Source organism: Phyllobates terribilis, unplaced genomic scaffold (genome assembly GCF_046119375.1).
Source record: "Phyllobates terribilis strain yellow unplaced genomic scaffold, ASM4611937v1 Scaffold_1__5_contigs__length_1240528914, whole genome shotgun sequence".
In the NCBI taxonomy this organism is placed as follows: domain Eukaryota; kingdom Metazoa; phylum Chordata; class Amphibia; order Anura; family Dendrobatidae; genus Phyllobates; species Phyllobates terribilis.
In genome coordinates this window covers 765,041,787-765,163,682 of record NW_027362761.1, presented here as the reverse complement: position 1 = coordinate 765,163,682, position 121,896 = coordinate 765,041,787, and the positions used below count along the sequence as shown (strand labels likewise).

Sequence of the window (121,896 nt, the reverse complement as noted above, 5' to 3'; positions counted from 1 at the left end):
AGTAGCCTTCACACTGTATGAAGGACCCCACAGTAGCCACCAAACTGTGTAATGATCCCCACATTAGCCCCCAAACTGTAATATAATAGCCTGCACATTAGCTCATACACAGTATAATGGCCCCCACAGTAGCTCTCAAACTATATAATGGCCCCTGCATTAGCACCCAAACTGTATAATGGCTTCCACATTAGCTCCCATGCTGTATAAAGATCCCACATTTTATGAGGGCCCCACAATATCAAAGGGTTCCCCACAGTAGTTCCTACAATGTATGAGCGTCCCCCAAACAGTAGTCCCCACAGTGTATGAGTGTCCCTCATACTTTATGATGACCATACAGTCCCACCACATGTATTACTTAAAATAAAAAACACCATATACTCACCTAATCCAGAAACCTGACAAGTCCACCGGCAAATTGCGGGCGGACCAACACGTTAATGTCATCATGCTGAAGAACACGCAGGAGGTCAGAGACCAAGCAGTTTAATGACAACACCGCGAGAGACTCTAATGTCCTGTGCATGCGCCAGTATCTTGGTCATTATAGTCTGTGTGGAGATGGTAATCCATCATACTGTGTGTGTGGGGAGGCTGTGAGGTCCATCATTCTGTGTGAGGGGTTGTGGGGTCCATCATGCTGTATGGGGTCCATCATACTGTGCAAAGAGACCACTAAGGTCCATCATACTGTGATAAGGGATGTGTCCAACATACTGTGCTGAGAAAGGAGAGGCGGTGGGGGCAAGCCTACTGTGTGAAAGGACCACTGAGGACCATCATACTGTGATAAGAAATGTGTCCAACATACTGTGCCGAGGAAGGCGAGGGGGTCCATACTACTGTGTGGAGGGAGCTGTGGGGATCCATCATACCGTGGGGAGGGAGCCGCTGGTGTCATCAAACTGCCGGGTGGGAGCCATATGGGTTATCACACTGTGTGGGGGAACCAGTAGGTGCATTATACTATATGGGGGCTGTGGGGGCATCATACTGTATGAGTGTAGCAGTTGATCAAGGTACAATGGCTGTATAACAGGAGCAGTATGATTTATAAACTTTGCATAAAGCAGTAAATTATATGGTTTTGATTAGCTGCTATTGATAACAATACATTTTACAATAAGCCATATCGTAATATTTAGTAGCAGTAGCAGCTAAAATGAATGTCAAATAGTAATAATAAGCAGAATTAATGTAGGTTCGGCCCTCCTCAACACTTACAGTCTCTCATGTGACATCTTGGGAAAATTAATTGCACACCCCTTGTGTTATCTTATAAATAGAGGGGTTATGCACATTTAGGTAGCTTTTACACAATGAAGAGTATTCTTCAGTAGGAGGGCAGGGTTGTCCTTTGGGTTGTATGCTGAAGTATAATGACGCAGGAGGATGCTGATGTTACTATGGATACAGGGTATATACATCTCTACAGCTACAGCTGTAACTACTGAGTGTGGTCCGCTCTATATCCGTACAAGCTGTGTGTCAGCAGAGGCAACAGCAATTACAGGTGAGATAGTTATACTGCTAGCCATGCTGTTAATTTGTACTTTTTTCATTCTTGATCAAATGTTTTGCTTGTTAAAAAATTGGCACAGAAAATAAGGGTGTCATTCACTGATCACACAGGTGCACTACTCAATTAAGGACATAATTATTATTATTACTATTATTATGCTGTTGATTTTTTTAGTGATATGTCATCTTACCTAGCTATGTACTGTATGGAAATATGCAGTTTATATCTTGAATAATGGGGGCCATTATCATGTGATAATTAGATGTAGGATTAATAATTTAGGATCCCTAAGCATATATCCCTGAATATTAAATTAATAAACACATAGTGAGGAAAATGATTCATCAAAGATTTATTTTTGCACAAAGGTGCGAAACAACAATTCATGATTTTTAGACACAATAAAACTGGCGCAAAAGTCGTGATCAATTCCTTTCCCCCCATTTTCCCTTTCCCAGTATACCAAGCTTTAAATGATTTTGCTGTATGGGGGATATTTCCCTTTCTGGGCCATTTTCCCTCTTCCACTCTCTGTTATACTATAGTATCTATTTATAAAGGATGGAGAATGTTGGCAATGATTTAGCAGCAGTAATTACGCGGAGTTGTAAAGCATAATGGTGGATTTTATTTATGGTGCTTGATCCCTACATTCCTAGATGTAAACAAATATCAACAAGGGGATTCACAGGAGAGGAAAATATCCCCAGGGATCATTACAATAGCAACAGAAACTAAGAAACTATAAAAAGCTGAGTCACTGAGCTAATATACACACACTCCAGAGGACAAGAAGAAGAAAATCAGGATTGCTGCAAAATATAGTTGATGTTTTTCACTTTTCCTTAAAGGGGTTCTCCAGGTATATGATATTATTCGATGACCTATTCTAAGTATAAATCATCAATATCAGTTCAGTGGGGGTCCAACACCAGTTATTACCACTGATTAGTTCTAGCGGTGTATGCATGTAAAGACAAAAGAGACAAATGTTTAAAGGAACAGGTTGGAAAGATGTAACATGAATACTAACACCTGGACGGAAAGTGAAATCTTGCTTAAAACAAAATTTAAAGGGGTATTCCCATCTTCAAGATCCTATCACAATATGTAGTAGGAGTAATAATAAATATTATCAAATACCTCTAATTAGAAATGTAGTATAGTTCTTCTGATTTGCTATGTCGCTTACCCCATGTGCAGGGCATTGCAGTAGCTTAGATATTCATGGTTACGACGACTAACAACTAACTAACTGACTGTCACTATATGAGTGGTTGTAACCGTGGATACCTGTGATGAAAGCTGGCCGGTGGGTGCAGCTCTCTGGCGCCCCCTTACCTCTCAGGTCAGTCAAGGTACTGCACCTAGAGAAAGTAGTGCCAGGAAGCTGCAACCAGCGCAGGGAACACGGTAGAGTGTTCCCTTCAACGTCACTAAACCGTAACGTCACTACACAGCACAACTCGCTAGCGCCCTCTTAGCCTCAGGTCAGTCAAGGAACTGCACCTAGGATAAGCGGTCGCCAGGGAGACTGTCCTGTAACCTACTGGGTATCGGGGCCCTCTGTAGTGAGGGCGGTATATATATCTTCCTTGGCCGCGCCAGGAATATATATATCTGAACCTCCGACCGTCACTACCAGCCTTCCCCAATCCCCAGTTGGTATGCTGCCACCAGTCCCTATTTTAGATATACGCCCAGTCCGTGAATGGGCCTATATCGGGTCAGGAACCAACCCTGGGTAGCGTTTTTGGCTTGAGCCGAGCTCACACGGACGTGCGTTCGTTATGCAGAATAAAAGGCAGGCCCACAATTACTTGAGGTAATTGATTATAATAATACACTAGATACACGATATACAACTAAATATACACAGGTATAAGGTCAGGCTAAACTATACAACAATGGAATACAACACACAGAATCACCACAGCATATCAGTTACCGGTTTCTTGATTCTCTTGTGACGCAGGGAGAGGATTCTGCGGTCGCAGGCACGGTTCTTTGTTACAGGCTGAGGCCTACCACCGCATGGTCAAACTGCTCCTCCCCTTGGTGGCCTCAGCTGGTGCTCAGATGTTCAGCACACCACTCTTGGGTCAAGACTGCCTTATCTCTTGTCTGTCCTGCTATCTTACCTGCCCCGTCCCGCCCACTGCTGGTGAGGTCAGCTGGCTCAGTCTCCACCCTCAGGTCTAACTTCGATCAGAAGCCCAAATTCTATGGAACCCAATAACTTCTTCTGGGATGGTCTCAGGATACCCCCAGGGGTTCCCATGGATTCGGGCCGCCGTAACCGACCTTTTGATATCAATTATGATACCATACGGTCCTCAGGAATGGCTCAGCGCTATATCTTGGCTTCCAGAGCACGTACAAACGTCTACCGCGGAGGCTTGTGTGCGCAATGGCTCCGGGACGCCGTGATATTTTTTTATTGGCCCATCCCACGCAACATGCGTGTACTTTTCATGTTTCTATATCTTATGCCTCCATGCTTGTGACAGACAAAGAAACTAGTCCTATGGGACAAATGGTCAGGTACAGATAGACGAAGCACCCCCCCCTGCTGGCTGTGTTTCCTCTCGAAGTCTTTGAAGCTCCTAGCATTCAAGTGTTAAGTAGGCCCCGGGGCTTCTTATCTTACAGGAGCCTGGATGGGGGGAAACTATCTAGTTGACGTTTTAACAGAAGGTCCCAAGGGTGGGGGCTGCTGAAGTGTGGCCATCCCTGGATATGATTTATCATTACCAAGATGGCGGCTACAGGTTCATCACAATACCTAAGCTACTGAAATGACCTGCACATGAGCTAAGCGACATAGCGAATCAGAAGAACTATACTACATTTCTAATTGGATGCATTTGCTAATATTATCATTATTATACCTACTACATATTGGGATAGGAACTTGGAGATGGAAATTCCCCTTTAATACAAAAAACCCGGGTTTTTACAGAATAATCATCTTACAAAGTGCTATCAAGGAGTAACACACTATGTGATATTTAGAAGCCAGAGAGAAGCGGATTGATAACTAGGCTGATGGCTCCACTACCTGATTTGGGTTTTTATCTTCCCAGAAGTCTTGTAATGTAATGCAAATACAACCCTGTTCCACTCTATTGCCATCATGTAACAAGGGTGAAGTGTTGTGGTGTGCTGGAGTCTGGAGAGGATTAAAGGGTTTATCTAATCTTCTTTCTTCAGGAGCACATTGCTCCCTTGCCTCCTGACTTCTTGCTTCCAGGGGGTGGTGCACTCCTGAACAATGACAGTTTGGACCACTGGAATGGTCAAGTCACTGGTCTGAACTGTCTGTTCTCGGATGCTGCCATAAGAAGCAGCTTTGTGCAGCATTGTAGGAGACATGGAACTTTTATCTTGTGAACCGCTCACAATAACCAGTCTGTGATATAGATTGCTGCTGACTGTGATCCGAACATGTTTTTATTTTATCAGCATCGGAGGAGCACAGTTGGCACTAAAGCAATCCAGCCAGCTTCAGAGCTGCTCTACAAACTGTATAGCTATCAGCATGCAAAGCACATGTTCTAAGAAATCAGCCACCTCTGATACTCTGCAGTGGCGGCCAGTAGCCTAGGCAATGAGCAATATGCCATAAAATTAAAAATCCTAACATTTTTGAGAACGGAGAGGATTTTTAAGAAAAGGTAAATTGTAAAGTTGTTTGTCTTTACTTTACAAAGTAGTTTGCAATTTTACCCACTTATGAAGTTAACACAACCCTTACAATGAGGTTGTGTAGGCATATTATTGACCTATTGGTGGGGGTCTGACACCCAGCTCTAGAATAATCAGTTCCATGGTCAGCAAGATGTAGATATTAAATGAAGCTGAACAGCTCAGCTTTATTCAATGTGTAGCTGCCACCAGGGCTATGGAGTTGGAGTCGGAGTCGTGGAGTCGGTGTCCATTTTGGTGTAGTCGGAGTTAGAATAAAATGGACCGACTCCAACTACTAAAATAGATAATAAATTGGGTACAGTAGCTCAATGCAGGTTGTGGGGAATATTTTTTCATAAGAATTTGGGAAAGTTATGAAATGTCCTATAAATGTCTGTCCTGTTCCTGATCTAAGGGTCTAGACTTTTAGCGGGGATGAATCTGTGCTACAGTAAATTTATTACTTAAACATGAGCCATGTATGAGAGAGTCAGAGTCGTGGAGTGGAGTAGGTGGCATGGAAATTGAGGAGTCGGAGTCGGAGGTTTGGCTTACCGACTCCACAGCCCTGGCTGCCACTGCTGGGTATTGCAGATCAGCTCCTCTTTAAGAAAATAGTAGCTGATGTGTCAATCCCGTCAGGAGCAGCTACGAATTTCAACTGTGCAAAGTAGGATTTGGCATGAAACTAGAGGGAGTAAAGACCTTGTAAGTAAGGGCATAGTTTGTTCTAAATAATTTCTAGATTATTATGCTTACGGTTTTAGATATACATTGTGCTCAAAAGTTTACATACCCCGGCAGAATTTTTCCTTTCGTGGCCTTGTTTCAGAGAATATGAATGATAACAAAAAAACTTTTTCTCCACTCATGGGTATTGATTGGGTGAAGCCATTTATTGTCAAACTACTGTGTTTTCTCTTTCTAAATCTTAATGACAACCAAAAACATCCAAATGACCCTGATCAAAAGTTCACATACCTAGTTCTTAATACCATATATTGCCCCCTCTAACATCAATGAGAGCTTGATGTCTTTTGTGGTATTTGTGGATGACGTTCTTTAATTTCTCAGATGGTAAAGCTGCCCATTCTTCTTGGCAGAAAGCCTCCAGTTCCTGTACATTTCTTGGCTGTCTAGCATGAACAGCGCGCTTGAGATCTCCCCAGAGAGGCTCAATGATATTGAGGTCAGGAGACTGAGATGGCCACTCCAGAACCTTCACTTTGTTCTGCTGCAGCCAATGACAGGTCAACTTGGCCTTATGTTTTGGATCGTTATCATGTTGGAAAGTCCAAGTACATCCCTTGCCCAGCTTACGGGCTGATGAGTGGAAATTTGCTTCCAGTATTTGCCTATAACGTGCTGCATTCATCTTTCCTTCAACTTTTACCAAGTTACATGTGCCTTTGTAGCTCACACATCCCTAAAACATCAGCGATGCACCTCCGTGCTTTACAGTAGGAATGGTGTTCCTTTCATCATAGGCCTTATTGACCTCTCTCCAAACGTAACGTTTATGGTTGTGGCCAAAAAGTTCAATTTTAGTCTCATCACTCCAAATGACCTTGTTCCAGAAGTTTTGGCTTTCTTCTGGCGACTCGACCATGCAGCACATTTTTCTTCAAGTGCCTCCTTATTGTGCATCTTGAAATAGACACACCGAGTCCTGAATTTCAGCTGATGTTATTTGTGGGTTTTTCGTTACATCCCAAACAATTTTCCTGGCAGTTGTGGTGAAATTTTTGTTAGTGTACCTGATTGTGGTTTGGTTCTTACAGAGCCCCTGATTTTCCATTTGTTAATCACAGTTTGAACGCTGCAGACTGGCATTATCAATTCCTTGGATATTTTTGTTGTATCCTTTTCCTGTGCTATACAGTTCAACTACCTTTTCCCGTAGATCCGTTGACAATTCTTTTGCTTTCCCCATGACTCACAATCCAGAAACGTCAGTGGCTGGATGAAGGATCCAAGAGTCTGTCTGGATCCCAGAAACTCACTCAGCTTTAGGTGGACATGTCTTGTACTCCTTCTATTTTTGGATGATAGATTGAACAATACTCCGTGAGATGTTGAGAGCTTGGGCTATTTTTTTTTTACAACCTAACCCTGCTTTACTCTTCTCTACAACTTTATCCCTGACCTGTCTGGTGTGTTTCTTGGTTTTCATGATGCTGTTTGATCCCTAATATTCTCAAACAAACCTCTGAGGCCTTCACAGAACAGCTGTAGTTCTACTGAGAATAAATGACATGCAGGTGGACTCAATTACTAATTATGTGACTTCTCGATGCAATTGGTCTCTCAGGATTTTATTTAGCAGTATCAGACTACTTGGGGCTGAATACAAATGCACGTCACAATTTTCAGATTTATATTTTTTAAATAATTAGAAAACCTTGTCATTTACACTTCACAAATACTTGCTACTTTGTGTTGGTCACATAAAATCCCAATAAAATACATTTAAATGTGTGGGTGAAATGTGAAAAAAGGCGGAAAAGTTCCCGAAGTATAATTATATTTCATGTAGTAACATGAACTGCACGTAGTCACAACCCCCTTTATCCATGCAGGTGCCTGTGCAAAGAATGTTAGTTGTTCATGTCATTTTATGTTTATTAAGTTTTAAAGCACAAAAACTAATAACGGGTTCAGAATGTCATCAGAGTTGCTTGTGAAGGGGGCTGGCTGACTGGATTCTCTAAAAACCTGAGCTAACACACTTCTCTGTCATGGTTGATGCACTGAAATTAATCAGTCAGCGAGCCCCTTCTTTTCATTTACCTCACTAGTGACATATTGACAGGGGGGCTCTCTCCTGTGACAAACTCAAGATGGAAGTGGAACTGCTAGGAGTGTCCCTGCTAACTTGTGACTGGAGCACATTTATTAATTCAAGTATGTTAGCAAGTAGTATATATTTATACTTTAAAGGGAATCTGTTAGTAGGATCCACCTTCCGTCTATATGGATGGTCATAGGAAGCTGAACAAAATAACACATTGATATCTGTAAAACAGTGTTTTATTCCAGAGAAATCCACATTTTTCTTAATATGTAAATGAGCTGTTAAGATCGATGGGCCGGACACAGATCTGCATGAAAATCTGCCTCCAGAGCTTATTATAAATAAAAGGGGTGTTACCAAGGTGAGACATGTTGATCAGGAGAGCAGACTATTAGTCATTACTTGTCTCACACTGGTAATGCCCCCTTTCATTTAAAATAAGCTCTGGAGGCAGGTTCTCAGGGAAATCTATATCTGTCCCATAGATCTTAACAGCTCATTTGCACATGAGAAAATCATATTTTTTTCTGTAATAAGACATCAGATTACAAATATCAAGTTATAATTTTCTTAAAATTTCTATGACCTGAATGCCCATATAGATGGTTTAAGAGGATTGATCACACTGACAGGATGCCATTTTTTCATGTTAAAGGTTCAAATACTGTTGCTTTTTCTAGGAACATCATGGCTGCAGTATCACAATTCGAGCGAGACATGATATCTAAAGCTCGGCGTCAGATTCCCCAGTGTCAGGACCCTGTGGAGAGGCTGAGGCTGCAGTGTCTTGCAAGAGGGGCGTCTGGAATAAAAGGTCTTGGCAGGTAAGCTCCAAAATGCTAGTTCCTACTCTGTCTATGCTATGTTTATCCATATCTGACAATAAACATTCATAGCAAAAACTACATTTGTGTTTATCCAATGGCCAAGCTACAGTGGGTACGGAAAGTATTCAGACCCCTTTAAATTTTTCACTCTTTGTTTCATTGCAGCCATTTGGTAAATTCTAAAAAGTTCATTTTTTCTCTCATTAAAGTACACTCTGCACCCCATCTTGACTGAAAAAAAACAGAAATGTAGAAATTTTTGCAAATTTATTAAAAAAGAAAAACTGAAATATTACAAGGTCATAAGTATTCAGATCCTTTGCTCAGACACTCATATTTAAGTCACATGCTGTCCATTTCCTTGTGATCCTCCTTGAGATGGTTCTACTCCTTCATTGGAGTCCAGCTGTGTTTGATTAAACTGATAGGACTTGATTTGGAAAGGCACACACATATAGATATATATATAGATACAGTGCTGGCCAAAAGTATTGGCACCCCTGCAATTCTGTCAGATAATACTCAGTTTCTTCCTGAAAATGATTGCAATCACAAATTCTTTGGTATTATTCTCTTCATTTAATTTGTCCTCCATGAAAAAAACACAAAAAGAATTGTCCTAAAGCCAAATTGGATATAATTCCACACCAAACCTAAAAAAAAGGGGTGGACAAAAGTATTGGCACCGTTTGAAAAATCATGTGATGCTTCTCTAATTCGTGTAATTAACAGCACCTGTAACTTACCTGTGGCACCTAACAGGTGTTGGCAATAACTAAATCACACTTGCAGCCAGTTAACATGGATTAAAGTTCACTTAACCTCTGTCCTGTGTCCTTGTGTGTACCACATTGAGCATGGAGAAAAGAAAGAAGACCAAAGAACTGTCTGAGGACTTGAGAAACCAAATTGTGAGGAAGCATGAGCAATCTCAAGGCTACAAGTCCATCTCCAAAGACCTGAATGTTCCTGTGTCTTCCGCGCGCAGTGTCATCAAGAAGTTTAAAGCCCATGGCACTGTGGCTAACCTCCCTAGATGTGGAAGGAAAAGAAAAATTGACGAGAGATTTCAACGCAAGATTGTGCGGATGGTGGATAAAGAACCTCGACTAACATCCAAACAAGTTCAAGCTGCCCTGCAGTCCGAGGGTACAACAGTGTCAACCCGTACTATCCGTCGGCGTCTGAATGAAAAGGGACTGTATGGTAGGATACCCAGGAAGACCCCACTCCTTACCCCGAGACATAAAAAAGCCAGGCTGGAGTTTGCCAAAACTTACCTGAGAAAGGCTAAAACGTTTTGGAAGAATGTTCTCTGGTCAGATGAGACAAAAGTAGAGCTTTTTGGCAAAAAGCATCAACATAGAGTGTACAGGAAAAAAAAAGGCATTCAAAGAAAAGAACACGGTCCCTACAGTCAAACATGGCGGAGGTTCCCTGATGTTTTGGGGTTGCTTTGCTGCCTCTGGCACTGGACTGCTTGACCGTGTGCATGGCATTATGAAGTCTGAAGACTACCAACAAATTTTGCAGCATAATGTAGGGCCCAGTGTGAGAAAGCTGGGTCTCCCTCAGAGGTCATGGGTCTTCCAGCATGACAATGACTCAAAATACACTTCCAAAAGCACTATAAAATGGTTTGAGAGAAAGCACTGGAGACTTCTAAGGTGGCCAGCAATGAGTCCAGACCTGAATCCCATAGAACACCTGTGGAGAGATCTCAAAATGGCAGTTTGGAGAAGGCACCCTTCAAATATCAGGGACCTGGAGCAGTTTGCCAAAGAAGAATGGTCTACAATTCCAGCAGAGCATTATAAGAAACTCATTGATGGTTACCGGAAGCGGTTGTTCGCAGTTATTTTGGCTAAAGGTTGTGCAACCAAGTATTAGGCTGAGGGTGCCAATACTTTTGTCCGGCCCTTTTTTGGAGTTTTGTGTGAAATGATCAATGATTTGATTTTTGCTTCATTCTCTTTTGTGTTTTTTCCTTGCAAGCAAATTAAATGAAGAGAATAATACCAAAGAATTTGTGATTGCAATCATTTTCAAGAAGAAACTGAGTATTATCTGACAGAATTGCAGGGGTGCCAATACTTTTGGCCAGCACTGTATATAGAAGACCGCACAGCTCACAGTGCATGTCAGACCAAATGAGCATCATGAGCTCAAAAGGAACTGCCCAAGGAGCCCAGAAACAGAATTGTGGCAAGGCACAGATCTGGCCAAGGTTACAAAATAATTTCTGCATTACTCAAGGTTCCTAAGAGCACAGTGGCCTCCATAATCCTTAAATGGAAGAAGTTTGGGACCACCAGAAATCTTCCTAGACCTGGCCGTCCAGCCAAACTGAGCAATAGTGGGAAAAGAGCCTTGGTGAGAGAGGTAAAGAAGAATCCCAAGATCACTGTGGCTGAGCTCCAGAAATGCAGTAGGGAGATGGGAGAGAGTTCCACAAAGTCAACTATCACTGCAGCCCTCCACCAGTCGGGCCTTTATGACAGAGTGGCCCGACGGAAGCCTCTCCTCAGTGCAAGACATATGAAAGCCCGCATAGAGTTTGCTCAAAAACACATGAAGGACTCCCAGACTATGAGAAATAAGATTTTCTGGTCTGATGAGACGAAGATAGAACTTTTTGGTGATAATTCTAAGCGGTATGTGTGAAGAAAACCAGGCACTGCTCATCACCTGCCCAATACAATCCCAACAGTGAAATATGGTGGTGGCAGCATCATGCTATGGGGTGTTTTTCAGCTGCAGGAACAGGACGACTGGTTGCAATTGAAGGAAATATTAATGCGGCCAAGTACAGAGATATCCTGGATGAAAACCTCTTCCAGAGGGTTCTGGACCTCAGACTTGGCCGAAGGTTCACCTTCCAACAAGACAATGACCCTAAACACACAGCTAAAATAACAAAGGAGTGGCTTCAGAACAACTCTGTGACCATTCTTGACTGGCCCAGCCAGAGCCCTGACCTAAACCCAATTGAGCATCTCTGGAGAGGCCTGAAAATGTCTGTCCACCAACGTTCACCATTCAACCTGACGGAACTAGAGAGGATCTACAAGGAAGAATGGCAGAGGATCCCCAAATCCAGGTGTGAAAAACTTGTTGCATCATTCCCAAGAAGACTCATGGCTGTACTAGCTCAAAAGGGTGCTTCTACTCAATACTGAGCAAAGGGTCTGAATACTTATGACCATGTGATATTTGAGTTTTTTCTTTTTTAATAAATTTGCAAAATTTCTACATTTCAGGTTTTTTTCAGTCAAGATGGGGTGCAGTGTGTACTTTAATGAGAAAAAAAATGAACTTTTTAGAATTTACCAAATGGCTGCAATGAAACAAAGAGTGACCCACTGTACATAAGGTACAAAGGTAGCTGTCACACTCCATTAGGCTATGTGCCCACAAAGCAGAAATGCTCCGGATTTTTTCCTGAGCATTTCTGCATCTCCCTGGCAGAAAAAATGCATGCGGATTGTACATGCGTTTTCCTGCCAGGGACATGCGGATGTGAAGCGTTCTTCACATGCATTTCCGCATGCAAGTTGTCAAGCGCTTTTCCAAGCGATTTTAGCATCACTTGGAAAGTGCTTGACAACTTGGTCACACTATATAAATCCATGCAAACGGCATGGATTTATATAGTGTGACCGAAAGAATGGTAAAAAATAAAAAAATAAATCTATACTTACCTTCTGATGGCCCCCGCAGTCTTTATTCGCTCCGTCCTGGCTTGCCGGCAGCTCGCGGTACACTGAAGGACCTGCCGTCACATGACTAAATGACGTCAGTGCAGGTCCTTCAGTCCATCTGACGGCAAGCGAAGACAAGCGCACCGGGGGCCATCAGAAGGTAAATATAATATTTATTTTTGATTTTACTCTTTTTTTTACAGGTTCTATGGTACCCGAGTCCGGAGGAGAGTCTCCTCTCTCCAGACCCGGGTACCATCCACACATTGAAACGCTTGGATTCCGCATGTACAGATGCAGTGATGCGAAATCCAAACGTTCCAATGCAAGTCAATGGCGGCGAAAACGCAGCGCTTCCGCAAAATAATTGGTAGTGCTGCATTTTTTTCCGCAATGATAATCCGCAGTGGAAATTTCCGCAGCATGTGCACAGTACATGCGGATTATCATTGGGGAACATGGCAGGCCTTCTACCATGCGTTTTTTAAGCGTTTCTGCAGCGTTTTTGCCACTGCGGAAATGCTTAAAAAATGCATCGTGGGCACACAGCCTTACTCGTGCTTGAGGGAACCCAATGTCTCCTTGTCCACATAACTATATACAAGTATTATAAATGGGGGTCCATAAGATTTAGGGTATGTAATTGTGAAAGTATGTTTCACCCAACTTATTAGTTATCTACTGCTTGCTAACATTTTGTTCTGTTAATAAACCAATATTTCTATCATTATCTATTGTAATGGGGTAATGTTAGCAGTACAATATGCAGCTGTTTATGGCTGTACATGTAAGAAACTCTAAGAAACAACTTCTTGATTATTGGAGGTCTGAGCAATGGGTACCCCAGCAACCCCAAAAACCAGGGTCTGAAGAGCTCTGTGTGAATGTAGCCATGGTTGATCATGCGAACTACCACTCCATTTATTCTTAATGGGACCATCGGAGATAGCACTGCACTTGGCTGGTCTCCCGCACTATCATAAGAATGAATAGAGTGGTAGTGTGCATCTGTTTCATTGACTTGGGGCTCTTCAGGGGATAACTTTCAAACTTAATTATATCCCTCTAATCTCTCCTTATACTGCCTTTGATCAATGGTCATTTAGGTATTTTTTAAAAATTCCAACAAATATTGATGTATTAGCGTCATTCATGTTTTCCAATTTTAATAATAATAATCGTTTTTCAAATTCAAAGTTTTTATTGATTTTTTGATTAAGGCAATTAACATAAGATAACAAGACAAATACAGAGTATCATAACAAGAGTAGGTACAGTACAGACCAAAAGTACAAGGAAAGACTAGAAGCAATGGGATGAAACTAAATGGGAGGAGACACAGATTAGATATTAGAAAAAACTTTTTGACAGTTAGGGTGATTAATGAGTGGAACAGGCTGCCACGAGAGGTGGTGAGTTCCCCTTCAATGGACGTCTTCAAACAGAGGCTGGACAGACATCTGTCTGAGATGATCTAGTGAATCCTGCTTTGAGCAGGGGGTTGGACCAGATGACCCAGGAGGTCCCTTCCAACTCTACCATTCTATGATTCTATGATTCTATGAAAGTTTGGACACACCTTCTCATTTAAAGATTTTTCTGTATTTTCATGACTATGAAAATTGTACATTCACACTGAAGGCATCAAAACTATAAATTAACACATGTGGAATTATATACTTAACAAAAAAGTGTGAAACAACTGAAAATATGTCTTATATTCTAGATTCTTCAAAGTAGCCACCTTTGGCTTTGATGACTGCTTTGCACATTCTTGGCATTCTCTTGATGAGCTTCAAGAGGTAGTCACCGGAAATGGTTTTTACTTCACAGGTGTGCCCTGTCAGGTTTAATAAGTGGGATTTCTTGCCTTATAAATGGGGATGGGACCATCAGTTGTGTTGTGCAGAAGTCAGGTGGATACACAGCTGATAGTCCTTCTGAATAGACTGTTAGAATTTGTATTATGGCAAGAAAAAAGCAGTTAAGTAAAGAAAAACGAGTGGCCATCATTACTTTAAGAAATGAAGGTCAGTCAGTCGGAAAAATTGGGGAAACTTTGAAAGTGTCCCCAAGTGCAGTTGCAAAAACAATCAAGCGCTACAAAGAAACTGGCTCACATGAGGACCGCCCCAGGAAAGGAAGACCAAGAGTCACCTCTGCTTCTGAGGATAAGTTTATCCAAGTCACCAGCCTCAGAAATAGCAGGTTAACAGCAGCTCAGATTAGAGACCAGGTCAATGCCACACAGAGTTCTAGCAGCAGACACATCTCTACAACAACTGTTAAGAGGAGACTTTGTGAAGCAGGCCTTCATGGTAAAATAGCTGCTAGGAAACCACTGCTAAGGACAGGCAACAAGCAGAAGAGACTTGTTTGGGCTAAAGAACACAAGGAATGGACATTAGACCAGTGGAAATCTGTGGTTTAGTCTGATGAGTCCAAATTTGAGATCTTTGATTCCAACCACTGTGTCTTTGTGCGACGCAGAAAAGGTGAACGGATTGGCTCTACATGCCTGGTTCCCACCGTGAAGCAAGGAGGAGGATGTGTAATGGTGTGGGGGTGCTTTGCTAGTGACACTGTTGGGGATTTATTCAAAATTGAAGGCATACTGAACCAGCATGGCTACCACAGCATCTTGTAGCGGCATGCTATTCCATCCGGTTTGCGTTTAGTTGGACCATCATTTATTTTTCAACAGGACAATGATCCCAAACACACCTCCAGGCTGTGTAAGGGCTATTTGACCAAGAAGGAGAGTGATGGGGTGCTACGCCAGATGACCTGGCCTCCACAGTCACCAGACCTGAACCCAATCGAGATGGTTTGGGGTGAGCTGGACCGCAGAGTGAAGGCAAAAGGGCCAACAAGTGCTAAGCATCTCTGGGACCTCCTTCAAGATAGTTGGAAGACCATTTCCGGTGACTACCTCTTGAAGCTCATCAAGAGAATGTCAAGAGTGTGCAAAGCAGTCATCAAAGCAAAAGGTGGCTACTTTGAAGAACGTAGAATATAAGACATATTTTCAGCTGTTTCACACTTTTTTGTTATGTATATAATTCCACATGTGTTAATTCATAGTTTTGATGCCTTCAGTGTGAATGTACAATTTTCATAGTCATGAAAATACAGAAAAATCTTTAAATGAGAAGGTGTGTCCAAACTTTTGGTCTGTACTGTGCATTATATGAACTCTATTAGATAACTGATTGTGATGTACCTATTATAACAGTTTAAACATAAAGTGATAAGCTTGAAAGTATATATCACAAATAGAGAATGTGAGAGATGTAGAAAGCAGGAAGAGAAAAGCTAGACACTATAGAGTTAAGAGACCATGAGAACCAGTTTGGACCACAAACGCATGTATACTATTGTGGGGAAAGAAATCCCCTCAACAGATAAATCAAGAGTTAAATAGATTATAAGGGAGGTGAAGGCTAACTTATGCTTGTTTAGAGGACTTTATAGAAGTTATCTCAAAATATTTTCGTAAGCTGGGGAGGATAAAAAGGATTCCCAATGGAACCATTTGGTAGCAATTATATTAATTTCAGCTTGTGTTTTGGCTATCATTCTTTCCATATGATAGATTATGGCTGCAGTATCTCTGTAAACCATTCCTCCACGGACGGGGGATCTGTTGACTTCCAGTGGAGAGGGATCACTGTTTTGGCTGCTTGGAGAAGGTGACTCAGTAGTGACTTTTTATAGGCACATTTAGACATGGGGAACATATATAACAGGGTAGCTTCAGGGAAACTGGGGAGTGCTATCCCTTTCAACTCCTGAATGGCCTTGAGGACTCCCTTCCACAAGGCCTCCAAAACTGCACATGCCTACCAGATGTGAGACATTGTGCCCTCGTGTGCTCCACATTGCCAACACAGATTAGAAACCTCTGAGAACCATTTATGCAAGGCAGAGGGGACCCTGTACCACCTTGAAACAATTTTATAACTAGTTTCTTGAGATTTAGTATCAATTATAGATTTTTAAGACCAATGAAAAATGTATTCCATTGCTCTTTCTTTTAAAAGTCTTCTGAAGTTCAGTCTCCCAAACTCTGCAGAAAGAAGGAAGTTACTCCAGATCCAAATTTACTTGTAATTTATAGATATCTGAGATGGTGTGTAGAGGGCTAGAGGAAGCTGTACACATCTTTTCAAAAGGGGACAAAGATTGTGCAAAATCTATACGTCTATTGAGTAAAGATAGAAAATGTTGGAGTTGAACATATTCATAGTTATGTCGAGTCTTTAAGACATGATCCCCTAAGATAGTGAAGAGCGGAGACAATACGCCTCCTGGGGTCACTTGGAACACATGTAAAGGGGTTCTCTTGGAGCTGTTAAGGAAAAGGTTTGAGACGGCACCTGCAATAAACCCTGGGTTGTCAGTTATTGGTATCATTGGTCCAGACGGGTCGATTAAAATACTTCTTACATTTGAACTATGTATTGTTTTGAGCATGTGTCTGATAGTGTAGGACACTGAAATATTATTTTGATCTTGGCGTCCAAGGCAAGGTTGAAACCGATACGGAGTAAATATCTTGTGCGATGTGAACCCAAAGCTTTGATTTGGGACCATGAAATAAATAGAGAATCCTCGCATGGGCAGACGCTAGATAATATTGGCGACAATCAGGTAAACCTATGCCCCCAGCATCTTTCGGGCAAACTAAAACATTACTCTGAATCCTGGGACAGCCTGTCGACCAGACAAATTGACCAAATTTGTGTTGGATTTTGTTCCACAAAAAGGAAGGTATATATACCGGGATGGTCTGCAGTAGATATAATAGCCTGGATAAGACTGTCACTTTAAGGACATTAACTCTGCAAAACGACGAGAATTTTCCCCGGCTCCAGCAAGTGAGATCTTCCTCAAGTCTGGGCAAAAATTGTCGAAAGTTAAGCAAAATACTTTGGAAAGATCGTAGGGAATACGAGTGCCCAGATAGTTAATACTATTATTTGGGTGCCATTTACAAGAAAAGTTGGACTTAAGAGTATTCATCAATTTCAAGGGTAAAGATATATTTAAAGCCTTGGATTTGTCAAAAATTAATCTTAAAGTTGGACCATTAACCAAAACGCATCAACTTGGACATAAAGAATGGAAGGGATATATGAGGATTTGTAAGATATACAAGATACCAAAAGGTCATCGGCATATGCCGAGCATTTATATTCTTGACCTGCAATCCTGATTCCACGTAAGTCAGGGTTTGGGAAAGAGATGACCAGGAGATTCTGTCAAAAGCCATTTCTGCGTCAAGTGACAGAATCATTAGGAAATTTTTTTGCTTGAGTGCATAATTAATAATATCTAACGTTTTCAGGGTGTTATAAAGTGCTTCTCTACCTGGAGAAAAACCAACCTGATCTAGGTGGGGTTTCAATCTATATGCTAGGAGTTTTGCATATAGTTTCAGGTCAACATTAAGTAAGGAGATTGGTTGGTAACTACTACAGTAGTTGGGGGTTTTCCCTGGCTTAGGGATGACCGTATTATGTTCTGTCATAGAGTTACATGGGAAAGGGGTAGAGTCTGAAATGGAGTTGATGGCCTGTATCATCAAAGGTGCCAATTGTTCTGGAAAGGCTTTATAAAATTTAGTGGTAAGACCGTCTGGGCCTGGACTTTTATTCCCTGGTAAGTCCCTAATTGCGGTTAGTAGTTCTTGAGACGTAAATGGGTCTTCCACATCCTTAATTATTCCTAAATTCAGTTTTTTAAAGGGAGAGGGCATATTAAAAGAGTTATATGAGTTTTCTGAGTTTAAAGTTGAGGAGGGTAAATTATATAGTTTAGAATAAAGGACTGAAATAGTTATTTTTTTTGTATGGGTGGTGTAGACCAATTTATCTTGTGAATTCTTGATACATTGAATTAAAGTTTGGGCTCTTTTGGAGCTGAGGGCTTTAGCTAGCATTCTTCCAGGTTTGTTTCCAAATTCATAGAACTTTCACAGAACTTTGCTCCTCAAGACCCGATGGCTCTGAAAAGTGGTGTCGTCACTAATAGCGTTGGTACTCGCCCGAGCATCTCGCTACTCGGGATGTTCAGCGAGCACCGAGCATTTCCGGGTTACTCGGGTGGGAGCTCGGGTCTCCGCCCTGCATGTTTGGCTCTCTTTACAGAGCCAATGAACATGCAGGGATTGCCAGCCAGTCACTGTAATGCCGCAGCCATGTTGTTTGTGGGCATTAGAGTGATTGGCTGGCCGCACAGCATCACCTCGAGTATTTAAAACCAGGAGCCGCCATCTTGGACACAGTCGCCCGGGATCAGACAGTGTAGGGTCAGTGCTGCTGAGTTAGGGAGAGATATACAGTCATATGAAAAAGTTTGGGCACCCCTATTAATCTTAAGCTTAATGTTTTATAAAAATTGGTGTTTTTGCAACAGCTATTTCAGTTTGATATATGTAATAACTGTTGGACACAGTAATGTTTCTGCCTTGAAATGAGGTTTATTGTGCTAACAGAAAATGTGCAATCTGCATTCAAACAAAATTTGACCTGTGCATAAGTATGGGCACCCTTATCATTTTCTTGTTTTAAATACTCCTGCCTACTTTTTACTGACTTACTAAAGCACTTTTTTTGGTTTTGTAACCTCATTGAGCTTTGAACTTTATAGCCAGGTGTATGCAATCATGAGAAAAGCTACTTAAAGTGGCCACTTGCAAGTTGTTCTCCTGTTTGAATCTCCTCTGAAGAGTGGCATCATGGGCTCCTCAAAACAACTGTCAAATGATCTGAAAACAAAGATTATTCAACATAGTTGTTCAGGGGAAGGATACAAAAAGCTGTCTCAGAGATTTAACCTGTCAGTTTCCACTGTGAGGAACATAGTAAGGAAATGGAAGAACATAGGGACAGTTCTTGTTAAGGCCAGAAGTGTCAGGACAAGAAAAACATCAGAAAGGCAGAGAAGAAGAATGGTGAGATCAGTCAAGGACAATCCTCAGACCACCTCCAGAGAGCTGCAGCATCAACTTGCTGCAGATGGTGTCACTGTGCATCGGTCAACTATACAACGCACTTTGCACAAGGAGAAGCTGTATGGGAGAGTGATGCGAAAGAAGCCGTTTCTGCAAGTACGCACAAACAGAGTCGGCTGAGGTATGCAAAAGCACATTTGAAGAAGCCTATTTCTTTTTGGAAGAAGGTCCTGTGGACTGATGAAACCAAGATTGAGTTGTTTGGTCATACAAAAAGGCGTTATGCATGGTGGCAAAAAAACACAGCATTCCAAGAAAAACACTTGCTACCCACAGTAAAATTTGGTGGAGGTTCCATCATGCTTTGGGGCTGTGTGGTCAATGCCGGCACTGGGAATCTTGTTAAAGTTGAGGGACGCATGGATTCCACTCAGTATCAGCAGATTCTTGGCAATAGTGTTCAAGAATCAGTGATAAAGTTGAAGTTACGCAGTGGATGGATCTTTCAGCAAGACAATGATCCAAAACACCGCTCCAAATCTACTCAGGCATTCATGCAGAGGAACAATTACAATGTTCTGGAATGGCCATCCCAGTCCCCAGACCTGAATATCATTGAACATCTGTGGGATCATTTGAAGAGGGCTGTCCATGCTCGGCGACCATCAAACTTAACTGAACTGGAATTGTTTTGTAAAGAGGAGTGGTCAAAAATACCTTCATCCAGGATCCAGGAACTCATTAAAAGCTACAGGAAGCGACTAGAGGCTGTTATTTTTGCAAAAGGAGGATCTACTAAATATTAATGTCACTTTTCTGGTGAGGTGCCCATACTTATGCACCTGTCAAATTTTGTTTGAATGCAGATTGCACATTTTCTGTTAGTACAATAAACCTCATTTCAAGGCAGAAACATTACTGTATCCAACAGTTATTACATATATCAAACTGAAATAGCTGTTGCAAAAACATCAATTTTTATAAAACATTAAGCTTAAGATTAATAGGGGTGCCCAAACTTTTTCATATGACTGTATAGTGCAACATAGGTAGTGTAGGGTCTCTAAAGCCTGTCAAATCCAACAAACAGTCCTTCTCAGGACTAATATCCATCCCAGATATCAGGCAGGCAGGCTGTATAGGAGACGCAGTAGTTATACCAACAAACAGTGCATTACAGTCCTGTGTGCTCCTGCTGGTCAAATTGCTAGACTTATCCCCCGGTCTCAAGGGCCAGGAAAAATCCATTTTTTTCATCTAAATCCTGTATTTTTTTTTTTCCCTCAGTCAGACTGTACAAATACGCGTCTTATTAACCTTTTGGTATCCCCCCCCCCCCAAAAAAAAAAAAAAAAATTGAGTGTGTCTATGACTGTTCAGACACCAATATATCTGTTTAAAAGATTCTGGTGTAGGCCACATAACTATAACTGGTTTTGCAGTTCCACGGTTCAAATCTCTGCATTATCCAGCTTTTGGCCTTTTTTCCGTAAAAAAAAACAGTAATAGTGTCTCGCTGACTGTTCAGACACAAATATATCTGTTTAAAAGATTCTGGTGTAGGCCACATAACTATAACTGTGGTTTTGCAGTTCCACGGTTCAAATCTCAGTATTATCCAGCTTTTGACCTTTTTTCCGTAAAAAAAACAGTAATAGTGTCTCCCTGACTGTTCAGACACAAATATATCTGTTTAAAAGATTCTGGTGTAGGCCACATAACTATAACTGTGGTTTTGCAGTTCCACGGTTCAAATCTCAGTATTATCCAGCTTTTTGCCTTTTTTCTATTAAAAAAAACAGTAATGTGTCTCGCAGACTGTTCAGACACAAATATATCTGTTTAAAAGATTCTGGTGTAGGCCACATAACTATAACTGTGGTTTTGCAGTTGCATGGTTCAAATCTCAGTATTATCCAGCTTTTGGCATTTTTTCTGTAAAAAAACACAGTAATAGTGTCTCCCTGACTGTTCAGACACAAATATATCTGTTTAAAAGATTCTGGTGTAGGCCACATAACTATAACTGTGGTTTTGCAGTTCCACTTTTCAAATCTCTGTATTATCCAGCTTTTTGCCTTTTTTACATTAAAAAAAAAGTTTGAGTGTCTTGCTCAGTGTTCAGACACAAATATATCTGTTTAAAAGATTCTGGTGTAGGCCAGAGAAATAGAACTGTGGTTTACCTCTTCCACGGTTCTAATCTCCTTTTAATTACCCTTTTTCCATTGATAGTGCGAGTGTAAGCTATTTTACTTCAATTACAATGGGCAAGGCGCGTGGCAAGGGATGTGGAACTGGACGTTCTGGTGATGGTGCGCGTAGAGGACGGGGCCATGGCCAAGGTGAAAATGTGCCACAACCAACAACCACATCTTCTCGCTCCCACTTCTTGACCGAATTACTAGGGAAGCACACTACAACACCAGTATTGCGAACTGATCAGTGTGAACATGTTATTAATTGGATAGCAGATAATACTTCCAATTACCTGGGCACTACCACCTCCAGTCTGTCTTCCACACGGTCAAGTTTTAGTAGCCGTGAGTCTCGACCGCATACTCCTCCTCAACCTGATGCTCCTACCTCCCACCATACCGAGTGTCATCAGACAACAACTGATCCCACAGTTGGACACTCTGAAGAGCTGTTCACTGGTCCATTTCCAATATTTGTGCCCCTGCCTGCTCCGCTTGAAGTGGTGGAAGAGGAGATCCCATGTAGCGATGCCCTAATATTTGAATAGCCACGGCCACAGGAAGTCGACGCTGGCAATTTGTCACAAGAGGTGGAAGATGACGAGATACAATTGCCACGAAGTGAGGAGGAGGATCGTAGTGCACAAATGGAAGAGGAGGAGGTGGTAGATGATCTAGTAACTGACCCAACGTGGCAGGAGGACACGCAGAGCGAGGCCAGCAGCACACAGGGGGAGGGAGGCAGAGTACCCCAACAGGCAGGAAGAAGCAGTGTGGTGGCCGCACACAGAAGGCGGGCAACCGTTCCCCGTAACACCAACACGAGGGACGTTGCCAGTATAACCGGTAGGTCTTCCAGAGTCTGGAATTTTTTTAAAGACTCTGCTGATAACCCCAAAAAGGCCATTTGTACCACCTGCCATGCCAGCATCAGCAGGGGTGACAAAACTACCAGCCTGACCACCACCAGCATGATCAGGCACATGGCAGCAACGCACCCGACTTTGTGGGGCGAACCCCAGGGTCCACGACCAGGGTCAGCGGGTGTCACCACTGCTTCTTCCGCTGTTGTGCGTGTAAGAGAACCCCCTGTTGTGTGTGCAAGGCAATCCCCTGTCCATACTGCATGCAAAGATACCCCCTCCTCTCAGTCTTCACTTGTTATGGCAGTTTCTCAAGAAACAGCATCAACGTCCACGTCCACGTCCCACCGCAGCATTCAATTGTCCATATCCCAGACCTTTGAACGAAAGCGCAAATTCGCAGCCAACGCCCCAGAGGCCACAGTCCTAAATTCGCACATTTCACGACTGCTTGCGTTGGAAATGCTGCCTTTTAGGCTGGTGGAGACGGAATCCTTCCGCAACCTTATGGCGGTGGCCGTCCCTCGGTACTCGGTCCCCAGCCGACACTATTTTGCCCAGTGTGCCATCCCTGCACTACACAAGCACGTGTCCCAAAACATCTGCCGTGCCCTCAACAATGCAGTTACTGGGAGAGTCCATCTGACAACGGACACGTGGACAAGTGCTTGTGGCCAGGGACGGTACATCTCCCTGACGGCACACTGGGTAAACATAGTGGAAGCCGAGACCCAGTCGGACCTTGGGACGGAACACATCCTCCCCACACCGAGGATTGCGGGCCCTATGTCAGTCAGAGTTGCCCCCACAGTGTGCAGCTCTTGCGCATCATCCTCCTCCTCATGTTCATCCTCCATCTCAGATATCACCACATCAGTTACAAGCTGGAAGCACTGCAGTACAGCCTCAGCCAAGCGGCAACTGGCTGTGCTGAAACTCATAAGCTTAGGTGATAAACCTCACACTGCTTGTGAGTTGTGGACAGCTGGGAATGAGCAGGCAGATCTGTGGCTGAGACCGCAGAACCTACATCCAGGCATGGTCGTGTGTGACAATGGCCGCAACCTGGTGGCGGCTCTGAGGCGAGGCGAGATCACACACCTACCATGCCTGGCTCATGTACTTAACCTCGTGGTTCAGCGTTTTCTTAAATCGTACCCCGAGTTGCCAGATCTGCTCGTCAAAGTACGCCACCTGTCAGCTCATTTTCGGAAGTCGGCTACAGCTTCCGCCGCCCTTGCTGTGTTGCAGCAGCGTTTGCAGCTTACGGCACACGGACTGGTGTGTGATGTCCGCACACGTTGGAACTCTACCCTCCACATGTTGCAAAGGATTTGTGAGCAGAAGAGAGCAGTTGTGGAGTACCCGCTGCAACAAGGCCGTCGATATTCAGGTCAGACTCCACACATAAGACCTCAGGATTGGACCTGGATGTCTGACATATGTACCATCCTGACAAACTTTGAGGAGTCCACCAAGATGGTGAGTGGCGATGACGCCATCATTAGCGTCAGCATCCCACTTGTCTGTCTTTTGCAACGCTCTCTGCAGAGAATTAAAGAGGAGGCATTGTAGCCAGAGTATGATGAGATGGATCAAGAAGCCGTAACGGGGGATTACACACAGCCCAGCCTCATCTCATCCCAATGTGCATTGGAGGACAATGAGGGAGAGGAGGAGGAGGAGGAGGAAGAACAGGAGCTGGTATCATGCACTGTAGATGGTAATACCTGTACAACTGTCATACCATCTGTTCAGCGTGTGTGGCCTGAGGACGGGGGGGGGGGGGGGGAGGAGGAGGAGGAGAGCATGGTCAGTCGTCATCTTGGTGAGGACACGGAAGTCTTGCCCGTTACCAGTCTGGCATGCATGGCTGACTTTATGTTACGCTGCCTTAACCGTGACCCTCGCGTTGTCAAAATGTTGGGTGACAGTCATTACTGGTTAGTGACACTTTTAGACCCCTGCTACAAGGAGAACTTTCACTCTCTTATTCCTGAGGTGGAGAGGTCTACAAAAATGGGGCAGTACCAGAAGGCCCTTGCTGCAGAACTGTTAAAAAAATTCCCATCTCAAAACTCTAGCGGCAGAGGTCACAGTTCATTGCCCAACCAAGGAATACAGGTGAGAGAGACGCAACTCCAATCCAGAGGCAGGGGAACACTGTCAATGTTCTGGGACACTTTTCTGAGACCCGCCCAGCTTACAGGCCCTGAGGCGCGGGGTACTCTCACAAGGAGTGGAAAGTTTCAAAAGATGGTGAGGGAGTACCTTGCCGACCGTACCAGCGTCCTCCGTAATTCCTCTGTGCCTTTTAATTATTGGGTATCCAAGCTGGACACTTGGAATGAACTTGCTCTGTACGCCTTGGAGGTCCTGGCCTGCCCTGCCGCTAGCGTGTTATCGGAGCGTGTTTTTAGTGCCGCTTGGAGAATTATAACTGATAAGCGCACTCGCCTGTCAATGCTGACAAGCTGACCCTTATCAAAATGAACAAGGGCTGGATTGGGCCAGACTTCTCATCACCACCAAATGACAGCAGAGTAACATAAAGTCAAATCCACTGTGTTATTTCGGGAGGTGTATTCCCATGCACCGCTTCACACCCACATATGGGTATACGCTTCTTCATTTCAGCTGTATTTTGCTCTTCTCCTTATCCTCAGCCTCCACCACCACTATACCACCACGGTGACTGTGGTCCGTGTTGCCAGCATTGCAAGTTCCTCCGTCCTAATTTTTGGCAGCTTTTGCTTGGAAGGCATAGGCAAAGACTATGGGAGACCCACTCCCCAATAATGGGAATAATGTTTTTAACATGCTGTACTGCATGGCTCTTGTAAGGGGCATTGCAAGTTCCTCCGTCCTAATTTTTGGCAGCTTTTGCTTGGAAGGCATAGGCAAAGACTATGGGAGACCCACTCCCCAATAATGGGAATAATGTTTTTAATATGCTGTACTGCATGGCTCTTGTAAGGGGCATTAAAATCGTCTTGTTAAGCTACTGTGACCTCCACGTCTCTTCCAAGGGGCATTAAAACCGTCTTGTTAAGCTACTGTGACCTCCACCACTCTTCCAAGGGGCATTGATATTGTCTTTTTATTCCACTGCGACCTCCACCACTCTTCCAAGGGGCATTAAAACTGTCTTGTTAAGCTACTGTGACCTCCACGTCTCTTCCAAGGGGCATTAAAACCGTCTTGCTAAGCTACTGTGACCTCCACCACTCTTCCAAGGGGCATTGATATTGTCTTTTTATTCCACTGCAACCTCCACCACTCTTCCAAGGGGCATTAAAACTGTCTTGTTAAGCTACTGTGACCTCCACGTCTCTTCCAAGGGGCATTAAAACCGTCTTGTTAAGCTACTGTGACCTCCACGTCTCTTCCAAGGGGCATTAAAACCGTCTTGTTAAGCTACTGTGACCTCCACCACTTTTCCAACAGGCATTGATATTGTCTTTTTATTCCACTGCGACCTCCACCACACTTCCAAGGGGCATTAAAATCGTCTTGTTAAACCACTCTGAACTCCACAGCTCTTCCAAGGGGCATGAAAACCATCTTGTTAAGCTACTGTGACCTCCACGTCTCTTCCAAGGGGTATTAAAACCGTCTTGTTAAACCACTCTGAACTCCACAGCTCTTCCAAGGGGCATGAAAACCGTCTTGTTAAGCTACTGTGACCTCCATGTCTCTTCCACAGGGCATTGATATTGTCTTTTTATTCCACTGTGACCTCCACCACTCTTCCAAGGGGCATTAAAACCGTTTTGTTAAACCACTCTGAACTCCACAGCTCTTCCAAGGGGCATTGAAATGTTGTTTTTAATTACCTCTAACCTCCACGACTCTTACAACGGGCATTGCATTTCCTCCTAATTTTAGTCAGCTTTTGCTTTTCAATGCATAGGCGAAAACTAAGGGAGACCCACTCCCCAATAATGGGTAGAAGGTTGTAATCCACGTCTGCTTCAAGGGGCATTGCAGTTCCTCATCATTTCTGGAAAGCCTTCCATTCACTGCTTAGGCCAACAGTGTACAGGAGACCCAGTTGCTATAAATGGAAAAAACGGTTTAGTTAAGGCCCTCTGACCTCCATGTCACTTCCAAGGGGCATTGGAGTGCCTCGAAATTTTTGGTAGGCATTGCACTCTCTGTATGCCCTATAACTGTGTAGCCGAACCGCTCCTTTCGAAACGCTCCTTTTGGTACAGAAACATATCCTACAAGACATTTGTGGTTGACTGGCCTGATATTGATGTGAATGGTCCCTGTTCCTCCTGCTCTTTCTCCTTTGCCACCACCTCATCCATTATTCATCACCTGAAGCTTTGTTTTAACGGGAGTCATAGAACTGGGATAGTAGCAGGAAAACATCCAGAAATCCTCGGAGGAGGTAGAATATGCGCCAAAACGCTGACCACCTAAGGCCTAGCCACTACTACATACTGTACATGCGCTTGCATTCCAAGGAACAGAAAGCTAAGGAGATGGATGGCCTCATGATCATGAATAATTTACTCGTTCTGAACTTTGTGTTGAAGCCTGATTGACCCAGGACCCACAATCCTCTATGTCTGGAGGACGTGTTGCATCCCAGTGTCCAACTGTGTCCCGGCTTCCACAATATTAACCCAGTGTGAAGGCGTCAGTGAGATGGACCATCCCTGGCCACATTCACTTGTCCACGTGTTTGTGGTTAGGCTGTCCTTCAAATAGGGGCGGCTGGGGACCGTTTATGGACACCCGGCCGCCCCCTTGCGGCTGGGGACCAAGCGTGGATACCCGGCCACCGGGCGGCTGGGGACTGAGTATGGATACCAGGCCGCCGACGCAGCCATGACGTGGTGGCCAGATTCCGCCTCCACATGCCTAAAAGGCCCAATTTCAAGTGCAAGCAAGAAAGCAGTATGGTATTGCAGCCTGGGGGTGGGTGGGTGGTAGGCTGCTTACTTGCGCTTGCATTGCAAGGAATGGGGGAGGTACAATTGAACGCTGCCCTGGGACAAGGATTTGCACGGGGATAGTTGCAAGTCTGCATCTTCTGATGCGGCAAGGATCACTTCTGATGGGCACACTTTTAGGCAGTGACCTGGGTGTCAGAGATGCTTCCAGGGGTCTTCCCCATGCTGTTCCCATGTCTTTTCAGCACTGTATGTATGTGTCACACAGCACATGGCCAGATAAGGTTGTAAAATGTTAAAATGACATTTCCCGGTGAATGCATTTGTCGCGGTTGAAAGCAATACAAAAGTGCAAAAACGCATAAAAAATGCTACTTGTGAACATAGCCCAAGGTGTGGAGGAGTATTTTTGTTTTTGGTTATTTATTTTACCTTATACACAAGTCTTTACCCTGGAAAGGATGTTCCTTAACATATTTCACAGGAAAGCAATTTCAGTTTAGTTTTTGAACGTTTTATTGTGAGCCCGTAAAAGTGGCTTGATACCTCTGACCACGTTGTTGACAGCAGTGACCTGGGGGTCAGAAATGCTTCCTGGGGCGATCCCCATGCTGTCCCCATGTCATTTGAGCACTATCACTATCGTTTGGGGCACTTTTTAGGCTTTCTACAGACTGCCGGGGGTGCTGCCGCAAAAATGCTCGGGTCTCCCATAGACTAACATTGGGCTCGTTGCTCAGGTCGAGCACCCGAGTATCACGACGAGCTCAGCCCGAGCTTCGAGCACCCGAGCATTTTAGTGCTCGCTCAACACTAGTCACTAACATTACTGCTCATCACAGTCGCCGAGTCACGCTGCCCTCTGTGTGACCCGGCGACTCTGATGAGCGGTAACGTTAATGACGTCACCTCTCTTCAGAGCCGCTGGGTCTCAAGGAGTGCAGTGTGAGCCGAGTGTGGCTTATAACATTGAAGGTTAGAATAAAAAAATTGCCTCACAAAATTTTATAACATTGGGGAGTAAGAATAAAAAGAATTGCCACTAAAATGTTATATTAGCTGTCATTTTTTTTAATTTCCACAAAAGGTAATACAGTAGGTGAATATGGACCTCTCAATTTGTTACTCTATTTTGTAATGCAGCGACTTGCTGGCATTACTGTAATGGTCCAGGATGTGTTTTTACCTGACCATGTACCTTCCCCCTCAGGTGACTGGTCACATGACTGTGACATAGCACAGGTCCTGCGCGCACAGAATGTCTGTCTGATCACATGACTGTGACATCAGCAAGGTCCTGTCAGTATGTATGTGTGTGCACGGGATGCATATATAAACCCTGCTTGATGGGAGACAGGTGTGTTCTGTGAGAGAGGCGTAAGGCCTGTTCCCGTGTGTGGGGGACACCGACCGTGTGAGGCCTAGTGAGGCCGAGTGAAGCCTGGTGCCTGAAAGGTCGAGACTGGATCCTGTGTGGATGCTAGTGGCCTTGGAAGGCAGAGGCTTGATGAAGAGTCCTGAAAGGCAAAGCCTGGATCCTGTGTGGATGTCAGTGGCCTTTGAGGGAACGACGGCTAGAGACCCCCACCTGGGAAGCCGCAAAGCCACAGTGGTGGCGGACTAAATGGACTGCAGCAACTGAAACCCGGCAAAGGTAATACTCTTGGTTATATGGACATTGATATAGACATTGCTATAGTATTACCTTGCGGAAGGCTGTAACTTGGGCCAATTGGGCCTGTCTGCTACTTGAGAGACTCCCGGATGTTAAGTGTGTAAACATGCCGGTGATAAACTAAGAAGGACTGTGTGATATGCGGTTTATGATAATCTAATAAACTGCTGTATTGAGAAAATACCGGAAGGACATTGCACGTGTGCTTAATTTACTCGGTGCAGCGAGTAACCCCCAGTATGATGACTAGCGCTGCCTTACAATTTATACAAAACACAAATGATACTCCATATATCATCAGAAACTACTATTTGGCCACATGGCAGGGCTCATAATTAAAGCAGCATCAATTCACTTTTGCTGAAATAGTTTATGGGCACCATTTGCAGAGCCCTTAAGGTACCAGAACAGTAGTAAAAACATAAAGTTACCTGATTTTGGTAACGAGACCCCTTATTGAATTCATTTACGGAAGCAGCGACTATTTAGGTCCCAAAGGTGTTTTCCAAAAAAAGTATAGCGTGGATGTTCCAGGGTGAAAACTGCAAATATACCCAATAATGCTCAATCTGCCGAGTTTGTGCTTCTGGAGACACACACCCTAAGAGTTATTGAGAGGCCTCTTCCTGCTATAGAAATGGCAAACATGTGGACGTTAACTATGGCTTAGACCCACTGCATGGCTAAGAAAGGAGAGGGACATTTGGATTTGAGAGCACACATTTCACTAGATTTTATTTGGATGGGGAGCCATGTTGCTTTTGCAGCGCCTTTGTGCCACCAGTTACGTGGAAGCTACTTATTTTTCCATTCACAGATGACGGATCTGAATGGGGGCTTGTTTTTTGAGGGATGAGTTGAAGTTTTCATTGGAACTATTTTGGGGTACATAACATTTTTGTTTTGTTAATTATTTATTAATAAATACTAATTATTACAAAACAAATATGTAACAATGAGAGTACAATGAGGCCTGGTTCAGAGTTAAATGAAGAACATAATTTTTAATGCTGACCACTTACATCTGGGTTTCCATCTAAATCTTCAAAAAATGAGATTCGGTTGAAAATGCTGACTAAACCACTCACTGTATTGAGGCAGATGAAATCACTTTGGACACTGTTTAACCATCCACTGATGTCCCATCTTTTTAGGTATGCAAACAACTGTGGTGAATCACACTTGTGTGCACTGAAAAGAAGTCTATACAGATGGGACACTGCCAGAACAAAGGCCAGACTAACCAAAGTGTCTCCATCTACCTCATTATAGTGAATGGTCCCATCGGGGGTTTCATCTTAATTTCATTTTTTGTAGATTTAAATGGAAACCTTGAGGATAAATATGAACCCAGTCATAAATTTATTTTTGGGAGGCAGAATGAATAAAAAACAGAAGTTCAAGAATTGCTTTTATTTTCTTTTTTTTTTTTATGCCATGCAGTATAAGTGATAAAACAACTTTATTCTTAAGGTCAGTATGATTACAGCAATACCTGCACAATTGCAGCCAGATATCTTATTCACTGAATCACTCTGGTGTTGCAGAAAAAATATACTTTAAAAACTTTTAAATATACTTTTAAAATCTTCCCAGCGCCGCTGCAGCTGACTGACACCTCTACCCCTATGTACATGAGAGGGAGAGGCCTGTCAATCAACTGTAGGGGCGCTGGGAGGAGACGGCTGGGGATGGAGCTGGACTAGTCTGGTCTCCAGTTAAGATCCAAGGCCAGATATTTAAAGTATATCTTTTCTGAAACACCAGAGCAACTCAAAGAATAATATACCTACCTGCACCAGTATTGCAGACAGGCTGTGATTCTTGTTGCCTGCAGTTTGGGCAGCATGATTCGCCTGACAGGTTCCCTTTAAGAATTGTGGAAATTCTCATGAAACTAATTTTTTTTGTGTTTTGGCTGAAACTTCTCTACTTGTCACACTGTTATATGCTTTCTTTATAATAAAATACAGAGCTTTTCGTATCATGGATGATAATTACAGTAATTCATTGGATTTGGAAGAATTTACCAAAGGACTGCAAAACTACGGTCTCTCCCTACAACCGGAAGAGATACAGGACATTTTTGTGCAGTTTGACAAAAATGAAAATGGAACCATCAACTTTGATGAATTCTTGAATTCTATCAGGGTAAGAACAAATAAGTTAATAAAACAAGATCTGGAGTGAACAGGTAATATATGCCAACTATAAAGCAAAAATATATATGAAAGATGTAATACAAATAAATATATTGACATATATCTGCTGAAGAGTGAGTGAATGGTAGACTATTCGGAAGAAATATGTACCCAAAGAAGAACACTTAACCAGTGGTCATAAGTAGAGATGAGCGTTGTTCTACTCGAACTGTTCGCCAATCTCAAATTCGAGCTGTTTTGGGCGGTGTTCGAGCCGTTCGGCGAACACGAACAATTTGAGAAAAATTCGGCTGTTCGAGGTTATGTTCGATAACTGTTCGTGCACCAAAATCATAACTGGATTTTTTCTCAGTAATGATGAAAATTAATGTTAATACGCAGTTTGAGTGTACAGCGGGGTGGGGGGAGGGGCAGGGGATGGATCTCTGCAGGAACAATGAAGATCTCCATTTTTTTTCTCTTTCCCGCATTTGCAGTGGGGAGGTGCAATCTGTCAGCCTATCAGCAGCGCACACACGGAGCGAAGTGCTTTTTTTCACACAAGCAAGGGCATGTGTCATTGGCAGTGTATGTCACATGTCCTTGCCCTATAAGACCAAGCCATTTTCCCCGTCGCCACCATTTTCTCACTGCTGCAGCTGCGTGTCAGACGGCACCGCTGTTGCTGTGTGCGCTATACCTTGTTAATTTCAAGCCAATTTTCGCACAAATATACAGATAGCTTGGGAGTAGGGAATAGTTGTGATTGCAGTCCTTTTAAGGACTAGGTTACAGCATTTCCTACGACTTTTATCAGGGAGGTCTGTGCTCTTAAATAGATAGGTTGTGGGAGTAAAGACTAATTGTAATTGCAGTCCTTTTCAGGACTAGGTTACATCAGTTCCTATCAGTTTTTGCCAGGCAGGTCTGTGCCAGTGCTGTGCAAGTTTTTTTCACAGCATTTGGCTGAATCTAGCAAAGCTAATCCTTTTTGGCCTATTGCAGAGTGTGTTAGTCAGTGGAGTAGCCATCTGTGCTGCAAGATATACCACCTGTGTATAGAATACCAATTTTTTTACTGCACCTAGTGAAGTAAAATCTTTTGGGCATAGCATCATTCTATTAGTCCATTTATACTGACCTCCATCAGGTTGCAAATTAAAACTAATTTTTATCTGCATCTACAGTACCTCTGAAAAAATATTTGGGCTTCTAGCTGTGTGTGGGACTTGTTGTATTAGTCCATCTATACTGACCTCCATCAGGTTGCAAACTGAATATAATTTTTTTCTGCATCTAGCTCTGAAAAAATATTTGGCCTTCTAGCAGTGTGTCGGACTTTCTCTATTAGTCCATCTATACTGACCTCCATCAGGTTGCAAATTAAAAATAATTTGTATCTGCATCTACAGTACCTCTGAAAAAATATTTGGGCTTCTAGCTGTGTGTGGGACTTGTTGTATTAGTCCATCTATACTGACCTCCATCAGGTTGCAAATTAAAAATAATTTTTATCTGCATCTACAGTACCTCTGAAAAAAATATTTGGGCTTCTAGCTGTGTGTGGGACTTGTTGTATTAGTCCATCTATACTGACCTCCATCAGGTTGCAAACTGAATATATTTTTTTCTGCATCTACCTCTGAAAAAATATTTGGGCTTCTAGCTGTGTGTGGGACTTGTTGTATTAGTCCATCTATACTGACCTCCATCAGGTTGCAAATTAAAAATAATTTGTATCTGCATCTACAGTACCTCTGAAAAAATATTTGGGCTTCTAGCTGTGTGTGGGACTTGTTGTATTAGTCCATCTATACTGACCTCCATCAGGTTGCAAACTGAATATATTTTTTTCTGCATCTACCTCTGAAAAAATATTGGGCTTCTAGCTGTGTGTGGGTCTTGTTCTATTAATCCATCTATACAGACCTCCATCAGGTTGCAAACTGAATATAATTTTTTTCTGCATCTACCTCTGAAAAAATATTTGGCCTTGTAGCAGTGTGTCGGACTTTCTCTATTAGTCCATCTATACTGACCTCCATCAGGTTGCAAACTGAATATATTTTTTTCTGCATCTAACCCAGCCAATAGTTTTGGCCTAATACCACAGTTTGGCCACTCAGCTCTGCTCGGTTACCATCCATTGTTTTTTTGTGCAAACAACTCCAGAGTTGTGAATTAGTTAACCACCAAAATGAGTGGAAAAAGGCCTGCTGCTGGTGGAAAGGGGAATAGGCGTGTTGGGAAGGGGAAAAAAGGTTGTGTCCGTGGGGTAGGTGTTAAAGCAACAGTAACATCTGCAGAAGAAAGACCATCTTCCAGCCAAACTAAAATGTCTACTTCTTTTAGCGGACAATGTGATAAGATCCCTTTCTTACGGCCACGCCAATCGCTACAAATTCCAGATGAGGCACAAAAACAGCAGGTGCTTCAACGGATATCAAGTACTCCTTTAAATGGGCTCTCCTCCACATCAACTTCAACATCACAAATACTCCAGTCCTCAAAGGTGTCACCCCAATCGCACTTGCTTCCTCACAGCTCCCAAATCTCCAGCTGCCCGTCTGAGTATGAGGTAGAACAGATGGTTGAGTCTGCAGAGCTGTTTACTCATACTATAGCCTGGGAATCAGAGGTCGACTCCAGCGCTTCTGTGAATCCAGACGAGGAAATGATCTGCACTGATGCCCAGAATCTTTATGAGTCGGATCCAGGACCAGACGCAGAAAGTTCTGACCATAATGTAGACCCTCATTCCCAAACTGTAACTCCTGTTGGTGGAGACAATGAGGAAGACGATGATAAGACTCAAATACCTGATTGGAGCGACAACTTTAGTTTTTTGTCAGGGCAGGAACAGGTTGGCTCTGAGGACGACGGGTGTGATAACGCACAGGGTGATGATGATGAGGTTGGAGATCCCACTTACTGTCAACCCACAGTCAGCCAAGAGATGAGGTCAGCAGAGGAGGTGGAGGAAGATGCTAGTGACGACGAGGTCAGGTTGCGCCTTCCTGGACAGAGACGTAGTACTGGAAGCACGTCAACAACTGCATCCTCAAACACAACTCTGCCTCTCACCACAAGTCGTGGTGGCTCTTCAGGTCGCATGGGTGCTAAGCCTTGCATAGCCTGGGCATTTTTTCAGATCGATAAAGATGACCCAACTCGTGTTATCTGTAACATTTGTCAGCAAAAGCTAAGTAGAGGCCAAAAAATACATAGTTTGAGTACTTCATGCATGAACCGGCAGTGGGAAGCTCAGTGTGCTACAATGCGGCCTAGCCGGCCGGGCCAACCACCGTCTGCCATATCTTGTGCATCCGCGGCCTCTTCATCCTCTGTGACTGGGGGGACAGCAGTCACACCTGTTTTGGGGCGCAGACCTGCCACCTCTTTACCCGCAACAGCCAGCGTGATTGGCAGGTCATCATTTTCTTTGGAGGTGGGAACACCAGCTGGTGTTGAGCGCTGTCCGACATCGATAGCACCACCTTTGGATCAAGGCAACCTAACATGTCCGCCTGCATCTTCCTCACAGACCGGCAGTTTGCCGGGGACACCCTTATCAACCCCGTCTAAGCACAATAGCCAGCCCTCGGTCCCTCAGATGTGGACAAGTAAAAGACCATTTCCTCCTAGCCATGAGAAAGCTAAGAGGTTGAATTTCACCATCTGCAAGCTCTTGGCTACAGAAATGCTGCCTTTCCGCCTCGTGGACACAGAGGATTTTCGAGACCTTATGTCCGTCGCAGTGCCCCAGTACCAGATGCCCAGTCGGCACTACTTCTCAAAGAAAGGTGTGCCTGCGCTCCACCAGCATGTCGCACACAACATCACCGCTTCTTTGAGAAACTCTGTGTGTGACAGGGTGCATTTCACCACAGACACTTGGACGAGTAGGCATGGACAGGGGCGTTACATGTCGCTGACTGGGCACTGGGTAACTATGGTGACAGCAGGACAAGGGGCTGCTGTCCAAGTCTTGCCGTCCCCACGAGTTGTGCGTCAATCCTCTTTATGTCAAAGTTCCTCCACTGCTTCTGCCTCCTCAACCTCCTCTCGGTCTTCCACCTGCACCCAAAGCCTGTCTGGTCATGCCACAAGCTTTCTAACTGCGCAGAAGGGATCCTGCACACCTCCTTACTATGCTGGCAGTAGGGCTCAACGTCATCAGGCGGTTTTTACATTGAAATGTCTGGGAAATGTGAGTCACACAGCTGAGGAGTTGTGGTCAGCTCTGGAGAACCAATTTCATGAATGGTTGTCTCCACTGGACCTGAAACCAGGGAAGGCCGTGTGCGACAATGCTGCAAACCTGGGTGCGGCCCTTCGCCGGGGCAATGTCACACACGTGCCTTGTATGGCTCACGTGTTGAACCTGGTTGTCCAGCAATTTTTAGCCCACTATCCCAGACTAGATGGCCTTCTGCAGAGGGCACGGTCGCTGTGTGCTCACTTCCGCCGTTCGCATCCCGCAGCTCAGCGACTTACATCTCTACAGAAGTCGTTGGGCCTGCCACTTCACCGGCTAAAATGCGATGTGCCTACCCGGTGGAATTCAACTCTGCACATGTTGCAGCGACTGTGGCAGCACCGACAAGCCCTGGTGCAATACGTTCTGACGTATAGCCTGGGCCAACGAGATTCAGAGGTGGGGCAAATCACGCTGGAGGAGTGGTCTCAGATCAGGGACCTATGCACCCTTCTGCACAGTTTTGAAATGGCGACGAAGATGTTTAGTGCTGACGATGCCATTATCAGCATGACTATTCCGGTGATTTACATGCTGGAGCACATGTTAAACAGAATTCGGAGTCAGGTGGTGGCACAAGAGGAGGTGGAGGAAGTAGAGGAGGAGGAGTTGTATGCGGAAGGGCTAACATCTGCAAGGTCCAGACGGTCGGCAGCACCAAGGCGGCAGGCATGTGAGGGTGGGGGAGATGGTTTTACCAGGGTGCATGGTAGCAGCCAAACTAGTGAGGAAGGTGCAGGAGCCCAGGAAGAAGTGGAGGACGAACTGATGGAAGACTCATCAGATGAGGGAGACCTTGATCACATTTCTGTTGTGCGAGGTTGGGGGGAGAGGACAGAGGAAGGAAGCATGATTGTTACCTCGCCACCAACACAACAGGGACTTGGTGCTCCTGGATGCGCAACACACATGAGTGCCTTCTTGCTGCACTACCTGCAACATGACCCTCGAATTGTGAGAATTAGAAATAATCCTGACTACTGGGTTGCCACACTGTTAGATCCCCGGTACAAAAGTAAATTTGCAGAAATTATTCCTGCCATAGAAAGGGATGCACGCATGCAGGAGTATCAGCAGAGACTGTTGCAGAATCTTACATGTGCTTTTCCACAAAATACCAGTGGTGCACGTAGTGAATCTCACAGTTCCAACTTGCCAACCGTGGGACCGTCAAGTGTTCAACACTCAAACCGTAACAGAACCACAGTATCTGCTGGTAACATCAATTTTGCGGAATCATTTCACCACTTTTTTAGCCCATCCTTTGCAAGGCCACAGGAGACAAGAAGTCTGACACATAGTCAACGCCTAGAGACGATGGTACAGGAGTATCTCCAAGTAAACATTGAAGCCACGACTGTGTCACTGGACCCTTGCTCTTTTTGGGCTTCCAATCTGGATAAATGGCCGGAGCTAGCCACTTACGCCTTGGAGATCTTGTCATGCCCCGCAGCCAGCGTTCTGTCTGAACGTGTGTTCAGCGCTGCTGGTGGTGTGCTGACAGATAAGCGCACGCGGCTCTCCACTGATAATGTAGACAGACTCACGTTCATAAAGATGAACAAATCATGGATCCGAAACGACTTTTCTACCCCTGTGTCATCCTGGGGAGAGTAAAAGCTTGATGATTGGTTAAAATCACCCTACCAACCGTTTTAAGCTTTCAAATTACTAATCATGTTTATCTGTATCTTGACTGGAAAATAATTTGGGCTTTGTAGCAGTGTGCAGCACTGATCCTATTAGGCCATCTATACTAAAGCTTCACCAGATTTAAAATTAAAAATAATTTTTAGCTGCATCTAGCCCGGAAAATAATTTTGGGGCTCCGAGATGCGCAAGACACATAAGTGCCTTCTTGCTGCACTACCTGCAGCATGACCCTCATATTGTCAGAATTCGAAGTAATCATGACTACTGGGTTGCCACACTCTTAGATCCCCCAAACTTTTCGATCAACCTTTTCATTTTAATAAAGACCAAAAAAATGGTCATTTTTGAAATTATAAGCATTAGCAGGTTGTTAGAAACTGAAATCAAACAGTTTTCAACTCAAAACTTTATTCTAGGTGATGTTACATTTTCACATAGGACCCCTTGTTCGAAAGGAGCTTCTGAACTCTCTCGTCCATTGAATTTGTCAGGTTTTGGATGGTTTCTGCTTCAATTGTTTTGCATGAGGACAGAATACCCTCCCAGAGCTGTTGCTTAGATGTGAACTGCCTCCCGCCATCATAGACACTCCTTTTAATGATGCTCCAAAGGTTCTGAATGGGGTAGAGGTCAGGGGAGCATGGGGGTCACACCATAAGTTTGTCCCCTTTTATGCCCATATCAGCCAGAGATGCAGATGTTTTATGTGCAGCATGAGATGGTGCATTATCATGCAGAAAAATGATCTTGCTGTGAAATACACGGTTCTTCTTCTTGAACCATGGCAGGAAGTGCTGTTTGAGAAAATCCACATACATTATGGAGTTCATCTTTAGCGCCTTCAGGGATCCTAAAGGGGCCGACAATCTCTCTCCCCATGATTCCAGCCCAAAACATTACTCCACCTCCTCCTTGTTGGCGCTGTAGCCGTGTTTGCGTGGGGTGTCCATCAACCAGCCATCCTCCACTCCATCCATCTGGACCATCGAGCGCTGCACGGCACTCATCCGTGAACAAAACTGTTTTGAAATCAGTCTTCATGTAATGTTTGGCCCACTGGAGCCGTTTCTGCTTGTGTGAAGTGGATAGAGGAGGTCGACAGGATGGCGTATGCACAGCTGCAAACCTCTGAAGGACCCTGCATCTTGTTGTTCGGGGGACGTTGGAGGCACAAGCAGCTTGAAAAACTTGTCTGCTGCTATGACAAGGCTTTTTTGCCGCTGCTCTTTCAACCTGATGTAATTGCCTGTAGGAAAGAGTCCTCAATTTGCCCTTATCAGCACGCACACGTGTGTACTGTGAATCAGCTACATACTTCTTGATTGCCAAGACACTTCATCCTGATCATCGCACAATGTTGATTGTAGTCATGCCTTGACCTAAACACTCCACAATTTGTTGCTTCTCAGCAGCCGACACATCCTTTTTCTTTCCCATTTTGGCAGAAAATGTAGGCTGCTTAATAATGTGAGAGAGCCTTCTTAAGTAGTCTTGCCTTTCATTGGACACACCTGCCAAACTAATTAGCACAGGTGTCTGCAATTGCTTACAGTGATATAAAGAGCCCTGACACACATCACCATCAATGAGTTTAACTGACAAACAAACAAATTCTTCCCTTATCACTCCTAAACACTTTTTGCATAATAATTTGGAACGCAGTGTACATGTGCTTTTCCACAAAACACCAGCGGTTCACGTAGTGAATCTTACAGTTCTAACTTGCCAACCGTGGTCTGTATGGAGTTGTTCAATAAAGGGCCCAAAATTAAGATAACATAGATGGGAGAGGTCTCTAAGAATAGGAATTCCTAAGTATTTGATACCCTGTGAGGGCCAGGCAAAGGGAAAGTTGGACTGGATGGAATCCTATATGGATTTGGGGAGGGAGACATCGAGGGCCTCAGACTTCGCTGCATTGATTTTAAAATTTGACCATGTAACAAAGTGATCTATTTCAGCCATAACAGCATGGATGGATATATGTGATTGAGTGATATATACTAGGACATCATCAGCAAATAGAGAGCACTTGTACTCGGTGCCTCCCACCTCAATCCACCTAATATTGGGGTTATGGCGAATTGATGAGAGCAGGTGCTCCGTCACTAGGATGTATAAGAGAGGGGACAGAGGACATCCCTGCCTTGTCCCATTGGTGATTGTGAAAGGTGATGAAAATGTTCTGACGCACCCCCTGGGCCTTGGGACACCCGGAGCCGGACCCTTTTTGGTGGATGCTGGTGGTTGTAGTCTTCGTGGCGGCGACCCGGTTCCGTGGCTCAGGGCGGTCAAACCAGTGGCGGAACTATTTATGTGGTTTTGATGTTTAAATGTACGACTACGCCACCCGTGGATTGCGGTCAGAGTGAACCGCCGCTACAGGGCAGACCGCTGAGGCTGGTGTTGTGGGTGCAGCAGAGCGTAGCATAACTCCCCACGGGAGGAGTATAGCCTCAGGGCAGTGTATGCGGAGGATGGGGGTGATGGTGCAGGGCAGCAGCAGTAACGACACGGAGTCAGTGATGCAGTTCAGGGCCTTTACTCACAGTTCTTATTATCCAGACCACGTCTGCAGGTAACGGCTGCCCACGTCGTACTGTGCTCACCAGGTGAGGGGCTCAGACAACTCCCAGATAACTTTGGAGCACTTCACAGGACCCCCTTTGTGTGTCCTTTGTCTGGCCTTTCTTACCAACACTTCTGTCCGGCTGCCTCGGGCCTCCTCTTGGTAAACTTGGCGCCAGTTTCCCTGACCCTATGTGGTGCCTTCCTAGCGGGTGTAGCGAGGGGCTGCGCCACATAAAATGTCAGAGCCTCCGGTTTCTAGCTGACGGTCGTTTCCTGCCTCCACTAGTTCGGGGACCGGTCTCCCCCTTTGGCCTGACCCCTCCACGCAGGTGGATTCGGGCGTGCGGTGGCGACTCGCCCGTCCGCACCCCTGGGATCCCTTCATTCCTCGTTCCTGGAGCCTTCTCCGCTCCTCTTCCTTCCTTCTCCCTCTTCCAGGCCTGTGCCTCTGTTACTAGGCCCGCCTCCGGAGCAGAGCTCATGCAGAGCCCCTGCTCCCTGCCACTTCTGCTCAGACTTCTCTGCACTGAACTAAGATGGTGCCCACCTTTTATACTCCCTTCTCAATGCACCCAGGAACTGCTTCCTCCCTGCTCCTGCACTACAGGGTTCCCCTTCCTCAGTGTTCCCTCCCCCCACTCCAGCCAGGGACAGGGACTGTCGTGCCCATCTCAGGGGCATATTGGTCGCCCTGCCCCACGGCAATGTGGTGTAATGCATGCAGGTGTCGGGTCCTGATCCACACTCCATCCTTACCTGAGAGTGAGATATCACACCTCTGGGTGAGGTGCAATACGTCTGTAGCAACCGAGCCCTCAGGGTGCTACAGTTCCATTTATCTTCAGCCTAGGTGACGTATTGTGATACAGGGCCGTGATTTTGGCTATAAAAGGGTCCCCTAGACCCCTACCCCAAGCTTTTTAAGAGAATCATATATGGCGTGCCAGGAGACTCTATGGAATGCTTTCTCAGCATCCAACGAGAGTATCTAATTACAAATTTTTAACTGCATCTAGCCCAGGAAATACTTTGTGCCTAGTAGCAGTGTCTGCTAGTCAGCGGATTATCCCGGCTGTTAAGCAAGCTACACCACCTGTAGTTTAGACACTTAATTTTTTCAAAGGAAATGCTTCGGGACCATGGGATACTTAGTGAAGAGCATCAGGAGGCACCCCAAGGCATAGGGGCTGGGACTGGCAGTAGGATGCCTTGCGGTGGACAGCCGAGCTCGATCCTTATAAAAGCTTTTTAACTGCAGCAGCTTTAGTGGACGCTACTGGAGCTGGAATTACGCGGCTGCTGGCATGAGATTTGCCCTCCAATAGATCCTTGTAAATGGATTTAAAGTGTATTCATTCAAATTAGAGAGACAATTTAAATTTAAAAAGCTTAGAGCTGCCTCCACCACAGGGGGGCTCGCTCGACCCACCAGCGGACAGGCACCAGTATTGGGAGAGGGGGGCTGGCCATCAGGGTTCACCGCGGCTCTGGCACAAACCCGGCGACACGGAGGTGGCACGGGCAGGAGCGGACTGGCCGTGTCGGCTTCTCACTTTTTGGATTTTAGAAGGGCATGACATGCCTATATCTGTGTCTCCCCCTCCTTTTACTCCTCCACCTCTTTTATTTTCGCATGACTATATGTACTTGTCACTTTTCCATGTGTTAGTTATGTCTTCTGAGCAGTTTGTCAGCTTTTGGACACCTTTGAAGGTGTTTTCTATGTGTTTCTATGTGTTTTTGTTTGCCTGCCATTGGTTTTAACGGTGTTCGAAGGTGTTCGACGAACAGTTCGACGAACAGTTCGGCGAACACACGGGTGTTCGACGAACCGAACCGAACTCGAACACTACGGGGGTGGCTCAACACTAGTCATAAGTAGTGATGGGCGAACCCGTCACTGTTCGGGTTCGGCTAATATAGCCAAACACCGAACAGTTTTTTTAAAAGTTCGGGTTCGGGTACTAGAACAGTACCCGAACCCGAACACGGACCCCATTCATGTGAATGGGGGACCCGAATTTACCTGGTTTCTCACGCTGTCATTTGCATGACAGCGCAGGAAACACAGGCTCTGATCGCGGTAATTGCATTACCGTGATCAGAGTTCTGTGGCATCATGCTGACAGTTGTCAGTATGATGCCACAGCAGTGACAGGTGACCCGGCGGTAAGTAGCTTACCGCGGGTCATAGGCGCTGGCTGATGGTACTACTACCACTATCAGCTGGCGCCTCCTGCCATAGGAAACAGCGGGCACAGGCGCCGCTGGATGGGAGCAGTAAAATAAAAATAAAATAATAAAACAACCTCATCCTTACCTTTCCGACGCAGTCCAAATATCGAGGGTCCCACGAAGATTCCATGAACAGAGCAGCCACACTGTGTGTGACCGCTCTGTTCATTCTGTTCAAGGGCTTCAGCTGGAATGGGCGTGATTGTAAGTATGGTTTAATTTAGAATATTAAAGGAATACTGTCTTTATTTCAAATAAAATATTTTATTCTGGGTGTGGGTGTTTTATTTTCCATTTTACTTACACTATGGGGTAAGTAATGGGGGCATCTTATAGACACCTCTCCATTACTAACCTGGGCTTGATGTTAGCTGGCATTATAAGCTGACATCAACCCCAGCCCTATTACCCCACTGCCACCGCTACAGGGCAGTGGGAAGAGCGAGGCTAAGTGCCAGAATTGGGAATATTCATGGCCCCTTCCTAGGCTATTAATATCAGCCCCCAGCTGTCTGCATAGCCTTTGCTAGCTGTTAAAATAGGGGGCCCCACGTCATTTTTTTTGGGGGGGGGTCCCCCATTTTAATAGCCAGTTAAGGCTATGTATACAGCTGGGGACTGATATTAGTAGCCTGGGAAGCTCCATGGGTATTACCCCCTTCCCAGGCTAAAAACATCCACGCCATTTTTTTTCCAGAAATGTACTAATTTTTTAATAAATCACATGAACTGTAAGGTACACACACAAAGCATTGATTATATCTATCACATATTTATATCTATCTGTATACCTATCTATTATCTATATATCTAGCTATCCATGTAGCTATCTATCTATCTATTATCTATTTATCTATCTATCCATATATCTATTTATTATCTGTTGACCTATCTAGTTATCTAAGATAGATAATAGATAGATATATGGATAAATAGATATATGGATATATAGATAGATAATAGATCGATAGATAGATAGATATACTGATAGATAATAGATACATAGATAGATACATACATGGATAAATAGATTTATAGATAGATACATAATAGTTAGATATATGGATATATAGATATATTGATAGATAATAGTTAGATATGTGGATATATAGATATATTGATAGATAATAGATATATATGGATAGATAGATAATAGTTAGATATATGGATATATTAATAGATATTAGATATATGGATAGATAGATAAATAGATTAATAGATATATGGATAGATAGATATATACACATGTGGTCAAAATTGTTGGTACCCCTCGTTTAATGAAAGAAAAACCCACAATGGTCACAGAAATAACTTGAATCTGACAAAAGTAATAATAAATTCAAAATCTTTGAAAAAGAACAAATGAAAGTCAGACATTCCTTTTCAACTCTGCTTCCACAGAATTTAAAAAAAAATTAAACTCATGAAATAGGCCTGGACAGAAATGATGGTACTCTTAACTTAATAACCTTTTGAGGCAATCACTGCAATCAAACGATTCCTGTAACTGTCAATGAGACTTCTGAACCTCTTGACAGGTATTTTGGCCCACTCCTCATGAGCAAACTGCTCCAGTTGTCTCGTGTTTGAAGGTTGCCTTTTCCAGATGACATGTTTCAGCTCTTTCCAAAGATGCTCAATGGGCTTTAGATCAGGGCTCATAGAAGGCCACTTCAGAACAGTCCAATGTTTTACTCTTAGCCATTCTTGGGTGTTTTTAGCTGTGTGTTTTGGGTCATTATCCTGTTGCAAGACCCATGACCTGCGACTGAGACCAAGCTTTCTGACACTGGGCAGCACATTTCTCTCTAGAATCCCTTGATAGTCTTGAGATTTCATTGTAACCTGCACAGATTCAAGACACCCTGTGCCTGATGCAGCAAAGCAGCCCCAGAACATAACAGAGCCTGCTCCATGTTTCACAGTAGGGACAGTGTTCTCTTCTTGATATGCTTCTGTTTTCCGTCTGTGAACAGAGAGCTGATGTGCCGTGCCAAAAACTTCCATTTTTGTCTCATCTGTCCATAGGACATTCTCCCAGAAACTTTGTGGCTTGTCAACATGTAGTTTGGCAAATTCCAGTCTGGCTTTTTTGTGATTTTTTTTCAACAATGGTGTTCTCCTTGGTCGTCTCTCATGAAGTCCACTTTGGATCAAACAGCGACGGATGGTGCGATCTGACACTGATGTTCCTTGAGCTTGAAGTTCACCTTTAATCTCTTTAGAAGTTTTCCTGGGCTCTTTTGTTACCATTCATATTATCCGTCTCTTTGATTTGTCATCAATTTTCCTCCTGCGGCCATGTCCAGGGAGGTTGGCTACAGTCCCATGGATCTTAAATTTCTGAATAATATGTGCAACTGTAGTCACAGGAACATCAAGCTGCTTGGAGATGGTCTTATAACCTTTACCTTTAACATGCTTGTCTATAATTTGCTTTCTAATTTCCTGAGACAACTCTTTCCTTTGCTTCCTCTGGTCCATGTTGAGTGTGGCACACCATGTCACCAAACAGCACAGTGAGTATCTGTAGCCCTATATACAGGCCCACTGACTGATTATAAGATTGTAGACACCTGTGATGGTAATTAGTAGACACAACTTGATTTAACATGTCCCTTTTGTCACATTATTTTCAGGGGTACCATCATTTCTGTCCAGGCCTATTTCATGAGTTTAATTTTTTTTTTAATTCTGTGGAAGCAGGGTTGAAAAGCAATGTCTGACTTTCATTTGTTCATTGTCATAGATTTTTAATTTATTATTACTTTTGTCAGATTCAAGCTATTTATGTGTCCCACTTTTCAGTTTTAAATTTGTTAAAAAAGTTTATAATATCCAATAAATTTCGTTCCACTTCACGATTGTGTCCCACTTGTTGTTGATTCTTCCCCAAAAAATTTGAATTTTATATCTTTATGTTTGAAGCCAGAAATGTGGCAAAAGGAAGAAAAGTTCAAGGGGGCCAAATACTTTCACAATGTACTGTATATTGATAGATAATAGATATATGGATGAATAGATTAATAGATATATGGATAGATAGATAGATAGATAGATAGATAGATAATAGATATATGGATAGATAAATACAGTAGATTAATAGATACATGGATAGATACAGGCCCGTCGTCAGCACCCGGCGCACCCGGGCAAGTGTCGGGGCCCTGGGCAGGCAGAGGGCCCACTCACCGTTGGGCAACCCGGCGCGCTATGGTACCCGCTGGAGAGCGGTGCCAGCACCCGCATAACCCACCCATTCTCCCCAGCCACTTGCTCAGTGCCCCGGCACAATACTTACCTCTCCCCATGCCTCCACAGCAGGTCCTGTATCTTCCGCGGCTGCTGAAGATGACATCTGTCCACCGCGCCCTCTCCTGAGCAGTCACAGCGCAGAGCGGGAAGACGGCAACGTGAGTATTGATTTTTTTTTTTTATGTATGGAGGCATGGGGCATTATATGAGGGGAGTGACATCCTGCATGGGGCATTATATGGGTGGTGACATCCTGCAAAGGTCATAATATGAGGTGGGGGGGTGACATCCTGCATGGGGCATTATATGGGGGGGTGACATCCTGCATGGGGCATTAAATGAGGGGGGGTGACATCCTGCATGGGGCATTATATGTGGGGGTGACATCCTGCATGGGGCATTATATTATGGGGGGCGGGTGACATCCTGCATGGGGCATTATATGAGGGGGGTGACATCCTGCATGGGGCATTATATGGGGGGGTGATATCCTGCATGGGGCATTATATGAGAGGGGGTGACATCCTGCATGGGACATTATATGGAGGGAACAGCCTGCATGGAGCATTATGTGGGGAGGGGAACAGCCTGCATGGGGCATTATGTGGGGGGAACAGCCTGCATGGGGCCTTATGTGGGGGGAACAGCCTGCATGGGGCCTTATGAGGGGGGCACAGCCTGCATGGGGCATTATGTGGGGGGCACAGCCTGCATGGGGCATTATGTGGGGGCACAGCCTGCATGGGGCATTATGTGGGGGCACAGCCTTCATGGGGCATTATGTGGGGAGCACAGCCTTCATGGGGCATTATGTGGGGGGCACAGTCTGCATGGGGCATTATGTGGGGGCACAGTCTGCATGGGGCATTATGTGGGGACACAGCCTGCATGGAGCATTATATGGGGGCCAGTATCCTGTATGGAGCGTTATATGGGGGCCAATATCCTGTATGGAGCGTTATATGGGGGTCAGTATCCTGTATGGAGCGTTATAAGGGGGCCAGTAGCCTGTATGGAGCGTTATATGGGGGCCAGTATGCTCTATGGAGCATTTTATGGGGCCAGTATTCTGTATGGAGCGTTATATGGGGACCAGTATTCTGTATGGAGCGTTATATGGGGCCCATAATACTGTATGGAGGACTATACTGTCCGGTCTGCACTGTGCGCTACGAGGATTTACCGGTTTCTGAGCTATTGTAGAATTTACAATAGATATCGCTCATGTAATGTAAGAAGTGAAATCTTTGGCCTTGTACTATATACACCCATATATATGCCCCCTGAGGAAGTACGGAAACATGTGTCGGGGCTTTCCCTGACACTGTTGGTTATCTCCTACCTCTTACTAAGTATGTCTTATTTAGCCTTACCCATGTGATACTTGCATCTCTGTGTGTTGTAGGATATGACTTATGATTGTCTGAATTGACCTTATATAGGTCATATGATCAATGTTACCCTGAGTTTACCTACACACTTTTTGCTGTGATTAATGGATTGTATTGGTTGGACTATGTGACTTTATTTATTGTAGGCTTGGTTTAAGTCTGATACCAACTGTGTCTCTATCTACCCTCTGTTGCCTCACCTACCCATGTTATGTCTGATAATATATAGAACTTATACAATGTGTGTCTTTTTAAATATATTTAATAAAGTATCAAATCTTTTTTAGTCATCACATTGTGTCTTAACTGTGTTGTATTCTGGGGTATTTGAAACACTTATGGTCTTTCCTTTTTTGCTCAACTAATATCTAGTGGTATGCCCCTCATTATCTATGAGGTTTTGTTCTCCATTGTCATTTTTTTGTGCTATAAGAAACAGTTTATGTCCTGTGTGATGGCCGGCAGCCAACCAGGGACGTCCGCCGCCATCGAGGAGCTGATTAAGCAACTGGTGCAGGCTAACCTCCAGCAGCACCAACAGTAGCAGCAGCAGCTGTGGCAACAGCAGCAGCTGGCACAGCAGCAGCAGTGGCAACAGCAGCAGCAGATGCAACAACTACAGAACAAGCAGCAGTTGGAGCTCCTGGCCGAGGTGATCCGTGGCAGGGCAACTGCCCCACCCCCTACTCCAGGTGATGACTCTCATGTGAAGAAGACGGTAAGGAGAGCACTGCAAAAGATGACCCCGGGTGATGATGTCGAGGTGTTCCTGACGGTCTTTGAGAGGGTGGCAAAGCGGGAGAAGTTGCCTCCAGAGCAGTGGGCGGAGGTTTTGGCACCATATTTAACAGGGGAGCCGCAGAAGGCCTATTATGACCTGGCCTTACAGGACGCAAAAGAGTACGCTAAATTAAAAACTGAGATCTTGGCGCGCTTGGGAGTGACTCTGACTGTCAGGGCGCAACGGGTGCACCACTTGGCCTATTGCAGTGACAAACCTCCCCGGTCCCAAATGTTCGACCTCCTACACCTGGTCCAAAAGTGGTTGCAACTTGAATCTTCCTCCCCAGCACAGATGGTGGAAAGGGTTGTTATAGACAGGTTCATACACTCTCTTCCGAGGTCGGGGCTATCCTGGGTTGCCCAGGGAGATCCCCATAATGCCGATTACTTGGTGGGGTTGGTGGAAATGTACCAGGCGGTTGAGAGTTCCTTGAGGAAACAAGGGGTCGTAGCGTCTCCATACTGGGGTTCCCAAAAGGGGGAGGACACCCAAAAGAGGGGAGCTAGAGCCACACCTGGGGGGCATCCTAGAGCTCAGGAGGGGTCTGAGTTGCTGCCCAAGGTCCCGCCCCATAACATAGTGTATTAGAGATGTCATACCCCAGGTCACATAGCCACCCGTTGCCCCATGACCAACGAGATAATGGACTGCAGCGCAGGACGGTGCTGCTCGTACTTTGCATATCCTGCCTGCAGTGCTGTCCCTCAACCAGGCGAGGGACCGCAGGCATGCCTCGTGTCGGTGAATGGAGTGCAAGTGACTACTCTGCTAGACTCGGGGAGTCTGGTAACCCTAGTGCGGGCCACAGTTCCTCATCATCGGGTTCCGGGGGAAAAAGGTCGGCGTCCGTTGTATCCATGGGGATGCTAAGGACTACCCTGTGGCCCGAGTGGTCATAGACACAAACTGTGGTGCTATGTCCCATGAGGTAGGTGTAGTCAAGGACCTGTTGCACCCTGTTATAATAGGGCAGGACTTTGCCTTGTTTTGGGACTTGTGGGAGAACAGGAGGAAGACAAGTTGTCCGGACAACAACCAGGTCACTCATGAAGAAACCTCATCACAGCCCGCTGCCAACTGGTTTCCTTTCTGTGTGCTGGTTGGGGATGAGGATGAGGCAGCATCCCCGGAGGTCAACCTCCCTGAACTGGAGGAGTCCAGAGGAAACTTTGGAACCGCCTAGCTCAGGGACTTACCCCTAAAAGGGGCGTTTGATAATGTGTCTGTTCTTAATGCTGTTGCTCAAGAGCCGGGAGCTGACACCCGATATCTGCATTTTGCCGTAAATGGGGAGTTGTTATATCGGGTCACCAAGCTCAGAGGGGAGGTTCTCGAGCAGTTACTAGTGCCAGGGCCGTATAGACGCAAGGTGTTAGATATGGCCCAAGCACATGTCTTAGGTGGTCATCTGGGGGTAGAAAAAACCCAAGAAAGGATCCTCCAGAGGTTCTACTGGCCCGGGTGTCACCAAGAGATAGTGAATTATTGCAGGTCGTGTCCCACCTGTCAGCTGACCTCCCCAGTGGCTTACTTCCGTAGCCCTTTAGTGCCTCTACCTGTCATTGAGATCCCATTTGAACGCATCGCAATGGATCTAGTGGGACCCCTGGTCAAGTCCGCCAGAGGACATCAGTACATCCTGGTGGTACTGGACTATGCTACGCGGTATCCGGAGGCCGTGCCCCTACGAAACTTCTCCTCCAAGTGTATAGCCCGGGAGTTAGTCCATATCTTTTCTAGGACGGGGTTGCCTAAAGAGATTCTAACCGACCAAGAAACTCTGTTTATGTCAAAGGTGATGAGGGAGTTGTGCAAGATCCTGCAAATTACACAACTAAGGATCTCAGTTTACCACCCGCAGACAAATGGCTTGGTGGAGCGGTTCAATAAAACCTTGAAGGCCATGTTGAAGGAGGTCGTAGAGAAAGACGGCCGGTACTGGGACTGCCTACTGCCATACCTTCTGTTCTCCATCCGAGAAGTCCCACAGGCCTCTACTGGGTTCTCCCCTTTCGAGCTGTTGTATGAACGACACCCCCGTGGACTCCTAGACGTAGCAAAGGAGACCCGGGAGGCTGAGTCTACACCCTACAGGAGTGTAATTGAACATGTGGCACAGATGCAAGAGAGGATTGCATAAGTAATGTCCATTGTGAAAGAACATCTCCTCAAAGCGCAAGAGGCACAGTTGAGGGTGTACAATAGGTCGGCGAGGGTGAGACACTTCAACCCTGAAGATTGTGTACTTGTGCTGGTGCCTACAGTGGAGAGCAAATTCCTGGCCAAGTCGCAGGGTCCCTATGAAGTAGTGGAAAAGGTTGGTGTTGTCAATTAGAAAATTCACCAACCAGGGAGGAGAAAGCCCTACCAGCTGTACCACGTCAAATTAATCAAGCCATGGTGAGATAGGTGTTAGAACCCTCCTGTTAGTTTTTTCTATTTTGCTGGTCACATGACTTTTTGCCTATTTAATCCAGCTCCGCCCTCCTGGCCTTGCTGGACTTCAGTGTTACATTTACTCTTAAACTAGCCAGGTGCCTTGTACCTTACTCTGTAGTTTGCTTGGTCTTTTGACCACTAGTACTTCTGTTTGTTTGTTTGTCTTTGCTCTGCTACAATTTCTGCTAGGAGGTGTCCAACTATATCCCAGTCCTTAGTTCTTGTAGGGACCCCTCCCTTATATCTATAGGTCTGCGTTCAGATTAGCTGAGGACTTAGGCGGGTGTGTTCACAAGGAACAGGTCCCCCGCTGCATCGTAGGGAATCAGCTTAGTCCTATTGTAGGGACAGTTTTCCTACCTTTCCTTAGTGTTTGTAGCAGTTCATAACAGTAAGTCCAGCCAAAAAATAAAACACTCTAAGGAAAGAAATCCTGATTTCAGCATGGTGTCGGTTCAGGAGTTGGTTCAACGCCTGCAGGGACTGTCTTTGGAGGTGGCCGAGCTCCAGCAACACGTGAGTAGCTGTCCTGGAGCGCATTTTGTCGAACCAAAGGTAGGACTGCCAGATTTTTTTATGGTAAACGGCAAGATTTTTTTTCCTTTAAAAACGCTTGTTTATTATATTTTCGTTTAAGACCCAGATCCTCGGGGAATGAATCACAGCGCATTGGGTTTATAATGTCCCTTTTGCGCAAAGAACCACAGTGATGGGCCTTTTCTCTACAACCTAATGATCCGTGTTTTAGATCTGTGGAAGATTTTTTTTCTGCTATGGGGTTGTTGTATGATGATCCTGATCGAGTCTCATCTGCTGAAACTGAATTAAGACGTTTGAAGCAGGGATCAGGTGATGTGGAAAATTATTGTATATACTTCAGAAGATGGTTGGCTGAAGTGGAATGGAATGACTCAGCATTAAAATGTTTGTTTCTTGATGGTCTAGGTGAAAGGGTTAAGGATCTGCTGATTGCCTTCCCAAAACCTGGAACCTTGCAGGAGGCAATGCAATTAGCCATACGTGTGGACAGGAGACTGCGTGCTAGGAGTAATGAAGAGAAATCTACTGCTATGGCAGCTCCTAGTTTTCAGAGGGTCTGTTCGGAGGGTGGAGAACCGATGGAGATTGGGGCGATGTCACCCCACTCTCAGGAAAAAGACTGCAGGTTTGCTAAAGGATTGTGTTTTTATTGCGGTAAATCTGACCACTTTATTAAGAACTGTGTGCTTCGTTTGAACAAAGAAAAAAAACAAGAGGTCAGTTACGCCCGCATAGCTTGTTTAAACTCAAAAGGAGTATTTCTTTCTGGAAGCACCTCATTCCAGGAGGAGTTGATTGAATTTCGGGTATTTGTGGATTGTGGTTCTACACTCAATGTGATTGATGAGGGTTTTTTGGAAAAAATTAAATTAGAATCCAAACTTTTGTCATCTCCTATTTCTGTGGTTGCTGTTGATGGCTCTCCCTTGAAAGGTATTACTCACAAGGTTTTTGAATTTCCCCTGACCATTAATGGTATCCACCAAGAGAATTTGGATTTGGCGGTATTAAATAATTTGCCTGCTCCAGTGGTTTTGGGGTTACCTTGGTTAAAATTGCACAATCCTGTACTGGACTGGTCTACCAATGAAATTAAGTCTTGGAGTCCTAAGTGTTATGATAGATGTTGCAACGGTCGCATTGCTGCTGTGGAAAGAGGGGAATTAACTATACCTATTCAGGATTTTTGGAAAGTTTTTTCTGAGGAGGAGTCGCAAGTTTTGCCTCCTCATAGGGACTATGATTGTACTATTGAGTTTGTCCCTGGAGCAACTCTTCCCAAGAGTCGCTTATTTAATCTTACTATCCCTGAAAGAAAGGCCTTGGAGGAATACATACAGACAAGCTTGGCCGCCGGTCACATTAGACCTTCTAAGTCACCTGTGGCTGTTGGATTCTTTTTGGTAAAAAAAAAGGACGGCGGTTTACGTCAATGTCTGGACTTTTGCGAAATTAATAAAATTACAGTACGCAATTCCTACCCACTGCCATTAATTCCTGACTTGTTCAACCAGTTAGTGGGGGCCAAGTGGTTCTCTAAGATTGATCTCCGGAGGGCATACAATTTGTTACGTATGAAGGAAGGTGATGAGTGGAAAACTGCTTTTAACACTCCAGTGGGTCATTTTGAGAATCTGGTTATGCCCTTTGGTCTTACCAACGCACCAGCGTTTTTTCAGAACCTTATTAATGACATCCTGAGACCGTTGATCGGTAAGAATGTGGTGGTGTATTTGGATGACATTTTGATTTTTGCGCCGGATCTGGAGTCTCATTGGCAGAGCGTACGTGAGGTATTGCAGTTGTTAAGTGACAATTCACTTTTTGCTAAGCTGGAGAAATGTGAGTTCGCTGTGCAGAGAATTAGTTTTTTGGGCTACATTATCTCCAGCGAGGGCTTTGAGATGGACCCGGTGAAGGTTCAGGCGGTTCAGGAATGGCCTAGGCCTATTGGTTTGAAACCAATACCGAGATTTTTGGGCTTTGCCAATTATTACAGAAAATTCATTAAGAATTTTTCTATAATTGTTAAGCCGCTGACCGATCTCACCAGGAAAGGTGCGAATACGGTCCAGTGGACTACTGAGGCCATTGAAGCTTTTGTGTATCTCAAGGAGAGATTCAGTTCTGCCCCCATCCTTATGCAGCCTGATGAGACCAAGCCTTTTTTGGTCGAGGTTGATGCTTCTTCGGTGGGGGTCGGTGCTGTTTTGTCTCAGGAAAACAAGGATGGAGTACATCCCTGTGCTTTTTTTTCAAAAAAAATTTCTGAGACCGAACTTAATTACGATGTCGGTAATCGGGAATTGCTGGCGATTAAACTCGCATTTGAACATTGGCGTCATCTCTTGGAAGGTGCTAAATTTCCCATTCAGGTTTTTACTGATCATAAGAATCTGATCTATCTTGATGCTGCCAAGCGCTTGAATGCCCGTCAAGCTAGGTGGGCACTGTTTTCTTCGCGGTTTAATTTTTCTGTTACTTACATTCCAGGTACCAAGAATGTAAAAGCTGATGCTTTATCTCGCAGTTTTTCTCCCATGGTTGGTACCGAGGAGGAGGAGAGCATTTTACAGTAAGGTGTTGTGATAGCAGCATTGGACTCCGTTTTGGAAGAAGGGATTCTGAAAGCCCAGGAGGATGCCCCATCTAACACTCCCCATGGGAGGTTGTTTGTGCCTAGGAACTTTAGGAGAGATTTGTTTGTGGAGTTTCATGGGTCTCGGTTGGCAGGTCATCCAGGAATTTCGGAGACTAAGAGACTTGTAGGTCACAGTTTTTGGTGGCCTGGGTGGCAGAAGGAAGTCATTAAGTGGGTGCGTCAATGTACTGTGTGTGCTAGATCGAAGTCTTCACATGCTCCTGCTGCGGGGTTGCTTTGCCCTCTGGAGGTTCCTAGTGCTCCTTGGACGCATCTTGCTATGGATTTTATTACTGACCTTCCTGCCTCTGAGGGTTTCACTGTTATCTGGGTGGTCGTGGACCGTTTTAGCAAGATGTGTCACTTGGTTCCCTTCATCAAACTGCCCTGCGCCAAGACACTCGCTAAGGCTTTTGTTAAAGAAATTGTCAGGCTCCATGGCGTTCCTACCGACATTGTTTCCGATAGGGGACCTCAGTTCGTGGCTCGTTTTTGGCGTGCCTTTTGTGACAGGTTGGGAGTCCATTTGTCATTTTCATCTGGTTATCATCCTGAGTCTAATGGACAGACAGAAAGAAAGAACCAGGATGTTGAACAGTTTTTGCGTTGTTTTGTGGCTGACAATCAAGAGGGGTGGTCTGAGTTTCTGCCACTGGCTGAATTTGCTCTTAACAACCATACATCCTCTTCTGCTGGGTGTTCTCCTTTTTTTTGTTGTACTGGGAGACATCCGTCGTTTGGGTCATTCTCCAAATTGGTATCGGCTGTGCAGGAGGAGGAGAATTTTTCCGGTGATTTGGAGAGAGTTTGGACTGATGTACGTCGTAACCTTCAAGAGGCTAACAAAAAATCCAAGAGGTACTTTGACAGGAAACGTCAAGAGGTTTTGTTTACTGTTGGTGACAAGGTTTGGTTGTCCTCTAGGAATCTGCAGTTGAGGATTCCTTCTAAGAAATTGGGCCCGAAGTTTGTGGGTCCGTTTAAGGTGCTTCAGGTAGTTAACCAATCTGCTGTTAGGTTGGAGGTTCCTACCTCCTGGAACATTAATCCGGTGTTTCAAGTTTCCTTATTGAAAAAAGCTGATGTTTCTGATAGGGACGCCACTGTCTCTGTTCCTCCGGTGGAGGAAGACGGTGAATATGAAATTTCTCGCATTCTTAATTCTAGATGGCTTAGAGGGAGATTGCAGTATCTCGTCGCTTGGAAAGGTTTCGGTCCCGAGGATAACTCCTGGGTAAGGGCGGATGATGTCTCTGCTCCTAGACTTGTCAGAGCGTTTCACAGGAGGTTTCCTGATAGACCTGGGCCTGGAGGATCCGGAGGATCCTCATAGAAGAGGGGGTACTGTTAGAACCCTCCTGTTAGTTTTTTCTATTTTGCTGGTCACATGACTTTTTGCCTATTTAATCCAGCTCCGCCCTCCTGGCCTTGCTGCACTTCAGTGTTACATTTACTCTTAAGCTAGCCAGGTGCCTTGTACCTTACTCTGTAGTTTGCTTGGTCTTTTGACCACTAGTACTTCTGTTTGTTTGTTTGTCTTTGCTCTGCTACAATTTCTGCTAGGAGGTGTCCAACTATATCCCAGTCCTTAGTTCTTCTAGGGACCCCTCCCTTATATCTATAGGTCTGCGTTCAGACTAGCTGAGGACTTAGGAGGGTCTGTTCACAAGGAACAGGTCCCCCGCTGCATCGCAGGGAATCAGCTTAGTCCTATTGTAGGGACAGTTTTCCTATCTTTCCTTAGTGTTTGTAGCAGTTCATAATAATAGGAAGCCCATGGAAACTCTGTGTTTGGTGGCGAAGTCTGAAGCTGATGTGGAAAAGGTCAAGGTGGCTAAGTCGCTCTCACGTGCCCAAAAGCAACAGTGCCGAGAGTTGCTGCAGCAGAACAGGGACCTGTTCTCCGAACTACCAGGTTTTACCCAGATCATAGAGCATGAGGTCCTTACAGAACTTCATGTCCGGGTAAACCTGAAGCCGTATCGGATTCCCGAAGCCCGCCGAGAGGTAATCTTGAAAGAAGTAAAGCGGATGCTAAGTCTGGGAGTCATTGAAGAATCCAAGAGTGTCTGGTCCAGTCCCATAGTCATAGTGCCGAAACCAGATGGAGAATGGCGGTTTTGCAATGACTATAGGAAACTGAATGAGGTCTCTAAGTTCGATTCATACCCAATGCCCAGGGTAGATGAACTAATTGAAAGGCTAGGGCCGGCCAGGTACATTACCACCCTGGACCTCACAAAAGGGTATTGGCAGATCCCTATGGCCCAAGATGCCAAGGAGAAGACAGCCTTTTCAACTCCAGATGGGTGTTTTCAGTAGACCAAGATGCCGTTTGGGTTGCAAGGAGCTCCAGCTACCTTCCAGAGAGCTATGGACCGGATTCTAGCTCCCCACAAGAAGTATGCAACGGCCTACCTGGATGATATCGTGATCTACAGCCAGGATTGGGGAAGCCATCTTAATAAAGTCCAGGCAATATTCGATGCTCTGCGGAAGGCGGGGTTTTCGATCAACCCGAAGAAATGTGCCATAGGCATGGAGGAAGCCAGATATTTGGGCTATGTCGTAGGCAGAGGCGTGATAAAGCCCCAAATAAATAAAACTGAAGCAATCCAGGGCTGGACACAACCTCTCTCAAAAAAAACAGGTCAGAGCCTTCCTGGGCATCGTGGGCTACTACCACCGGTTCATTCCTAACTTCGCCATGATAGCCGCCCCTTTGACAGACCTCCTTAAAGGGACAAAGTTGGCTATGGCTAAGTGGTCTCCAGAAGCTGAGATGGCTTTCCAGGAGCTGAAGCAGGCTCTGTGTATACAGCCAGTGCTGGTGGAGCCGGATTTCTCAAAGGCGTTTGTGGTCCAGACGGACGCGTCAGATGTTGGACTGGGGGCTGTCCTATCACAAGAGGTGAATGGGGAGGAGCACCCGATAATGTATTTAAGCCGGAAGCTGACATCTTGTGAGAAAAATTACTCCATAGTGGAGAAGGAATGTTTGGCCATCAAATGGGCGTTGGACACCCTGAAATACTACCTCTCAGGCAGAAAGTTCAGGCTGGTGTCAGACCATGCCCCACTAAGGTGGATGAGGGAGAAGAAGGGGAACAATGCTCGAGTGACGAAGGGGTTCCTAGCCCTCCAGGAATTTAGCTTCCATGTAGAGCATAGGCCTGGGAAACTGCATGGCAATGCTGAAGGTCCACTGTATGTTAGCAGAAGATGCCAAGCCCACCGGCTATGGGCAGAGGGAGAGTATGTAAAATGGCAACTGGACATGTCCTTGAGGGGAGATATGTATCGCTGAGGTTGGCAACTTCAGTGATGTAAAACCAGAAAAGCATACTCCAGCACAAGTAGTGCTGAGAAGTTAATTAGGTGTATCAGGGTTGGTTTTTTTGAGCAGTCATAAGAGATGGGGGGGATTGGCTGCTCACATATCCCCACCCCCCAGGGTGTGTGTATAAAATGAAGACCAAGTGTCTCATTCATTGTCTGTGGTTGGAGGTGTGGAAACTTCGGCTGCGTTCACACATTGCGTATTTTCGCGCGCTTTTTTGCGCGCGCTTTTTGAAAATACGCAATGTGCTTCGTGTCTGCCAGCAAAGTGAATGGGAAATTCACTTTGCCGTTCAAACATTGTGTAATTTTACGCAGCGGGAAAGCGCAGCTGCGTAAAGAATTGGCATGTCAATTCTTTACGCAGCTGCGTCCTGCGCTTTCTCTCTATTGTGCCCATTATAAGCGATGGAATTACGCAGCGGTGTTCACACACTGCGTAATTCCATCGCTTTTTTATGGAGGCGCAGGATGGATACTCACCTATCCGATGTCAGTGGAGAGGCGTCCGGTCCGGTCCCGCGCTTCCAGCATCTGCCGGTGAGCCGATCAGCTGTTAGCTAACCGGCTTGAAACCGGCCGGTCAGCTGATTACAAGCCGGTCAGCTGACAGTCTGCTGATCGCTTCACGGCAGATGCTGCAAGCGCGGGACGGAGCAGACGCGTCTCTCATCCATCGGGTAGGTGAGTATCCATAGTCTGTACATACACTGCTAGGGACACACACACGACACATAGACACACAGGACACATAGACACAGAACAGTACACACACGACACACAGACACAGACATTACACATGTCACCCTTCATTTTCACACTGCGTTTTTTGCTGCACTTTTTTACGCAGTGTGTGAATGGAGGTGCTTTTTTTACCTGCTTAAAAAAACGCAGGTAAAAAAAGCAGGAAAATACGCAGCGTAAAAAAACGCAGGGAAATACGCAATGTGTGAACGCAGCCTTCCAGAGTGTTTTGCCAAAAGGACACTGACCGTGACCGTGTGAACCCGCCATATTGTATGGACTGTTTGTTTTCTGTTTTTGTTACACTGTGCCAGACAAGGCCTTTCTTTTGTTTACTCCTGAAAGTGCGGTTTATGCAGCATAATAAACCTGCCTTGGACATTTTAGAGAGACAGTGTCCCGTGCCTACGTCTAACGTGGCTGAAGTGAGTAGAAAACCCTACAGAAGGGAAAAGGCAGAGTACACAAGTAATGGCCATGAACATACACAGATACTAAGTTAATGATTATGTAAAAAACATGAATGGGATGACTATGCTGAAAAGGCATGTAATGCAAATAAGAATATAAGAAACAAGGGGGAGGGGAGTAATACTCTCTGGGTCCACAAGGTGAAACTATTTGACAAAAAATGAGCAATAAGAAATGCAGATTGACCTCAATTACTTAGGCAATACAGGGATCCAAGAGGTAACATTTCTCCTTGCGGAGAGTGACATGTCAAGCCTAACATGCCAAGGTGAAGAGACTTTTAAGCCTTGCAATGCTCCTCTGGGAAGTATGCGAATTGTCTCCTCAGAGAGGAAGAGGACCAGAACTCTAGTGCCACCAATCCTAAAAGGCAATACACACCCACAAATAATAAGACACTGTTTCTGTAAAGAAAATGACATCAGAGTAACCTGGTGGTGCAGAGCAATAAGTGTGGCGCCCACCCCAAATAACAGTCGATAATTGCTACATGTATTTTGTACGCGCCTCACATATTTGCTCTTGCAGAGAACTGTGTGGTACAACTATGCATTATAGTATAATGTGTCAAATAATTATATTATACACAAGAGCTCTTTGACTGAAGTCATTCTCACTGCTCTGACACATACAATATCTTTAAATGTTTTAAAATACATGTGGAAAAGCACCATGCAATTCAAGCATTTTTATCTGCTTTTTTTTTCAAGTGTTTTTGGTGACAGTTTTCACTTGGTAAATACTTTTTGATCAAAAACAAGCCATACGTGGAGAAACACACATTTTATTAAAAAAAAAATCGCTACAGACCTCAAAAAGCAACAAAAACAAAATGCTGCAATTATGATAGACTTTAAAAAAGACTCCTCAGTGTCCATCCAGATCTCACAATGCTCAGTACAAGCTGCAGCTCTCAGTCAGGCAGGATGGTCTGAGACTGAATACATTTGGACTCATGAGCTCTCTTACTCTTTAGCTGGACTCAATAAAGGGCTCATTTTAATATCAGAATAATACTGGTGTCCCAACACCGATTTTCAAAGTAATTATACTAGCCTCATCGGGTCCAAGAAGGATAATCAATAATGTATGCAGCTTTTATTCTGACATCTGATAACAGATCTTATTAAAGAGGTACAAATCAGCATGTAAATTTCAATATTCTGTGTGCTTTGTGTGAAAGGATTATACAAAGCAAAAATTATTGAATTTATAAAAATGTAACATAATTTTCACTAGAGACATGCACATATTGTGATACACATACAGCTCTAACACAGTATTTGCCCCGCTGCAGAGACAAGTAAAGAAGTGACTGTTGAGATCAAGTGTGAGTAACGGAGGGTCAAATAAGCCACATAACATACAAATTATGGCTTTTAGAATAAATCATTATGGGGATCTATACAATATTAGGGCAGGTTAGGTGTAAATAAACTATAAAATTAACTAGTCTATATAGTCAGACATTTCTACCTCGTCTAACAAATCAAAAATAAATCACTTGTCTGAAGATGATTTGGATATTGTAAATGTCCATGAAATGAATTTACCTTTGCCATTCCAAGCATTACCAGAATAGCAGGTCAGCTGATTTTCCTTCTGATTTGTTAAAACAAAGTGTAAGGCTATGTTCACACACGTTGGGTTTTGCAGCGTATTTTGCTGCAGATTTTTAGGTAATTTTCAGCTGCGTTTTGCAGTACCAGCAAAGTCTATGAGAAACCAGAATTCTTTGTTCACACATGTTGTATTTTTTTGCTGCGTATTTTGTGACTTGGTTGTGTTTTTGGAAAATAGAGCATGTCACTTCTTTCAGCATTTTTGCTGCGTATTTGCAGAGTTTTTTTTACCCATATGAAGTAATGAGTGGTCAAAAAAACGCAGCAAAAACGCAGCAAAAATGCACCAATACCTGTGTTTTTAACGCAGCTGTTTTCCTGCCAGAGAAAAGTTAGCAGCAGATTTGTTGCAGAAAAAAGCACAACGTGTGTGACTATAGCTTAAGTCAAACTTGACATCTCATGGGACTGTACATTTGATCTACTTAGCCTGATCACATCAGCAAGTTCCCCAAGTTCTCCTTCTTTATCTAATCATGTGTGCCAGTCAGATGAGCAATGCCAACAGTGTCCTTCGGTTACTCACCTCGTTGCCCTCCAAATAAGTAACATGCACATTAAGGCTGCATTCAGACACAGCAGTTATGCTGCAGCTTTTAAAGGGGTTTTAAAATACCATTTCACTCCCTTTGATATGTCCTAACAATCAGTTTTCTAATATACTAATATAGATGTGAGCGCATGTCTGTGTGGGTCATATATTCCTCGGTTGTCATGCAGGCTCTGCTACTTCCGATCTGGAAGCAGGAATCAGAAGAAATGAGAAGAGCACATCATTGTTGGGGTCGGGGCTACTTTTCAATGAGTGACAGCAGTCTGAGCATGCATGCTCAGATTACAGACTTCACTCTCCTCTGCATGGAACCTGCCAAAGCTTTGGAGTGCCCTGCCTTCAGCTGACAAGCAATGCTTGTTATTAGAAAGCATATCAAATGGCTTGTTTACTGATGGGGCTGGCGATTCAAAGCAAAAAAAAGATCTAAGCAGAGGAGAGTGAAGCCCGCTCATGTGTGGTGCAGACTGACTCTGCTGATGCTTTGGAGCACCGGTCCTTCAGCTAAAAAGCCCTGTGATAAGCTTTCTAATGATGAGCAGCACATCACAGTGCTTTTCAGCTGAAGGGACAGCGCTCCAAAGCATCAGCAGTCAGATCATTCTTCACTGTCCACTTCTGCTTGAATCCTTCTGATGCTTTGAAGCACCTGACCCATCAGTTGACAATCAGTTGATGTAATATGCTTTCCAATAACAAGCAGTGCTTGTCAGCTGAAGGGCTGGCACTCCAAAGCTTAGTCAGGATCCAAGCAGGCAGGCCCGGCCTCAACACCCAGCGCACCGGGCAAGTGCGCGCTATGGGACCCGTGAGCGGTGCGGTGCCGGTGCCAGCGCCCGCCACCCCCGCCTGCTAAGGGCCCCGGCAGCCGGCGGCACAATATTTACCTCTCCCCGTGCCTCCGCAGCAGCTCCGATGTCTTCCACGTCCTCTGACTGTGACGTCTCAGGTCAGAGGGTGCGGTGACGTCTTTCCACAGTGCCCCCTGCTGAGCCGTCACAGAGTGGGAAGATGCCAGTGCGGGTGAGGAGTCCGGAGCAGCAGCAGCAGGTGAGAAGTGAGGTGAGTATTTGATTTTTTTTTTTCTTTATGTATGGACGCATGGGGCATTATATGATGGGGGGGTGATGACATCCTGCATGGGGCATTGTATGGGGGGAAGTGACATTCTGCATGGGGCATTATATGGGGGAAGTGACATCCTGCATGGGGGCGGGGAATTCTAAGGGGGGGAGTGACATCGTGCATGGGGCATTATGTGGGTGGGGAGTGACATCCTGCATGGGGCATTATATGGAGGGGGGAGTGGCATCCTGCATGGGGCATTATATTGGGGGGGGGGGGTTTTTCTTACCCTGCGGCAAGAGTCCATTAAATCAATCCATTTTATGTCTAATTAAAATAGTTTTAATCAAAAAGAGTAAGGATATTATCCACCAATAAAACATTTGATGGCAAACCCAGTGTGGTCAACCATGGGTCCCATATAGCATCACATTTTATTCACTTGAGTGCATATAGCCAATGTTCCCGAGCTTTGTCTCCATTATTATAATTACCAACCCATTGTAGCATTCATACTGGTTGTCATGTGGACATAACCTGTCTAAGATACTAAAATTATATTAACAATGCATGCAAATTCTGTCTCTGCAGCCTCCAATGTCCAATGCTCGCAGACAAGTCATAATAGAGGCTTTCCATAAAATGGATAAGACAGGCGATGGAAAAATCACTATTGAAGACCTAAAAGGAGTCTACAACCCAAAATTTCACCAGAAGTATAAGAACGGAGAGTGGAATGAGAGACAAGTGTTCCAACATTTCTTGGAGAACTTTGATTCACCCAATAATAAGGATGGACAGGTATGTCTGGTGGATAAACCACTGTAGAAATTTGCATAGATACAAGACAGGAGTCACTACAAATTTTCTTTTGTTCTCAGGTGACAGAAGAAGAATTCCTGAATTATTACAGTGGGGTCAGTGCCTCCATAGACAGTGACGCATACTTTGTGGTGATGATGAAGAATGAATGGAAAATTTAATATATGTGTTTCCTACTATTGCATTAAGGTGCACCTACCACATATATATACATTATATGCCACCAACAAAATTATTTCTAGCAAAGTGGATTACATCATCCCATTATTTTACATGAAGAGGCATTGTACTGAAAATGTGTTTTCCAAATTTTAACAAGCCTAATTCAATGGATGATTTTGTCATACATAACACATTCTACACGTAACATATGTATATTCTGACATTGCTCTATGCAGCATTAGAAGTAAAATAAAATAAAAATATCTAATTTAGAGGGGTATTCTGACAATGGTATATCACAAGAAAATGCCATGATTTACTGAGTTAATTTTCTGCATTCACACCAAAATTCAGAATAAAGAAGCAGGAGTGCTAGTATATTGCTGCAGTACTTATCTGCAAGATGGACCATCTAGTCTCCCACTATGCAGGTAATTACTTGGTCTTGTTAGTTATCATTATTTGTTGGGTTGGTAATTACTTAGTCCTCTTCATTCTCATAAATGACGATTGTTTGGCAATTACTTTATCCTCTTCATTCTCATGAATGGTGATGACTTGGCAATTACTTTATCCTCTTCATTCTCATAAATGACGATGGTTTGGCAATTACTTTATCCTCTTCATTCTCATAAATGACGATGGTTTGGCAATTACTTTGTCCTCTTCATTCTCATGAATGGCGATGGCTTGGCAATTACTTTATCCTCTTCATTCTCATGAATGGCGATGACTTGGCAATTACTTTGTCCTCTTCATTCTCATGAATGGCGATGGCTTGGCAATTACTTTGTCCTCTTCATTCTCATGAATAGCGATGGCTTGGCAATTACTTTATCCTCTTCATTCTCATGAATGGCGATGACTTGGCAATTACTTTATCCTCTTCATTCTCATGAATGGCGATGACTTGGCAATTACTTTATCCTCTTCATTCTCATGAATGGCGATGGCTTGGCAATTACTTTATCCTCTTCATTCTCATGAATGGCGATGGCTTGGCAATTACTTTATCCTCTTCATTCTTATGAATGGCGATGACTTGGCAATTACTTTATCCTCTTCATTCTCATGAATGGCGATGGCTTGGCAATTACTTTATCCTCTTCATTCTCATGAATGGCGATGGCTTGGCAATTACTTTATCCTCTTCATTCTTATGAATGGCGATGACTTGGCAATTACTTTATCCTCTTCATTCTCATGAATGGCGATGGCTTGGCAATTACTTTGTCCTCTTCATTCTCATGATTGGAGAGGGCGGACAATTACTTAGTCTTCTATCCTCATGATTGGTGAGGGTAGGCAATTACTTTTTCCTCTTAGTTCTTATGATTGGCAGTGTGGGGGTCTCAAAGATCATTTTATGGCATATTCTAGTAAATATTAAAAGGTAGAAAACTCCTTTAATACTCTTTTAATGTTCCTGGATAAAAATTCTTGACTCTGGACAATTATACAAATAAGCCAAACGCTTCTTTCTCTCTCCTGCATGGAAGAAGTGAGTAACAAGAATATGCCCAATGCTAAAGATAACAGCTGGATAAGTAGCTTTTTACATGGGATGTCCTAGTGACAAAAGCTATTTTTTTGCCAGTCTATGAAGTTCAACCTGTTGTTAACTGTAAAGGCTCTTTTGGCTATGAGGAAAGTTAGAGGACTACATATGACCAGCCTGCTTTCTAGCCAAGCACTTAGATGCTGTAGAACAGAGGTTATAGATGATATACTTACATATACTTTATATGCATATGTAGCATGGATAATAATAAGTCACACAAATAAACTTGAATTTGTCAATGTAATCATTTTGCATCATCCTTTACTTGAAAGTTAGGTAAGAAACAATTTAAAATCAATGATGGTAAAGAGAATCTGTCAGTTACACATATAGTTTACATGTATGACCTATGATTACTGGTACTAATCTGCTCTCTTATTAGCTGAAATGACAAAAAAAACATATTGTGCAGTTTGGTTAAAAGAAAATCACTGGAAAGAACTCAGCACTACACCAGCACTGCAGACCCTTTATTCTTAGGTTTCGTGCTCGCTCACACAAGCGTATAACTCGGACGAATGCAATCGAATAAAAAAAGGGATTGCACTCGGACCAATGTTATGCAATGAGACAGTGCAGATCTGCGTTGTTTTTTTCAGCTGTATTCATCGTGATAAAAAAAAGTGCAGTATGTTGCAATTTCACTCAGAAATGGATGGGTGCGTGAGAAAAATCGGATGTCATGCGAACTATCAGAGTGGCATCCGATTTTTACGGATACATTGCAATTCTGTAACATGGGAATCTGTAGATGGTCCTGTACATGGTTAACAGCTGCTGAGTAAAAAAAAGACTGCACGCCGATAACAAGTAAGAAAAAATCCTCCCACTTTTATGGATGAAATTCAGACCGATTTTTTTTTTTTATACACTTGTGTGACCTTAGCTTTAATGTGGTTCTCAGAGGTAGTACCCTCACTGGTCATAAAGTGATGTTATATACTGTTCTATAAAATGGGTATACTCCTTTAAATTTGCAGTCACACCTGGCCTATCTGTCACAAGAGGAAATAGCAGTGCTTATTCTCAGTAACTGTTTAGTATCTCTGTACTCAGTGTCAGACTGGCCCAGTGAACCAAAGGATTCTCCGATGGGCCCATCCCCTTGCTTCTGTATGCTTGGGGCAGAGACACTTAGGCTGAAATCTGGAGCATCATTTAAAGTACTACTGGCATCTACATTGAGTTTTGTAGTACTACATTAATAAAATTCTCTGTGCTACCTTAACACCTCCTTCCTTCTCCCTCACACACACTTCTGTGTTCCTTGCTGTAAGGACAGATAGTGGAACTGGGTCTGCAAGCTGCAGCTACACTGAGTGGAGCCTTTTTACTTGCACTAAGCTGTAAAGTTTTTTTGTGTGTAAAGTGTGCATATTTATTGGGAATCTATGTTTTTTGTGTACATGTGTAAAATCTGCACTTGTACTTACATACACACACGTGGTCAAAATTGTTGGTACCCCTCGTTTACTGAAAGAAAAACCCACAATGGTCACAGAAATAACTTGAATCTGACAAAAGTAATAATAAATTAAAAATCTATGAAAATGAACAAATGAAAGTCAGACATTGCTTTTCAACCCTGCTTCCACAAATTTTTTAAATAAATTAAACTCATGAAATAAGCCTGGACAGAAATGATGATACTCTTAACTTAATATTTTGTTGAACAACCTTTTGAGGCAATCACTGCAATCAAAGGATTCCTGTAACTGTCAATGAGACTTCGGCATATCTCGACAGGTATTTTGGCCCACTCCTCATGAGCAAACTGCTCCAGTTGTCTAGTGTTTGAAGGTTGCCTTTTCCAGACGGCATGTTTCAGCTCTTTCCAAAGATGCTCAATAGGATTTAGGTCAGGGCTCATTGAAGACCACTTCAGAATAGTCCAATGTTTTCCTCTTAGCCATTCTTGGGTGTTTTTAGCTGTGTGTTCTGGGTCATTATCCTGTTGCAAGACCCATGACCCTGCGACTGAGACCAAGCTTTCTGACACTGGGCAGCACATTTCTCTCTAGAATTCCTTGATAGTCTTAAGATTTTATTGTACCCTGCATAGATTCAAGACACCCTTTGCCAGATGCAGCAAAGCAGCCCCAGAACATAGCAGAGCCTCCTCCATGGTTCTTTTCTTGATATGCTTCATTTTTCCATCTGTGAACATAGAGCCGATGTGCCTTGCCAAAAACTTCCATTTTTGTCTCATCTGTCCATAGAACATTCTCCCAGAAGCTTTGTGGCTTGTCAACATGTAGTTTGGCAAATTCCAGTCTGGCTTTTTTATGACTCTTTTTCAACAATGGTGTTCTCCTTGGTTGTCTCCCATGAAGTCCACTTTGGATCAAACAACGACAGATGGTGCGATGTTACACTGATGTTCCTTGAGCTTGAAGTTCACCTTTAATCTTTTTAGAAGTTTTCCTGGGCTCTTTTGTTACCATTCGTATTATCCGTCTCTTTGATTTGTTATCAACTTTCCCCCTGCGGCCACGTGCAGGGAGGTCGGCTACAGTCCCATGGATCTTAATTTCTGAATAATATGTGCAACTGTAGTCACAGGAACATCAAGCTGCTTGGAGATGGTTTTATAATCTTCACCTTTAACATGCTTGTCTATAATTTTCTTTCTAATCTCCAGAGACAACTCTTTCCTTTGCTTCCTCTGGTCCATGTTGAGTGTGGTACACACCATGTCACCAAACAGCACAGTGAGTATCTGTAGGCCTATATACAGGCCCACTGACTAATTACAAGATTGTAGACACCTGTGATGCTAATTAGTGTACACAACTTGATTAAACATGTCCCTTTTGTCACATTATTTTCAGGGCTACCATCATTTCTGTCCAGGCCTATTTCATGAGTTTAATTTTTTTTTTTAATTCTGTGGAAGCAGGGCTGAAAAGCAATGTCTGACTTTCATTTGTTCATTTTCATAGATTTTTCAATTATTATTACTTTTGTCAGGTTCAAGTTATTTCTGTGACCATTGTGGGTTTTTCTTTCATTAAACGAGGGGTACCAACAATTTTGACCACGTGTGTACTATGTGTTACCAGTCAGTATGAGTGAGAGGTGATATGGGCTATGGTTGATTGAGGGCCCTCTTCCCACAACACCCGTATCATCCTTTACGGAATGAGGGCCCCCTCACTCACACTGACAGCTATACACACATTATACATGAGTACAAACATTCACACTCCATATACACATGTACATGTGTTTCTGGGGGGTAACCAACTCCTTACCAACTCCCCTGGTGCATTAGGCAGTGAATTAACAGTGAGGGGGGGGGGGGCAATTTTGAGGCAACAAAACAACGCAGACAGACACTAAGCCCCAGCAATGATAATTTAAAGGTGTTTATTAGATACCTCCATTACTAATACTGTATAGTATTATAGTCCGAAAAATACGGTAGTTCTCTCAGTAGGCACCGCAGTATTCATCCTATGGGCAGCACTAGTGGTGGACCTAACATCAGAACAAGGAGCTCTTGGCAGCACTTGTCCAGCAGCAGAGGCTAGTGTGGCTGGGACCTGTAGCATCCAGTGTGGCAATATGGGTGTGTGCACTCCAGCAGGGGTAATGAGATCCCAGCTGTTGCTAATGAGGTAGCGCCACGTCCTACTAAAAATCTCAGCTAACTGCAGTGGGTTGCTAGTTATAGTTTTACTAGCTTTTTTTTCAGCTTTTGCTCAGTCCATTTGAATCTTGTTTTGACCTCGGCCTGTTTACCGTCAAATCTCCTGTCTCTTCCCTCCCGATTCTGAGCTAGTGACCTGACCATTTCTGCAAGCCTTCTCCACCAGCCAGCGATCACTCCGAGGACCCAACCCAGGGCCACTGTGTAAGTCCATATCCTGTACCGGAATTAAAGGGTGAAGGCCAGGGCTCCCCTGGAACCCCTATATTATGTGGGACCTGTTACTGATTTCATGTGAGGTCCTAGTAGAAACCTGATAAGGTACGACTTTGTGTGCATACATGGATGTGGAAATTGATTTCAATCCACACAATGTTTCTATAACAACTCTGCAACTACCAAAAATTAGAAGGTGTAATGCTGCCATCCGTACTCCCAGTAGTTCTACCTTAGAATTTGGGCTTGTAACAGGTGATCATTGTAAGAATATCAGGTGAGCATAAGAATTCAATCTAATTTTATTTTCTATCACATTAGATATAACAATATGCATAACTTTAGCCTTTTACTTCTTACGCTAATATAAATCTAAATCTTCCATCTTGATTCCCACACTTTAGTCTGCTCTCCACTGCCACCTGGTTGTAAGAGCTGACAGGGAGATACCTATCACAATGAAAGTCAGAGGAAACAGGCTAAAACTGTTATATTTGCATACAGCACAAGACTGGTAAGGCTAGTGATTTGCAGCAGTACTCTTGATGTACAGCATGTGACCACTGCAGCAAAGTAACCCCAAAAGCAGTGAGACTGTAGCGGTGGGGGAATTATAAGAACTTAATTTCTTTTAGTCTAGAGGCATTCTCTGCATAAAAATAAAATTAGTATTACTTACCCCCTTCAACTTTAGGGCTCAGAAGTCTTATGCCAACTACATTGGCATGACCACTGAGCCTAACGATTGGCTGAAGCAACCATGTGCTGGAGCCGTGATGTACGCACTGAAGCCTTGTGTAATGCACACGCCCGGACTGACTGGCGTGTGCGTGTTTAGTGATTCCACTGTGCCATGAACCGGAGAGTGCCTGGAGGGGCGTAACTAAGTATCTGCCCGATCCGACCAAGGTCGTACGACGGCATACGACGCCAGTGCACCAGGGAGGAACCGGGCAGAGGGACCAGGTGCTACTCCAGGTCAGACCCCGGACACGGCTGTTGACCCACACAGGGGAATACTGGAACATGCAGGTTAGGCTGGCACACCGACTGGTGGGTATAGGCAGACACGGCTGGAATACAGACGGGTGGATGCTGGCGAGCACGACTGGTATGCAGGCAGGGAGGTACTGGCTGGTATGACAGGTTGGAGCACAGAGTGGATAGGACCCAGTTCAGACTGGGACTCAGGAACAGAACCGCAGACGGGGTGGACAAACAGCAGAGTGAGGCCGCCCAGAGAGGCAAGCAAGAGCAGAACAAGACGAGACCGCCTGGAGCGGTGAGCGAGAGAAGAGCAGGACAAGGCCGCCTGGAGCGGTGAGCGAGAGAGGAGCAGGACGAGACTGCCGAAGCAGCGAGCAAAGGGTCGGAGCAGAGCGAGACTGCAGGAGCAGCAAGCAAAGGGTCAGAGCAGAGCGAGACTGCCGGAGCAGCGAGCAAAGGGTCAGAGCAGAGCGAGACTGCCGGAGCAGCGAGCAAAGGGTCAGAGCAGAGCGAGACTGCTGGAGCAGCGCGCAAAGGGTCAGAGCAGAGCGAGACTGCCGGAGCAGCGAGCAAAGGGTCAGAGCAGAGCGAGACTGCCGGAGCAGCGAGCAAAGGGTCAGAGCAGAGCGAGACTGCCGGAGCAGCAAGCAAAGGGTCAGAGCAGAGCGAGACTGCCGGAGCAGCGAGCAAAGGGTCAGAGCAGAGCGAGACTGCCGGAGCAGCGAGCAAAGGGTCAGAGCAGAGCAAGACTGCCGGAGCAGCGAGCAAAGGGTCAGAGCAGAGCGAGACTGCCGGAGCAGCGAGCAAAGGGTCAGAGCAGAGCGAGACTGCCGGAGCAGCGAGCAAAGGGTCAGAGCAGAGCGAGACTGCCGGAGCAGCGAGCAAAAGGGTCAGAGCAGAGCGAGACTGCCGGAGCAGCGAGCAAAGGGACAGAGCAAAGCGAGACTGCCGGAGCAGCGAGCAAAGGGTCAGAGCAGAGCGAGACTGCCGGAGCAGCGAGCAAAGGGTCAGAGCAGAGCGAGACTGCCGGAGCAGCGAGCAAAGGGTCAGAGCAGAGCGAGACTGCCGGAGCAGCGAGCAAAGGGTCAGAGCAGAGCGAGACTGCCGGAGCAGCGAGCAAAGGGTCAGAGCGGAGGAAGACTGCTGGAGCAGTGAGCAAAGGGTCAGAGCAGGCCATAACCGCCGGAGCGGTGAGCAAAGGCAGAGCAGGCTAGAACCGCCGGAGCGGTGAGCAAGGCAGAGCAGGCAAGAACCGCCGGAGCGGTGAGCAAGGCAGCGCAGGGGGGACAGGGCTCTGTTCACACGGAACAGACAGGAAGGGAAAGGCAGAAGCAGATACCCACAGGGTACTAGCAGTGAAGTAGCGAGTGGACCACAAACTCACAAACGGGAGTACAGGGACAACGAGTAGGAGTTAGGTACGGGTTCAGACTCTGCAGAAAAAGGAAAGGTACGGACATAGAGAACAACAGGAAACAGGCTAGAAGAGTATTCAGACAAGAACAGACACAGTAGCAAGATACAGGAGCGGGTCTAGGTATGCAGCCCCTAGAAGGCGGAAGGAACAGGCTAGGAGCGTGTTCAGACAGGACAGACGAGATACAGGAGCGGGTCTAGGTATGCAGCCCCTAGAGGGCAGAAGGAACAGGCTAGGAGCGAGTTCAGATAGGCCTGGAAATACAGCCTCCAGGAAATGCAGGCAAGCAAACACAGAAAGGGACCTGGCACATTCAGAGTGAAAGAGCACACTGAATGAAACACAATGCTCAGGCAGGGTTTCTTGGGAGGAGCTGGGTTAAATACCAGGTGACAGACAGCAATAGGCTGAGGACACATCAGGGGTGTGTCTGCAGCAGGTACAAGAGACAGGAAGTGATCGGGCGCCGCCCTTAAGCTGCAGAAACAGAGGCAAGCAGACAGCATGGAGGGAAGCCAGGCTAGCAGACTGGACTGGAGATCAAGTGCGCGCTCTTGCACAGTGGGAGATGGACCACTATGCAAGGACGCCGCCAGGTATGTTACACCTTGTCTACAAAAACCGGGAGCAGAGGCAAAAAGAGGCAGCGCTGGAATAACAGGGCTGTTAGAAATGGTGATTTTCTTATCTTTTTAGAACTGTAACGATTCTACTGCATCTTACTGAAATGCTATGTTTCTTGCAAATTCTCTATATGCTATGTAAACTTTTATTACAAGTATGAGGACACAGTTACAATGTCCAGGATGCCAGAGCATGGCAATGTATAAACTTTGTCAGTAGCCAGCGGATAAAATAAGTAAGCTATTGCATCCCATTGTCAGAAGTAGATGGTAATTAAGAAAAGGGTATACCATAGTGCAGCTAACCTGTGATCACTCCCATTGGTTAGCACAGGAAGAGGCCTTGAGACCTGCTCTGGACTGCAGAAATCAGTGTTTGCTGAGAGATGCCTAAGAGTGCAGAGTGGCTCTAGAAACAATGAGTGATCGACAACCATTTCCTGACAAGTATCTGAGAGGTCACTTCAGAAGTGGAGGAACACCATGACCTCAGTCTTTCACCCTGGGCAAATACAGTGTGTAATGGCCTAAAGTAAATATCAATTATCAGAGGCCAGCAGCTGACATCTGCGTCCCAGCGCAGCGGCGTATGACGTCACTGACATGCGCAGATATCAGCTGCTGGCCTCTGATAGGCCGGCGGCTGGCATTGGTATTGCTGTGCAGAGAGCCGGTCTCTGCGCGGCAATACTCTGCACTACAGCGCTGATGTCGGCGGCTCCTGGACCGGGCCGCGATTGTCAAGGGGTCTATGGTGCCTGCATGTTGCATGTGCAGAAGGACGCCAAGGGAACAGAGGACAGGTGAGAAGAAACTTTTTTTTTTCTCTGTTATGTGCACTATGGGCACCTGGATATGGTCATATGGCCACCTGGATGGGGACGTATGGCCACCTGGATGGGGACATTCCTACAATATGGGGACCTGGATGGGGACATTCCTACAATATGGAGACCTGGATGGGAACATATGGGGACCTGGATGGGGGGACGTTTCGACAAGATGAGAACCAGGATGGGGCATTACTACAAGATGAGGACCAGGATGGGGCATTACTACGAGATGAGGACCAGGATGGGGCATTACTACGAGATGAGGACCAGGATGGGGCATTACTACGAGATTAGGACAAGGATGGGGCATTACTACAAGATGAGGACCAGGATGGGGCATTACTACGAGATGAGGACCAGAATGGGGCATTACTACGAGATGAGGACCAGGATGGGGCATTACTACAAGATGAGGACCAGGATGGGGCATTGCTACAAGATGAGGACCAGGATGGGGCATTACTACAAGATGAGGACCAGGATGGGGCATTACTACAAGATGAGGACCAGGATGGGGCATTACTACAAGATGAGGACCAGGATGGGGCATTACTACAAGAGGAGGACCAAGATGGGGCATTACTACAAGATGAGGACCAGGATGGGGCATTACTACAAGATGAGGACCAGGATGGGGCATTACTACAAGATGAGGACCAGGATGGGGCATTACAAGATAAGGATCAGGATGGGGCATCACTAAAAGATGAGGACTAGGATGGGGCATCACTACAAGATGAGGACCAGGATGGGGCATTACTACAAGATGAGGACCAGGATGGGGCATTACTACAAGATGAGGACCAGGATGGGGCATTACTACAAGATGAGGACCAGGATGGAGCATTACTACAACATGAAGACCAGGATGGGGCATTGCTACAAGATGGGGACCAGGATGGGGCATTACTAGAAGATGGGGACCCGGATGGGGCAATACTTCAAGATGGGGACCAGGATGGGGCATTACTACAAGATGAGGACCAGTTCAAAAGGTGTATAGAAAAAAAATGGTTTCACTAAAAATGTCAACTTTGTCATGCAAAGCATGCGGCCCCCCAAATTCAATTTTTTTCCGTGTGCGGCCCATATACCCAGCTGAGTTTGAGACCCCTGGTGTAGGTGATACATTCGATAGTGATGTCTAATGTAAAATCGTATACTAACATACACCACAAAAACCCCAATCAATATAATAATATGTATATACAGTTAGGTCCATATATATTTGGACAGAGAGAACATTTTTCTAATTTTGGTTCTAGACTTTACCACAATGAATTTTAAACAAAACAATTCAGATGCAGTTGAAGTTCAGACTTTCAACTTTCATTTGAAGGTATCTACATTAAAATTGGATGAAGGGTTTAGGAGTTTCAGCTCCTTAACATGTGCCACCCTGTTTTTAAAGGGACCAAAAGTAATTGGACAATTGACTCCAAGCCTATTTCATGGACAGGTGTGGGCAATCCCTTCGTTATGTCATTCTCAATTAAGCAGATAAAAGGCCTGGAGTTGATTTGAGGTGTGGTGCTTGCATTTGGAAGGTTTTGCTGTGAAGTAAACATGCGGTCAAAGGAGCTCTCCATGCAGGTGAAACAAGCCATCCTTAAGCAGCAAAAACAGAAAAAAAACATCCGAGAAATTGCTACAATATTAGGAGTGGCAAAACCTACAGTTTGGTACATCCTGAAAAAGAAAGAAAGCACTGGTGAACTCATCAATGCAAAAAGACCTGGGCACCCACGGAAGACAACAGTGGTGGATGATCGCAGAATAATCTCCATGGTGAAGAGAAACCCCTTCAAAACAGCCAACCAAGTGACCAACACTCTCCAGGAGGTAGGCGTATCAATATTCAAATCTACCATGAAGAGAATACTGCATGAAAGTAAATACAGAGGGTTCACTGCACGGTGCAAGCCACTCATAAGCATCAAGAATAAAAAGGCTAGACTGGACATTGCTAAAAAACATCTAAAAAAGCCAGCAGAGTTCTGGAAGAACATTCTTTGGACAGATGAAACCAACCTCTACCAGAATGATGGAAATAGAAAAGTATGGCGAAGGCGTGGTACAGCTCATGATCCAAAGCATACCACATCATCTGTAAAACACGGCGGAGGCAGGCAGTGTGATGGCTTGGGCATGCATGGCTGCCAGTGGCACTGGGCCACTAGTGTTTATTGATGATGTGACACACGACAGAAGCAGCTGAATGAATTCTGATGTATTCAGAGCCATACTGTGTGCTCAGATCCAGCCAAATGCAGCCAAACTGATTGGTCATCGTTTCATACTACAGATGGACAATGACCCAAAACATAAAGCCAAAGCAACCCAGGAGTTTATTAAAGCAAAGAAGTGGAATATTCTTGAATGGCCAAGTCAGTCACCTGATCTCAACCCAATTGAGCATGCATTTCACTTGTTAAAGACTAAACTTCAGACAGAAAGGCCCACAAACAAACAGCAACTGAAAACCACCGCAGTGAAGGCCTGTCAGAGCATCAAAAAGGAGGAAACACAGCGTCTGGTGATGTCCATGAGTTCAAGACTTCAGGCAGTCATTGCCAACAAAGGGTTTTCAACCAAGTACTGGAAATGAACATTTTATTTACAATTATTTAATCTGTCCAATTACTTTTGGTCCCTTTAAAAACAGGGTGGCACATGTTAAGGAGCTGAAACTCCTAAACCCTTCATCCAATTTTAATGTGGATACCCTCAAATGAAAGCTGAAAGTCTGAACTTCAACTGCATCTGAATTGTTTTGTTTAAAATTCATTGTGGTAATGTCTAGAACCAAAATTAGAAAAATGTTGTCTCTGTCCAAATATATATGGACCTAACTGTATGGAGTATATTTACATGTATACAACGCCAGTGCTTACACAATTAAAATAAATAAAAACAAAAGAATGACGAAATGAAAAAGAAAAAAACTTGAAGTGACATGATGCATGTGAGTACATGAAATAAAAATAACAAGTATACATGTAAATCATCTTCCCGGTATACTTTCTACAAAGCGAATCCATCCAACTTGGCGATCAGCAGCAAGATGATATTGGCATCCATAAGTACCGGCATAGAGCATCATTCATGGAGGGCAACAACAACCAACACCAAATTGAAAGTACTAGATAAAAACACGAGAGAAATAAATATTTAAAATCAAATAAAAACAGTCCCGCTAAAACTCTACATTGGTTCAATGGACACAGTCGGTTTATAGGACTGGAACAAAACTGAGATTTTCGTTCAGGCCCAGGGGACATACTGTTTTCAATGTCCAAATCCACCTCTCTTCCAATTTGGCTAGAGATGTACTGATCTTGCCACCTCTTATATTTTGTGGCATCATATCAATACCGACAATCTGTAAGAGGGAGGCATCACAATTGTGAGGCGGTAGTGTTTTGAGTAAGGAGACATCATTGATCTCCTTTGCAGCAAGTATTCCCAATAAATGGTCGTGTACACAAACTTTTAGTTGGCGGGTAGTTAGCCCCACATAAATGAGGGAGCATGGGCATGTAGCATAGTAGATCACAGCTCTCGTAGTACATGTTACTGAGTGTTTAATCTTAAAGGGTATCTGTCACCCCCTGGGACTTATCAGACCTCTAATGTGGGCATACAGGTGATAGAAATGTAAATCTATACCTACCTGTATGGCTCATATTAGAGGTCTGGTTGCTTTGAAATGTCTTTTTATTCAGTCCGTTTTCTCATTCTTGCGGGCCAAGGGATGGGAAGAAATCCCCGCCTACTTTGCTAATTACAATGTTCCCCCCCTCCCCTGCACGTCACAGTGCCCCTCATGTGCCTAAACAGTGGAAACCCCCCACAAGTGACACCATTTTGGAAACTAGACCTCTCATGGAATTTATCTAGATGTGTGGTGAGCACCTTGAACGCCCAGGTGCTCCACAGAAGTTTATAATGTAGAGCCGTGAACTTAAAAAAATCACATTTTTTTCCACAAAAATGTACTTTTAGCCCCAACTTTTTTATTTTCACAAGGGTAAGGAGAAAATGGACCACAAAATTTGTTGTGCAATTGCTCCTGATTACGGACATACCCTATATGTAGGGGAAACCTATTGTTTGGGCACATGGCAGGGCTTGGAAAGGAAGGAGTGACGTTTGGAACGCAGACTTTGATGGAATGGTCTGTGGGTGTCATGTCGCGTTTGGAGAGCTGAGGGGTCTAGTTTCCAAAATGATGTCACTTGTGGGGGGTTTCCACTGTTTAGGCACATCAGGGGCTCTCCAAATGCGACATGGCGTCTGCTAATTATTCAAGCAAATTTTACATTCAAAAAGTTAAATGGCGCTCCTTCCCTTCCAAACCCTGCCTTTCTCCCAAACAGTGGTTTTCCCCCACATATGGGGTATCGGCTTACTCAGGAGAAATTGCACAACAAAATTTTGTGGTCCATTTTCTCTCGTTACCCTTGTGAAAATAAAAAATTGGATCTGAAGTAAACATTTTGTGAAAAAAAGTTAAATGTTCATTTTTTCCTTCCACGTTGCTTCAGTTCCTGTGAAGCACGTGGAGGGTTAATAAACTTCTTGAATGTGGTTTTGAGCACTTTGAGGGGTGCAGTTTTTAGAATTTTAGATTTTTTCTATCATATAGACACCTCAAAGTCACCTCAAATGTGATGTGGTCCCTAAAAAAATGGTTTTGTAAATTTTGTTGGTTAAATGAAAAATCACTGGACAACTTTTAACCCTTATAACTTCCAAACAAAAAAAAAATTTTGGTTCCAAAATTGTTCTGATGTAAAGTAGACATATGGGAAATTTTATTTATTAACGATTTTGTGTGACATATCTGTCTGATTTAACGGCACGAAAATTAAAAGTTTGAGAATTACTAAATTTTCGCCAAATTTCAGTTTTTTTCACAAGTAAACACAAGTGATATTGAAGAAATTTTACCACTATCAAGTAGTACAATATATCATGAAAAAACAATCTCAGAATCAGGGGGATCCGTTGAAACGTTCCAGAGTTATTACCCCATAAAGTGACAGTGGTCAGAATTGCAAAATTTGGCCTGGTCATTAAGGACATAATTGGCTCCGTCCTTAAGGGGTTAAGCAGGGGTTGTCCAGTAGTGGACAACCCGTTTGAGACCACACATTGCTTAAGCTGGGTAAATAGAGGAAGTATAGTATCTTTCTTAGGCCTCAAACAGATGGCCGTAGTGTGGAGTCATTTTAGCATCCTTATAAGCTATGTTCACACAACTGGTTTTCGATCTGAATGGTGTCCGTGTAAAACACTGAGGTCACACAGACCAATGTGATTTATTAGGGCTGTTTAGGCAGCAGGCACTATTCTGTTCTGTATGTCGGAGGAGACTCGCCTATTCAAGTGTATGGGTGCACAAAAAAAATCTGATACCGTCTGGACCATCCATATCATCTGATCTTGTATGGTTACATTGTCATTATTACCCTGGTGAGACTGTATTTGTTCTTGTAAATTTTATAAACTGCTGATATAAAAACTAATGCCACATAGATGACTCTACAGATGAAAAACTGACCATTTTTTTCTGGGTGAAAATTGGATGATTTTTTAGAAGGTCGTGTAAATTTATCCTGACATCAAATACCAAAAAGAGACAAAAAACAGATAAAAACACATGCAAAAAAATGCAAGTAACCTAATTTAGGTAGTCAGTGCTGAAATGCTGCCGAAAATCTGCAATATCAAAAACTCACCAAATACTTATTGTGAGGGCGTAGCATGGTTTAGGACATGTGCACACAATGGGCCTGATTCATGAAAGCTTTTAACATAGTAACATAGTTTTTAAGGTTGAAGGAAGACTAAGTCCATCTAGTTCAACCCATAGCCTAACATGTTGATTCAGAGGAAGGCAAAAAAAAAACATGTGGTAAACACTAAGCTCCACATTGGGGAAAAAAATTCCTTCCCGACTCCATACGACAATCAGACTAGTTCCCTGGATCAACGCCTTATCAAGGAATCTAGTATTTATAACCTGTAATATTATACTTTTCAAGAAAGGCATCCATGCCCTTCTTCAATTTTAATAGTGAATCACTCATTACAACATCATGCGGCAGAGAGTTCCATAGTCTCACTGCTCTTACAGTAAAGAATCCGCGTCTGTGATTATGATTAATCCTTCTTTCCTCCAGACGTAGAAGATGCCCCCTTGTCTCCGTCTCAGGCCTCAGAGTAAAAAGATCAGTAGAAAGGTCTTTGTACTGTCCCCTCATATACTTGTACATAGTAATAAGATCACCCCTAAGCCTTCTTTTTTCCACAGTAAATAACCCCAAGTGTAATAACCTGTCTTGGTATTGCAGACCCCCCAGTCCTCTAATAACCTGGGTCGCTCATCTCTGCACCCACTCTAGTTCAGCTATGTCTTTCTTATACACCGGAGACCAGAACTGTACACATTATTCTAAGTGTGGTCGCACTAATGACTTGTATAGAGGTAAAATTATGTTCTCCTCATGAGCATTTATGCCTCTTTTAATGCATCCCATTATTTTATTTGCCTTTGCAGCAGCTGCCTGACACTGGCCACTAAACGTGAGCTTGTCGTCCACCAATACACCCCGGTCTTTTTCAGTGACAGTTTTGCCCAGTGTTTTACAATTAAGCATATAATTATACATTTTATTTCCTCTGCCCAAGTGCATTACCTTCCATTTATCCCCATTAAAGCTCATTTGCCATTTATCAGCCCAAGCTTCTAGTTTACATAGATCCTCCTGTAATATAAAATTGTCCTCCTCTGTATTGATTACCCTGCAGAGTTTAGTGTCATCTGCAAATATTGAAATATTACTCTGTATGCCCCCTACAAGGTCATTAATAAATATGTTAAAAAGAAGGGGGCCCAATACTGACCCCTGTGGTACCCCACTGTTAACTGAGACCCAGTCTGAGTGTTTTCCATTAATAACCACCCTTTGTTTCCTATCACTGAGCCAATTCTTAACCCACATACATATATTTTCCCCTATCCCCATTGTTCTCATTTTATGTATCAACCTTTTGTGTGGAACCGTATCAAAAGCTTTTGAAAAGTCCATATACACAACATCCACTGCATTTCCTTGGTCCAGTCCGGAACTTGCCTCCTCATAAAAACTGATCAGATTAGTTTGACAGGAACGGTCCCTCGTAAACCCATGTTGATATTGGGTCATGAGGGTATTCTTCTTCAGATACTCTATCATAGCATCTCTTAGGAAACCCTCCAGGATTTTACCCACAGTAGAGGTTAAGCTTACCGGCCTATAATTTCGAAGTTCAGTTTTTGTCCCCTTTTTGAATATTGGCACCACATTTGCTATACGCCAGTCGTGTGGTACAGACCCTGTTATTATGGAATCTTTAAAGATTAAAAATAATGGTCTGTCTATGACGTTACTTAATTCCTGCAGTACTCACGGGTGTATCCCATCCGGGCCCGGGAATTTGTCAACTTTAGTGATTTTTAGACGCCGCCGTACTTCCTGCTGGGTTAAGCAAGTGACATTTAATGGAGAATTTTTGTTATCACTAATCATGTTTTCTGTCATGCGATTTTCTTGTGTAAATACTGTTGAAAAAAAATTATTTAGCATATTGGCTTTTTCCTCATCCTCATCCACCATTTCACCCAGACTATTTTTAAGGGGGCCAACACTATCAAGTCAGTATTCTGGCATAAAAATATTGTAAAACTCCCATAATTTTGGTGCAACTGAAACGTTGCAACTCTTGGTGATTTCACACCAATTTCACCGATCTCCAACAAAGTGGGCGGAGCTGGGATGGGACGGGCTCATCAAAATCACAACGAGCAGTGGTGTTCACTATGCCACATATCTTATTATGGCAGGGGCGTGAGGTTTGTGGCGAGCAGCACACAGAGGTGCATGCCAGTCGCCCAACGCTGCAGATTCATGAAGTGGCGTATGCCACAAACGTATGTATACAGTAAAAAATAAAAACAGCACAGACCAAAAAGATGCCACAGCCTGCGCTTCAGGAGAGACGCCACAGCCTACGCCGCAGGAGAGACGCCATAGCCTGCGCCGCAGGAGAGACGCCGCAGGAGAGACGCCACAGCCTACGCCTCAGGAGAGACGCCACAGCCTACGCCTCAGGAGAGACGCCACAGCCTACGCCTCAGGAGAGACGCCACAGCCTACGCCTCAGGAGAGACGCCACAGCCGACGCCACAGCCTACGCCTCAGGAGAGACGCCACAGCCTACGCCTCAGGAGAGACGCCAGAACCTACGCCTCAGGAGAGACGCCACAGCCTAAGCCTCAGGAGAGACGCCACAGCCTACGCCTCAGGAGAGACGCCACAGCCTACGGCGCAGGAGAGACGCCACAGCCTACGCTGCAGGAGAGAAGCCACAGCCTACGCTGCAGGAGAGAAGCCACAGCCTACGCTTCAGGAGAGACACCACAGCCTACGCTTCAGGAGAGACGCCACAGCCTACGCTTCAGGAGAGACGCCACAGCCTACGCTTCAGGAGAGACGCCACAGCCTACGCCTCAGGAGAGACGCCACAGCCTAGGCTTCAGGAGAGACGCCACAGCCTACGCTGCAGGAAAGATGCCACAGCCTAAGCTGCAGGAAAGATGCCACAGCCTACGCTGCAGGAAAGATGCCACAGCCTACGCTGCAGGAGAGACGCCATAGAGTTGGCTAAAGCTACGCTTCAGGAAAAGGCATCTACATGTTGGAAAACTGGGCGGGTATGCCTGCGTCTATAATATGTGGTGTGCACATACCCTTATGGTGCCCTGATCTCTGCTGATCAGAAACAGTACAGAAAATACTGTCTGACAGGCCCAGACCATCGTTTCCTCAGGAGATCAGCAGCGGGGCAGCCGCTCATCAGGACGACGAGGTGCATTGTGGGTACTGGGTACTACACCTGCACACAGAGAAAGCGCAGACTGCTGCTTACAGAGAGATGCATTGTGGGTACTGGATACTACACCTGCACACAGAGAAAGTGCACGACTGCTGCTTACAGTGAGGTGCATTGTGGGTACTACACCTGCACACACAGAAAGCGCACGACTGCTGCTTACAGTGAGGTGCATTGTGGGTACTACACCTGCACACAGAGAAAGCGCACGACTGCTGCTTACAGTGAGGTGCATTGTGGGTACTACACCTGCACACAAAGAAAAGACACAACTACTGCTTACAGTGAGGTGCATTGTGGGTACTACACCTGCACACAGAGAAAGCGCACAACTGCTGCTTACAGTGAGGTGCATTGTGGGTACAACACCTGCACACAGAGAAAGCGCACGACTGCTGCTTCCAGTGAGGTGCATTGTGGGTACAACACCTGCACACAGAGAAAGCGCACAACTGCTGCTTACAGTGAGGTGCATTGTGGGTACTACACCTGCACACAGACAAAGCGCAGACTGCGGCTTACAGTGAGGTGCATTGTCTGTACTACACCTGCACACAGAGAAAGCGCACGACTGTGGCTTTCAGTGAGGTTGCATTGTGGGTACTACACCTGCACACAAAGAAAAAGCACGACTGCTGCTTACAGTGAGGTGCATTGTGGGTACTACACCTGCACACAGAAAAAGCGCACAACTGCTGTTTACAGTGAGGTGCATTGTGGGTACAACACCTGCACACAGAGAAAGCGCACGACTGCTGCTTACAGTAAGGTGTATTGTGGGTACTACACCTGCACACAGAGAAAGCGCACGACTGCAGCTTACAGTGAGGTTGCATTGTGGGTACTACACCTGCACACAGAGAAAGCGCACGACTGCAGCTTACAGTGAGGTTGCATTGTGGGTACTACACCTGCACACAGAGAAAGCGCACGACTGCTGCTTACAGTGAGGTGCATTGTGGGTACAACACCTGCACACAGAGAAAGCGCACGACTGCTGCTTCCAGTGAGGTGCATTGTGGGTACAACACCTGCACACAGAGAAAGCGCACAACTGCTGCTTACAGTGAGGTGCATTGTGGGTACTACACCTGCACACAGAGAAAGCGCACGACTGCTGCTTACAGTGAGGTGCATTGTGGGTACTACACCTGCACACAGAGAAAGCGCACGACTGCTGCTTACAGTGAGGTGCATTGTGGGTACAACACCTGCACACAGAGAAAGTGCACGACTGCTGTTTACAGTGAGGTGCATTGTGGGTACTACACCTGCACACAGAGAAAGCGCACGACTGCGGCTTACAGTGAGGTGCATTGTGGGTACTACACCTGCACACAGAGAAAGTGCACGACTGCTGCTTACAGTGAGGTGCATTGTGGGTACTACACCTGCACACAGAGAAAGAGCAAGACTGCTGCTTACAGTGAGGTGCATTGTGGGTACTACACCTGCACACAGAGAAAGCGCACGACTGCTGCTTACAGTGAGGTGCATTGCGGGTACAACACCTGCACACAGAGAAAGCGCACGACTGCTGCTTACAGTGAGGTGCATTGTGGGTACTACACCTGCACACAGAGAAAGCGCACGACTGCTGCTTACAGTGAGGAGCATTGTGGGTACTACACCTGCACACAGAGAAAGCGCACGACTGCTGCTTACAGTGAGGTGCATTGTGGGTACAACACCTGCACACAGAGAAAGAGCACGACTGCTGCTTACAGTGAGGTGCATTGTGGGTAATACACATGCACACAGAGAAAGCGCAGACTGCTGCTTACAGTGAGGTGCATTGCGGGTACTACACCAGCACACAGAGAAAGAGCACGACTGCTGCTTACAGTGAGGTGCATTGTGGGTACTACACCAGCACACAGAGAAAGCGCACGACTGCTGCTTACAGTGAGGTGCATTGTGGGTACTACACCTGCACACAGAGAAAGGGCACGACTGCTGCTTACAGTAAGGTGCATTGTGGGTACTACACCTGCACACACAGAAAGCGCACGACTGCTGCTTACAGTGAGGTGCATTGTGGGTACTACACCTGCACACAGAGAAAGCGCACGACTGCTGCTTACAGTGAGGTGCATTGTGGGTACTACACCTGCACACAGAGAAAGCGCAGACTGCTGCTTACAGTGAGGTGCATTGTGGGTACTACACCTGCACACAGAGAAAGCGCAGACTGCGGCTTACAGTGAGGTGCATTGTGGGTACTACACCAGCACACAGAGAAAGCGCACGACTGCTGCTTACAGTGAGGTGCATTGTGGGTACTACACCTGCACACAGAGAAAGCGCAGACTGCTGCTTACAGTGAGGTGCATTGTGGGTACTACACCTGCACACACAGAAAGCGCACGACTGCTGCTTACAGTGAGGTGCATTGTGGGTACTACACCTGCACACAGAGAAAGCGCACGACTGCTGCTTACAGTGAGGTGCATTGTGGGTACTACATCTGCACACAGAGAAAGCGCAGACTGCTGCTTACAGTGAGGTGCATTGTGGGTACTACACCTGTACACAGAGAAAGCGCAGGACTGCGGCTTACAGTGAGGTGCATTGTGGGTACTACACCTGCACACAGAGAAAGCGCAGACTGCTGCTTACAGTGAGGTGCATTGTGGGTACTACACCTGCACACAGAGAAAGCGCACGACTGCGGCTTACAGTGAGGTGCATTGTGGGTACTACACCTGCACACACAGAAAGCGCAGGACTGCGGCTTACAGTGAGGTGCATTGTGGGTACTACACCTGTACACAGAGAAAGCGCAGGACTGCGGCTTACAGTGAGGTGCATTGTGGGTACTACACCTGCACACAGAGAAAGCGCAGACTGCTGCTTACAGTGAGGTGCATTGTGGGTACTACACCTGCACACACAGAAAGCGCACGACTGCTGCTTACAGTGAGGTGCATTGTGGGTACTACACCTGCACACAGAGAAAGCGCACGACTGCTGCTTACAGTGAGGTGCATTGTGGGTACTACACCTGCACACAGAGAAAGCGCAGACTGCTGCTTACAGTGAGGTGCATTGTGGGTACTACACCTGTACACAGAGAAAGCGCAGACTGCTGCTTACAGTGAGGTGCATTGTGGGTACTACACCTGTACACAGAGAAAGCGCACGACTGCAGCTTACAGTGAGGTTGCATTGTGGTTATTACACCTGCACACAGAGAAAGCGCACGACTGCAGCTTACAGTGAGGTTGCATTGTGGGTACTACACCTGCACACAGAGAAAGCGCACGACTGCTGCTTACAGTGAGGTGCATTGTGGGTACAACACCTGCACACAGAGAAAGCGCACGACTGCTGCTTACAGTGAGGTGCATTGTGGGTACAACACCTGCACACAGAGAAAGTGCACGACTGCTGTTTACAGTGAGGTGCATTGTGGGTACTACACCTACACACAGAGAAAGCGCACGACTGCGGCTTACAGTGAGGTGCATTGTGGGTACTACACCTGCACACAGAGAAAGTGCACGACTGCTGCTTACAGTGAGGTGCATTGTGGGTACTACACCTGCACACAGAGAAAGAGCAAGACTGCTGCTTACAGTGAGGTGCATTGTGGGTACTACACCTGCACACAGAGAAAGCGCACGACTGCTGCTTACAGTGAGGTGCATTGCGGGTACAACACCTGCACACAGAGAAAGCGCACGACTGCTGCTTACAGTGAGGTGCATTGTGGGTACTACACCTGCACACAGAGAAAGCGCACGACTGCTGCTTACAGTGAGGAGCATTGTGGGTACTACACCTGCACACAGAGAAAGCGCACGACTGCTGCTTACAGTGAGGTGCATTGTGGGTACAACACCTGCACACAGAGAAAGAGCACGACTGCTGCTTACAGTGAGGTGCATTGTGGATAATACACCTGCACACAGAGAAAGCGCAGACTGCTGCTTACAGTGAGGTGCATTGCGGGTACTACACCAGCACACAGAGAAAGCGCACGACTGCTGCTTACAGTGAGGTGCATTGTGGGTACTACACCAGCACACAGAGAAAGCGCACGACTGCTGCTTACAGTGAGGTGCATTGTGGGTACTACACCTGCACACAGAGAAAGGGCACGACTGCTGCTTACAGTAAGGTGCATTGTGGGTACTACACCTGCACACACAGAAAGCGCACGACTGCTGCTTACAGTGAGGTGCATTGTGGGTACTACACCTGCACACAGAGAAAGCGCACGACTGCTGCTTACAGTGAGGTGCATTGTGGGTACTTCACCTGCACACAGAGAAAGCGCAGACTGCTGCTTACAGTGAGGTGCATTGTGGGTACTACACCTGCACACAGAGAAAGCGCAGACTGCGGCTTACAGTGAGGTGCATTGTGGGTACTACACCAGCACACAGAGAAAGCGCACGACTGCTGCTTACAGTGAGGTGCATTGTGGGTACTACACCTGCACACAGAGAAAGCGCAGACTGCTGCTTACAGTGAGGTGCATTGTGGGTACTACACCTGCACACACAGAAAGCGCACGACTGCTGCTTACAGTGAGGTGCATTGTGGGTACTACACCTGTACACAGAGAAATCGCACGACTGCAGCTTACAGTGAGGTGCATTGTGGGTACTACACCTGCACACAGAGAAAGCGCACGACTGCGGCTTACAGTGAGGTGCATTGTGGGTACTACACCAGCACACAGAGAAAGCGCACGACTGCTGCTTACAGTGAGGTGCATTGTGGGTACAACACCTGCACACAGAGAAAGCGCACGACTGCTGCTTACAGTGAGGTGCATTGTGGGTACTACACCTGCACACAGAGAAAGCGCAGACTGCTGCTTACAGTGAGGTGCATTGTGGATACTACACCTGTACACAGAGAAAGCGCAGGACTGCGGCTTACAGTGAGGTGCATTGTGGGTACTACACCTGCACACAGAGAAAGCGCAGACTGCTGCTTACAGTGAGGTGCATTGTGGGTACTATACCTGCACACAGAGAAAGCGCACGACTGCGGCTTACAGTGAGGTGCATTGTGGGTACTACACCTGCACACACAGAAAGCACAGGACTGCGGCTTACAGTGAGGTGCATTGTGGGTACTACACCTGTACACAGAGAAAGCGCAGACTGCTGCTTACAGTGAGGTGCATTGTGGGTACTACACCTGCACACAGAGAAAGCGCAGACTGCTGCTTACAGTGAGGTGCATTGTGGGTACTACACCTGCACACAGAGAAAGCGCACGACTGCTGCTTACAGTAAGGTGCATTGTGGGTACTACACCTGCACACACAGAAAGCGCACGACTGCTGCTTACAGTGAGGTGCATTGTGGGTACTACACCTGCACACAGAGAAAGCGCACGACTGCTGCTTACAGTGAGGTGCATTGTGGGTACTACACCTGCACACAGAGAAAGCGCACGACTGCGGCTTACAGTGAGGTACATTGTGGGTACTACACCTGCACACAGAGAAAGTGCACGACTGCTGCTTACAGTGAGGTGCATTGTGGGTACTACACCTGCACACAGAGAAAGAGCAAGACTGCTGCTTACAGTGAGGTGCATTGCGGGTACTACACCTGCACACAGAGAAAGCGCACGACTGCTGCTTACAGTGAGGTGCATTGCGGGTACAACACCTGCACACAGAGAAAGCGCACGACTGCTGCTTACAGTGAGGTGCATTGTGGGTACTACACCTGCACACAGAGAAAGCGCACGACTGCTGCTTACAGTGAGGAGCATTGTGGGTACTACACCTGCACACAGAGAAAGCGCACGACTGCTGCTTACAGTGAGGTGCATTGTGGGTACAACACCTGCACACAGAGAAAGAGCACGACTGCTGCTTACAGTGAGGTGCATTGTGGGTAATACACATGCACACAGAGAAAGCGCAGACTGCTGCTTACAGTGAGGTGCATTGCGGGTACTACACCAGCACACAGAGAAAGAGCACGACTGCTGCTTACAGTGAGGTGCATTGTGGGTACTACACCAGCACACAGAGAAAGCGCACGACTGCTGCTTACAGTGAGGTGCATTGTGGGTACTACACCTGCACACAGAGAAAGGGCACGACTGCTGCTTACAGTAAGGTGCATTGTGGGTACTACACCTGCACACACAGAAAGCGCACGACTGCTGCTTACAGTGAGGTGCATTGTGGGTACTACACCTGCACACAGAGAAAGCGCACGACTGCTGCTTACAGTGAGGTGCATTGTGGGTACTACACCTGCACACAGAGAAAGCGCAGACTGCTGCTTACAGTGAGGTGCATTGTGGGTACTACACCTGCACACAGAGAAAGCGCAGACTGCGGCTTACAGTGAGGTGCATTGTGGGTACTACACCAGCACACAGAGAAAGCGCACGACTGCTGCTTACAGTGAGGTGCATTGTGGGTACTACACCTGCACACAGAGAAAGCGCAGACTGCTGCTTACAGTGAGGTGCATTGTGGGTACTACACCTGCACACACAGAAAGCGCACGACTGCTGCTTACAGTGAGGTGCATTGTGGGTACTACACCTGCACACAGAGAAAGCGCACGACTGCTGCTTACAGTGAGGTGCATTGTGGGTACTACATCTGCACACAGAGAAAGCGCAGACTGCTGCTTACAGTGAGGTGCATTGTGGGTACTACACCTGTACACAGAGAAAGCGCAGGACTGCGGCTTACAGTGAGGTGCATTGTGGGTACTACACCTGCACACAGAGAAAGCGCAGACTGCTGCTTACAGTGAGGTGCATTGTGGGTACTACACCTGCACACAGAGAAAGCGCACGACTGCGGCTTACAGTGAGGTGCATTGTGGGTACTACACCTGCACACACAGAAAGCGCAGGACTGCGGCTTACAGTGAGGTGCATTGTGGGTACTACACCTGTACACAGAGAAAGCGCAGGACTGCGGCTTACAGTGAGGTGCATTGTGGGTACTACACCTGCACACAGAGAAAGCGCAGACTGCTGCTTACAGTGAGGTGCATTGTGGGTACTACACCTGCACACACAGAAAGCGCACGACTGCTGCTTACAGTGAGGTGCATTGTGGGTACTACACCTGCACACAGAGAAAGCGCACGACTGCTGCTTACAGTGAGGTGCATTGTGGGTACTACACCTGCACACAGAGAAAGCGCAGACTGCTGCTTACAGTGAGGTGCATTGTGGGTACTACACCTGTACACAGAGAAAGCGCAGACTGCTGCTTACAGTGAGGTGCATTGTGGGTACTACACATGTACACAGAGAAAGCGCACGACTGCAGCTTACAGTGAGGTTGCATTGTGGTTATTACACCTGCACACAGAGAAAGCGCACGACTGCAGCTTACAGTGAGGTTGCATTGTGGGTACTACACCTGCACACAGAGAAAGCGCACGACTGCTGCTTACAGTGAGGTGCATTGTGGGTACAACACCTGCACACAGAGAAAGCGCACGACTGCTGCTTACAGTGAGGTGCATTGTGGGTACAACACCTGCACACAGAGAAAGTGCACGACTGCTGTTTACAGTGAGGTGCATTGTGGGTACTACACCTGCACACAGAGAAAGCGCACGACTGCGGCTTACAGTGAGGTGCATTGTGGGTACTACACCTGCACACAGAGAAAGTGCACGACTGCTGCTTACAGTGAGGTGCATTGTGGGTACTACACCTGCACACAGAGAAAGAGCAAGACTGCTGCTTACAGTGAGGTGCATTGTGGGTACTACACCTGCACACAGAGAAAGCGCACGACTGCTGCTTACAGTGAGGTGCATTGCGGGTACAACACCTGCACACAGAGAAAGCGCACGACTGCTGCTTACAGTGAGGTGCATTGTGGGTACTACACCTGCACACAGAGAAAGCGCACGACTGCTGCTTACAGTGAGGAGCATTGTGGGTACTACACCTGCACACAGAGAAAGCGCACGACTGCTGCTTACAGTGAGGTGCATTGTGGGTACAACACCTGCACACAGAGAAAGAGCACGACTGCTGCTTACAGTGAGGTGCATTGTGGATAATACACCTGCACACAGAGAAAGCGCAGACTGCTGCTTACAGTGAGGTGCATTGCGGGTACTACACCAGCACACAGAGAAAGCGCACGACTGCTGCTTACAGTGAGGTGCATTGTGGGTACTACACCAGCACACAGAGAAAGCGCACGACTGCTGCTTACAGTGAGGTGCATTGTGGGTACTACACCTGCACACAGAGAAAGGGCACGACTGCTGCTTACAGTAAGGTGCATTGTGGGTACTACACCTGCACACACAGAAAGCGCACGACTGCTGCTTACAGTGAGGTGCATTGTGGGTACTACACATGCACACAGAGAAAGCGCACGACTGCTGCTTACAGTGAGGTGCATTGTGGGTACTTCACCTGCACACAGAGAAAGCGCAGACTGCTGCTTACAGTGAGGTGCATTGTGGGTACTACACCTGCACACAGAGAAAGCGCAGACTGCGGCTTACAGTGAGGTGCATTGTGGGTACTACACCAGCACACAGAGAAAGCGCACGACTGCTGCTTACAGTGAGGTGCATTGTGGGTACTACACCTGCACACAGAGAAAGCGCAGACTGCTGCTTACAGTGAGGTGCATTGTGGGTACTACACCTGCACACACAGAAAGCGCACGACTGCTGCTTACAGTGAGGTGCATTGTGGGTACTACACCTGTACACAGAGAAATCGCACGACTGCAGCTTACAGTGAGGTGCATTGTGGGTACTACACCTGCACACAGAGAAAGCGCACGACTGCGGCTTACAGTGAGGTGCATTGTGGGTACTACACCAGCACACAGAGAAAGCGCACGACTGCTGCTTACAGTGAGGTGCATTGTGGGTACAACACCTTCACACAGAGAAAGCGCACGACTGCTGCTTACAGTGAGGTGCATTGTGGGTACTACACCTGCACACAGAGAAAGCGCAGACTGCTGCTTACAGTGAGGTGCATTGTGGATACTACACCTGTACACAGAGAAAGCGCAGGACTGCGGCTTACAGTGAGGTGCATTGTGGGTACTACACCTGCACACAGAGAAAGCGCAGACTGCTGCTTACAGTGAGGTGCATTGTGGGTACTATACCTGCACACAGAGAAAGCGCACGACTGCGGCTTACAGTGAGGTGCATTGTGGGTACTACACCTGCACACACAGAAAGCGCAGGACTGCGGCTTACAGTGAGGTGCATTGTGGGTACTACACCTGTACACAGAGAAAGCGCAGACTGCTGCTTACAGTGAGGTGCATTGTGGGTACTACACCTGCACACAGAGAAAGCGCAGACTGCTGCTTACAGTGAGGTGCATTGTGGGTACTACACCTGCACACAGAGAAAGCGCACGACTGCTGCTTACAGTAAGGTGCATTGTGGGTACTACACCTGCACACACAGAAAGCGCACGACTGCTGCTTACAGTGAGGTGCATTGTGGGTACTACACCTGCACACAGAGAAAGCGCAGACTGCTGCTTACAGTGAGGTGCATTGTGGGTACTACACCTGCACACAGAGAAAGCGCAGACTGCGGCTTACAGTGAGGTGCATTGTGGGTACTACACCAGCACACAGAGAAAGCGCACGACTGCTGCTTACAGTGAGGTGCATTGTGGGTACTACACCTGCACACAGAGAAAGCGCAGACTGCTGCTTACAGTGAGGTGCATTGTGGGTACTACACCTGCACACACAGAAAGCGCACGACTGCTGCTTACAGTGAGGTGCATTGTGGGTACTACACCTGCACACAGAGAAAGCGCACGACTGCTGATTACAGTGAGGTGCATTGTGGGTACTACATCTGCACACAGAGAAAGCGCAGACTGCTGCTTACAGTGAGGTGCATTGTGGGTACTACACCTGTACACAGAGAAAGCGCAGGACTGCGGCTTACAGTGAGGTGCATTGTGGGTACTACACCTGCACACAGAGAAAGCGCAGACTGCTGCTTACAGTGAGGTGCATTGTGGATACTACACCTGTACACAGAGAAAGCGCAGGACTGCGGCTTACAGTGAGGTGCATTGTGGGTACTACACCTGCACACAGAGAAAGCGCAGACTGCTGCTTACAGTGAGGTGCATTGTGGGTACTATACCTGCACACAGAGAAAGCGCACGACTGCGGCTTACAGTGAGGTGCATTGTGGGTACTACACCTGCACACACAGAAAGCGCAGGACTGCGGCTTACAGTGAGGTGCATTGTGGGTACTACAACTGTACACAGAGAAAGCGCAGACTGCTGCTTACAGTGAGGTGCATTGTGGGTACTACACCTGCACACAGAGAAAGCGCAGACTGCTGCTTACAGTGAGGTGCATTGTGGGTACTACACCTGCACACAGAGAAAGCGCACGACTGCTGCTTACAGTAAGGTGCATTGTGGGTACTACACCTGCACACACAGAAAGCGCACGACTGCTGCTTACAGTGAGGTGCATTGTGGGTACTACACCTGCACACAGAGAAAGCGCAGACTGCTGCTTACAGTGAGGTGCATTGTGGGTACTACACCTGCACACAGAGAAAGCGCAGACTGCGGCTTACAGTGAGGTGCATTGTGGGTACTACACCAGCACACAGAGAAAGCGCACGACTGCTGCTTACAGTGAGGTGCATTGTGGGTACTACACCTGCACACAGAGAAAGCGCAGACTGCTGCTTACAGTGAGGTGCATTGTGGGTACTACACCTGCACACACAGAAAGCGCACGACTGCTGCTTACAGTGAGGTGCATTGTGGGTACTACACCTGCACACAGAGAAAGCGCACGACTGCTGCTTACAGTGAGGTGCATTGTGGGTACTACATCTGCACACAGAGAAAGCGCAGACTGCTGCTTACAGTGAGGTGCATTGTGGGTACTACACCTGTACACAGAGAAAGCGCAGGACTGCGGCTTACAGTGAGGTGCATTGTGGGTACTACACCTGCACACAGAGAAAGCGCAGACTGCTGCTTACAGTGAGGTGCATTGTGGGTACTACACCTGCACACAGAGAAAGCGCACGACTGCGGCTTACAGTGAGGTGCATTGTGGGTACTACACCTGCACACACAGAAAGCGCAGGACTGCGGCTTACAGTGAGGTGCATTGTGGGTACTACACCTGTACACAGAGAAAGCGCAGGACTGCGGCTTACAGTGAGGTGCATTGTGAGTACTACACCTGCACACAGAGAAAGCGCAGACTGCTGCTTACAGTGAGGTGCATTGTGGGTACTACACCTGCACACACAGAAAGCGCACGACTGCTGCTTACAGTGAGGTGCATTGTGGGTACTACACCTGCACACAGAGAAAGCGCAGACTGCTGCTTACAGTGAGGTGCATTGTGGGTACTACACCTGTACACAGAGAAAGCGCAGACTGCTGCTTACAGTGAGGTGCATTGTGGGTACTACACCTGCACACAGAGAAAGCGCAGACTGCGGCTTACAGTGAGGTGCATTGTGGGTACTACACCAGCACACAGAGAAAGCGCACGACTGCTGCTTACAGTGAGGTGCATTGTGGGTACTACACCTGCACACAGAGAAAGCGCAGACTGCTGCTTACAGTGAGGTGCATTGTGGGTACTACACCTGCACACACAGAAAGCGCACGACTGCTGCTTACAGTGAGGTGCATTGTGGGTACTACACCTGTACACAGAGAAATCGCACGACTGCAGCTTACAGTGAGGTGCATTGTGGGTACTACACCTGCACACAGAGAAAGCGCACGACTGCGGCTTACAGTGAGGTGCATTGTGGGTACTACACCAGCACACAGAGAAAGCGCACGACTGCTGCTTACAGTGAGGTGCATTGTGGGTACAACACCTGCACACAGAGAAAGCGCACGACTGCTGCTTACAGTGAGGTGCATTGTGGGTACTACACCTGCACACAGAGAAAGCGCAGACTGCTGCTTACAGTGAGGTGCATTGTGGATACTACACCTGTACACAGAGAAAGCGCAGGACTGCGGCTTACAGTGAGGTGCATTGTGGGTACTACACCTGCACACAGAGAAAGCGCAGACTGCTGCTTACAGTGAGGTGCATTGTGGGTACTATACCTGCACACAGAGAAAGCGCACGACTGCGGCTTACAGTGAGGTGCATTGTGGGTACTACACCTGCACACACAGAAAGCACAGGACTGCGGCTTACAGTGAGGTGCATTGTGGGTACTACACCTGTACACAGAGAAAGCGCAGACTGCTGCTTACAGTGAGGTGCATTGTGGGTACTACACCTGCACACAGAGAAAGCGCAGACTGCTGCTTACAGTGAGGTGCATTGTGGGTACTACACCTGCACACAGAGAAAGCGCACGACTGCTGCTTACAGTAAGGTGCATTGTGGGTACTACACCTGCACACAGAGAAAGCGCACGACTGCTGCTTACAGTGAGGTGCATTGTGGGTACTACACCTGCACACAGAGAAAGCGCACGACTGCGGCTTACAGTGAGGTGCATTGTGGGTACTACACCTGCACACAGAGAAAGTGCACGACTGCTGCTTACAGTGAGGTGCATTGTGGGTACTACACCTGCACACAGAGAAAGAGCAAGACTGCTGCTTACAGTGAGGTGCATTGCGGGTACTACACCTGCACACAGAGAAAGCGCACGACTGCTGCTTACAGTGAGGTGCATTGCGGGTACAACACCTGCACACAGAGAAAGCGCACGACTGCTGCTTACAGTGAGGTGCATTGTGGGTACTACACCTGCACACAGAGAAAGCGCACGACTGCTGCTTACAGTGAGGAGCATTGTGGGTACTACACCTGCACACAGAGAAAGCGCACGACTGCTGCTTACAGTGAGGTGCATTGTGGGTACAACACCTGCACACAGAGAAAGAGCACGACTGCTGCTTACAGTGAGGTGCATTGTGGGTAATACACATGCACACAGAGAAAGCGCAGACTGCTGCTTACAGTGAGGTGCATTGCGGGTACTACACCAGCACACAGAGAAAGAGCACGACTGCTGCTTACAGTGAGGTGCATTGTGGGTACTACACCAGCACACAGAGAAAGCGCACGACTGCTGCTTACAGTGAGGTGCATTGTGGGTACTACACCTGCACACAGAGAAAGGGCACGACTGCTGCTTACAGTAAGGTGCATTGTGGGTACTACACCTGCACACACAGAAAGCGCACGACTGCTGCTTACAGTGAGGTGCATTGTGGGTACTACACCTGCACACAGAGAAAGCGCACGACTGCTGCTTACAGTGAGGTGCATTGTGGGTACTACACCTGCACACAGAGAAAGCGCAGACTGCTGCTTACAGTGAGGTGCATTGTGGGTACTACACCTGCACACAGAGAAAGCGCAGACTGCGGCTTACAGTGAGGTGCATTGTGGGTACTACACCAGCACACAGAGAAAGCGCACGACTGCTGCTTACAGTGAGGTGCATTGTGGGTACTACACCTGCACACAGAGAAAGCGCAGACTGCTGCTTACAGTGAGGTGCATTGTGGGTACTACACCTGCACACACAGAAAGCGCACGACTGCTGCTTACAGTGAGGTGCATTGTGGGTACTACACCTGCACACAGAGAAAGCGCACGACTGCTGCTTACAGTGAGGTGCATTGTGGGTACTACATCTGCACACAGAGAAAGCGCAGACTGCTGCTTACAGTGAGGTGCATTGTGGGTACTACACCTGTACACAGAGAAAGCGCAGGACTGCGGCTTACAGTGAGGTGCATTGTGGGTACTACACCTGCACACAGAGAAAGCGCAGACTGCTGCTTACAGTGAGGTGCATTGTGGGTACTACACCTGCACACAGAGAAAGCGCACGACTGCGGCTTACAGTGAGGTGCATTGTGGGTACTACACCTGCACACACAGAAAGCGCAGGACTGCGGCTTACAGTGAGGTGCATTGTGGGTACTACACCTGTACACAGAGAAAGCGCAGGACTGCGGCTTACAGTGAGGTGCATTGTGGGTACTACACCTGCACACAGAGAAAGCGCAGACTGCTGCTTACAGTGAGGTGCATTGTGGGTACTACACCTGCACACACAGAAAGCGCACGACTGCTGCTTACAGTGAGGTGCATTGTGGGTACTACACCTGCACACAGAGAAAGCGCACGACTGCTGCTTACAGTGAGGTGCATTGTGGGTACTACACCTGCACACAGAGAAAGCGCAGACTGCTGCTTACAGTGAGGTGCATTGTGGGTACTACACCTGTACACAGAGAAAGCGCAGACTGCTGCTTACAGTGAGGTGCATTGTGGGTACTACACATGTACACAGAGAAAGCGCACGACTGCAGCTTACAGTGAGGTTGCATTGTGGTTATTACACCTGCACACAGAGAAAGCGCACGACTGCAGCTTACAGTGAGGTTGCATTGTGGGTACTACACCTGCACACAGAGAAAGCGCACGACTGCTGCTTACAGTGAGGTGCATTGTGGGTACAACACCTGCACACAGAGAAAGCGCACGACTGCTGCTTACAGTGAGGTGCATTGTGGGTACAACACCTGCACACAGAGAAAGTGCACGACTGCTGTTTACAGTGAGGTGCATTGTGGGTACTACACCTGCACACAGAGAAAGCGCACGACTGCGGCTTACAGTGAGGTGCATTGTGGGTACTACACCTGCACACAGAGAAAGTGCACGACTGCTGCTTACAGTGAGGTGCATTGTGGGTACTACACCTGCACACAGAGAAAGAGCAAGACTGCTGCTTACAGTGAGGTGCATTGTGGGTACTACACCTGCACACAGAGAAAGCGCACGACTGCTGCTTACAGTGAGGTGCATTGCGGGTACAACACCTGCACACAGAGAAAGCGCACGACTGCTGCTTACAGTGAGGTGCATTGTGGGTACTACACCTGCACACAGAGAAAGCGCACGACTGCTGCTTACAGTGAGGAGCATTGTGGGTACTACACCTGCACACAGAGAAAGCGCACGACTGCTGCTTACAGTGAGGTGCATTGTGGGTACAACACCTGCACACAGAGAAAGAGCACGACTGCTGCTTACAGTGAGGTGCATTGTGGATAATACACCTGCACACAGAGAAAGCGCAGACTGCTGCTTACAGTGAGGTGCATTGCGGGTACTACACCAGCACACAGAGAAAGCGCACGACTGCTGCTTACAGTGAGGTGCATTGTGGGTACTACACCAGCACACAGAGAAAGCGCACGACTGCTGCTTACAGTGAGGTGCATTGTGGGTACTACACCTGCACACAGAGAAAGGGCACGACTGCTGCTTACAGTAAGGTGCATTGTGGGTACTACACCTGCACACACAGAAAGCGCACGACTGCTGCTTACAGTGAGGTGCATTGTGGGTACTATACCTGCACACAGAGAAAGCGCACGACTGCTGCTTACAGTGAGGTGCATTGTGGGTACTTCACCTGCACACAGAGAAAGCGCAGACTGCTGCTTACAGTGAGGTGCATTGTGGGTACTACACCTGCACACAGAGAAAGCGCAGACTGCGGCTTACAGTGAGGTGCATTGTGGGTACTACACCAGCACACAGAGAAAGCGCACGACTGCTGCTTACAGTGAGGTGCATTGTGGGTACTACACCTGCACACAGAGAAAGCGCAGACTGCTGCTTACAGTGAGGTGCATTGTGGGTACTACACCTGCACACACAGAAAGCGCACGACTGCTGCTTACAGTGAGGTGCATTGTGGGTACTACACCTGTACACAGAGAAATCGCACGACTGCAGCTTACAGTGAGGTGCATTGTGGGTACTACACCTGCACACAGAGAAAGCGCACGACTGCGGCTTACAGTGAGGTGCATTGTGGGTACTACACCAGCACACAGAGAAAGCGCACGACTGCTGCTTACAGTGAGGTGCATTGTGGGTACAACACCTTCACACAGAGAAAGCGCACGACTGCTGCTTACAGTGAGGTGCATTGTGGGTACTACACCTGCACACAGAGAAAGCGCAGACTGCTGCTTACAGTGAGGTGCATTGTGGATACTACACCTGTACACAGAGAAAGCGCAGGACTGCGGCTTACAGTGAGGTGCATTGTGGGTACTACACCTGCACACAGAGAAAGCGCAGACTGCTGCTTACAGTGAGGTGCATTGTGGGTACTATACCTGCACACAGAGAAAGCGCACGACTGCGGCTTACAGTGAGGTGCATTGTGGGTACTACACCTGCACACACAGAAAGCGCAGGACTGCGGCTTACAGTGAGGTGCATTGTGGGTACTACACCTGTACACAGAGAAAGCGCAGACTGCTGCTTACAGTGAGGTGCATTGTGGGTACTACACCTGCACACAGAGAAAGCGCAGACTGCTGCTTACAGTGAGGTGCATTGTGGGTACTACACCTGCACACAGAGAAAGCGCACGACTGCTGCTTACAGTAAGGTGCATTGTGGGTACTACACCTGCACACACAGAAAGCGCACGACTGCTGCTTACAGTGAGGTGCATTGTGGGTACTACACCTGCACACAGAGAAAGCGCACGACTGCTGCTTACAGTGAGGTGCATTGTGGGTACTACACCTGCACACAGAGAAAGCGCAGACTGCTGCTTACAGTGAGGTGCATTGTGGGTACTACACCTGCACACAGAGAAAGCGCAGACTGCGGCTTACAGTGAGGTGCATTGTGGGTACTACACCAGCACACAGAGAAAGCGCACGACTGCTGCTTACAGTGAGGTGCATTGTGGGTACTACACCTGCACACAGAGAAAGCGCAGACTGCTGCTTACAGTGAGGTGCATTGTGGGTACTACACCTGCACACACAGAAAGCGCACGACTGCTGCTTACAGTGAGGTGCATTGTGGGTACTACACCTGCACACAGAGAAAGCGCACGACTGCTGATTACAGTGAGGTGCATTGTGGGTACTACATCTGCACACAGAGAAAGCGCAGACTGCTGCTTACAGTGAGGTGCATTGTGGGTACTACACCTGTACACAGAGAAAGCGCAGGACTGCGGCTTACAGTGAGGTGCATTGTGGGTACTACACCTGCACACAGAGAAAGCGCAGACTGCTGCTTACAGTGAGGTGCATTGTGGATACTACACCTGTACACAGAGAAAGCGCAGGACTGCGGCTTACAGTGAGGTGCATTGTGGGTACTACACCTGCACACAGAGAAAGCGCAGACTGCTGCTTACAGTGAGGTGCATTGTGGGTACTATACCTGCACACAGAGAAAGCGCACGACTGCGGCTTACAGTGAGGTGCATTGTGGGTACTACACCTGCACACACAGAAAGCGCAGGACTGCGGCTTACAGTGAGGTGCATTGTGGGTACTACACCTGTACACAGAGAAAGCGCAGACTGCTGCTTACAGTGAGGTGCATTGTGGGTACTACACCTGCACACAGAGAAAGCGCAGACTGCTGCTTACAGTGAGGTGCATTGTGGGTACTACACCTGCACACAGAGAAAGCGCACGACTGCTGCTTACAGTAAGGTGCATTGTGGGTACTACACCTGCACACACAGAAAGCGCACGACTGCTGCTTACAGTGAGGTGCATTGTGGGTACTACACCTGCACACAGAGAAAGCGCAGACTGCTGCTTACAGTGAGGTGCATTGTGGGTACTACACCTGCACACAGAGAAAGCGCAGACTGCGGCTTACAGTGAGGTGCATTGTGGGTACTACACCAGCACACAGAGAAAGCGCACGACTGCTGCTTACAGTGAGGTGCATTGTGGGTACTACACCTGCACACAGAGAAAGCGCAGACTGCTGCTTACAGTGAGGTGCATTGTGGGTACTACACCTGCACACACAGAAAGCGCACGACTGCTGCTTACAGTGAGGTGCATTGTGGGTACTACACCTGCACACAGAGAAAGCGCACGACTGCTGCTTACAGTGAGGTGCATTGTGGGTACTACATCTGCACACAGAGAAAGCGCAGACTGCTGCTTACAGTGAGGTGCATTGTGGGTACTACACCTGTACACAGAGAAAGCGCAGGACTGCGGCTTACAGTGAGGTGCATTGTGGGTACTACACCTGCACACAGAGAAAGCGCAGACTGCTGCTTACAGTGAGGTGCATTGTGGGTACTACACCTGCACACAGAGAAAGCGCACGACTGCGGCTTACAGTGAGGTGCATTGTGGGTACTACACCTGCACACACAGAAAGCGCAGGACTGCGGCTTACAGTGAGGTGCATTGTGGGTACTACACCTGTACACAGAGAAAGCGCAGGACTGCGGCTTACAGTGAGGTGCATTGTGGGTACTACACCTGCACACAGAGAAAGCGCAGACTGCTGCTTACAGTGAGGTGCATTGTGGGTACTACACCTGCACACACAGAAAGCGCACGACTGCTGCTTACAGTGAGGTGCATTGTGGGTACTACACCTGCACACAGAGAAAGCGCACGACTGCTGCTTACAGTGAGGTGCATTGTGGGTACTACACCTGCACACAGAGAAAGCGCAGACTGCTGCTTACAGTGAGGTGCATTGTGGGTACTACACCTGTACACAGAGAAAGCGCAGACTGCTGCTTACAGTGAGGTGCATTGTGGGTACTACACCTGTACACAGAGAAAGCGCACGACTGCAGCTTACAGTGAGGTTGCATTGTGGTTATTACACCTGCACACAGAGAAAGCGCACGACTGCAGCTTACAGTGAGGTTGCATTGTGGGTACTACACCTGCACACAGAGAAAGCGCACGACTGCTGCTTACAGTGAGGTGCATTGTGGGTACAACACCTGCACACAGAGAAAGCGCACGACTGCTGCTTACAGTGAGGTGCATTGTGGGTACAACACCTGCACACAGAGAAAGTGCACGACTGCTGTTTACAGTGAGGTGCATTGTGGGTACTACACCTGCACACAGAGAAAACGCACGACTGCGGCTTACAGTGAGGTGCATTGTGGGTACTACACCTGCACACAGAGAAAGTGCACGACTGCTGCTTACAGTGAGGTGCATTGTGGGTACTACACCTGCACACAGAGAAAGAGCAAGACTGCTGCTTACAGTGAGGTGCATTGTGGGTACTACACCTGCACACAGAGAAAGCGCACGACTGCTGCTTACAGTGAGGTGCATTGCGGGTACAACACCTGCACACAGAGAAAGCGCACGACTGCTGCTTACAGTGAGGTGCATTGTGGGTACTACACCTGCACACAGAGAAAGCGCACGACTGCTGCTTACAGTGAGGAGCATTGTGGGTACTACACCTGCACACAGAGAAAGCGCACGACTGCTGCTTACAGTGAGGTGCATTGTGGGTACAACACCTGCACACAGAGAAAGAGCACGACTGCTGCTTACAGTGAGGTGCATTGTGGATAATACACCTGCACACAGAGAAAGCGCAGACTGCTGCTTACAGTGAGGTGCATTGCGGGTACTACACCAGCACACAGAGAAAGCGCACGACTGCTGCTTACAGTGAGGTGCATTGTGGGTACTACATCAGCACACAGAGAAAGCGCACGACTGCTGCTTACAGTGAGGTGCATTGTGGGTACTACACCTGCACACAGAGAAAGGGCACGACTGCTGCTTACAGTAAGGTGCATTGTGGGTACTACACCTGCACACACAGAAAGCGCACGACTGCTGCTTACAGTGAGGTGCATTGTGGGTACTACACCTGCACACAGAGAAAGCGCACGACTGCTGCTTACAGTGAGGTGCATTGTGGGTACTTCACCTGCACACAGAGAAAGCGCAGACTGCTGCTTCCAGTGAGGTGCATTGTGGGTACTACACCTGCACACAGAGAAAGCGCAGACTGCGGCTTACAGTGAGGTGCATTGTGGGTACTACACCAGCACACAGAGAAAGCGCACGACTGCTGCTTACAGTGAGGTGCATTGTGGGTACTACACCTGCACACAGAGAAAGCGCAGACTGCTGCTTACAGTGAGGTGCATTGTGGGTACTACACCTGCACACAGAGAAAGCGCACGACTGCGGCTTACAGTGAGGTGCATTGTGGGTACTACACCTGCACACACAGAAAGCGCAGGACTGCGGCTTACAGTGAGGTGCATTGTGGGTACTACACCTGTACACAGAGAAAGCGCAGGACTGCGGCTTACAGTGAGGTGCATTGTGGGTACTACACCTGCACACACAGAAAGCGCACGACTGCTGCTTACAGTGAGGTGCATTGTGGGTACTACACCTGCACACAGAGAAAGCGCACGACTGCTGCTTACAGTGAGGTGCATTGTGGGTACTACACCTGCACACAGAGAAAGCGCAGACTGCTGCTTACAGTGAGGTGCATTGTGGGTACTACACCTGTACACAGAGAAAGCGCAGACTGCTGCTTACAGTGAGGTGCATTGTGGGTACTACACCTGTACACAGAGAAAGCGCACGACTGCAGCTTACAGTGAGGTTGCATTGTGGTTATTACACCTGCACACAGAGAAAGCGCACGACTGCAGCTTACAGTGAGGTTGCATTGTGGGTACTACACCTGCACACAGAGAAAGCGCACGACTGCTGCTTACAGTGAGGTGCATTGTGGGTACAACACCTGCACACAGAGAAAGCGCACGACTGCTGCTTACAGTGAGGTGCATTGTGGGTACAACACCTGCACACAGAGAAAGTGCACGACTGCTGTTTACAGTGAGGTGCATTGTGGGTACTACACCTGCACACAGAGAAAACGCACGACTGCGGCTTACAGTGAGGTGCATTGTGGGTACTACACCTGCACACAGAGAAAGTGCACGACTGCTGCTTACAGTGAGGTGCATTGTGGGTACTACACCTGCACACAGAGAAAGAGCAAGACTGCTGCTTACAGTGAGGTGCATTGTGGGTACTACACCTGCACACAGAGAAAGCGCACGACTGCTGCTTACAGTGAGGTGCATTGCGGGTACAACACCTGCACACAGAGAAAGCGCACGACTGCTGCTTACAGTGAGGTGCATTGTGGGTACTACACCTGCACACAGAGAAAGCGCACGACTGCTGCTTACAGTGAGGAGCATTGTGGGTACTACACCTGCACACAGAGAAAGCGCACGACTGCTGCTTACAGTGAGGTGCATTGTGGGTACAACACCTGCACACAGAGAAAGAGCACGACTGCTGCTTACAGTGAGGTGCATTGTGGATAATACACCTGCACACAGAGAAAGCGCAGACTGCTGCTTACAATGAGGTGCATTGCGGGTACTACACCAGCACACAGAGAAAGCGCACGACTGCTGCTTACAGTGAGGTGCATTGTGGGTACTACACCAGCACACAGAGAAAGCGCACGACTGCTGCTTACAGTGAGGTGCATTGTGGGTACTACACCTGCACACAGAGAAAGGGCACGACTGCTGCTTACAGTAAGGTGCATTGTGGGTACTACACCTGCACACACAGAAAGCGCACGACTGCTGCTTACAGTGAGGTGCATTGTGGGTACTACACCTGCACACAGAGAAAGCGCACGACTGCTGCTTACAGTGAGGTGCATTGTGGGTACTTCACCTGCACACAGAGAAAGCGCAGACTGCTGCTTCCAGTGAGGTGCATTGTGGGTACTACACCTGCACACAGAGAAAGCGCAGACTGCGGCTTACAGTGAGGTGCATTGTGGGTACTACACCAGCACACAGAGAAAGCGCACGACTGCTGCTTACAGTGAGGTGCATTGTGGGTACTACACCTGCACACAGAGAAAGCGCAGACTGCTGCTTACAGTGAGGTGCATTGTGGGTACTACACCTGCACACACAGAAAGCGCACGACTGCTGCTTACAGTGAGGTGCATTGTGGGTACTACACCTGTACACAGAGAAAGCGCACGACTGCAGCTTACAGTGAGGTGCATTGTGGGTACTACACCTGCACACAGAGAAAGCGCACGACTGCGGCTTACAGTGAGGTGCATTGTGGGTACTACACCAGCACACAGAGAAAGCGCACGACTGCTGCTTACAGTGAGGTGCATTGTGGGTACAACACCTGCACACAGAGAAAGCGCACGACTGCTGCTTACAGTGAGGTGCATTGTGGGTACTACACCTGCACACAGAGAAAGCGCAGACTGCTGCTTACAGTGAGGTGCATTGTGGGTACTACACCTGTACACAGAGAAAGCGCAGGACTGCGGCTTACAGTGAGGTGCATTGTGGGTACTACACCTGCACACAGAGAAAGCGCAGACTGCTGCTTACAGTGAGGTGCATTGTGGGTACTATACCTGCACACAGAGAAAGCGCACGACTGCGGCTTACAGTGAGGTGCATTGTGGGTACTACACCTGCACACACAGAAAGCGCAGGACTGCGGCTTACAGTGAGGTGCATTGTGGGTACTGCACCTGTACACAGAGAAAGCGCAGACTGCTGCTTACAGTGAGGTGCATTGTGGGTACTACACCTGCACACAGAGAAAGCGCAGACTGCTGCTTACAGTGAGGTGCATTGTGGGTACTACACCTGCACACAGAGAAAGCGCACGACTGCTGCTTACAGTGAGGTGCATTGCGGGTACAACACCTGCACACAGAGAAAGCGCACGACTGCTGCTTACAGTGAGGTGCATTGTGGGTACTACACCTGCACACAGAGAAAGTGCACGACTGCTGCTTACAGTGAGGAGCATTGTGGGTACTACACCTGCACACAGAGAAAGCGCACGACTGCTGCTTACAGTGAGGTGCATTGTGGGTACAACACCTGCACACAGAGAAAGAGCACGACTGCTGCTTACAGTGAGGTGCATTGTGGGTAATACACCTGCACACAGAGAAAGCGCAGACTGCTGCTTACAGTGAGGTGCATTGCGGGTACTACACCAGCACACAGAGAAAGCGCACGACTGCTGCTTACAGTGAGGTGCATTGTGGGTACTACACCAGCACACAGAGAAAGCGCACGACTGCTGCTTACAGTGAGGTGCATTGTGGGTACTACACCTGCACACAGAGAAAGGGCACGACTGCTGCTTACAGTAAGGTGCATTGTGGGTACTACACCTGCACACACAGAAAGCGCACGACTGCTGCTTACAGTGAGGTGCATTGTGGGTACTACACCTGCACACAGAGAAAGCGCACGACTGCTGCTTACAGTGAGGTGCATTGTGGGTACTTCACCTGCACACAGAGAAAGCGCAGACTGCTGCTTACAGTGAGGTGCATTGTGGGTACTACACCTGCACACAGAGAAAGCGCAGACTGCGGCTTACAGTGAGGTGCATTGTGGGTACTACACCAGCACACAGAGAAAGCGCACGACTGCTGCTTACAGTGAGGTGCATTGTGGGTACTACACCTGCACACAGAGAAAGCGCAGACTGCTGCTTACAGTGAGGTGCATTGTGGGTACTACACCTGCACACACAGAAAGCGCACGACTGCTGCTTACAGTGAGGTGCATTGTGGGTACTACACCTGTACACAGAGAAAGCGCACGACTGCAGCTTACAGTGAGGTGCATTGTGGGTACTACACCTGCACACAGAGAAAGCGCACGACTGCTGCTTACAGTGAGGTGCATTGTGGGTACTACACCTGCACACAGAGAAAGCGCAGACTGCGGCTTACAGTGAGGTGCATTGTGGGTACTACACCAGCACACAGAGAAAGCGCAGACTGCTGCTTACAGTGAGGTGCATTGTGGGTACTACACCTGCACACACAGAAAGCGCACGACTGCTGCTTACAGTGAGGTGCATTGTGGGTACTACACCTGTACACAGAGAAAGCGCACGACTGCAGCTTACAGTGAGGTGCATTGTGGGTACTACACCTGCACACAGAGAAAGCGCACGACTGCGGCTTACAGTGAGGTGCATTGTGGGTACTACACCAGCACACAGAGAAAGCGCACGACTGCTGCTTACAGTGAGGTGCATTGTGGGTACAACACCTGCACACAGAGAAAGCGCACGACTGCTGCTTACAGTGAGGTGCATTGTGGGTACTACACCTGCACACAGAGAAAGCGCAGACTGCTGCTTACAGTGAGGTGCATTGTGGGTACTACACCTGCACACACAGAAAGCGCACGACTGCTGCTTACAGTGAGGTGCATTGTGGGTACAACACCTGCACACAGAGAAAGCGCACGACTGCTGCTTACAGTGAGGTGCATTGTGGGTACTACACCTGCACACAGAGAAAGCGCAGACTGCTGCTTACAGTGAGGTGCATTGTGGGTACTACACCTGTACACAGAGAAAGCGCAGGACTGCGGCTTACAGTGAGGTGCATTGTGGGTACTACACCTGCACACAGAGAAAGCGCAGACTGCTGCTTACAGTGAGGTGCATTGTGGGTACTACACCTGCACACAGAGAAAGCACACGACTGCGGCTTACAGTGAGGTGCATTGTGGGTACTACACCTGCACACACAGAAAGCGCAGGACTGCGGCTTACAGTGAGGTGCATTGTGGGTACTACACCTGCACACAGAGAAAGCGCACGACTGCGGCTTACAGTGAGGTGCATTGTGGGTACTACACCTGCACACACAGAAAGCGCACGACTGCTGCTTACAGTGAGGTGCATTGTGGGTACTACACCTGTACACAGAGAAAGCGCAGGACTGCAGCTTACAGTGAGGTTGCATTGTGGGTACTACACCTGCACACAGAGAAAGCGCAGACTGCTGCTTACAGTGAGGTGCATTGTGGGTACTACACCTGTACACAGAGAAAGCGCACGACTGCTGCTTACAGTGAGGTGCATTGTGGGTACTACACCTGCACACAGAGAAAGCGCAGACTGCTGCTTACAGTGAGGTGCATTGTGGGTACTACACCTGCACACACAGAAAGCGCAGGACTGCGGCTGACAGTGAGGTGCATTGTGGGTACCACACCTGTACACAGAGAAAGCGCAGGACTGCGGCTTACAGTGAGGTGCATTGTGGGTACTGTACACAAGCAGGACGCACAGCACCGAATACTGCGGAACTGGAGCGGTTTCCGGTCACGTGTGACCACGGACACGCAGGCAGTTCCTGCTCCCGAGACATGGCAGCCAGGAGCCGGGCTGTAGTGCTGTGCCTGCTGCTGGTGTCGTTCTTCATCCTCCTGTGTCTGAGGAGTCACCCGCTAGGTACACCGTGCCCCTCAGTCACTGTGCTCGTATGATGCCATCTGTACCCTGCGTCTTCTGCATGCGTTATGTTCTGTATGATTGCCAGGAAATGTAACCTTTTGTGCGCACTTGCCCCTTTGGATGAAGTGACGTCGCTGTGTTCTCTCTCACTGCCGGCAATCAGGACAGCAGTGTTTAAAGGGGTTGTCCAGGCAAATCAAAAATTTTCCCTGAGGGAGATGCATGTGTGAAAACATAACAAACTATTTTAATCACCATCTGCATCCAAGAAAGCAGTGATGTAATAATTCTTACCAGCCATCGGACTGCTGTGACCTGTGATTAGCTGCAGCGGTCAGGTGACTTCTCAGATGGTTTCTGGTGATGCGCTGCTCAGTCACCAGACTGCTGCAGCAAATCGCAGGTCACAATGGTGCTGCATCTGGATAAGCAGTGACTTCACAGCGTCCTGTCTGTCCGCAGACCATGGCGTGTCCTGCGCTGGTACGTGAGTTTTTTTTTTGCATATCCAATCCCATGTGCTAAGCTTTATTTTGCCTGGACAGCCCCTGTACTGGTATGTGCCCACAGGGCGTGTATGCAGCAGTTTTCTGTTCAGATATTGTTGCTGGAAAATTTGTATTAGGGGTGTAACTACAATAGGTGCAGGGTTGCCATTGCACCTGGGCCCTTGAGTCTATGGGGCCCAAAAAGTCCCTTTGGCCCATATGAAAAGACCATTGCTGTTAATGACTTGCAATAGTTGGGGCCCCGTTGGAGCTTTTGCAGCAGGGCCCACAAGCTTCAAGTTACACCACTAATCAGTATTATGGATGACATTTTGCAAAATATCAGGAAATGCACAGTGTAAATTAAGCCTCAGTGTGTTATACTGTGCATTGCAAAGGGAGAAACCTGCAGAGAACACACAGTAAGATCCACACCATTTGGTGCTCGGAGGTTGGGAGTTCATGTGGACAGTTCACACTGCTTTTTAAGGCCGTTTCCTCCTGAATGTACATTTGGGCGCCGCCAAAGCCTTCTGTTGGATGAGATTCTCCAGCTCCTAAGGGCTTATTCAGACGTCCGAGCATGGATTAGCTGTGGCTCACTTTCATATATTTCTATGAAGCTGTCATGCTCGGGTTGGGATACCTGCGACCAGTCCGTGCTTCGATTTCTAATATCAGACCGAAATCCACGGTAGTCTTCATGAGCCCTCCTCTTTTTCTGGAGGCCTCCAGAACATTCTGGGAGAGGTGGCAAATGTGAGATATAGTTTATTATTATTTATTTATTATTATAGCACCATTTATTCCATGGCACTTTACATGTGAAAAAGGGGTATACATACAAGAACAATTACAATAATCTTGAACACAATGTGACAGCGACTGGTACAGGAGGAGCGAGGACCCTGCCCCCGAGGGCTCACAATCTACAAGGGATGGGTGAGGATACAGTAGGTGAGGGTAGAGCTGGTCGTGCAGCTGTATGGTGGAGCGGTGGTTACTGCAGGTTGTAGGCTTGTCGGAAGAGGTGGGTCTTCAGGTTCCTTTTGAAGGTTTCCATGGTCGACGAGAGTCTTATGTGTTGGGGTAGAGAGTTCCAGAGTAGGGGGGAAGCACGGGAGAAATCTTGTATGCGATTGTGGGAGGAGGAGATAAGAGGGGAGTAGAGAAGGAGATCTTGTGAGGATCGGAGGTTGCGTGCGGGTATGTAACGGGGAGACTAGGTCAGAGATATATGGAGGAGACAGGTTGTGAATGGCTTTGTATGTCATGGTTAGGGTTTTGAACTGGAGTCTCTGAGCATTGGGGAGCCAGTGAAGAGATTGGCAGAGAGGAGAGGCCGGGGAATAGCGGTGGGACAGGTGGATTAGTCGGGCAGCAGAGTTTAGGATGGATTGGAGGGGTGTGAGAGTGTTGGAAGGTAGGCCACAGAGCAGGAGGTGGCGGGAGATGATGAGAGCATGCACTAGTGTTTTTGCAGATTCATGGTTGAGGAATGTGCGGATCCGGGAGATATTTTTGAGTTGGAGTCGGCAGGAAGTGCAAGGGCTTGGATATGTGGTTTGAAGGAGAGTTCAGAGTCCAGGGTTACCCCAAGGCAGCGAGCTTGAGGGACTGGGGAGAGTGGATAGCAGTTTCACATAAGATGCCAATCCTGGCCTGACTGCCTGAACTAATAGCATCATTGGGATTTACATTGATGTTCGCGTGCATTTTTACATCTTCACTGTTGGGATTTTCTGCCACATGCTCATGCAAAAATGCACCAAAGTTGTGTTAGTGTGAAACCAGCCAAAAGCTCCAAACATGGAAATCTATGCATCTGACATTTGTTAAATCATTAATTCTTAAAGGGTTGGTACCAAAATAACACCCAGAGTATAGGCGATAACTTGCTGATCTCTTGGGGGCCCACTGCTGGAACCCCCCACTGAATGCAATAAGGGGCTCCTCACAATACTTCATTACCTGTAGGACTGCCAGAGATGGCAGAGAGCAGTGTTTGGATGGCAGAGAGCAGTGTTTGTCTTTCTCATAATGAATGGTGTACATGTTTGACGTTCCACTTTCTTCAGATGGAGCACCAATGTGATTCTAAGGTTTGTAGTGGATATTAAGCCAACAGAAAAACTATTGATGCATGACCCGTCAGATGCTGTGTGTGCAGAGGTTTTCTCCCCCATACACCGCACATAAAGGAGCTGTGCCTATGGCTCTGCTGTATTTTTTAGGACTTGCTGATTCATGTGTCTGTTTACTATCCAAACATTTTCTCTGATATAGACTTGGAGCAAAGTCGAATCTGCCCTTTATGACGCAGGGCGTCTGAGGCCACGGTAACACTTTGAGTATTTGGTCAGTTTTTTACATCAGTATTTGTAAGCCAAAACCAGGAGTGGGTGATAAATGCAGAATTGGTGACTTGTTTCTATTATACTTTTCTTCTGATTGTTCCTCACCTGGTTCTGGCTTACACATACTGAGGAAAAATACTGATCAAATAATTCATTGTGTGCCTCAGCTGTCTACTTTTTAGATTTGATCTAGACAGGCTTAACCCTCAACTGGTGAGGTGGGGTTTTTGTCACGCAACTGGTGATGTGGGGTTTCCTGTACCCCAGTGTTTAGAAATCTATTTTTACAGAAAATGCAAAGATCATGTTTGTTTTAATTGTTTTCTTATTGGTGATTGATTACACATGAGTATAACAAATTTTTGACACCCACAAATGGATGGAAGCTAGTGAGACACGTATCCTCATACCAGCATTTTTCAATGAATGGCAGCCGAAATAAAATTCCCTGGGGTGTGGCAAACCCCACCTCACCAGTTGAGGGTTAAAGGGGTACTCTTGGTTTGGGACAAATGTCTGCAATGATTTTATGTGACTGCTGATGAGTCTACAGTCATGGCCAAAAGTATTGAGAATGAGACAAATAGTAATTTTTCCAAAGTTTACTGCTTCATTTTTTGTAATGGCAATTTGCATATACTCCTGAATGTCAAAGAGTGATCAGCTTAACAGCAATTACTGTACTTGCAAAGTCAATATTTGCCCAGAAAATGAACTTTAACCCCCAAAACACATTTCAACATCATTGCAGTCCTGCCTTAAAAGGAGCAGCTAACATCGTTTTAGTGATTGATCCATTAACACAGGTGTGGGTGTTGAGGAGGACAGGGCTGGCGATCAATCAGTCATGATTAAGTAAGAATGACATCACTGGACACTTTAAAAGGAGGCTGGTTCTTGGTATCATTGTTTCTCTTCAGTTAACCATGGTTATCTCTAAAGAAACACGTGCAGCCATCATTGCACTGCACAAAAATGGCCTAACAGGGAAGAGTATCGTAGCTACAAAGATTGCACCTCAGTCAACAATCTATCGCATCATCAAGAACTTCAAGGAGAGAGCTTCCATTGTTGTCAAAAAGGCTCCAGGGCGCCCAAGAAAGACCAGCAAGCGCCAGGACCGTATCTTAAAACTGTTTCAGCTGCGGGATCGTACTACCAGCAGTGCCGAGCTTGCTCAGGAATGGCAGCAGGCTGGTGTGAGTGCTTCTGCACGCACTGTGAGGCGGAGACTCTTTGAGCAAGGGCTGGTTTCAAGGAGGGCAGCAAAGAAGCCACTTCTCTCCAGAAAAAACATCAGGGACCGACTGATATTCTGCAAAAGGTACAGGGAGTGGACTGCTGAGGACTAGGGCAAAGTCATTTTCTCTGATGAATCCCCTTTTCGATTGTTTGGGACATCTGGAAAACAGCTTATTCGGAGAAGAAGAGGTGAGCGCTACCACCAGTCTTGTCTCATGCCAACTGTAAAGCATCCTGAAACCATTCATGTGTGGGGTTGCTTCTCAGCCAAGGGAATCGGCTCACTCACAGTCTTGCCTAAAAACACAGCCATGAATAAAGAATGGTACCAGAATGTTCTCCAAGAGCAACTTCTCCCAACCGTCCAAGAACAGTTTGGCGCCCAACAATGCCTTTTCCAGCATGATGGAGCACCTTGCCATAAAGCAAAGGTGATAACTAAATGACTCATGGAACAAAACATAGAGATTTTGGGTCCATGGCCTGGAAACTCCCCAGATCTTAATCCCATTGAGAACTTGTGGTCAATCATCAAGAGACGGGTGGACAAACAAAACCCAACAAATTCTGGCAAAATGCAAGCATTGATTATGCAAGAATGGACTGCTATCAGTCAGGATTTGGTCCAAAAGTTGATTGAGAGCATGCCAGGGAGAATTACAGAGGTCTTGAAGAAGAAGGGGCAACACTGCAAATATTGACTTGCTGCATTAACTCATTCTAACAGTCAATATAACCTATTGGTACTCATAATATGATTGCAATTATATTTCTGTATGTGATATAAACATCAGACAAACACTAATAAAAACCAGAGGCCAGCAGATCATGTGAAAATATAATTTTGGTGTCATTCTCAAAACTTTTGGCCATGACTGTAGTGAGTACGTGGTCGCAAGTAGGCAAATCATATACGTGCAGTCATATGTCTTCCCTCTCACACTAAAAGCTGTGACAGCATGCACACCCACATATATAGAATAACTGCAGACTTTTCTTTCCAAGCCTGGACTACCCCTTTAAAATGCCCCAGATTTGTCAAAGTGGCCCATACTGCATGATAAATTTGGCACATCTTTAGACTGTTTATTCTAGGAGTTAACACCCACTTGGACTTAACCTCTTTTTTTTTTTTTAAATCAGACAGTTTTCACTGGGGGTGTGCACTTTTCTCTGGATGATGCTGACCAATCATAAGCAGATAAAGAACACGGCCCACCATAGTTTAGAACAGGTTTCTCAGTGTTTGAGATGTATGACAGACGGCCCTGATCTCCTGGTCTAGCCTCCTGCATGGTTAGAAAGCACAGATGACTTAGGCTGTGTTCCCACGATGCTTTTTTTAAGCGTTTCCGCAGCGGCAAAAACGCTGCAGTAACGCTTAAAAACCGCATGGTAGAAGGCCTGCCATGTTCCCCAATGATAATCCGCATGTGCTGTGCACATGCTGCGGAAATTTGCGCTGCAGATTATCATTGCGGAAAAAAACGCAGCACTACCAATTATTTTGCTGAATCGCAGCGTTTTCTCCGCCATTGACTTGCATTGAATCGCTTGGATTCTGCATCACTTCTTATGTAGATGCGGAATCCAAGCGTTTCAATGTGCGGATGGTACCCAGGTCTAGAGGAGAGGAGGCTCTCCTCTGGACCCGGGTACCATAAAAACTGTAAAAAAATAAATAAATAAAAATATATATATATATATATATATATATATATATATATATATATATATATATACATACATACCTATATACCTTCTGGCGGCCCCCGGTGCGCTCCTCATCGCATGCCGGCAGATCGCGATGGACTGAAGGACCTGCGCTGATGTCATAGTCATGTGACGCTGACGTTGGCAGGTCCTTCAGTGTACCGCGATGTGCCGGCAGCCGGGACGGTGAAGCAAGACATGGATTTATATAGTGTGACCAAGTTGACAAGCACTTTCCAAGTGATGCTAAAATCACTTGGAAAAGCGCTTGATAACCCGCATGCTGAAATGCATGTGAAGAACGCTTCAGTTCCGCTTGTTCCTGGCAGGAAAAACGCATGTACAATCCACATGTACAATCCGCATGCTTTTTTTCTGCCAGGGAGATGCAGAAACGCTCAGGAAAAATCCAGAGCATTTCTGCATCGTGGGCACATAGCCTAATGCTTTCCAGATAAGGTCCCAGTAAGGGGCAGGGCAGCACAGCTGAGTTTCTGTTTCACATTGCAAACCCTTCTTTCGGCTCTCCTAGCATTGTCAGCTCTGCTGTACTGCCCATCCCCCACACTGCATGTCCTGATATGTCAGTAAACACACTTGTGTCTGTTGTGCTCAACTTAGCCTGCTCTGATCTCACTGCAGAGTAAGTACATCTGTATATCTATTATATTACAGAACAGACTGTCCCTTATGAGATATAATTACAGCCCTGATCTCACTGCAGAGCGAGTACAAGTTGCTTGAGCACAGCAGACATAAGTGTTATTACATATTACACACTGAAAAACCTGCTGTAAGCTGTGATGAGGGCATGTTCTTCTCTCCTTTGAGTGTTAGGCTATGTTCCCACATGTGTTTTTTTACATCAGAAATCTGCAGGAAATCAGCTGCGTCAAAAACGCAGGTTTTGATGCATTTTTTTTATGCGTAATTTCAGCTTTTTTTTTCACTGTTTCTATTTATGCAGACTTCACTTTCTGACTCCGGAGGGTGTGGACATGCCTGTCTGCCTCTCTGCTAGATTGTGGAGACAATACGGTGCCGGACTACTGGCAGCCCATTGCAGCAGCAGAAGCTTCTACTTTATTTCAGTTACAGTTTTGTTACAGTTATTTTATTTTATTATTTTATTACCTTCTCTGGATTGCAACGTTCCTGTATACTCGTCTATTGGGGATGGAAGATACAACACTTCCCACACTATCAACTGCTGCTGGGCACACAGCACGAGATCTGCACCTGGATCTTCTTCCACCACTTACAAGTCTCCTGCAGGTACAGACACTCTGGGGCACGCAATACGGACCATCTCAGCTAATGCTACTGAAGGATGCATGCTGCTACCCACCGCCTGTGACAGGGATACAGCCATATGTGAGCGGTGGAGGTCACTGCATACGATCTGCCATGGAGAGGACTGGTGTGACGGGTGGAAACAATGACAGGATGGTGGACCCTAGGTCTGTTGCTAAACGAGCAGTGTATTCTAGGGATCGTCTTCTGGAACTGCGCAGGATAAAGTCTTCTCCAGCAGTGGCAATACTGAATGTTCCACGGGAAATAAGGAGACCTTTCAGAGGCTGCAGAGCAGGCAAGAAGATCAAGTCCTGGAGGAGAAGGTTAAAACCAGTGGTCCCATCCATTATCATGGGTAACGTACGATCGCTGGGAAATAAGTCGGATGAACTGCTGGCTCTGAGTAAGACCCAGAAGGAGTTTAGGGAATGCAGTCTCATGTGCTTTACAGAAACCTGGCTGCATGAGGAGGTCCCAGATTCATGTGTCTCGGTACCAGGGTTTCAAATGGTTCGGGCTGATAGAGAGAGAGTTAGATGTGGCAAGAAAAAAGGTGGAGGAGTGATACTCTACATTAACAACAGATGGTGCAATCAGGGGCATGTAACTGTTAAGGAGAAACATTGCTGTCCAAATATTGAACTGTTAGCAGTGGGCCTCAGGCCTTACTATCTGCCTAGAGAATTCACTCTTGTTATTGTAGTTGTGATGTATATACCACCATCTGCGAACCCAGAGGCTGCTGGGGATGTGTTGTCAGGGGTGATGGCCCGGCTTCAGACTAAACACCCAAACTCTCTAACTGTAATTTCTGGGGATTTCAATCGAGTAAAGATCTCATCTGCAATACCAAAGTTCTATCAATATGTAAAATGTCCTACACGGGACAACAACACACTGGATCTCCTCTTTGCTAATGTTAAGAATGCTTATTCATCGGCTGCATTACCCCCCCTGGGGAAATCTGACCACAACCTCATACTATTGTCTCCTGCTTACCAACCAGACGTCCGCAAACAACCAGTGACAATTAAAAAGATAAGGAAGTGGTGTCCAGCAGCAGAGGAGGCGTTACAAGACTGCTTTGATTGTACCCAACTGGGAGGTGTTGTGTACCATGAAAGAGAATTGTGATGTTAATGAGATTACTGGCAGAGTTACTGATTACATCAACTTCTGTATGGACATAGTAGTACCTGTTCAAGAGATTCGGTGTTATGCAAACAATAAGCCATGGATTACAAAAGAGTTGAAACATTTACTAAACATGAAAAAACTGGCTTTTAAAAGGAAGGACAAGGAGGTATTGAAAATTATACAGCGAGACCTAAAGGGGAAAATTAAGATTGCCCGTGAGGCATTCAGAGTTAAATTAGAAAATCAATTTGCTCAAAAAAGCTCCAGAGAGGTGTGGGCTGGAATGAAGCTAGTGACTGGGTTTAAGGCAAGGTCGGAGCAGGGGGGTGGTGGACTTAGAATGGCTAATGAAATGAATGAGTTCTTCAATAGATTCAGCAATAAAGGTGCGGTAGCAGCAGGGAAGGGGGAGGAGGCCGGGGAACAACTAGCTAAATTAACAGGGGGTGAAATAGATCATTTCTCGGTCTCCAAAAATGACGTGAGGGACCAGTTTAGTAAGCTGGCCATTGGCAAAGCAGCAGGGCCTGACGGTCTCAGTCCACGTGTCCTCAGAGTGTGTGCAAATGAGTTGTGTACTGTCTTCCAGCATCTCTTTAACCAGAGCTTACAATCAAAGAGAGTACCAGTGCTATGGAAGACTTCCTGCCTGGTGCCGGTTCCCAAGACTACCTTCCCGGCTTCCCCGGGGGACTATAGACCGGTGGCCTTAACATCCCATGCGATGAAGTCCTTGGAGAGAATAGTACTTGCTCACTTGTGTCCGAGGGTGATGGCGCATACTGATGCTCTTCAGTTTGCGTACCAGCAGGGACTGGGGGTGGACGATGCTGTAGCGTCTCTGCTACAAACAGTACATTCCTTTTTGGACAATGATGGAACCACAGTGCGTGCTTTGTTCTTTGATTTCTCTAGTGCGTTCAACACATTACAGCCACTCTTACTGCGTGGAAAGTTGATTAAAATGGCGGTGGATGAGGGACTTGTGAATTGGATAATTGACTACCTGTCGGATAGGCCACAGTTTGTTAGGTGGGGGACGGCTACATCAGATAGTGTACTGAGCAGTGTCGGAGCCCCGCAGGGAACAGTGCTGTCGCCATTCCTCTTTACATTGTACACAGCTGACTTTCAGTATAAATCAGACCGTTGTCACCTCCAGAAGTACTCGGATGACTCTGTGATAGTTGGCGGTATTGGGAAGGACCAGGATGAAGAGGAATATAGAAGGGTGGTTGCGGACTTTGTAGTATGGTGCCAGGCTAACCATCTAGAACTAAATGTTAAGAAAACCAGGGAGTTGGTGATGAGCTATGGAAGGTGCAAGAAGGTATGCCTACCTGTTACCATTGACGGTCAGGATGTGGAGATGGTGGACAGTTTCAAATATTTGGGGGTTTACCTGGATAGCAAGCTAGACTGGAAGTGCCACATGGAGAAGGTCTACAAGAAGGGGATGAGTAGATTGTACTTCCTAAGGAAGTTAAGGTCTTTTAATGTGTGTGGCAAAATGCTTGAGGTGTTCTACCAATCCATTGTGGCTAGTGCCACCTTTGCGGCAATAATTTGCTGGGGTAAAAGTGTGCGTGTTGCTGACGCCAACAAGCTCAACAAACTTATAAAGAAGGCTAGCGCGACGGTGGGCCTACAGCTTGGGACTTTTGAAGAGGTGGTAGAGGATAGGATTAAGAAGAAGTGCAGAGCTATAATGGGCAACAACACACACCCGCTTTATGAACTGTTTGCGAAACAGAAGAGCACATTCAGCAATCGCCTAATACAACTAAGGTGTAAAAAGGAAAAATACAGGAGATCGTTTGTTCCAACAGCTATGGGGGTGTTTAACAAATGTCTGAAAAGCAATGTCTAAAGCATTCCAAATGTTATGTTATCCTATGTGTCATGTTCGAGATCTGTGTTCTGCTGCTGTGATACCGCAATTTCCTCCGGGATAAATAAAGTATATCTTATCTTATCTTATCTTATGTAAAGTTCTGTGGAAAAAAAAGAACCCCATTCTATTTTGCCATCAAAAAAGCTGAAACCATTTACCTGCCTTGTTTCATCGTTTTTTTCACCATCTCTTACATCCTAGGGGTGAAAAAACGCTGAAAGAAGTGACATGCTCTAATTTCCAAAAACCCAACCAAGGCACAAAATACGCAGCAAACAAAAAGCAACATGTATGAACAGCGAATTCTGGTTTCTTATACACTTTGCTGGTACTGCAAAAGGCAGCTGAAAATTTGCATAAAAATCTGCAGCAAAATCCGCTGAAAAACCCAACGTGTGTGAACATAGCCTTACTGCTTATGATTGGTCAGTATTATACAGGTAGAAGAAGTACACGCCCCCAGTGGAAACTGGCTGATAACACTTACTTGGACTTCACTTTTTTTTTTCACTCATTAGGTGCCACATATCTCTGCAGTGGAGAGGGGAAATAAAAAAAAATCTGTTTTATTCTGTTGTGCAGCCACTATTACATCCTGTGTCCAGCTCAACATGAAAAATTTTGGGAAAGGTCAGAATTTTGGCTCATGTAGCTTAGTAAATCAGCCCCAGTGGCTAACATGGGTGACTTTAGTAGAGTTGACATCCTGACTGCTGTAACTAATACAGTACAGACCAAAAGATTGGACACACCTTCTCATTTAAATTTTTTTTCTGTATTTTCATGACTATTAAAATTGTACATTCACACTGAGGGCATCAAAACTATGAATTAACACATGTGGAATTATATACTTAACAAAAAAGTGTGAAACAACTGAAAATGTCTTCTAGGTTCTTCAAAGTAGCCACCTTTTGCTTTGATGACTGCTTTGCACACTCATGGCATTCTCTTGATCAGCTTCAACAGGTAGTCACCAGAAATGGTTTTCTCTTCACAGGTATGCCCTGTCAGATTTAATAAGTGGGATTTCTTGCCTTATAAATGGGGTTGGGACCATCAGTTGTGTTGTGCAGAAGTCTGGTGTATACACAGCTGATAGTCCTACTGAATAGACTGTTAGCTGCTTTTTTCTTCCCATAATACAAATTCTAAGTAAAGAAAAATGAGTGTCCATCATTACTTTAAGAAATGAAGGTCAGTCAGTGCGAAAAATTGGGAAAACTTTGAAAGTGTCCCCAAGTGCAGTTGAAAAATCCATCAAGTGCTACAAAGAAACTGGCTCACATGAGGATCGCCCCAGGAAAGGAAGACCAAGAGTCACCTCTGCTTCTGAGGATAAGTTTATCCGAGTCACCAGCCTCAGAAATCGCAGGTTAACAGCAGCTCAGATTAGAGACCAGGTCAATGCCACACAGAGTTCTAGCAGCAGAAACATCTCTACAACAACTGTTAAGAGGAGACTTTGTGCAGCAGGCCTTCATGGTAAAATAGCTGCTAGGAAACCACTGCTAAGGACAGGCAACAAGCAGAAGAGACTTGTTTGGGCTAAAGAACACAAGGAATGAACATTAGACCAGTGGAAATCTGTGCTTTGGTCTGATGAGTCAAAATTTGAGATCTTTGGTTCCAACCACTGTCTTTGTGCGACGCAGAAAAGGTGAACGGATGGACTCTACATGCCTGATTCCCACCATGAAGCATGGAGGAGGAGGTGTGATGGTGTGGGGGTGCTTTGCTGGTGACACTGTTGGGGATTTATTCAAAATTGAAGGCATACTGAACCAGCATGGCTACCACAGCATCTTGCAGCGGCATGCTATTCCATCCGGTTTGCTTTTAGTTGGACCATCATTTATTTTTAAACAGCACAATGACCCCAAACACACCTCCAGGCTGTGTAAGGGGTATTTGACCAAGAAGGAGAGTGATGGGGTGCTACGCCAGATGACCTGTCCTCCAGTCACCAGACCTGAATCCAATCGAGATGGTTTGGGGTGAGCTGGACCGCAGAGTGAAGGCAAAAGGGCCAACAAGTGCTAAGCATCTCTGGGAACTCCTTCAAGATTGTTGGAAGACCATTTCCGGTGACTACCTCTTGAAGCTCATCAAGAGAATGCCAAGAGTGTGCAAAGCAGTCATCAAAGCAAAAGGTGGCTACTTTGAAGAACCTAGAATATAAGACATATTTTCAGTTGTTTGAAACTTTTTTGTTAAATATATAATTCCACATGTGTTCATTCATAGTTTTGATGCCTTCAGTGTGAATGTACAATTTTCATAGTCATGAAAATACAGAAAAATCTTTAAATGAGAAGGTGTGTCCAAACTTTTGGTCTGTACTGTATATTGTCAGATATGGTGGACCTCTGCCTGCTCTCTTCCAGACCCCTTTTCTGCAGCGTTTCCCTTTATCAACTCTCCAGATCCACAAGGAATGATACAAATAGTGGGAGAAGCACCACTGAGTACATTCTGTATGGGCAGTATATGGGACCAAAACAGCAGTTTTTTGTAGTTTGATACTCACTTTAGAATTAAAAGCTATAAATATCCACTAATAATGAACATAGGCAATCAAAGCAAAAGCTGGGGATCAAGAACGGATGTGTTCAGCGAATCCGACTTGCAGTAATTACAAGTTTCCTTTCATGCTGATTTTAATGCTATTGATGGTTCTGTTCTGCTTATAAAGCTAATCGATGAAGCCTGAGCTTCTGTGCTGGTAAAACACTTCTGTACAAATTACTTTGTTTGTCACTTTTCTTCTTTTATATTAGGCTTGAAGGAGATTGCGTTCTGGCTGGGAAGATTTATTTTGATCCTTGCTCTTATTACTTTTATTCTCTCTGTGGTGACTCCTTATTTTAATGCAGTTCGTCTGTCTGGCGGCTCTCAAGCAGGTAAGGAAAACGTTTGTGGCCAAGCAAATGTAATGCAGGATAGGTATTAACTTTTAGATACTTTCATGATTTGTGTATATCAAAGCTTATTTCTTTTTAAAGTGATTCTCAACTAAACTTTCCAAAGTTCTCCCATATTGAAAAGTAAAGAGCTCACAAAAGTTCTTGCACATAGTCAGTGGGGCACTACTTCATGTTTGCATCCTTTTTACTGATCCATTTTAACAATGAGTTCTGTTTCTCTCCAATTTAAAGAACAGAGAAACAAAACTGAAAACACTGGTTTCATCAGCGTCCGACCCATGCCACTCTCTCAACATCATCATCAGACCGTTGGAATTTCACACATTAGATAGCTGTTGGCTGACAGCAATCTCTTCCAATTTCCCTGTACACCGGCACTCTTGGCTCTGGACAAAAGGGTTGGCCATTGAAATTCAACTGGTCAGATCCTTCTTTCTCCCAACATCATCTGTCAGGAGGCCCACACACATATTAAGCTGTCGGCTGATCCCACCAATTTCGGCAGGTTCAGACAACTTTAATCCAATGTGTCCTTAAGAGTGGTAGACACAATAAGGAGAAGAATTGGATAAGTGAGGATTTTAAAGTACATTTTTGGGGTTATGGACAGCCAAGAACTGACCAGAACAGGTAGATAGACTCCCTTTAACTTAACCAGTGAAGCTATCATGAGATTCATGCTGCCCAAAACATAGGCAGCGTGAATCGAACATCAGCTGCAGTATTGAAGCTGTGTATGTTTCATTCTAAAATTCTGCTGCATTTCCGAATGGGGAGACGTTAACTGATATGGATATTACGAGTATAGGGGCCTATTGTGATGTGAAAAATAACAAATGTGTTGTCCATATTGAGTTTCAGCAGGCAGATATACAGATGCATCTCATTAAATTAGAATATCATCAAAAAGTTAATTTATTTCAGTTCTTCAGTACAAAAAGTGAAACTCATATATTATATAGAGTCATTACAAACAGTGTGATCTATTTCAAGTGTTTATTTCTGTTAATGTTGATGATTATGGCTTATAGGCAATGAAAACACAAAAGTCATTATTTTAGTAAATTAGAATAATTAACAAAAACACCTGCAAAGGCTTCCTAAGCGTTTAAAAAGGTCCCTTAGTCTGTTTCAGTAGGCTCCACAATCATGGGGAAGACTGCTGACTTGACAGATGTCCAGAAGGCAGTCATTGACACACTGCACAAGGAGGGTAAGCCACAAAAGGTCATTGCTAAAGAAGCTGGCTGTTCACAGAGTGCTGTATCCAAGCATATTAATGGAAAGTTGAGTGGAAGGAAAAAGCGTGGTAGAAAAAGGTGCACAAGCAACCAGGATAACCGCAGCCTTGAAAGGATTGTTAAGAAAAGGCCATTCAAAAATTTGTGGGAGATTCACAAGGAGTGGACTGCTGCTGGAGTCATTGCTTCAAAAGCCACCACACACAGACCTATCCAGGACATGGGCTACAAGTGTTGCATTCCTTGTGTCAAGCCACGCATGACCAATAGACAACCCCAGAAGCGTCTTACCTGGGCCTAGGAGAAAAAGACCTGGACTGTTGCTCAGTGGTCCAAGGTGTTGTTTTCAGATGAAAGTAAATTTAGCATTTCATTTGGAAATCAAGGTCCCAGAGTCTGGAGGAAGAGTGGAGAGGCCACAATCCAAGCTGCTTGAGGTCTAGTGTGAAGTTTCCACAATCAGTGATGGTTTGGGGAGCCATGTCATCTGCTGGTGTAGGTCCACTGTGTTTTATCAAGACCAAAGTCAGCACAGCCGTCTACCAGGAAATTTTAGAGCACTTCATGCTTCCCTCTGCTGACAAGCTTTTTGGAGATGGAAATGTCATTCTCCAGCAGGACTTGGCACCTGTCCACACTGCCAAAAGTACCAATACCTGGCTTATACACAACGGTATCACTGTGCTTGATTGTCCAGCAAACTCTCCTGACCTTAACCCCATAGACTCTATGGGGTATTGTCAAGAGGAAGATGAGAGACACCAGACCCAACAATGCAGACGAGCTGAAGGCTGCTATCAAAGCAACCTGGGCTTCCATAACACCTCAGCAGTGCCACAGGCTGATCGCCTCCATGCCACGCCGTATTGATGCAGTAATTGATGCAAAAGGAGCCCCGACCAAGTATTGAGTGCATTTACTGAACATACATTTCAGTAGGCCAACATTACGGATTTTAAAATCATTTTTCAAGCTATTGTTATAAAGTATTCTAATTTACTGAGATAATGACTTTTGTGTTTTCATTGGCTGTAAGCCATAATCATCAACATTAACAGAAATAAACACTTGAAATAGATCACTCTGTTTGTAATTACTCTATATAATGAGTTTCAATTTTTGTATTGAAGAACTGAAATAAATTAATTTTTTGATATTCTAATTTTGTGAGAAGCACCTGTAGATGCCAGCTGTATAACACAGCTGACATCTGCATAGCCATGGTGAGCCCTTTCCATACTATCATACATTATGTCATAGTGCAGAAAGGGGTTAAGTAGCAGAAGGGCATATACTTAAGTATGCAAACTTGTAACTGTTGTCTTTTTTGTTTCATAACTGCTTTCATTAGTTCCACAGCAAGAAAATGAACATCATCAAGAGATGGCAAGAAAGGAGCAACAAGAACTTTTAAGCAAAAGGGTGAGCAACATTTACCTACCTGGCAAATTGTCTAATGTAGTTCTGCAATATTAAAACAGTCAACTGTTTGCCCAATGGTGTCTTGGCCTAGACTAATGTCATTTGCGCGTCACATTATACAGTGGACCCTCAAATTATCCTGCCTTCATGCTTTCATATTAGCTTATGATTGTCCTTGCTGTGCCACTGTATTTTGAGTATACATTTAACATGCAAAGCTGCAGTCCATACCAATTCACCTGGGAATCTCACTGGTAAGCCTGTAAATCATAGGGGTTGTAGAGCCAGAGGCTGTAGATCAGAAGACACTGAAGTGTGGGCACTGGCTCTCTAATAGCACCTCTCCACAGTAATCTGAGATTGACTGATCTTGTGATTACTATTTATTATATTAAGATGACTGTAGAGAGACAGAGTACTTAAAGAGAACCTGTCAGCATGATTTTGTAATGTGAAGACATGGCTGTATTGGCGCTGTTATACAGATTACATTGATACTGTTAGTGAAGAAATCTGTTTTGTTGTTTTTCTTTTATCAGCATTTGAAGTTTTCTGCTAATTAGATTTCGGTGCACAGGGGCCGGACTGCACCCTGGGTCTTCTCCTCCCTGTCTGTGACTCCCCAGCCCCTCCGATCTGTGAATGACCTGCCTGCAGTCTGTTGGAAATCTCAGCAGTGACCTGTCACTCACAGACCGGGGGCAGGCTGAGGGGCCGGTGAACCACAGACAGGGAGGAGAAGACCGAGGGTACAGGGGCCGCACTGCACCTTGGGTCTTCTCCTCCCCGTCTGTGACTCCCCAGCCCCTCCGATCTGTGAATGACCTGCCTGCAGTCTGTTGGAAATCTCAGCAGTGACCTGTCACTCACAGACCGGGGGCAGGCTGAGGGGTCAGGGAATCACAGAGAGGGAGGAGAAGACCGAGGGTACAGGGGCCGCACTGCACCCTGGGTCTTCTCCTCCCTGTCTGTGACTCCCCGGCCCCTCCGGTCTGTGAATGACCTGCCTCCAGTCT

The 121,896-nt window shown here is 46.2% G+C and overlaps 2 protein-coding genes across 7 annotated transcripts in view; both read left to right on the top strand.

The window, feature by feature from the left end:
- The first annotated feature begins 1,400 nt into the window (after positions 1-1,400).
- LOC141171086 (calcyphosin-like protein) lies at positions 1,401-62,445 on the top strand. Of its 2 annotated transcripts, XM_073655193.1 has the most exons (5): positions 1,401-1,516; positions 8,690-8,833; positions 31,112-31,289; positions 61,432-61,641; positions 61,722-62,441. In XM_073655193.1, exons 2-5 carry the CDS (start codon positions 8,697-8,699, stop codon positions 61,821-61,823), a joined length of 627 nt encoding a protein of 208 aa, XP_073511294.1. In that variant the 5' UTR covers positions 1,401-1,516; positions 8,690-8,696; the 3' UTR covers positions 61,824-62,441. The 2 variants fall into 2 exon arrangements, with proteins under 2 accessions (XP_073511294.1, XP_073511295.1); XM_073655194.1 differs by lacking the exon at positions 1,401-1,516 and having other exon boundaries at positions 8,694-8,833; positions 61,722-62,445.
- A 42,491-nt stretch (positions 62,446-104,936) lies between these two features.
- The window catches only part of UBXN8 (UBX domain protein 8), a 54,275-nt gene continuing 37,315 nt past the window's right edge, over positions 104,937-121,896 (top strand). Inside the window, exons 1-3 of one of the 5 annotated variants that reach the window (XM_073636955.1) lie at positions 104,937-105,160; positions 118,071-118,193; positions 120,810-120,880. In XM_073636955.1, the coding sequence (XP_073493056.1) occupies positions 105,076-105,160; positions 118,071-118,193; positions 120,810-120,880 (279 nt within the window). In that variant the 5' untranslated portion in view covers positions 104,937-105,075. The remainder of the gene's footprint in view (positions 105,161-118,070; positions 118,194-120,809; positions 120,881-121,896) is intronic. The other 4 variants (XM_073636952.1, XM_073636953.1, XM_073636954.1 and 1 more) reach the window with 4 other exon arrangements.

Coding starts and splice junctions, on each gene's coding strand:
- LOC141171086 (XM_073655194.1), top strand. CDS start 8,697: ATGGCTGCAGTATCACAATTCGAGCGAGACATGATATCTAAAGCTCGG. Junction 8,834..31,111: donor GGAATAAAAGGTCTTGGCAG/GTAAGCTCCAAA, acceptor AATAAAATACAG/AGCTTTTCGTATCATGGATG. Junction 31,290..61,431: donor AATTCTTGAATTCTATCAGG/GTAAGAACAAAT, acceptor CTGTCTCTGCAG/CCTCCAATGTCCAATGCTCG.